General features: G+C 41.0%; 3 protein-coding genes across 5 annotated transcripts in view; 2 read left to right on the top strand and 1 right to left on the bottom strand.

Annotated features, from left to right (window-relative positions):
- Positions 1-2,221, top strand: part of FGFBP3 (fibroblast growth factor binding protein 3) — a 5,768-nt gene extending 3,547 nt beyond the window's left edge. For both annotated transcript variants that reach the window (XM_060768738.2, XM_060768737.2), the window contains exon 2: positions 1-2,221. This exon is cut by the window's left edge. In XM_060768738.2, the coding sequence (XP_060624721.2) occupies positions 1-680 (680 nt within the window). In that variant the 3' untranslated portion in view covers positions 681-2,221.
- A 23,362-nt stretch (positions 2,222-25,583) lies between these two features.
- On the bottom strand, positions 25,584-63,540 carry TNKS2 (tankyrase 2). Of its 2 annotated transcripts, XM_060768739.2 has the most exons (27): positions 63,104-63,540; positions 54,774-54,998; positions 53,759-53,854; positions 52,864-52,900; positions 51,464-51,539; positions 49,350-49,444; positions 48,202-48,268; positions 47,567-47,753; positions 46,436-46,557; positions 46,210-46,301; positions 45,763-45,841; positions 45,289-45,460; positions 43,646-43,725; positions 43,355-43,500; positions 42,662-42,827; positions 42,205-42,424; positions 41,358-41,467; positions 37,288-37,476; positions 35,773-36,022; positions 34,877-34,959; positions 34,099-34,219; positions 33,694-33,791; positions 32,730-32,804; positions 30,624-30,729; positions 29,299-29,485; positions 27,923-28,079; positions 25,584-27,626 (listed from the first exon to the last, which is right to left on the bottom strand). In XM_060768739.2, the coding sequence occupies exons 1-27, from the start codon at positions 63,336-63,338 to the stop codon at positions 27,564-27,566; spliced, it is 3,534 nt and encodes a 1,177-aa protein (XP_060624722.2). In that variant the 5' UTR covers positions 63,339-63,540; the 3' UTR covers positions 25,584-27,563. The 2 variants fall into 2 exon arrangements, with proteins under 2 accessions (XP_060624722.2, XP_060624723.2); XM_060768740.2 differs by lacking the exon at positions 37,288-37,476.
- A 70,372-nt stretch (positions 63,541-133,912) lies between these two features.
- On the top strand, positions 133,913-141,715 carry PPP1R3C (protein phosphatase 1 regulatory subunit 3C). The gene is made up of 2 exons (XM_060768741.2): positions 133,913-134,075; positions 138,908-141,715. Exon 2 carries the CDS (start codon positions 138,909-138,911, stop codon positions 139,857-139,859), a length of 951 nt encoding a protein of 316 aa, XP_060624724.2. The 5' UTR covers positions 133,913-134,075; position 138,908; the 3' UTR covers positions 139,860-141,715.
- The last annotated feature ends 503 nt before the right edge of the window (positions 141,716-142,218 follow it).

Here is a 142,218-nt window from a genome sequence, read left to right as displayed (position 1 = left end):
TGCTGCCTTCCTTCCCCTGGGCACAGTCAGGACAGTTCTCCACCTCCAAGAAACATTTGTGCACTTGGCAGCTGGCCTCTGGGGATGGAGGCACTGAGATCCAGCTCAGCTGTCACCCTCCAGGTGAAGACAGCAGCCAGGGACAGCAGTGTGTCTATCGAGGCCAGCCAGAGCTATGTCCTGCCTACAACTCCAAAGGCCGCCAGTTCTGGAAACAAATCTTGGGCAAGCTGCGCAAGAAGCACCACCCATGCAAGGAGACAAGTCCACTCAAGTCTCGGCTTTGTAGTGGCAAGAAGGGAGGATCTGAGGCACAGCTACACCTGGTTGTGGCCTCCTTCAGTACCGAAGCCCCGGTGACTGTGGAGAGTACGACTAAAGTGAGACCCAAGGGGAAAGGTCGCCCTAAGGATCCACCATCCCAGCAAAAAGCACCCAGAGACCGGGCGCAAGGCAGCCCAGGGAAGGCCGATACCCCAGATAAGCGGAACAAAGGGGAAAAGAGAAAAGGAGGCCCCAACCCCTCTGCAGCCCCAACCCAAGCACCTAACCGGCAGCTGACGGCCATTGTGGGAGGATCTGAACAGCCCACGGAGCTCAATGCTGATGCAGTAGAGGCTTACTGCGAAGAGAAGTGGCACTCCCTATGTAACTTCTTTGTGAATTTCTGGAATGGCTGAAGTGGGAGCAACAAGAGAAAAAAAGGGGGCACTGGGAAGGGGAGGGAGGGGGAAGTGGAAGTGTACAGCAGAGAGCCTAGTTAGAAATAGGGTTGGAAGGCAAGTGGTGTGCTTTGGACAGAGCCTGGAGAATTTACTTGTGGGGGCTGCAGTTTTCAGAGTTCCCCGGCCAGTATGCCCAATGTTCATGGTGGCTAGAGGATTCTGGAAGTAGTTGTAGTAGAAGAACTTTATTTTTCTACCCCGCCTCCATCTCCCCGAGGGGACTCGGGGTGGCTTACATGGGGCCAAGAGCAAGGCAACATACAATTTAAACAGAACAATAACATAAAACAGCATAAACAATAATTAACAAATATCATAAGTAATATTGGGGGGGGGATATGCAAAACTAATTAAAGGTCAGTAATGTGGATAGAATGTATAGTAAAATAGGAATAGAGTAATTAAACAGGATCATTTCAGCTCAACTTAAAAATGTAGTAGTCAAATATAGGAATTTGGATTCAGGTCATGGTTAGAGACCATCTGTCAAAGGAGTCGTCAGTTGAATGCACAACAAAACATCCACGTCTTTAGTTCCTTATGGAATGTGGATAAGGAGGGTGCCAGCCTAATCTCCCTGGGGAGGGAGTTCCAGAGACGAGGGGCCACCACCGAGAATGCCCTTTCTCTCGTCCCCACCAACTGCGCCTGAGACGGGGGTGGGAGCAAGAGAAGAACATCCCCGGAAGATCTTAAGGACTGTGTGGGCTCATAGGGGAGGATGCGGTCACAAAGTTAAGTAGGTCCTGAACCTTTGGGGATGCTTGCCATAAATGCAGGCGAAACGTCAGGAAAAAATGCCTCTAGAACATGGCCATATAGCCCAAAAAAACCTACAACAACCCAGGTCCTGAACCATTTAGAGCTTTATAGGTAATAACTTGCACCTTGAATTGGGACCGGAAACTTATTGGTAGCTAGTGGAGCTGTTTGAACAGGGGGGTTGACTGCTCCCTGTAACTTGCTCTAGTTAAGTAGTACTCCCCCCAAAAGGACTTTTTCAAAGGTTTGGGATAATGAGGAGCAAAGAAGAGGCAAGTGAAAGGAAAAGCCAGTTGAATATGGACAGATGAAAGACAACAGAATATGAGGCAAAGATCTTGGATTGTAAGGGGATGGTGTCCAACAATGGGTCTTGATGGGACATATTACTTTACTCATTCCTACTAACTATGCAGTGGATGTTAATGAAGAGATGGAGGATAAGGAGTTGAGGGTTAGCATGAAAAGCATGCCCTTCCTTCCATGTTAGGCATACTCTGACAACACGTAGGTTGCTCTGCTTTGTCCGAAAATGTATTCCCTACCAACTACAAAGTAGGTAACCCCCAATTTAATCGAAAGAATATTGTGATTATTACAATTGAATCATGTGCCAAATTCTCCCTTTTCTACCTAGAAGATATCTAACATTTGTTCCTACATTTTGGTGAAATAGATATTGCTAGGTGTTAACCGTTTTTAATGATAATAATAAATGGAATTCTTTTACAGCAGCCTGCTATTGTGATTTTATTGTGTTACCACCATTTCTATTCCTTTCTTAGAGAAAGGCATCAAGACTATGGATTTCAACCAGCAGTTGTGCAAGTAATTACAGCTCCCTAAACCCACCAGCCGCAATTTTGGGATTCTGGGTCGAACAATGCAAAAAAGTAACTTTTCCAAGCATTGCTTTGAAGCTCACTATGTTGGCTATTTTTTCATAAATGCATATCCAGCTCCATAATAGAATAGGTACACATGATATTCCCTGGGATTTCTCCCTTGACCAGACCCATTAGCTTCATGCAAAGAAGTAATAACATCAGAACCAGCCCTACCATTGGACACAGCAAGGCCACCACTTCAGTTAGAACAGTATTTCTCAATCTTCCTAATGATGCGACCCCTTAATACATTTCCTCACGTTGTGGTGACCCTCAACCATAAAATTATTTTCATTGCTACCTTCATAACTGTAATTTTGCTACTATTATGGATTGCAATGTAAATATCTGATATGCAGAATGTATTCTCATTCACTGGACCAAATTTGGCACAAAAATCCAATACGCCCAAATTTTAATACTGGTGGGGTTGGGGGACGGGATTGATTTTGTCATTTGGGAGTTGTAGTTGCTGGGATTTATAGTAAGCCTACCATCAAAGAACACTCTGAACTACACCAACGATGGAATTGAACCAAACTTGGCACACAGAACTCTCATGGCCAACAGAAATTACTGAAAGGGTTGGCGGGCATTGACCTTGAGTTTTGTAGTTGTAGTTCACCTATATCCAGAGAGCACCATGGTCCCAAACAATGGACCAAACTAGGCATGAGTACTCAATATGTCCAAATGTGAACCCTGGTGGACTTTGGGGAAAATAGACCTTGACATTTGGGAATTGTAGCTGCTGGGATTTATTGTTCATCTACAATCAAAGAGCAATCTGAACCCCACCAACGATAGAATTTGGCCCAAACTTCTCACACAGAACCCCCATAATCAATAGAAAATACTGTGTTTTCTTATGGCCTTTGGTGACTCCTCTGACCCTCTCCCCTCATGACCCCCCCAAGGCTCCCGACCCCCCCCCCCATTGAGAAATACTGCGTTAAACCCCCTCAGCTGAAATTTTGGTATTCTGGGCCTAACAATGAAAAAAAACTTTTCCAAGCATTGCTTTGGATGTTGGTTATTTTTTTCATAAATTCATATCCAGCCAATGTGAGGTAAAATAATTGAGAATGTTGTTGTTTATTCATTCAGTCGCTTCCTACTCTTTGTGACCTCATGGACCAGCCCAAACCAGAGCTCCCTGTCAGTTGTCACCACCCCCAGCTCTTTCAAAGTCAAGCCAGTCACTTCAAGGATGCCATCCATCCATCTTGCCCTTGGTCGGCCCCTCTTCCTTTTTCCTTCCATTTCCCCCAGCATCATTGTCTTCTCTAAGCTTTCCTGTCTTCTCATTATGTGCCCAAAGTACTTCATCTTTGCCTCTACTATCCTTCCCTCCAGTGAGCAGTCAGGTTTTATTTCCTGAAGTATGGACTGATTGGATCTTCTCGTGGTCTAAGGCACTCTCAGAATTTTCCTCTAACACCACAGTTCAAAAGCATCTATCTTCCTTCGCTCAGTCTTCCTTATGGTCCAGCTCCATAACAGAATAGAATAATGTTCCCTGGGATTTCTTGTCCATTAGCTTCATGCAAAGGAGTGATAACATCTGCTTGCCCTTAGTTCATTCTTCAAGAACTATAAGGAAACCATCAGAGCTGGCCCTAGCATTGGGCAGAGCAAGGCCAACACTTCAATTAGAAAGTTCTTGATTAACTATGCAATGTTTTATGTTTACTGGTTATTTAATATGTTGTTATTGTAGCCACACAACTAGAAATGGGAGAACTGCTTGAGCTATTTCCAGACAAAATAACTTGGCTGTGGCTACTCAGGCACCTTGATTTGGATTAAAGGTGAGTGCTTTTTGCTGCTCCACCTCTAGCAGCAACATATCCTAAGACGGCCCTGTGTGAGCCAAGGGATGCTTTTTGGGAGGGATTTCCTTCTCCTTGGGACAACAGTGAAGATCTTTCTTTCTTTGAGTTCCCGGTTGCTGCCTTCCATCCTAATGAACCTAGCCATTGATACTGACTTGACTTGGTTTATGTAGTAGCCCATTGTCAAATGTCTGAAAGGGCGAAAGAGTTGGTATTTATGGGCCAATAGAAGTGTCGCCGTAAGCTATTGCTTTCTCAGTCTCATGTTACTGGCATTGTAAGCCCTTGAGAAGCATTGAAGGAGACCTTTTTTCCCGGTTTCTCCAACTCTCAAGCAAATTAATCTTCTTTCACAACATTTCTAGTCAAATGGTTCTTGAAATGTGCAGATTGAACCACAGTGTTTGGACTTTTGGGTTCTGGATGGTACTTTATTGGTGGCCTGTTTTTTGGGCTCCTACATACAGATGGTTTTGCAAATGTTCTTATATGAGGGGCTGCTGACAAAGTCTTTGGCTTTACCCAGAAAGAATGGGATAGGAAGATGAAATTTTACATTTATTCCATACTAGCCGTTCCCTGTCACGCGTTGCTGTGGCCCACATGGGGGTTCTGTGTGGGAGGTTTGGTCCAATTCTATCTCTGGTGGGGTTCAGAATGCTCTGTGATTGTAGGTGAATTATAAATCCCAGCAACTACAACTCCCAAATGTCAAGATTCTATTTTCCCCAAACTCCACCAGTGTTCACATTTGGGTATATGGAGTATTCATGTAGAGTTTGGTCCAGATCCATCATTGTTTGAGTCCACAGTGCTCTCTGGATGTAGGTGAACTACAACTCCAAAACCAAAGGACACTGCCCACCAAACCCTTCCAGTATTTTCTGTTGGCCATGAGAGAACTGTGTGCCAAGTTTGGCTCAATTCCATCGTTGGTGTGGTTGAGAATGCTCTTTGATTGTAGGTGAACTATAAATTCCCGGCAAGTATAACTCCCAAATGACAAAATCATTTTTTTGAGTGAAGGACATACATTGGGTTGTTAGGTGTATGCTGTCCAAATTTGATGTCAATTCCCCCAGTGGTTTTTGAGTTCTGTTAATCACACAAACGAACATTACATTTTTATTTATATAGATTCTCTCCCTGATATCAACACACTTCTTACATTAGTATTCCAAGTTCTGTAAGTCTTGCAAAAAGAAGGATTTCAGTTGTGCCTCAAACCAGTCTCCATAGCAGCCATGGCACCAGAAATGGTGTGAAATTTGGTAACCTTGAGGTGTTTCTTCAGGTTTGGAAACAGATGATAGTTGGAGGGAGCTAGATCCGATGAATAAGGTGGGTGGTCAACCAGCTGGAAGCCAAGCTCCACCAGTTTCGCCATGGTCGCTTGTGGAGTGTGAGATGAGGTATTGTCTTGCAGGAACGAGATTCCTTTGGACAGCTTGCCATGCCTTTTGGCCTTCAGAGCTGCCTTCAATTGGTCCAAAAGTTCAGTGTAATGCCTTGTATTCATGGTGGAACCATTTTGAAGGTAGTCCACTAGCAGCATGCCCTCCTTATCCCAGAACACAGACGCCACCACTTTAGTGGCTGATTTTTGCACCCTGAACTTCTTTGGATGAGGAGAACTACTGTGCCTCCATTCTTTTGACTGCTCCTTGGTTTCAGGGTCATACAAATAAATCCAGGTCTTATCTATAGTGACCAGCTGATCCAGGAAGTTCTTTTCAGTCCAGAAACGCTGACAAATGGACCGGGAAGTTTTCACTCTCATGCTTTTCTGATCCGTTGTAAATCATCTGGGGACCCACTTTGCAGAGAGCTTCTTCATGTTCAAATGTTCATGGATAATGACTCAAACACATTCACGAGAAATCCCCATGATGTCTGCTATTCCTTTAGCTGAAATTCACCAATTCTCCAGTATGAGTTTGTGCACAGCATCGACGATCTCCGGAACAACCACCACTCTCAGTTATCCAGGGCGTTCCTCATCATTGGTGCTGAAGTGGCCCATTTTAAATTTGGCAACCCAATTCTTCACTAGAAGATGAAGGGCATTGATCCCCAATGTCTGCGACAAATCACCATGAATACCCTTCACAGACTTTCCTTGCAGAAACAAGAATTTTATCACTCTTCTGCTCTCATTTGCTGTGAATATCGCCTTAGACTCTGCCATTTTGTTTTCCCGCGTGCCTAGATCACTGTTGCCATAAGCTACAAACACAAAATTTTGAAAACATATATTAGAAAAATAAGGCTTTTGTGTGATGTAACATTCATTACCATAGAAACAAAGCAAGAACACAAAGCCAAAGACTTATCAGCAGCCCCTCATACCATAATTTTCTGGTGGTTATTATTTTGGTAACCTAAGGTAAATGCTTTCTGTTCACCCAAAGAATGCCCGTTTCTCTCAAGTGGAACCCAACCATTAAATATTAAATCTTGCCTTCTATCCATATTGCAAGAGTTGGATCAGATCTACCTTCCAGAGTTCCCTTTCAGGGGCAACTTTTAGAGCAGGGGAAGATAAATGTCATTGGGTAGGAGACCCTTTTAGTTCCTATGCAAAAGAGTTTGGAAGGTACCATCCCTTTAACACACATCCTGGAAAAAAGATTCCTTGACACCAAATGTCCCCCAAAACCATCAAGGAGGCATCTGAAGGCATGGGAAACCCAATGGAAAAATGTTTCCACCAAAGAAAACAGTTTAACTCTGGGGTGCCCTGAGATGACAAAAATAGCTCTTAAAGGGGTAGCTTGCAGGTCTAACTTCCTTCATTCTTTGCTTAAAGTCAGCCTATGCATGGCATTAAATCATATTGCTGTACAATGGACGATGGGATTTGCAGTACCTTCATCCAATTAATCTCTAACTTCAGTAGACCACTGAGACCCACACAAATGATGGACCTGGACGAAATTTGGTACACAGACTGCCCATGACCAACAGAACATACTGGAGAAGTTTGGGGGACATTCACCTTAATTTACAGGAGTTATAGTTCACCTGCATCTAGAGAAACTGTGATCCCCAGCAACAATGGACCGGGACGAAACTTGGCACATACTGTTGTGGTTTGTGGGAATTGACCTTGATTATGGGAGTTGTAATTCACCCTTATCCAGAGAGCAGTCCACCCAGCCGATGTCAGAGCCGGCAAAGGGGCGGGGCGGGAAGTTTGAATTTGACAGTTCTGTTTGTCTATAAAAATATACTGTTTTGCCTTGTATGGTATGTCGGCTTGACGAATGATCACTGTATGACACCCTTTCCAGCTGGATCGCAATAAAACAACGCGATGGCTTTTCCTCCAACTTGGTGAGACTTTTATTGGAAAAATCAGGGGAAATTCTTGGGTGCTTCTTTCTGTCTTGCCAGGGCAAAAGGACTCTCTTTGGTGGGACTGACGGGTCTCTGCCTCCTGGCAAAGACCCCTAAATTCTTGCTCGATATCAGAAGGAGATATGTTTGGACACTTTCAAATCAGGAACAGAAAATTGTTCAAATTTTGTTATGTAGTGTTATATATCGGTCATTCTCTTTTTGTCTGGGGCCCCTTCTACACTGCCCTATATCCCAGGTTCTGATCCCAGATTATCTACTTTAAACTGGATTGTAGGAGTCTACACTGGAATAAACAGATAATCTGGGATCAGATCCTGGGATATAGGGCAGTGTGGAAAGGGCCTAAAAAACAAGAATAAAAAAGCCTTTTAATAAACAGAATAAATGATAACAAATCCCTCCCCGCGGGAAAATTAAGGGACAACTCCACAGTCCGAAGAGGGTAGTCCATTTTGATAATTCCAAAGGGATACATCTGAATAAAATACTGCTGGCATTCGTTGAATGAAGGAAGACAATCTAAAACCACAGAGTGGTTTTTTCAGGATCCAAGTGCTGAGTATGTCATTAATACCGAAAACATCATGGGCATGACCACCATCAAGCAGTTTATGAAATAGGAGTAATGATATCACCGGGTAGCAGGTGGAACAATGCGGGGCTGCCCAAGAGATCTCTGCAATTGCCTCTGGGGCACAAAAATCAGGAACTTTTGCAAGGCAACAGCAGCGGCCACGACATCTATAAAACAATGCAAATGACTGCTGGAAGCTGTTGCTAGGAAACCCTAGACCTCCTCTTGAATAGTGAAGGAGACTGGGCTAGCTCGAAGTTTGACGGTTGCAAGTCCCAGAGATGGATGGTCACATGACGCTGTTTAGGCAGGGACGCCCCCTCCCCAAAATCTTTGATCCATTTGTTCCTTTGTTCTTGTGTGCAGCGAACACAATGGCCATGATTGGTCTCCAGGCCCCAGACTATGTGTGTCCTCCTAATCAGAAACAAGGGGGGATTTGGAGTGGGGGGCAGCTGGGCAGGGTTTTTGTTTTGTTTTCCTTTGGTGGCAAAGGACATAACTGTTGTTGTCAGAGCAACGATGGAGAGGGAACGAGGGACCTTCTCGGGCAAGAAACTGTTTTGTCAGCCTGAGATGAGCATTTCTCTGAGTGCTACAGGCTGATCAACATTTTGACAATGCTCCCTGGTCTGACCCTGGATAAGTTGATTTTGAAAGATGGGACCTAAAATGATTTTTTACTTGGTTGTGCCTTTGCTTCCACAACTCAGCACACACAAATACACAAGATGAATATTCAGATTTGCAACATCCTCTCTTTCCCTTAAGTACACTTCACTTGAAAGAGACATTCAGTTTTCTGCTACTTTTTATCATGTAGTCCAGTGTTTCTCAACAGAGGGTCCGGACCCCTTGGGAGACATCTCCAGCTCATTCCTTGTTTGGGTATCAGCCAGCATGTCTGTAATAAGAAATTCAATATGAAAATTTGATAAATGTGAATTTAAAATGATATGTGGGAATGAATGGAAGAATGGAAGGATGTATGGATGGAGCTAATAATTTTGGAAACACCAGTATAATATTAAGGCCTGCAATTACTAACTACCTGCTTGCTGCTTTGTGATTAAAACCTGTTAATGAGATCTGAAGAGTAAACTCTGATAAGAACGGGACAGTGATAAAGGAAATGTTTGCAACATTCCTAATGTTAAGAAGGAAGTCAACATAAGATCAACACCAATCAAGAAGAGTAAACATCTGGCCAGGAAACTGGGATGGATCCAGGATGGAAGACGTCTATCAGTAATTTACAACTTTGGGATTACATCAACAGAATATTTCTATAAAAGACTCAGGCTAATAATGCTCACTACCTCTGAGGATGCTTGCCATAGATGCAGGCGAAACATCAGGAGAAAATGCCTCTAGAACATGGCCATACAGCCTGAAAAAACCCACAAGAACCTAGTGATTCCAGCCATGAAAGCCTTCGACAATGCATTAATAATGCTCAAATCGTGGCAGACCGAGGAGTCTGTTCCACCTGCCATGCTCTGCTCCATGGGAAGGACAGAGGTGGTGCATTTGGAGAGTGTCAGATATGCTATGGGAAAGCATGATTCTGGACACTTTGGGGCTTCTTTCTCAAGGGAAGAGGAAGAAGTGCGCTTTTGGAGTCTTAGATTTTGTGCAGGGAGTCAGGTTCTGCTGTATGGAAAACAGAGGTCTGGTCCTTGGCACTGTTCTTAGGGAAATAAGTTTTGGCATTTCAGCGTTTTGAAATTATGGCGTTATGGAAGTTTTGGAACTATGCGTTGGCAGGCTGCGGAAAAGCAGGGTCTGGCCTAACAGGTGCTTCTCCAAGGAGGGAGAAAGGATATGGTAATATTTGGATGCATGTGGATGAATGCATGTACATGTGGTGTGAATGCTGAGTGAAAATGTAATTCCCCTTTGTTTGTTTGTTAACCAATGTAATTGTGAATCCAATGTAGCTGCATAGAATCTGTATGTCTGTATGTTCAATGTCATTTTTTGTCTAAATGTTTTCTGTAATCTGATATATCTTCTCACACTGGAAATTGCAATAAAAAGAACCTATGCTTTAAAATCATTGAAAAGTCATTCATGACACGTCAACGACTTAAATCAAGAAATAGTTTTCTAAGATATACAGATACACTCGCTGGAACACCTCAGCAAGCGAGAGTCCAAAAGTGGCAAGCTCAAACCCAGAACTTCAATCAGTGGCTGATACCAAATGAGAGACTCCCCCTTGGGCACACAGAAAACTGTGCAACTTGGAAGGCGCTGAACAGACTGCACTCTGGCACCACAAGATGCAAAGCCAACCTCAAGAAATGGGGCTACATAGTGGAATCCATGACATGCGAGTGCGGAGAAGAGTAAACTACTGACCACCTGCTGCAATGCAACCTGAGCCCTGTTACATGCACAATGGAGGACCTTCTTGCAGCAACACCAGAGGCACTCCAAGTGGCCAGCTACTGGTCAAAGGACATTTAATCAACTACCAAGCTTGCAAACTCTGTTTTGTCTGTTAAAAATTTGTTACAAATGTAATACAATTGTCTGGTTGCTCCTGACACGATAAATAAATAATGTGGCCAAAGTACTTCAACTCTGTCTCTAATATCCTTCCCTCCAATTTGTTGATAGTGGTGGGGAAAAATCAGGTATTTCTGAAGTAAACTTTCTGACTTTCTTTCCTCCATGAAACAAGTAGCTTCATTTATTTCGGATTTCAGGAGAATTTATGCTATGCTGAAACGGGACCAAAGCTGAAAGAATGCAGTTCATCTAGCTAGAGAGGATTCAAGCTAATTCTCTTTCCCCACAAATGTTTCATTATTGAAAGGCATCCCTAAACCAGGATCCCATATAAAATATTAAAGAGCTTTGGAAATAACTTGGCGTTTTAGAGCTTAGCCTATGCCCACCCGCCCGCCCACAGTTTTACGTGCCTCACTTGGGGAAAATGCAGCACTGTACATCACTTTCAGGGCCAATATTTCTTTCTCTTGCTCGGAGTGTTGGAAAGGTTCATTATGCATGTACCTTGTGGGTGGAGAGGGGATGAAGAGGGCATGGGAGAGGAGGCCGGGCTTTCCTAAACTCAGCCCACTTTCCCCTCTCTTGAATAGGGCAAGTGGCCTGACAGCCATGGCGTGATTTGGCACATCAGAGGACTTGCCTTCCCACAGGACGGGACCCTCCCCTCCTGGAACGCATCACTTTCCACTTGACTCGCATGCAGCTTTCCCAAAGTGACAAAGGACAGGAGAATTCCCAGGGTTGCACAGAGACATCGGGTTGGGGGTGGGAAGGGGTGGTGGAAGCAGAAATGCCACATCAGTTACAGAAAACGGCGCAGCATCTAGAAGCGAACACGACCCTAGTCAATGTCCTATTCAGGGACACTTCTGACCGTACACTCTGTCCTTGGGGACATGAACGCAAAATACACGCACTTCGTAGCAGTTGGCAAGAAAGAGAGGTCACATCTGTGTCGGTTTGATTTTTTTTTTCTCCCCCAAAAGTTCAAAATGGGACACATGGCATCAGCAATAAGAAGGGGGAAAGGACTAGCTTTTTGTATGTATGAACGCAAAGTCAAGGAGCCATTTATTCTAGAGCTGACAATGGCACCGATTCAGGGCTGCCTCACCAACAAAGGAATTCCCTTATTCATTTCAGTGGGAGACTACGAGAGAGTTGCGTGTGAAAATTAGAGAAAGATCAGAAAGTCGCTTTTTGGACTCCACGATCTAGTCCAAAGCCAGCATAATCAGAGTCCACATTGGATAGGAGCTGTATCCCACAGGCATGTAGCCGGTGGGGGGGGGGGGGGGGGGCTTGGGGGGCTTCAGCCCCCCCCCCGAAATTCTCATGGTGGTTCGCAAAAAGGCCTTACTGGTGCATTATTTAAACTGTTATGTTTATTCATATCATGATCTGATAACCATACTCAATATATCCCATATGCATGAGGGTATTGGGGTAATGATACAAAAGGTTTGCTAGGCTAGACCCTCTTTCACTCAGACTCAGCCCCCCCCAAAACTCAGCCCCCCCGAATGCCCCTGAAAAAAAATCAGCCCCCCCCCCCGAAACGAAATCCTGGCTACGGGCCCCACCCCTGACCCCAAAAGAAGAAGAAAATACATTTTCCAAAGGGTTTAATACAGTGGTTCTCAACCTTCCTAATGCTGCGACCCCTTAATACAGTTCCTCATGTCGTGGTGACCCCCAACCATAACCCTAACATTATGAATTGCCATGTAAATAATGATCTGCAGGATGTATTTTCATTCACTGGAGCAAATTTGGCACAAATATCCAGTATGGCCAAATTTGAATACTGGTGGGGTTGGCGGGGGGATTGATTTTGTCATTTGGGAGTTGAAGTTGCTGGGATGTGTAGTTAACATATAAACAAAGAGCATTCTGAACCCCACCAACAATGGAATTGAACCAAAGTTGACACAGAGAACTCCCATGACCACCAGAAAATACTGAAAGGGTTTGGTGGGCATTGACCTTGAGTTTGGGAGTTGTAGTTCGCCTACATCCAGAGAGCACTGTGGGCTCAAACAATGATGGATCTGGACCAAACTTGGCACAGATACTCAATATGCCCAAATGTGAACACTTGGGGAAAATAGACTTTGACATTTGGGAGTTGTAGATACTGGGATTTATAGTTCACCTACAATCAAGGAGCGTTCTGAATCCCACCAATGATAGAATTGGGCCAAACTTCCCACACAGAACCCCTATGACCAACTTGAAATACTGTGTTTTCTGATGGTCTTTGGCGACCCCTCTGACACCCCTTCGCGGCCCACTCAGGGGTCCCAACCCCCAGGTTGAGAAACACTGGTTTAATATGAACCCACCTATCTCATAACCTCTCCAAGCTTATGCCAAAGTTACAAAGTTGTTGATGGCTGTTTTATGTTGTTTAATAATGTTGCTTTATAAATTTTACTGTGTTATATTTTAAACTATGTTTGACCGGAGTTGTCCCCATGTAAGCTGCTCCAAATCCCTTCAGGGAGATGGTGGCGGCATACAAAAAGTTGTTGTTATTAAACAGTTCTGGCCCAACTTACCTGTCCAAACGCACCTCCCCTAATAATAATAATAATAATAATCATCATCATCATCATCATCATCATCATCTTTATTTGTACCCTGCCACCATCTCCCCAAAGGGGACTCGGAGCAGCTTACATGGGGCCAAGCCCAAACAAGAATTACAATACAACAATACAAATTGCAATCAAATAAACAACATAACATTAAAATATAAAACATCAAAGCATATAAAACAATATACACAAAACATAGGAACTAAGCATAATGACAGAAAGACAAAGGGCGGGCTGCATGTACATAAAATGATTTAAAAACTCCGGGTGAGATAAGGGGGGAGAACTAATTGTAAGGGTGAACTCATAGAGAGATAGGAAATTAAGCCAACCTTCGTATGGGGTTATGAACCTTCGAGGACCTTAAGATCGTCTGGAGAGGCCCTGCTCTCGGTCCCGTCATCATCACAAGCACGGCTGATGGGGATGAGAAACAGGGCCTTCTCAGTGGTGGCCCCTTGGCTATGGAATGCTCTTCCTATGGAGATTAGATGGGCTTCTTCGCTTTCAGCATTTCGAAAAAAAACTCAAGACATGGCTATTCGAGCAGGCATTTGCGAATACTGAGTAACGGACATAAGAACGGAATCAACTACAAGATGGATTAGATATTGTTTTAATGAGTATTTATTGAATTATATTTTATTACAGCTCTTATGATTTTATTGATGTTAAAGTTTTTATATTGTAACTGTGTTTTTGGTGGTATTGAATTTTGCCTTGTAAACCGCCTCGAGTCGCCGGAAGGCTGTGAGGGGTGGTATACAAATACTGTAAATAAAATAAATAATAGTAATAATAATAATAATAATGGGATTTTAAGAGCTCCCACCTCTCCACCCCACCCCCAATCTTTTACGGATGGGATTTTTCTCCCAAATGTAACCCACCTGAGCCTCATGCTGTACTTCCTAAGATGCAGGTAGGTAAAGGTAAAGGTTTTCCCCTGACATGAAGTCCAGTCGTGTCTGACTCTTGAGGTTGGTGCTCATCTTCATTTCTAAGCCGAAGAGCCAGCATTGTTCATAGACACCTCCAAGGTCATGTGGACGGCATGACTGCATGGAGCGCTGTTACCTTCCTGCTGGAGCGGTACCGAATGATCTACTCACATTTGCATGTTTTCGAACTACTAGGTTGGCAGAAGCTGGGCCTAACAACAGGAGCTCACCCTGCTCCCCGGATTTGAACGTGCGACTGTTCAGCACCTTCCAAGTCACTGAATCTTCTCTATGCCGGGGGGGGGGGGGGAGTGTGTCATTTGGTATCAGCCATGGGTTGAGGTTCTGGGTTTTAGCCTGCCATTTTTGGGCTCTTGCTTGCTGAGGTATTCCTGTAAGTTCCTTGACACTGCTGCCTTACACTTTCACAACATGATCTCCTTCAGTGTTGCAGTGAGAATAAGGGAGGAGGAAGAAATCTAATTAAAATTAGTTTGGCACCCTGCATTAGAAAGAAAAGGTGTCACTATCTCAGCCGCCTGTGTAGAAAGTTTTGGGTTTTGGAGCATTTTAGCTTTCAGAATTTTGGATAAAGGAAACTCAAGCAAGCCCCATGGTAATATAAAATACAGGAAAAAACTGCTGTCCTTTCTCTCCTGATAAGACAGACACAACAGGAAGGCCACACAGAGAGGAAAATGTTTGTAAATGTCAAGGATTTTTGAATTGAGCCATCGCGTCAATTCAGGGACAAATAGCTTAAAAATTATGTGAAAAGCAAAGACCTTCCAGACAGTCCCCAATTGGGAGTGAACCGCCCTTTGAATTTTTACTCTTTTTACTCTGGCGTGAAAAGTTTGCTAACATTCATTTCCCCATTTAATAGGAACTGCACGTCTACAAGCAGCTTTTTTTCTTTTGGAAGGAAGGCTTCCATTATCTCCAAGGCAGGTTGCATTTTGATTGGATCAGAGGCCACATTGTGGGAGATTTCTTCCTCCCCTCCTTTCCTGGGCTCTATTCTTTAGCAGCCATCAGCAGATATTTAGCCAAGCTGAAGGACCTATTGAAGATAAGACATGATGTCATGCCACCCAGAGAGAGACCAATAAGGACCCTCCCTGCTTCGAATCATCAGAAAGAGAGATGCACTTACTGACACCAATTCTGCAGTCCCCAGCAGTATTCAATCCGGCGATTTCCAGCACTGTTGATAATGAACTAAGGACGGAACAAAGAACGAGAGAAAAGTATTATGCATCTGAAAATGATCTTTTTTTCCACTTCCTACCTACAACCTCAACCCTAGAAATGTTTCACAAATATTCATTCTCTTTAGTCACTGATTATAATTCTTAATATCGAGGCTGTCATAAAAAAGGATGAGCGTCAACTACACATTCCAAGGTGTTGTCTACACAGATGGAAAAATTCTGCTTCAACTAATCCTGTCCATTTTGTTGTTGTTGTTCATTCGTTCAGTCGTTTCCGACTTTTCGTGACCTCATGGACCAGCCCATGCCAGAGCTCCCTGTCAGTCGTCACCACCCCCAGCTCCTTCAAGGTCAATCCAGTCACTTCAAGGATACCATCCATCCATCTTGCCTTTGGTCGGCCCTTCTTCCTTTTTCCTTCCATTTCCCCCAGCATAATTGTCTTCTCTAAGCTTTTCTTTCTTCTCATGATGTGGCCAAAGTACGAGGGGTATTTTTAAAGTAAGGTCCATTGGAACATAAGTACACAACGAAAGTTTATTTCAAAAAAGTAAATTTATTTTCAGAAAGTACATACTTTACTCTATTTTTTGACATAGTTACCAAGTTTGTTCAAACACTTATCATACCTCTGAACTTATTTTAAAATACCCTCTTCATAAAAACTTGCCGCCTGCTCCGAGAATCAAGAGTTCACTGCCGTCTGTAATCAAAGAAGGAGCGGTCCTCATCATGGACGTTGTCACGGCCATCTTTGAATTGTCGTACCCACTTACGCACTTTGCTTTCACTCATAACAGTATCACCGTACACTTCACAAATCTGTCGATGAATTTCTGCAGCAGGCAGGTTCCTTGCTGACAAAAACCGTATCACTGAGCCAGGCCCGTAGCCAGGATTTCGTTTCGGGGGGGGGGGGGGTGTGAATTTTTTTTCAGGCGGGGTCGGGGGGCTGAGTTTCGGGGGGGGGGGGCTGAGTCTGAGTGAAAGAGGGTCTAGCCTAGCAAACCTTTTGTATCATTACCCCAATACCCTCATGCATATGGGTTATATTGAGTATGGTTATCAGATTCATGATATGAATAAACATAACAGTTTAAATAATGCACCAGTAAGGTCTTTTCGCAAACCACCATGAGAATTTCGGGGGGGGGGGGCTGAAGCCCCCCGAGCGCCCCCCCCCCCGGGCTACATGCCTGCACTGAGCGAACCTCACATGCGGTGGGTGAGTTGATAATCTTAAACATTTTAATAGCACAGAACAGAACCGTACAGCTTAGCTACAGAGCGGAAACTGAGCACAGTTGTTCCTGAGGCATGCCGGTACACGACGCACGTGCTCGTTGCGGTATGCGCGCGAACTACTAGTGTCTACAACAAAACGGACCTTACTTAAAAAATACCCCTCGTACTTCAACTTTGAGTTGTAGGTTTTTTCGGGCTATATAGCCATGTTCTAGAGACATTCTCTCCTGACGTTTCGCCTGCATCTATGGCAAGCATCCTCAGAGGTAGTGAGGATGCTTGCCATAGATGCAGGCGAAACGTCAGGAGAATGCCTCTAGAACATGGCCATATAGCCCAAAAAACCCTACAACAACCCAGTGATTCCGGCCATGAAAGCCTTCGACAATACTTCAGCTTTGTCTCTAATATCCTTCCCTCCCATGAGCAGTCAGGCTTTATTTCTTGAAGTATGGACTGGTTGGATCTTTTCGCAGTCCAAGGCACTGGTCCATACCACACCCTTATTAAAATCAAAGTGAGATTTGATTTAGAGGTGGGCTAATACTGACATGCAATGATTCACTCAAATTTATTTATTTAGCTATTTATTTCATGTCAAAAGCCTTGCATAAATAAATTAGTATAAAACTGATACAATAGAGAGGACGCAAGTGATTAAATAATTTTAGACCAAAACAGGTCAATGGCAACTGCGTTGTCTGTAGCTTGAAAAAGTTCTTCCTCTGTACATGAGGCAGGGCATTGCGGACAAGCACACAGGAGCTGAGTTGTCTGTTCTCCACAGTCACTCTGAGATGGCAGGGAGAAGGTTTGAGGAAAAGAGACAAAGAGGACCTGAGGTCTGAAAAGCACGGTTTATTCTCAGTTGGCACCAACCAGATATGGACCCTCCTGGTAAGCCAGGAAAACAGGGTACAGAACAAAGAAAAGGCTCTGTTTATATACCCTTTAAAATAATATGCATGCATCATAAGACATCATAATGTGCATCACAAAATTCTACTTTTACATTGACTTCAATGGCATATTTCAATGAGAACCATCACCAGAATGTCTACTAAACCCGATAGCAAGAGCTTCCATCCATCTTGAGATAAGTTCTTCCTGAAGTCTCTTGATGGCCAGCTCATTAATCTTACGATAAGCTTGCCTGGTACCAAAATGGAAGGAGTCTCCTGTGATATGCCAGGCCTCTAGACATTCCTTTCCTTAGACTCTGACCTCTCTTGAGGCATCTAATTTTTGCAGCTTTTAAGAAGCCAAGTGAAGTGAAGGTCATGCATACATACATTTCTCTTTGTGATTTCATATATTTTCTAACTCCTATTTCTAATATGGTTACACCAGATATATATTTTCCAATATGTGTATTATGTATTTTCATCATGCCTTCATCAGCTCAAGGTGGAGGATTCTTCTAGGTAGTGACATTTAGTCAAGTTGTCTTTTGATCTGCCCACTCTGCTTCTGAGTCTGTTCAGGGATTTCCACGTTTTGGTTTGCCCCTAGAGGCAAACACTCGTGGGAGGCCATCCAGTTGGAATTGTCTCATATTTTTGCCCAGAAGGATATTCTTGCTGGGGAAATCCTTTGTTGGGAGGTGATTAGACAAGAAACAATCAGGGCGAGCTAATCACCTCCCAACAAAGGATCCCTCCAGGCAGTAAGAAGCCAGACCTTGAAACTGCTAGGCCATTAAATGCTAATCAAGGTGGCCAATTGCAACATTCCACCTAGCTCCAACAGACAAGAGTTCCTTCTCCCACCCTGGACTTTCCACAGATATATAAACCCCATTTTCTTAGTTTCACTACCTCTAGAATGCTTGCCATAGATGCAGGCGAAACGTCAGGAGAAAATGCTTCTAGAACATGGCCATATAGCCTGAAAAACCTACAACAACCCAGCCCTGGAAATATTTCATCTTAGCAGTTTTAGCCAGGTCTACTTTTTCATGTTCTTAGAAACTTTTTGTAAGTCTTTTCATGTTCTTAGAAGATCCATTTAGCTACAAGTTTTAGCATTCAGTTCCAACATTTTGGGCTTGCTTGGACAGAATAGAGCAGCTTTGTGCAATGACAGGGCAGCAAATGGTTAGTTGTTTGGTCCCCCCCCCCCCCCCATGTAGTTTTTCTGCCAAGTAGGGTAAGAGGTGTTTGTAGGATTTTCTCGCTCAGTTGCTAAAGCAACTTGACAAGCTTTGGGCATTATGGCACCTTTATTTGGATGAGTTGTAGCTTTGCCACAAGCAAAAAAATACTGGCGGGTTGATTCTGCCAGTACTGGGTAAATTACATCAAATGTATTACACCAAATGGGAATTGAATGGAACACCACTGACATGATAAAGTAGGTTTCACAGGAAAATATGGTTAGTTGTTTGTGTTTCAAAACTGTTTCCAATTTATGGTGACCCTAAGGCAAATGCATCATGGGCTTTCTTGGCAATATGTGTTCAGAGACAGTTTGCCTTTGCCTTTTTCTCTAAGACTGAGAGAGTGTGGGTTGCCCACGTTTAAGGTAAAGATAAATGCTTTCCCCTGACATTAAGTCCAGTCATATCCGGCTCTGGGAGTTGGTGCTCATCTCTATTTCTAAGCCGAAGAGCTGGCGTTGTCTGTAGACACCTCCAAAGTCATGTAGCCAGCATGACTGCATGGAGTGCTGTTACCTTCCCACCGGAGCGGTACGTATTGATCTACTCACATTTGCATGTTTTCGAACGGCTAGATTGGCAGAAGCTGGGGCTGACAGTGGAAGCTCACGCCGCTCCCCAGATTCGAACCTGTGACCTTTCGGTCAGCAAGTCCAGCAGCTCAGCGCTTTAACCCACCGTGCCACTGAGGACTCATTGGGAAGGATATTAGGACTAACCACACAAACAATTCTAGCGTATGCAAATAGGTGTTTTCCCCAGAAAGCTGTAATCCGATCAAGAATGCCCAGGATGTTAATTTGCCCATCTTTCACATCTCATAAATCCACCCCCTACCCCAAAGCCAGCCTGCCAAATGCCATCAAGGAGGGCGGCTTTCAGGCTGGCAACGTTGCTGGAGCTGCCTGGATCACGCCTCAGTTAAGCCTCATAAAGAGCTTTGTGCGGGGAGGACTTGGGAGCAGCTTCTCACATTTTGCCTCAATAGAGCAAAACAGTGGGAAATGTGGAATGACTGATTGTCCAAACTGGTGGTCTCGCCTGTGCTGACTTTCGCCTACTGAGCAATGGGTTTCGCATTCAATCAAACCGCCGTAGTTGGCCAATAAAGCTATTGGGGCCCTCGACAGTAAAACCCTACAAGATTACTTTACCCTGTGGTATCTTTATGTACAAAACACTGGCAATTAAAGAATGGGTCTGAAAAGTTTGGTGTTCACTTATGAACAAAAGGCAGATTATTCCTCTGGCTCCATCTACACAGTATAAATAAAGCAGTTTGGCACTACGTTAACTGCAATGGGTCCTTGGGAGTTGTAGTTTTACAAGGCTTCTAGTCTTCTCTGCTAAAGAGTTGGTGCCTCACCAAACTGCGCCTTCCAGGATTTCATAGCACTGAGCCGTAGCAGTTAAACCACATTGATTCTACAATGTAAATGCATCCTTAGTTATTTTGCTTCCATTTATGTTCTTTGAAAAGCAAGCAAGCAAATAAACTGCTGTTCCACTTCTTTGAAATTATTGATGTTCTATTATTAATAATTGGGAAAAAACTTTAATGCCCTTTTCAAATAATAATAATAATAGAATCATAGAATCAAAGAGTTGGAAGAGACCTCATGGGCCATCCAGTCCAACCCCCTGCCAAGAAGTAGGAATATTGCATTCAAATCACCCCTGACAGATGGCCATCCAGCCTCTGTTTAAAAGCTTCCAAAGAAGGAGCCTCCACCACACTCTGGGGCAGAGAGTTCCACTGCTGAACGGCTCTCACAGTCAGGAAGTTCTTCCTCATGTTCAGATGGAATCTCCTCTCTTTGAAGCCATTATTCCGCGTCCTAGTCTCCAAGGAAGCAGAAAACAAGCTTGCTCCCTCCTCCCTGTGGCTTCCTCTCACATATTTATACATGGCTATCATATCTCCTCTCAGCCTTCTCTTCTTCAGGCTAAACATGCCCAGCTCCTTAAGCCGCTCCTCATAGGGCTTGTTCTCCAGACCCTTTATCATTTTAGTCGCTCTCCTCTTGTCAATATCTCTCTTGAATTGTGGTGCCCAGAACTGGACACAATATTCCAGGTGTGGTCTAACCAAAGCAGGAATATTGTGTCCAATTCTGGGCACCACAATTATTATTATTATTATTATTATTATTATTATTATTATTAATAATTCCATGGACAGTTCCTGGGAACAATTGAGAGCCAAATTGACAAAGAAAAAACATGGATGTGGCTCACAAATGGAACTTTGAAAAAAGAGACGAAGGGCCTGATTCTGGCAGCCCAAGAACAAGCTATTAGAACCAATACCATCAAAGCCAGAACTGAAAAGTCTATGACAGATCCCAAATGTAGACTCAGCAAGGAAGCAGATGAAACGATAGATCACCTCCTCAGCTGCTGCAAGAAGATCGCGTAGACAGACTACAAGCAGAGGCATAACTCCGTTGCTCAGATGATTCATTGGAACTTGTGCCACAAACACCATCTGCCTGTGACAAAGAACTGGTGGGATCACCAACCTGAAAAAGTTACAAAAAATGAACACATCAAACTACTCTGGGACTTCTGAATTCAGACTGACAGAGTTTTGGAGCACAATACTCCTGACCTCACAATCGTGTTAAAAAACAAAGTATGGTTCGTGGATGTTGCAATCCCAGGTGACAGCAGGATTGAAGAGAAACAACTGGAAAAGCTGAAACGATATGAGGATTTAAAGATTGAACTGCAAAGACTCTGGCACAAGCCAGTAAAAGTGATCCCAGTGGTGATCGACACACTGGGTGCAGTGCCTAAAGACCCTGGCCTGCACTTAAACACAATTGATGCTGACAAAATTACCATCTGCCAGCTGCAGAAAGCCACCTTACCGGGATCTGCACGCATTATTCGTGATACATCACACAGTCCTAGACACTTGGGAAGTGTCCGACGTGAGATCCAATACAACAGCCAGCAGAGTGATCTTATCTGCTGTGGACTCATCTTGTTGTGTTTCAAATAATAATAGTAACAATAACAACATTGACAATCCATTATTATTATTGCAACATTAACAATCGATTATTATTACTATTATTATTATTATTATTGTATATAGCTATGTGGAAATCTCCTTCACTAATAAAGACAAACTCTCCTACTGACAAATTTCATCTTTCTAGGTGGAATTTCCTAGCAGAAAAAACCTCAAACTCTAACATGCTGGTGTCTGGCGCCTCCTGGTGTAAAAGCAGATGGAACATTCTTAACCATTCACGCCACATAGAAAGAATTTTCTTTCTGGGAAAAATCCCAGAAATTATTTTTTAAAAGATCTCACAGAAGTATGCTAGACATGGCTATTGTGTACATCAGCTTACTTAGTAAGTTAAATTACTTGACAGCACATATTCTATTTCTAGAAAAGCTTGCAACATTTTTGATCAATCAGCATTATAAGTTGTTTGTTGTGATTCTTCACTTATTCGAAGGAGCCCCCGTGACGCAATGGGTTAAATCCTTGTGCCGGCGGGACTGAAGACCAACAGATGGAAGGTTTGAATCTGGGAGAGCACAGGTGAGCTCCCTCTGTCAGCTCCAGCTCCCCATGCGGGGACAGAAAGAAGTCTTTCACAAGGATGGTAAAACATCAAAACATTCTAGCATCACCTGGGCAACGTCCTTGCAGACGGCCAATTCTCTCACACCAGAAGCGACTTGCAGTTTCTCAAGTCACTCCTGACATGGAAAAAAACCGTATTTGAAAGGAACTGCACTCAGATCACCAGGTAACACTCACAATCTGGATTGTTGATTTGGGAACAGTAGTATAATTTTAGTCTCATTTTTTCAGTGTAAACGGTACTGTGAGATTCTGTTCCTGGTTTGAAAGTGTTATTTCCTGTTTAATTGTGCATTGTTTACTTTGAAAGTAGTTATACTCCAGCAACTTTGTTTTCCTGGCTGCCACAAACTAGGTTAAATTGGAGGAGACTCTAGGACAGACATAGGCAAACTTTTTTGACTTGGGTCCACATTGTAGGTCCGAATAAGAGCGCTGGGCTGGGAGGGAGGGAGGACGGCCTGGCTATCTCAGAAGGCTATGCAATTTTAAGGACAGAAATAAAATGTATATTCTAACAGGCTGAAAGCTGGTACTTTTAACACCCCTTCAGAGCCATACAATGGCCAACAGGCAAGGACACATTTGCTTATCTTTTGTTCTGGTCTAATTTTTAATCATATTGCTTAGCAAAAGGATCTGGGGAGCCGGTAAGCTTGTAGCCCATAACTGCAAATTTTGTAACATGTAAGGAGCTGAATAACAAAGTTAAGTAAAGTTTGTTGTTGTTCATTCGTTCAGTCGTTTCCGACTCTTTGTGACATCATGGACCAGTCCACGCCAGAGCGCCATTGGTCGTCACCACCCCCGGCTCCTTCAAGGTCAATCCAGTCACTTCAAGGATACCATCCATCCATCTTGCCCTTGGTCGGCCCATCTTCTTTTTCCTTCCATTTTCCCCAGCATCACACTCTTCTCTAAGCTTTCCTTTCTTCTCATGATGTGGCCAAAGTACTTCATCTTGACCTCTACTATCCTTCCCTCCAATGAGCAGTCAGGCTTTATTTCTTGAAGTATGGACTGTTTGGATCTTCTCGCGGTCCAAGGCACTCTCAGAACTTTCTTCCAACACCACAGTTCAAAAACATCTATCTTCCTTCGCTCAGCCTTCCCTATGGTCCAGCTCTCACATCCGTAGGTGACTGTGGGGAATACCATGGCTTTAACTATGCGGATCTTTGTTGCCACTGTGATGTCTCTACTCTTCACTATTTTATCAAGATTGGTCATTGCTCTCCTCCCAAGAAGTAAACGTCTTCTGATTTCCTGGCTGCAGTCTGCATCTGCAGTAATCTTTGCACCTAGAAATACAAAGTCTGTCACTGCCTCCGTGTTTTCTCCCTCTATTTCCCAGTTGTCAATCATTCTTGTTGCCATAATCTTGGTTTTTTTGATGTTTAATTGCAACCCAGCTTTTGTGCTTTCTTCTTTCACCTTGATTAGAAGGCTCCCCAGCTCCTCGCTTTCGGCCATCAAAGTGGTAAGTTAAGTAAATACTGAAACCCAAATCCAACTTTTAGTTGTGGATCACACTGTACGCCAGTGTTTGGTGAGAATGAAAACTGTATTTTTTAAAAAAGGAAAAACAGAATGCTAGTAAGCTTTGAGACAGTGTCAATAATCTGACCAAGTACCCACTTTATGGCACAGGACGGGCAAATACTACAGTGACCCTGGATTATTTATAGATTAACAGTAAAAAAAAATACATTTTGAGATTCTTTAACAACAGCAAAATGATAAATAAAATTCAAGATTCTTTATTGTAGTCCTGTTATGGGAAATGTATAGTGAACTTTTCTACCTTAAGAACCAGGACTTACCTAAATAAAACAGAATCATATAATCATAAGAGTTGGATGGGACCTCGTGGGCCATCCAGTCCAACCCCCTGCCAAAAAGCAGAAAAATCACATTTAAGGCATCCCCGACAGATGGCCACCCAGCCTCTGTTTAAAAGCCTTCAAAGGATCCTCCACCACAGTCCGGGGTAGAGTTCCACTGCTGAACAGCTCTCAGTTAGGAAGTTCTTTCTAATGTTCAGGTGGAATCATCTTTCCTGTAGTTTGAAGCCATTGTTCTGCATCTTAGTCTCCAGGGCAACAGAAGCTTGCTCCCTCCTGCCTATGACTTTTCCTCACATATTTTATACATGCTATCATGTATCTTCTCAGCCTTCTCTTCTACAGGCTAAACAAGCTGCTCCCCATAGGGCTTGTTCTTCAGACCCTTGATCACTTTAGTTGTCCTCCTCTGCACACATTCCATCTTGTCAACATCTCCCTTAAACTGCGGTGCCCAGAATTGGGCACCGCAGGTATTCCAGGTGTGGTCTGACCAAGGCAGAATAGAGGGGTAGCATGACTTCCTTGGATCTAGACACAAAATTCCTATTGGCTTTTTCAGCTGCTGCATGACATTGATGGCTCATGTTTAATTTGTTGTCCACAAGGACTCCAAGATCTTTTTCACACGTACTGGTCTCGAGCCAGGCATCGTCCCCCATTCTATATCTTTTTTTAAAATAGATTTTTATTGAGGTTTTTTAAAAGAGAAATAACAAAATGACAAAAATGACAAATGGACAAAACAGATAAGGAAAAAGAAGAAAAAGAACATATATACATACATCTACACATATATATACATAAACACACACATATATATACTTAAATATATATGTACATATACCTATACACGAGCATACATGTATATGTATACACACATGATTACAAACATCTGCATAACCCCATTCTGTATCTTTGCATTTCATTTTTTTCTGCCTACCCTTAACCTTTCATCTAAGTCATTAATAAAGATGTTGAACAGGACCGGGCCCAGGACAGAACCCTGCTTATGGCACTCCACTTGTCACTTCTTTCCATGATGAAGAGGAAGCATTGGTGAGCACCCCGTGGGTTCATTCACTTAACTAATTACAAATAAATCTAATCATAGTTTTGCCTAGCCCATATTTGACTAGTTTGTTGGCCAGAAGGTCATGGGGAACCTTGTCGAAAGCCTTACTGAAATCCAGATACATTACATCCACGGATTTCCCTGAATCTACCCAGCTAATCACAAATTATTTTAAGTCAGAACAATAGTTACTTCATATATATGTTGTAATAACACCACAATATTACTCAAAGGCTTGTGAATGAAGTTTATTTAGGGTTGAATGGCATGGAATGTAACACAATACAAGACACGTTCAAGGTGATTAAGCACTAATTGCACAGGAGGTTAGAATCCACCTCAAGTCAACACAATCAAAACCATTATGTTATTCTGCCTTCAGAAAACGATATGTCATGCAAAATTAAAAGCATTCTAACCAACCTTATGGTACCATTTAAAATGCTACCAATGCCACAATAATTTACATCACATTAAATAATCATTCATAACGAATGAAACATTTTCCGCAATAAAGCAAAGCCCTCAATGCTTAAATCATACTTAGCAGATTTTGTATGGACACTCCGTTCCAGCATTTGGCTAAGCTAATGAGTGGAAAACATGCAGTGAAAGAGTACCATACAAATTAAAACCCCTTGTAATCAACAGTATTTTCTGTATTGCTCATAGCAGTGATTGAATGAAGTAATATTTAACACATTTTGGACATGATTTTTATAACCATCCATGCACCGACATAATGGGCAGTCCCATGATGTAAGATTCAAATCTGAAGTCATCACACAGACCAGAGAGTCCAACCAGTCTGTGCAAAATATAAAACCAGTGTGATTTAGATCAACAATTAAAACTTTTCTATATACCGAAGGACCCCAGTCAAAATGTGTAACTGAAAACTGGACTCATAAAATTACATTTGATTTCTATTTACAGTCTCTCAAATAGTTAGGTAATCCTAGAAGGAATTGAATAAAGAGAAAAAATTATCAGAAAGGTGTCTGAAGAAGTTGTCAGTGCCTCGAAGAAACTTCATTTACTGCCCTTTGTCTTGAGGGACTTTTGTGGGGAAAGTGTCTCACGGAAAGCTAGAAAACTAAAAGTGTAAGCAACACAAAAGTGGAAAAGTGCAATCCTAACAGACTTCACTCACAAAGCCCTACATGCAAAAGCATGTTCAAACCCAACCTCATATCCTCTCTATGCGCAGCTTTGTACTGCTAAACAGAGAAAAGATAAAAATATATGTGTGTGTATGCACAAAGACATGCACACACGCCTTCATATGAAATGTGTCCTCCACAGTTTAGCTGCATGTATACATACCACCAGCTTACATAACCCTGTTTCCAGTAAATATTTTAAAGATGTGCTAGGTTTGTTGAGAAACTGGAATGTTGGGCCTGATTTCTCAGGAATGTGTACGATGCCTGGACAATAAACTGCAACATATTTACCCTCTACTAAGCTCCAATCAGTTATTTAAGTGTTTGCTTAGGCCCCTTCTATACTGTCATACAATTCAGATAATCAAAGCAGCTAATCCACATTATCTGCTTTGAACTGGATTATATGAGTCTACATTGCCATATAATCCAGTTCAGAGCAGATAACCTGGATTTTATATGGCAATGCAGATGGGGCCTTAGTCTTCACAATTAATAATCATATTGGGGGGGGGGGGTCCTCCAAATTACTGCATGTGGTGAAATGCAGGTGGGTAAATACAATGTCTGAAACAAAGGTTCATGTAACTCGCAGTTCTGAAACGTTTATATTACAAAAACAATGTAAATAAATACCAGACTAGTAGAAAAGCTCTTATTTACAGTTTTACAAATGCAACTGTACTCTGTGAAAATGCAGTGTTTTAAAGAACACAGTATTAGTAAAATGAGTTCCTTGTAGCAACAGTTGTTAAATCTCACTGGTATAACGTATAGAAAACATAGTTCAAGTTATTATGGGTTTTATAATTTAGTACAGACAAACCCAGTATCACCTGGAATGAAATCTGTTAAAGTGCTGGAAAAAAAAGAAGTTTCAGATTTTTTTGTCTTTAGAAAACTTACTATACATTTATTAAAGCTTTATCAAGTTAAAATGTTAGATTTTATTCACATTTTTTCTACCACAAATGCCTGTGGGGGACAAGATACAATTTTTCAGCAATTTGAGTACTCTTCATGTTGATCTCTGCAGAACACCTGGGTTCACGATTCTGTGGCAGGTTCAGGCTTCACAATTTGGTAGGTGATCAAATATTCCGGGTAGGCCTGAAAGACAGATTACATTAATTATTTTCAGACAGTCTCAGAGAGACATTAATGGAAATAATAACTGCTTCTGGAAAAAAATGTTTGAAAAGGCGAAATAAATAATCATTTTGAGGAGATATAATCCTGTGCCTGTCCAAACCAGGATAAAACCCCAGTGAAATCAACTGGATTTACTTCTAAACAGATGTGCATGATTATGGTGTAAAAATGTAAACAAAGTATAAAAGTCACGAGGTGCAATTTTAGTTACTTTGAAGATAAATGTTTGCAACACAAAACCAAAAACACACTACCTGCTCTCCTCTGTAAATGACATATTCTGCTAAAGCCAACCCATTCACGCTTGGCCGTCCAGTAACCGAATGGTGTCCTGGAGGGGAATGAGCCATTTTCATTGCACTGAACTGCAGAAAAGACTTGCCCAACGTCACACGGCAAAATAGCAACTGCCTGCATTAAAATAAAATAATCTTATTTAAAAACAATACTTTAAAATAGTATGGCATGACAAGTATGGAAATGCATTACAATCTGAAGAGAAAAAAAACAATCCATTGCTTCATAGGCCAATAAGATTTAAGAAAAGTTACATTTACACAAATATTTTCCATTTTTGGATTAATTTCTTCCGGCAGGCCTATTCAGTCAATTTTAACTTGTGAATTTTTACTGGCATTTAGGGGACATGGAAAGAGCCTCCTTGAAGAATGAATAAATACAGTTTCTGGCAATATAATAGAATATATTATATAATATACTAGTGTCCCCCCTGCCACATGTTGCTGTGGCCCAGTCTGTGTATATGTGCTTTGTGTGTGTGTGTATATATTTGTGTATATGTGTATATATGTGTGTTTGTGTTTATATATGTATGTGGTTTTGCACATGCGTTGTAATGTAATTTTTTTAATGTTTGGCTTTTTAAGTCTCTTCTGCTGTGTTTTTCAGTGTTTTTTATGAGTGATGATCACTTGTTGGCCTGATTGGTGTATTGTGTCCAAATTTGGTGTCAATTGTCCAGTGGTTTTTGAGTTATGTTAATCCCACAAACGAACATTACATTTTTATTTATATAGATTGCGTGTGCATCCATCCATCCATCCATCCATCCATCCATCCATCTATCTATCTATCTATCTATCTATATCTTGTAAGCCGCTCTGAGTCCGCTTTGGGGTGAGAAGGATGGCATAAAAATGTCGTAGATAAATAAATAAATGGCCAATCTTTCCAACCCAAAAGCATTGCTTTACAACATTTTAACCTGGAAGTGTGTTTCTTCCCTCCACAAATGTATGAATTTATGCAATGCTTTTGACACAAAATAAGTAAACCGGAATGTAGGATTTCCCACCAAAACAAAGTTTTGGCAGTTTAATAAACTTTCAAATTTTTTAAAATGATAGAACTCATTAGGAAAATGACATTTATAACCCAGGAACAAAAATGGTGTTACATGGTGTTATCATTCAAAGAGCATTACATACATTCCATATATATATATATATATATATAGAGAGAGAGAGAGAGAGAGAGAGAGAGAGGGAGGGAGAGAGAGAGAGAGGGAGAGAGAGAGAGAGAGGGAGGGAGGGATGGAGGGGAGAAGGAAGAGAGCAGTAAAATAGCTCCTACCAATCTTAATACAATTCATACCATTATGTGAACTTACCTATGGCAGACATAACAAGACCTGTCTTTGTGAATTGGGCAACCAGTGCCACCTCCAATGCCATACACATATTGGTTGCTTTTGGAAGAATTTTCAGCAAAATAAATACCAGCTCCAAACATCCCACCTATGTAAGCATGTCTTTCATCAAAACCTTTATGAATAATTGCATTCACAAAAGGAGAACCTGCAAGTACATTAAAACACAAAATGATGGTTTCTACATTCGTAGTGCTGAATATCTCACTGTGTTCTAAGTAAAAACTCCCATAATCTATCCATACTGAAAAAAAATGAAAATAATTTGACTCATTTGAAAATACGGTATGACATAGGGTTGCTATCATCATCAAATGGGCTGGGAAAACTGAGACCTTGATAAACTGCTGCAAGATACTGTAGACAGTACTGACATAGCTGAACAGATATGATATTAAGCAACTTCCTGCATTCCAAACTAGTGGCAGTCCAAATACTATGTGGTATGCTGCTGATTATACCCTGTTGCTACCCTTTCAAATCATGCTTTGCTCATTTATCAAAACTCTCTTCCTTTCTTGTTCATTAACACTGAATTTCTATAAACCTTTTGTCAGCTCTACCAGAATAATGTTGGGTTTTTTTTGGGGGGGGGGGGGGAGGGTGTTTACATACCTTTCTACACTTATAATGTGGTTCATATGAAGCTGCATGGGGAGTTATTACTATATCAATGAGTAAAGTCTCAAATAAAAACAGCAGTGTTTATGTAAATAATATATTGCTCTTCTTATTTGACTTGGCAAGCTATTAAACTGGTTATTTCATGGAAAACCTTCTTTCAGGCAATCTTAATTCAACCACAACATTTTATTATGGTCCAAAGACAAGATATGCAGGTAATGAGATTAAGAACATCTGGTTGGTGAAACAAGCAAATTGATAAGATTTACAACAGTTAAAAACTGCTTAAAACTCATGTTGGTTAAAAACATAGGTAAAAAATTACAAAAAGTACCAGTGTGTTTCAGCCTGTGTCTAAAATTGGGAATTCTCTAATCCTGGCTGCCTCAGAAAGAAACTTGGCAACCGCGGAAAGGCCGATGGAAGAGACTTTCTTAGGACTAATCTTAAACCAATGGCTTATGTACTCATCCTGAATTAAGTGATGTCAACTGCACTGAATGAATGATGAACTTTCATGGTACATTACTGCCATGCAGTAAGTTATGACTTTATTTATTCTAGTTTTAATTTGGAGCTGAACTGTTATTTCAAAGCAGAGAATAATAAAAAAGTTCAGAAACATTTTAAAAGACTTGTGATGAGGAAAAAAAATGATATACCATGGAACAACATCCTTTCATTCGCATGGTTATGATTCTCTTCAGATACTTCTTTCCTCCTATGAGTGTATCTTTCCCAGAGTTTTTTATTACACACTTTTTGAATCTAGGAAGGAAAAAAGTACAGAATTTACAGTCAGTCTTACATTTTTAAAATAAAAAATGACAGTACTTTTGGCACCAATGGGAAAAAAATAATTTGCTACTATTCTTCCTACCATCCTTGTACAAACTTATATTAAGCTTATATAGAGCAGACTCACTTGAATAAATGAGATTGACTCACCATTCAAGAATGGGGACTTTCAACAAAATTCAGGCAGTAGAAGACTTTAAACACATGACAAGTCTAAACAATTTTCTCCTCAAAAATTGTCATGTATTATTTTAACACAAATTAACCTTTTCCATAATCAGATTAATTATATTGTATATACTCATGTATAAATCTAGAAATCTTAGTCAAAAATTGAGCAAAAAGGTTTGGGTTGACTTATCCACAGGTCAGTGCCAGTACTTTAATGCTTATCAAAAGAAGAAAAAGAAACCATATCTGGCTAAAGAAGTGAAAAGAGAGAGCTAGCCCATCCTGCAAAGACCTAAAAGGAACACAAACCCCCTCAAATGTTTCTGTTGCTTCTGAATGCCAGGGTAGAAAAATGGCAATAGCAATGGCTATGGCAGCTGGCCCCCTTAGGTGGCTCTGGCTCTTTCCCCTCTCCATGGAATGGCGCTCAATTTATCCATGGGTCCTACATAATTTTGGCACCCAAACCAAAATAGAACCCAAACCATGGAATCATAAAGTTTGAAGAGACCGCATGGACTTTCTAATCCAACCCTGCCATACAGGAATAGCACGAAGTACCCCCAACAGATGGCCACCCAGCCTCTGTTTAAAACCCCCAAAGAAGAAGCTTCCACTATACTCTGAGGAACTGAGTTCCACTGTTGAACAGCTTACAGTCAAGAAGTTCTTCCCAATTTTCTGGCGGAATCTTCTTTCCTGCCTCAATTATACATGGATTTATATAGTACTTAACTGTTACTGTAGAAAAAAATCTAGTGTCCTCAAGAGTCGGACCATCTTTTAAGCCTCACCACAGTTATTTGACATTATTCTTCAAATCTTTTCAAAACCATTAAATGAGGGGTTTTTTTTCTATCTGAGTGAAAGGAATACCTTTTCTTAACAGACACAGCTGTAATGGGATTTTGAGGAAAACTGTAATTTTCCATTTCCTGGTCATGAAATGTAATGGATATAAACAACAGAACCAAAGGCTAGGGGGCCACATTAGGGACACAACTCATCCACTCCTGACCTTAAGAGAGCTGCATGCTGCACATACACATGCAAAAGAATATATATATAGAGGGGGGGGGAGGGGGGAGGGAGAAGGAGCGCTTGCATCTATCTAACGGGCATAGGAGGCATTTTCATCATGTTTTTAGCTCTCTGGACCACTTTAAGCCTAGGAAAGATGTATTTGTGCACATCCTGTTTCCAAAAAACAGAGCTTTCCTATCTATGGCCCAGATGGACTGGAAAACATAGCAAAAATGCACCCACTCCTTAAAGTGTGTTTGGCAGTATCCTATGGCAAAAAGAGGAAAGGATAGGAGTCTTAATGGTGGAAGTTGAAAAAGAATGCTGACTCCTGCTTGGTGTGTTTGGTTGAGGGAATTAGTCCATCAGTAAGTGGAAAGGCCCTCTTCTTGTGCCATCCCATTGAATTCATTCATCTGCTGCATTCTTTCCAGAGACTCCACAAAACAGACAATACTGATTCAGTCTTTGTTCGCCTGGAACACGTCCTGCCTCCCCTCCAGGGCACACTGCCCCTATCCCAAAAGCTGCATTACCAAGTTGGTGCCCTCAACCCACAATCAACAGCATACAATTTTTCTTCACAAGTAATTGTTCCTAATTCTATATAATCCAAATGGTATTATCAATTAATTTAACCTGTAAGTTTCTAATTTGTCGAGTTCATCATAATTAAGAGTTTTTTGTTTTATGGGTATAAAGTATCTCTTCCTTCTTTTCAGGCTAGATAACGTATGGATGCTTAAACTTACTGATTTTTGGACAAGATCTATTACCTTTAAAATATTGTATCTGTTGAAAATGCCACCAGCATGTCCACCATCTCTGTGTTCTCGAACAGTACTCTGCATCTGAACATTAAGTGAAAACACACAAAATCTCTTAAATGAAGGCATTAGTGTCCATTCTGCCAAATAAAACTGCTTTATGTGTCATGGCGATCCCAAGGAAACTGAGCTAAACAAATGGATATTATAATTTTCATTCAAACAACAGAATATAAAATAGCTAATTTAAGGCAAATATTTTCCATTCCATGAAAATAATTTCAGATGGGAAGCCAATCAAGGGAACGAGCTCAACATGCTGAACCTCTAATCATATCATCATCTTGCCTCCCTTAAAGCAAGCATCAAATGACTCTTTGATGATTTCCATCTCTACCAAATACATTAACAGCAATGACAGTTTTTATTTCAAGGGGTTATCTGAAAGTTAGAACTGCTACCCTATCTTATCACAAGAGATAATGGGCCATATTTGGGAAATGTGCCAAGCAGCCCATTTACCTCTCCTTTTTCACAAGACACAAGCCCTAGTAAACTACTCTTTATCATAATACATAACTGGGAAAAAATCATAGCTAATTGCTTCCAACCAATAAAGATATGAAAACAGGTTTTACAACTTGTTATCAAATGCTTGCTTATCTAGAAACCATAAGCCATAGTTCCCAGGTTCAGTTCTATTAGGAAACAATTGCTGCTTCTTGGTTCACATAGTTGTAAGAGCAGAGCAATACGGATTATATGGACTTATGTATGCAGAATTTCCTGTCCCAGTTGAAGCCCCCTCTATCTTCAACTGAACAAACAAAAGGTCAAACCAAAAGATTCAAAGGGTATTTGAATCCATCATGGGGAAAAATATTCTTTTGATTAAACAAACTTGAATTGCAATAGCTTCAAATAATGCAAAAGAATGCAATTTTCAATGTGACATATAAATCAAAATATATACCTCTTCTTCTACAGATTGAAACTCTTTATCATCTGGAGAGAGATCTATAAGTATTGTTCCACTTCCTGACGTATTCAAAGTTAAGTAGGTGTTAAGACCTATGAGGAAATGCAATGTAAAACTTTAGCTAAAATGTGGAAGCATATAACCTTGAGCTCCCTCCCCCCCAAAAAAAATAATCACAAGAGTACAAGATAGGTTTTGAAAAGTGAAGTATCATCAAAGAAAAAGTAGTGTCTTTTAGGCTTCAAGATGTTTCATGAGTCCAAGATAACATAAAAAATAAGATGGTACCTACATCTTACCTAGAACTTACAAAATAACACAAACATGATTATAGTTGAAAATACTGAAAAACATGGAATACTTAGTAATGATTACATATTTGTAGCTATAAGAACATACCTTGCTGTCCTGAAATTAATCTCTCAATCCCTTTAATTATTTTGTGTCTATGGCCATAAGCATTGATTCCAATTTCCTTTAATTCTTTGTGCCCCATCTCAATGAGTATGTCTAATGTTATCTACAAAAAACAAAACAAAACAAAACAAAAAATATACATTTGTATGAAAAAAACCATACCACTGCATAGCTCTTTAACATGAAAATCATTGCTTCTAGCTTCATGCTATGCCAACCGCAAAAATAATACCCATCCTCAATTGCTTTGGAAACTAGGCTCTCAAGAAGGATTGCCAGCTAGCATTTTTAATGATTTTTAATTTTTTGGACATGCTATCCTTGCCTTCTTTGGCGATAGGAGATCCTAAACTCATCTTTTAAGCAGCTAGAAAATATTCGTTTCATAGGGAAAATCTGGCCATCTCTAATAAAACCTGTGTTTAGCAGAAACGTCTAGGTTCATCATCATCCTTACTAACTAGAATATTAAAAGGTAAGTGCAACACTTAGAAATCGAGTTTCCATAATCTCTGCAGGAACCTAATCAATTTGTAATGCTGGAAACAGTTCTTTAGAAGATGAAAACAGAAAAATGTGGCTGTGTGTTCACCTACATCTTGACTTATGTAGGTATACAGCTATCATAACTTGATACATCCTTAAATAATCCTGGTATGAGTTTTCTTCCAAAATAAAAATATAAACTCATAAACTGGATTTACTTCCCTTCATATGTTCAAATTGTTTTATTAGTTTAAAGATCAGGACAGACACTTACCTGCTCTCTCTCAAATATATCAATTAGATGTTCAAGTCCAAGATTTCTCACAAATTGATTTATGCTAAAATCTACACCTGGAACTGAACAGAACAGAATAGTATATATTAATAGAGAAAGTTTCATTTACAGAGTCAAGATGAAATGACTACCAGTCAGACAAAATTATGTGCATATATTGAATAAAACCTGGAACATGCAATCCTTTTCTAAGAATAAATTTGAAATACAATCAGCTTTTGGGCTGCATATATCTCAATTCTTAACTAATGGATGTTCAACTTGTGTTTCTGGATTTATCTTTATTGTTCCTAATCCAACAAATAAAATGTGATAAGCACTGGTTTTAGAAACAATTACAAGTGTGTTCTCTAGGGTGCTCCATGAGAAAACCTCCAGTAAATCTAAATATACATGACACACATTTAGATTATTGTCGATAAATTACATTTAAATAGTTGCATACATCTAAACAAAATTTCAAATGTGATGGGATTATAAACCGAAGAAATCATTTTTGGATATATCTGTTTATCTAGAATACAAAATCAACACACGTATATTTCAATGAATGATTTCCAAGTGAATATGACAGCATCACTTCTGTATCTATGGTTATACCACATTAAATCTTCCATAGACAAACCATGGCTCAAAACCTGTAACATTACAGGTTGATGTTCTAGTCTTTGGGTTAAATTCAATTGCTCTTCCAAGAATAAGGTCCATTACCCCAAATCCTCAATTACAACACTAATTTAAGTCCCATCAATTCTGTGGACCTATTCTAGCTAAGATTAGCAAAAGGATTTTGTTCTTAGGCTGCTGATAAATATATACAGAGACCTCAATTTGTTATCTGATTAAGCCAACCCAAAAGAAGAAGCACATCTTACCTTCTTTTTTCTCCAAACCAGTGGCCCCCTCAGCACCATTTGCACTAACAACCGAGAGTTCAGAAAAGCTACCAGATAAATTATCAAGGCTACTGGCAGCTGACAGATTACAGGGGCTGGATGGAATGGATGAAAGTGAATCAGCTGAAGACCCTGTATTTTGAGACACATTAATAACCTGAGGCTTGTAACAAGATGGCAAGGCAGAAAGTGGCATGGCAGCTGTCAATAATGCACTAACATCATCCGCCTGAAAATTAAAAAAACAAAAAAAACAAAACAAAACACATTATTAAGACATAAACATTGTATTAAAATGAGATACAAGTTCTTTATACATGAACACAAGTAATAATTCTAAACTAATTACCTCAAAGGAAACTAGAATTTAAATTGTCTAACATTTAACCATTTAAGAGTAGTTTCAAATCAATTACCGCCTTTATTCACAGATTACTTGTACATGGCAATTCCAATAAAAAGCGAGTACTTCAGGTTTTGGCTTTGAGTGTATTGGAGGTCCCAGTTAAAATGTCTAGCCTGCCACAGCCTTCTAGGCAAATCTTCACTGGCAGCACAACCAACTTCATGATCTTGTTGCAGTGGTAAAATGACAAGATTTATTTTGAATTCTGCAAAGACTTCAGTAAAGGATGCAATCCTATATTCACTTATCTGAGAGTAAGTAGCACTGAATTTAATGGTAATTATTGCTGAACAGAGATGTATTAAATTGCACTGTAAGAAATCAGTTTACAGGGAATATGTAATCATTTGATGCAGCACTAAGAAGTCCTATTTCAGAATTTTTGGATCTAGCCATAATTTAAATTTAGGGAAAAAACCATTTCAATATATATATAGAGAGAGTGTGTGGCAGCACTATATTCTTTCTAAGCTACAACAAATCCTTCAAATTTACTACAAAACTGGTTTAGGCACAACACAATTAAAATCTGTATTTTATTGTCTCAAAATACCAAATGCTCTACATTTCAATTTAAAAATATTTTATAATTTTAATTTGGTTTTTTTGTTGCTATGCTTAGGTGGATCAAAAAATAAATTCAGGCCAAAAACATGTGTTTTTGATTTAACATCCTATTTTTGGAGTCCCAGAAAAACAAAACACAGATGACATGTCACAAGTCTGTGGTAGACTCAAGTGCCAGGCTACATGAGATTTTGGGGGGTAACAAACTGTGTAGGTCAAGTTTAAATCAACAGTATTTTTTAGGGGAAGAAGAATAAATTGGCATAAAAACACTATATGTAAAACCAACAAGCAAAAAAAAAGGAAAAAAAAAGAACATAGTGTTGCTACCTATTAATTTTCAAACAATGTTGTTCCAAGAGCTATACCCAAGCTAAATTCTTTTTGCCTGTTGTCTATAGCATTTAGCGTACAGTCAACTGCGCCAGCCATATGTTTTCGGATGTACAAGTCTGGATATCCTGGTGAGAAACCAGGAGCTGAATCTTAACACAAACGTCTCAAAAAATCCCATCACTTACGGTGACTAGGTCTAATGGCGTTTGTCCTTCCTGGTTTTTCAGAGTAGGATCAGCTCCATGTGCCAATACTAAGGCACAAAGCTGTGTCCTTCCTTTCTGGGCTGCTTCATGCAAAGGTGTGAAAGCCCATTTGTCCGTAGCATTCACACACGCATTATACTTTATAAGCAAAGCTGCTACATCTACATGCTGGAAGATAAAATACATTTATGTAGTGCAACCCTCAGGAAAAGAAGACCTTCCTGTAACTTGTCTTTGGAATACCTAAGAAATGAATATGGCAAAACAAATCCCATCAAAGCAAAGAGGGCATTTCAGCACGTTATTCAGAACAAATCCAGTATTCAGTGTTAACTAGATGCAACTTTATAGTGTAATCTCTCCTGTGGAGTGAGGTGGGAGTGCAAAGAAACTTGAAAGTCATCTGATCTGTTTTGTCTATTTTATTAACTCTATGTTCCTGTTAGGGAAGCAGAAAGTGGTGCTTAGCAAAATACCAGTAAAGAGCTGTCTGGCTGAGGCCAAAATGGTGGCAACTAACAGAACAGTCTGGGGCTGGGGACCTTCCTCTTCCTGTCTCTAAGACAGCCCCCCCCCCAAACCCAAAGGCAATTCTACGGTGCCATCAAATGTAAGGCATACCTCATTTTAAAGCTCCTTAAATGGGAAAAGATGTGCCTTAGATTCGATCAAATATGGAATTCTCATTAAACATGACCATGGCTGGAAGCTGTGCTATGTGAGGAAGTAGATTCAAACAAACCATCTCATGTATTCAGAAATTTTTCTTAAGAGTTACATTTCCATGCCCATGAGATTACAAAACCAAATGTGGCACAGGCAACCCTGTCATCTTTTATCAAGTAAAATGGGTAAGTCAATTGCTATTTTCTCAGGGTAAACGGCCTTGTGTTTTGAACAAGTGAATCTATATTCCTCTAAATACACAAAATGTCATGACTCGTAAAGTGATAACCAGAGATCCAGAGATTCTCAAGCAACCTCCAAAATGTATATATGCAAAATATATTCCTTTTCCTTCCTCTAAGACACCCCCCCCAAAAAAAACCCCCAAAGGTAATTCTAAGGTGCCATCAAATGTAAGGCATACCTCATTTTAAAGTTCCTGAATGGGAAAAGATTCCCATTCTTTGGGGGAGAAGGGCGGGGTATAAATATAGGAAACAAACAAACAAACAAATAAATGCATCTGACCAAAGCTCATAATGTGTACAGAAATATTCAGAGAAAGAATAGTAATTGAGGGAAAAGGCTCCACAGAAGTGGATGTTTGCAACACTGATCTAGCAGGACATTTAGAGAACACTAGAAGGCTCTATTTTTGTCAAAGATTAGCAAGCCATTATAGCTTTCTGGTTAGTGGTGGATCCTGAATAATCAGTCCTATTTTAGCAGCCTTTAAATCTATGGACAGTTACAGTGAATTATTTCCATGAGACTGAAACATGCCTTTGCATCAGTACAACTCTAAAATACTCTTTTGTTCCTATCTGGTTTCAAAAAAATCAGTGGTTTCAAGAACCAAGGATCATTGTCAGGCTATTAAAACAGAACTAACATGAAGTTGTATGCTTAAAAATCACCTTCCATCAAATTCAATACAAGCAGTCCCTAAGTAACAAACATCCAACTTACAAACGACTCACTATTGAAGAATGGGGTGAGAGAGGAGGAAGTGAGAAATCTACCACTAGGAAGGGGAATTCACTCTGTAAGTGTTATCATGTGGAAACGGTGTCTCAACTTGAGCTTTATCATCAATCCTTGTTTCCACTACAAGCCAAATTACTCAAAATCCAATTGTCACAGGACTGGAAAGTGAGATGTAATCTTCTGAACAGGGGCACAGATAGCAAAACAAACACCACAGGTAGCTTTCCCTATGCTATCCAAAACTTTTAATAAATGGCTGATTTACACTTAAAATGTACCTGTTCTGGCTTAAAAACAAATTCAGCTTAAGAACAAACCTTCAGAATCTATTTTGTTCATAACTTGAGGACTGCCTGTACTAGTTTACAAAAATCACCTTCTATCAACTTCAGCAAGGATCACTTGCTGCATCAAATAACTATCAAAGCTTTTCTTTCTCATCTGGCTACCTTCAGCCCACCAATAAACTGGATCACTGTTGTTTATAAGGTAGACTAGAATGGAAGGACAGAGTTTGTGTGAGAATATTCAATGGACACGGGTACAGTATGTTTCTAAACCCCATAACATTCAATGGACACAGGTATAGCATGTTGCTAAACCCTATATGCCATCCTTTACCAATATTTATATGAGAACTTTTAAGCAGCTGACTGAATGCCATGACTAATTTACAAGGTTGCAAAAGCATACTGTGGGGAACTACCTAGCTTGGTGGTTGCAGCCAAACATACAGAAGGTATCATATTATTTATTCTACTTACTATCATACGCTGATATCCTGACATCCCCCAAAAAACTTCACAGCAGAACAGAAAACTTTTCATTCCATTTTTATACTAAGAACAACTCTATGTACTTCATCACACTAGAGAATGGATCTACTTTAAATCTGGTTGCTTCCTCCTGAGAATTCTGGGGTTTGTAGTTTAGGGAGGAGCTTTTAACAGCCTCACTAAACTACAAACCCCAGAATTTTGCAGAAGGCAGAAACTGGATTTAAAGTGGATTCATTCTCTAGTGTGATAAAGTAGTATGAAGCAGGCCAGATTGAACGATAGCGATTGGCTCAAATTATTTAATCGCCTTCATTGCATGTAAATCTCTCCACTTCAGCAAAAACACTTTGATCACAGTAGTACACTGTAACTTAAGAGTCATATTCTATTCACAAGATTGTGAGACAGAACAGAAATCTGGGCACATCACAGCCAACATGCAAAGTTTTGCAACCTGCATACCTGTTTTGCAAATGAAATGTATCCGATTATATTAACACAACAAGCCAATATAAAAGAGACAGAATTGCATTATGATACAGACCAGGGTGTGCATCTATGCTGTAGCATTAATATAACTTTAATTTAACTGTCATGGCTCAATGCTATGGCATCCTTAGCTATACGTTTGTAAGGTCTTTAGCCACCTCTGTGAAAGAGTGGTGGTGATTCACTAAACTACAAATCCCAGCATTCCACAGCATTAAGCCATAATAGTTGAAGTGGTTTCAAACCGCATTAACTCTACAGCTTCTCAAGTCGCTCCTGACACGACAACAACAAGTGCAATCCAACTCTTAAGGAAAAGGGAAGAATAAAACCCATCTCCTCTAAAGTTGTGTCCACAGGGGAGCCTTCAACTGTGCCCATGCACCTTGTTTATTATGAGCACTGGCAAAGCCAAACAGCATCAATCAGGGTTAGAATGATCTGAATAAACAAACTTTCTATAATATTTCAGTCCTTATGGTTAATGAAATTTGGGCTGCACAAATAAGTAAATAATCTAATTTATTCCGTATGTATTTTGTCTTGTTTCTAAAGTTATTCTGTTATTTATTTTTAAAGTAAGATGTGACCGTTGGCTTAGAATTGTTTCTAATTTAATGCCTTTATTCTATATTTTATGGGGTAAAAACAAGAAAGAAAAAAGACCAAGAGAACAGATGACGAAACAGATTTTCTGACCAACTATAAAAAAAATAGACATATCGATAGCTCTCACTATGCTCTGGAGGAAAAAATAAACCCAGTAATTGAACAAAACTTTGAAAATTGTCTGAAGAAAGTAGAACTCTTTATTATATCATTGCCGGTATAGTGCCATTTTTTACACTAAAAGAACCTATTTAGGTTGTCTTGCTTCCCACCTTACTTGGTGAAAAGATAACAACTTTATTTATAGACTGCCCTCTTCCCAAAGGGACTCAGGGCAGTGTACACACAAAAAAGGCAAACATTCAATGCCATAATCCAGAATCCTGTGGTCAAATAAACACGGGCTCTCTTGGGCAAGCATTTACTTCCAATGAATTCTTGGGCAAAGACAAACTAATATATTCTACTAAGCTAATATATAGTTCCAGGGGTACTATAGTTCAAAATACTTTTACTTACTCCATAGGATGCTGCATTGTGCAGAGGAATAAGACCCCCTTTGTCCTGTGCGTTTACATCAGCTCCATGCTGTAACAGGTATTCTGCAACCTCTAAATTATTGTATCCAGCTAGTGTAAAACAAGAATAACATTTTAATGGATTATGAGATTGTGTCTTAAAGGCAAAAGATTTACTATAAATGCTATTTCTATTTGTTCCGAACCATAGACAACTGACTTTTTGGGGATTCGGGTTTTTTGGGAACTGCAAAACATACACAGTTGTAGCCAGTCAGAACAACTTTTCAGATTAGAGAATAGCACGTGATTAGTATACAGAAAACTCCAGGATCAACCGTTTGCCTTTCCAAGTACAGAACAAGAAGGACTTGGAAAGACTTCTGTCCACAACCAGGAGAAATTGCAGCTGCTAAAGTAGTACTATTGGGTTAAGACAGACAAACTGTCTGATTTAATGTCAAGCAATTTCATATAAATCCATGTGTATAAGCCAGAGTGTATATATAAAGACAACTTTATTTAAAATATACATTTAAAATATAAAAAATATATTTTATTGATTTGTTTAGTTTTTATTATATGTTGTGTTTTTAATTGTATTTAAGACATTGTAAGCATTGAATTTTGCCCTGTTAACCGCCTTGAGTCGCCTGTGGGCTGAGAAAGGCAGTATACAAATACAGTAAGTAAATAAATAAATAAACTGGACCTACACTATCCGTGTTAACTGCAATTTTGATAACACTTTTTATAACAATTTAACAACAACATAATATTTCAGAATGTTAAAAAATTCTAGTGCAGGCCAACTCTGCAAAAATTGTGACCTCTAAAGAAATACCAACCTGCTAAATGTAATGGTGTGGAGTGCCGACCTTGTGTATCACGGCAATTTACATTATCAGGAGAACAAAGTTTCTTCACCCGAGCCAAGCAGCCCTTCTTTGCTGCATCTAGCAAAGCTGCATCTCCTCTAAGGAGATCCTGAATATCTGTGTCACCATCTTTAACAAGGTCTAGTGGGGTGTTCCCATCTCTGTTTTTCTTTGTGGGGTCAGCCCCATGCTGTATAAACCAGATGGCAAAAAAGATGCATGAGTTTTAATTTAAAAAAAAAAAGACGAAGCAAAAACACAACTGCAATTGTACCATTAACACCCTGCTGATGATTCCTGTTCCTGTTCATAAATACTTGATATATATCAAGGATTAATTCCAAACATTTAACACACATCTTATTTATCAGGGATAAATAAGCAAATTATTACACTGACAGATGTTTCAGTTTTCCATGTAACTTACTTGTAGGAGGAGTTTACAAATCTCATATTTTCCCTTTGCAGCAGCTTCATGTAAAGGAGTGAACTTCCATAAATCAGCTACATTTACAACTGCACCATGTTTAACAAGTAATTCAGCCACTTCATAATGTCCATAAGAACACGCATTGTGCAAAGGAACAAGGCCTCTGAAAATATGAAGGAAACATCCCACAGTTAAAGATACAATTGGTGTCTATCATTCTGTCACCAAGAAATCTAAATACTTTAAACTTCCTCAAAATATTTTATGGCTGACCAAGTCACAAAGTGCGAAACAAAGCTTTTAAAATGTCTAAGGAAACATTCAGTGGATGAAGTTAAATAAGGACATTGATGGGTGGAACATTTTTATCATCAATATGGATTCTATTGACATTAGTAGCTGAACACATAGTTCTCAAGATCAACACAGTAATTATGTAGGCCTTCATAAATAATATTATGCAATTTTGTGAACTGGTATCAAACCAATGTAATAGTGCTGTTATAAAGCACAGTAAACAAAAAGAAGACTTGTCACTTCCCCCTTGTGTCCGCTTCCAGTTCATGCATTAGAGTGGGTTTGCACAATTACATAAAACTATATGCTTTGTCAAAAATATACCGAGTCAATTCTGCACCTAACTATTACCATTAGATATTTGCAAAAGTGAAACTACAAAAGAATACTGACCCCTTGTCTTTTGCGTGAACATCAGCCCCATGCTGCAGAAGATACTCAACTACAGATACTCTATTGTATCCGGCTGCAAAGTGAAGTGGTGTGGATTGACGCCCTTCAATATCTCGGCAATTCACACTCTGTACTGTGCATAACTTCTGTGGAAAGTAACAGACAAGATACACATTTGGGGTGTAACAACTGGTGGACTGTTTCTTCAGAGTCAATTCTTCTTTCATTTAAAAACATCAGGCATCTCCCCTTGTGTAAATGCATGCATAAAAGATTCAGCTTTGGTCTTACTTTTACCGTGTCCATATCTCCAGCTTTGGCAGCTTCCAATAACTGTCGGTCTGCTTCCGAATTGCCTAAAGGAACACCTTCTGCAAAAGAAGCCAGAATATAGGTATGTAAAACTGCTGAAAATAGCAACCTTCCAAGTCTTCACTATTTGTTTGTTAATGTATATCTTTCCTAACCTGTATTATATGTATATATTGATTTGTCAGTTTGACTGTCCTCTTTGAAGTGGGAGGGGCTACAGACATGTGATTGTTCTGAGCATGTTCAGACTGAAGACTTCAATGAGAACAGTATGTTTTTGGACTTCAATGGAAGCAGATGTCATTTTGGACTTATACAAGAACAGTTTACTATATGTTTGTTTTGAGAAGCAGTGAGTACAATTTTACAGTTTGGACTTTCATAAGATATATACTTAAAGACTTTGGACTATTGATTAAGAATGATACCCTGTGTTCTCAACACGGAGAAACTACATCCTATCTATAAATGAACTTTAATAAAAAACGTGCCTGTATGGCAAATTAATACAAGATGTTTGAGAGGAAACAACATACGTTATTTTTCAATGTTGACTTTGTTAGACTTTCTAAGAAGTTTCAAGGAAAATTATATGTTTTGGGCAACTGAAGTTTCAATTTCAAAGAAACATTTTAAAACCAAATATATTTCTATGCAGTGACATGTCTTTGTCCATGGCAGTTCAAAGATATGGTTTATCAGTTTAACAGCCGATTAACCTGTATGCCCTTACATAAATGCGTGCAAATATTTATTTATTTATTTATTTATTTCACCTGCCCTCTCTCACCCTGAAGGGGACTCAGAGCGGCTTACAAGTTATATGTACATACAATATACCATTTATTATTTATTAATTTACGAAATTTATATGTCGTCCTTCTCACCTCAAAGGGGACTCGGAGCGGCTTACAAGTCATATCTACATAAAACATACTATATTATTAGCATAATACTAATACATCATTCATAATATTAGTATTATATTATATTATATTGTTGCAGGGCAAGGGACTCTGATGTCGCAGGAGACAAGATGGAACTGTCTTCTCTGCTCCCTTCTTCACTCTGGCCCCAAATCCACCTCCCTACCTTCCCCTTCCCCTGGAAAAAATTGGTAGTATGTTTGTTTCCCGATCCAGCAATTCAAGAATACATTAGTTTGCTGAGATGTTCTGCGGTATACCTCAGAACATTATATTATTATTATTATTATTAACATTATTAGCATAGCACAATATTAATAGTATATATTATTATATTGTACTATACTACTATAATGCAATATTATTACTAATATTACATGTATAATATATAATTATTATATTATGTTGAATTAATATTAGTATTATTTTAGTATTACATTATATTATGATCAATTTTATATGTACATACATGTGCTATTAGCATAGCACAATATTAGTATTATATATTACTATACTGTACTATACCACTCTACTGCAATATTATTAGAAATATTACATGTAATATATAAATGTGTATTATATATAATGATATAATATTACATGTAATATATAATTGTGATGCTCTTTCACCATGCTGAGGTAGAGAGTATAAGAGCAAAGGCTGAAAACGTATAATAAAAAACTTATCAGTATTACCTTGTAATAACTGCTGAATGCTTTCATTTCCCATCTGTGAAGCTGTGAAACCCTGCAGTGACACAATTGAGGGATCACAGCCAGAGCTCAACAACAGCCGGCATGTCTGTAGATGGCCACAGTGTGCTGCTCTATGGAGAGATGTCTGGCCAAGATTATCCAAAGCGTTGACCTGGAAATTATAAGACAATTTTAAGAACCCCTTTCCCCCAAAAAATGAGACTAGAGAACATAGTATATCCTTTTTCTTTAGAAGTATCTGTACTTATGATGTTAAGTTTCCAGAATTGCCATTCTGTAATTTTTTTATAACTATTTTTTTATTCAAAGAAACAAACCTACAATCAAATGAAGACAAATAAAGACAGATTTTGCAGGACACTGTGCAACAGATGTCCTGTTTATGCAACAGATATTTGTATGTGTGATTCTGAAGCCCACAAAACCCCACAGAATAAGACACTCATTACGCACCTTTGCTTCATGTTTCACAAGTACTTCTATAACATCATTATGAGCTTTTTCTGAGGCAACATGGAGAGGTGTCAGGAAGCTTTATAAAAAAATAAAAACAAAAGTTGATTACAGTTGTTATGCTGTTTTTGTAGATGCAGTGGTCAAAATCCAGTGTGGCTGGTCAGCATTCACTAGTCTCATGGGACTTTAAGGTGTCTCCAGGCAGAGCGATAGATAGATAGGCCCTAACTTTCCTATACAGAAATGTAATTCTTTCAATAAAGTTTTTTGTAACTTTTAACTCTGCTCCTGTAATTGCGGAGGCTCATTCACTATGCTCAAGAAACTTCTAAGAGGCTAAAACTGCTGCTGTTGCTAATTTACATTTTTAAGAGCTTTTTCCTTCCTGAAGCTTTGATGATTTTTGAATATAGACAGGCAAAAAAATGTGAAATGGAAACTCACTCCTTTGTCTTCTCATTGATATTGGCTCCTTTTCGTAGAAGTAGCTCACAAACTTGTTTTCTTTTGGGATACGGTGAGGCAGCAGCACAGTGCTATAATAATAAAGAAAACGTATTATTTGCTGATCGGATTTGCAAAAGTGAAGTAAGACTGGTAAACTACTCTGTTTAATTCAACAACCATTCTAATTTCATTCATAATATGCATAGCAAAAACAAAACTTTACCAAGGCAGTTTCATGAGTCTGAGGATGTTTGAAGTTTATAATCTCAAGAGAAATATGTTTTTTTACTCGAGCTACATCCGATTCTCTTGCAGCTTGTAACAATGAATGTCCCTTGAATTCATCTGGAAGAGAACATAAGTTTTATAGGATCATTATCATGAAATATTTTGGTTTTTTTCATTTTGGTAGACAGCTTTCCAACAAGCACACACATAATTTCCTATTAGCATGTATATTCCCAAAACTATACAGTACATACAGGAGACAGGTTGTTTTCAGAAAGAGAGTTAATCCCTTTGTGTTAAGATAGTTTTCTTCATTAATGTTTGATGAGAATATTTTTGCTTAAATATTTTCATTATAGAATCACAGAATTGGAAGTGACCTTGTGGGCCATCCAGTCCAACCTCCTGGCAAGAAGCAGGAAAATCGTATTCAAAGCATCCCCCACAGATGGCCATCCAGCCTCTATTTAAGAGCCTCCATCACTCCTGGGCAGAGAGTTCCACTGCTGAACAGCTCTCATGGTTAGGAAATTCTTCCTAATGTTCAGGTGGAATCTCCTTTCCTATAGTTTGAAGTCTTTGTTCCGCGTCCTAGTCTCCAGGGCAGCCGGAATGTTTTTCAGAATGTTGTGTTTCACTCTATTTTACAAACATCCAACTTACAAACAACTTATAGTTATAGTTATAGACATCAGGAAGTGAGAGAAATCTACCCTTCAGAAGGAAACTCACTTCTGAAAAAGTCATTCATGGGTAAAAGTGGTCTCCACTGAAGTTTTTATACCATTCCTTGTTTCCACAATAAGCCAATTTTTAAAAAATCCAATAATCACAGGGACAGAAACTGAGGTGAAATCTTATGAACAGGGACACAGACAGCAAAACAAACACCACAGAGGTGTTAACCCTTCCCTATGCTATCCAAAGCGCTCTCTCTCTTTCTCTCTCTCTATATATTTGGCTGGAGTTACAGTTTCAATCCCACTGATGCACTTTTAATTGGGTTTTCATTTGTTATATTTATGAATTGTATTTTTTGTTAAAATGATATTATTATTATTATTATTAGCTTTTTTCTATTAGCAAATAAAAATGTAATAATAAAGAAAATATGCCCTGTACTCACACGCCAGTCGTTCTTTTAGCTGAGGTGTTGGGGCCAAATCAATTGTACTTTTGTTATGGCAGTTCAATAATGTGGGATCAGCACCATAGCTCAGCAAGAGAGAACATACTTCCACTCTATTCTTAGAAGCTGCTTCATGCAGAGGAGTGAATTGCCACAGATCCATTGCATTTACACAGGCCCCATGCTAGGAGAGGAAAGAAAAACACATATTATTCCTTCCTAGATAATACTACAGATTGTTGTGGCAAAAGAATGTTCCACTTAAGGTTGTGATTGAAACTCTCAGTTAAGTACACATCAGAAAGCACTCCAATCTTTTTCTAGAAAAACACACAATTCTATGACGAAAAAACACATATATATTCAACTGAAAGAAACAGAGGGATGTATCTAGACATGGATTTCTACATCTAAGACCAGTATTTTGGAAACCATATTGTTTCACCTCATGCACAATCAGTTTTCTAAAATGGGAGGTGAATTATATATGGTACATTTTCACCCAGTTTGCAAATGAAAAATTTAGCTGGGTAGCAAGTAATTGTCAAATGCCTCTAAACATAGTGTAAGCAGAAAATGAAATAAAATCACAACAGTGTTCCCATAAAATAGCACACATTCACGAGACTAACCTTTACTAAAAGTTCTGTTACTTCATAATGACCATAGGAGCAAGCATTGTGAAGAGGCACCAGATCGCTGAAAAAGAACAACAGATCTTAGAACCTAAGTTCATACAAAAAAATCCAAATATGATCAAGGCCCATCTCTCATTGGTATCAACTAAAAATATGAAATTGCCATCTGATAACACATCCAGAAACTAGACACTTCAGTGAAAACATAATCTTTATTTGGCTCAATGATATTATATAACTGGATGTGGTTTTTTTTCAGATGGAGAACACACAAAAACCACTTCTGTGAAGGTCAGCTATAACACTGAAGTCCTACCAAAGTGAATGAATAATCCTATTACTTACTTCTTAACCTGGGGAGCTTTAATCGGGGTTAATCCGATTAAGAATTAAATAGCTGATATTGAATACAATTTGGAACATGGTAAAATGAACTACTTGCTGCTGACCAGGCTGTTAATGAAGATGGCATACTGCATATACTCATATATAAGTAGGCTTCATGCAGAAGTCAAGGGTGGATTTTGAGGGCTTTTTGATATGACCCATGGATAAGATAAGGGTCATTCCGAAAAGAAGGGAAAGCACCCATGCCACCTTAGGGAGTCAGCCATCTGTGGCCACTATCACAATTTCCTGCCAAAACATTTCAAAAAGTTCAGAAATAGTTTCACAGCATAAAGCATAAAAGGGGCTGGTATTTCTTTTAGGTTCTTGTGGGACAGACAAAGCTCTTGTCATTTACCACTCTACTCAGAGAAGGGTGGTTCCTTCTCTGGTAAGAATACTACACCGACCTGTGAATAAGCTGAACCAGGTTTTTGGAGTTGCTGTTATTTTACTACAGTTTCTAGGCTTATACATGAGTATATAGGGTAATTATTTCAAAACCTATTGACTGAAAAACAAATACAGTAATACCTTAGAAACACAAACTGCTGGAAGAAGAATGCAAATAAACACTAGTGTTACAATGCTTTTCTAGTTTAACTGGAAGTTTCATTAGAAAATCTGATAAAGAACTTTAAAAAAACTACACACACAGTTGAAAAGGCCTGTTCTTGATAGTACAAATTGAAACATGTCCATTTTTGATATAAAACATTAATTTTATTTTAACAGAAAACATTTCTAGCACTCACCCTTTATCCTTTGCATGTACATCTGCTCCATGCTGCAACAGAAGCTGAACAATCTTAACACGATTATAACCTGCCGCTAAGTGTAGTGGAGTTGACTGGAAATAAAGTAATAATTACATATTACATATAAGATAAAAATGTGAAAAAAATCAGAAGTCAATTTTTTTCATTTTTTAAAAACTTCCTAAAAATTGTTAGTATTATATATCAGTATTCACTGGGGTTTCGTTCCAAGATCACCCATACATACCAAATTCTGTGATTGCTCAAATCCAATTATATACAAAGGAGGTGTAAAATAGTGTCCCCTATATAAAATGTCACACAACTCAAATGAATGCCAGAGAGCGAGCACTGTGAAATAACAGGAAGCTAGAGATGCCTACACATCAGCAAAATTAGGTTTTGCTTGAATCTATGGATGCAGAACCCATGGATACAGAGTGCCAATCCTACTTCATTTATTTGTCCCTGAACAGACTCAGAAGTGAAGTTAGCAGCTCAAAAGACAACCTGGCAAAATGGCATTACCTAGAATAATCTTCCACCTTGTGTAACTGTGGAACAACTCAGCATCTGTATGCTTGCCCACAATGCAGTGCCTCATGCACAGAGGAAGAACTGTTATAGACAATGCAGTCGCTGTTGCTTGTTTTTGGTCTAAAACTATCCCTTTATTTTATCAATTTTAGATAAACTATTTCATCAGTTTTAGATAAACTATTTTATGCAATGCTTTTCACATGAAATAAATAAATAAAACTCATCTATATATATGTAAGATTTTAATAAGCAACATGGAAGGTCTAAACTCAACTTGTTTTTGTTCTCTCTTCTCTAGAATATTAGTAATTCAACTGACATTAATGTTTCTCCTAAAGATTTCAGTGGGAATTTCCATAGGATTAAAATGGTTGCATGGAGAGCAAGGGATTCAGAAAATGTATTGGTAGCCAGATTTTGTTCATTTTCATGGTTTCTGTGTCAGACTACACAGAGAAGCCATTGAAATCCATAAGCATGTGGACAATTTCAACAGAAAGGAGGAAACCATGAAAATGAACAAAATCTGGCTACCAGTATTAAAAAACGCTAAAATTGCAACAGCAAAACAACAGAGAGGAAACAATCAGGGACAGCTAATCGCCTCTTAACAAAAGATTCCCCACACCAAAAAACTGCCAGGCCATCAAATGCTAATCAAGCTGATCAGTTGAAACATTCACACCTAGCTCCAGCAGACAAGGGTTCTTTGTCCCGCCCTGGTCATTCCACAGATATATAAATCCATTTTTCTAGTTCCAACAGACCTCACTACCTCTGAGGATGCTTGCCATAGATGTTGGCGAAACGTCAGGAGAGAATGCCTCTAGAACATGGTCATATAGCCCAAAAAAACCTACAACAACCCAGAAATCAGAAAAATTCACCACACACCCTTCCTTCAGCAGGATCTCCCCATGGAGAAAATAACACTTTCTATTTGCATTAAGTGAAATCTGAATTTATTCTATTTGCAGTAAGTGAAATCAGAATCAACTAAAATATCAAGGAGGTGTTTCACCATTTAATATGAGATACATTTGATTAAAACACAGAACAAAAAGCATTTATTCTTTAATCTTCTCCACATAAACCCCAGGGCAAAAATTACGGCACTTTGCTCTCGAAACACATTCACGTTTTATATATTTGCAAAATAGTGTATGAGATACAATGGGTAAGAGATATACACATTTTAACAACATAAATGTAAGTTTCAGTTATTAATACTGCTAGGTAACATGAAAGATTCTTTAAATAATGCAACACAATTACTGATATAATATAAGCATTATGCAATGCATATCCTTTGCAAAAAGAAAATCCATAGTGATGTTTTTGCTATCTGAATTTCAGGAAAACATTATTTTAAATGAAGTGTTCTAAAGTAAACCTACTGCTTTTTCTCATAAAAGTAGATTTTTATATCTTATATAATTCCTGAATGAAAATAAAATTCAGACAACCTGAAAGAACAAAAATAAACCAACTCAATAACATTATCAACATTATTTTGATGTATTTTGAATTTGAACATTTAAGATGTCCATTTAAAAAATTGCTTTAAATACCTTTCTGCCGTCACTTGCATGACAATTGACATTTAGCGGTGTGAGCAAAGCCATTAATTTTTCTTCATTTCCACTCCTAGAAAGCAATTAACATTTCTGAACAGCTCGCAAGTATACTTCTTTATTCAGTATATATAATATTGCAAATCAAGCACCGCTACTTAATGCTTAGCTATTAAAATACAAGCTTTAGGCTTGATTTTATTAATGTAAACAGGAAAGTATTCTAGTAAAAGCATAATTAATTACGAGTTGTCAACCACAAACCTAATGGTAATTTGTGATACAAAGGCTAAAGTTGCAGTTCTAGAGTCATTCACAGAAAAGTGAAGGAAATCTGACTCAGTTGTACATATTTCTCAATAGAAATTTTCTAGATTCCACTGAAAGAACCAAGGACATTCAGCAAATGGGTTGTTGTAGGTTTTTTTGGGGCTATATGGCCATGGTCTAGAGGCATTCTCTCCTGACGTTTCGCCTGCATCTATGGCAAGCATCCTCAGAGGTAGTGCACCTTCACTACCTCTGAGGATGCTTGCCATAGATGCAGGCAAAACGTCAGGAGAGAATGCCTCTAGACCATGGCCATATAGACCAAAAAAACCTACAACAACCCAGTGATTCCGGCCATGAAAGCCTTCGACAATTCAGCAAATGTTTGTCTATCAGTGGTTAGTGAAAGCCTCAGATACCTTCACACACTGGTCTTTTGCACTGAATTAATGGAAAAGTAACTGTTTTTAATGTTGGGATTGCAATCCATAACATCCAATAATCCTCATACACAGAAATAACACAAACCATATTCAGAAAAAGCTCAGATTGTAAACATTAATAAAAAAGAGGCTACTTACACTGCTTGCAAATCTGCTTTCAATTTTCTATTAATACTTAAGAACTATTTAAAGACATTATTCAACTGTTTTCCATGTATGGAGAAGCTGTCAGAGATTCTATGCTGCTTTCGCCCTGTCCCACATCTCTATGGACTGATACATATATATTAACCTTGGAAAAATGTGACCAGCAGTAGCCTTTGCCAGCATCTTCTCCAGATACAGAACAGGTCAATAGGGCTATGTCATGTTTTTCATACTGACAGTTGATAGTACATAGAACCAAAACGTCAGCATAAACATTCATTGACAAATGAAATCTGTTACGAAAATGACCATCAGATGCTTATTTTCTCAGCAATGTTGAAAAATAAAGTTTGCTACCACTGTGTCAGGGTCACAGCAACAGGTTTGAACCATATTAACAACCTTCTAATCTGTAACCCCCCACATCAGAATAAACTCTTTTATTCTTAATATTAACTCGAAAAATTACTGCCCCTTTTTCTCCCCTGAACACTGAAAAAGGAAAGCTTTAATATTGCTTTTACTGTTACCACCTACCTGGCGCTTTCCAAGAGTTCATCTTTCTTGTATTCACCTGAAAGTTATCAAAGTAAATATAACTATTTTCGTATCTCAAATTTACATATTAAAATGTCTATGAACCATAATAAGTTAGTAAGTGATCATGCAACCCAAATTCCGTTTATCAAGCTACCAAGCATTAAGGGAAAGCAAGAAAATTTCTGTCAAAAAAGTAATAATCAATTATATATACAGTACAATTACAAGCAGTACAGAGGGCAAATGTGAAAATTAATTACTGAAAGTTATTTATTTAATTTCCATGATGCCATAGGCAATGTTTAAAATGTTAAAATATCTATGATATCATGATAGAATAAACATTCCTATTATGTTTCTTTTGGAATTAGAAGTAGGCAATTTGAACAGTTTTATAAAGTAATACAAAAGCATGTATGCTTTCCTATGCCTATTGTCTTCATGATTTTGTTTTTCACCAAAATTAAAGCAATACCAACCTGGACAATGAATTATACCCCCAACATCCAACTTTTAGTGTTTATTACAAATATGCAAGGACAATTATACTGAACAATACTGGAAATTGAAATAATAATAATAATTTTATGTCAAAAGTGACTTCAGAAACTGCAAGTTGCTTCTGGTGTGAGAGAATTGGCCTTCTGCTCCTATTAAAGCAAGACATATATAATCCAGAAAACTATAATGAAATTGAGGGATTGGATGAAAAACGTAAAGACTGATACTTGAGGTTTTCTATATCAGTTTTGATGTGTGTGTAGAATCAGAAAAAAATATGCAGGTTCAAGTTCTTACACACCACAGTCATCTTATGCTTATCAGATCTCAAAGGGAAAAAAATCAATAGGTGTTAGCCAGAGCAAATTTAAAAACAAAAGATTTAAACTACCTGTAAGTACTGCTTTTGCTGATGGGTCTGCTAGATCTAGTGCTGTTCTCCCATCTGTATTACGAATGGCTGGATCAGCACCATGTTGCAGCAGCACTAAAAAAAAATGATGGTATTTAAAATAATGCAGCCTGAAATTTAAGCTTAAGTAAAGATACAATTATCTTACCAGGACACCCAGCCCACCCTCAAGTAACTCAGAAATACATCATACCCAGTCCTTTGGATTTATCTTCACATTAACCAAAGTATTTAACAATTGAACTTTTCGTGTATTTTAAGGATTCAGTGCAATGGGTTAAAATCTGCGTGGGAAGTTAAAGCATGTTTTCAGGGCAGAGCAGAACTGAACAAAAAATATAATTAAATGTGACTACAAAATCGGCTCGAGAATAGAACCAACCCAGAAATTATGTCAATGAACCTGCATATTTTTCCTCACAGCTCCCACGTTACCTATCGGAGCAACAACAATCCCTATCCTTACATATGCTATGTTACGACTAGTTCCTTGGTACAAACCCTCTTTGAAACCAGAACCTTGGCAAGAATTTAATGAGAGCTTTAAATAATTTTCTTGCTATAGCCGTAGTTTGAGAACTGAATATGGACATATTCCATTCTAGGTAATAGATGGTTTGTTGTAATGCAAATATCTTCCAAGGAAATAGAGAGGCACCATTAGATCATATGAATGATGCTTCTGTCCCTACCCAGATTGACTGTATCCTAAATCAATTAGATTATTTTTATATTACAAACAACTCTGCTAACTTCCCAACAGAAACCACATAATAGTATTAATGTGCAATGCATATGAAAACAGAATTTTAAACACCTCTGTCATTCAGGAATACATAATTACATGTAGTTTGAGATATTTTAATCAAGAACAGTGAATGCTTTGAGTTTTCACAAGACTTGCATAGCTGCAAAGCTCAATTTTTTAACGAAAAAACAGGTCATTTGATAATTTTCTGTACAAATTACTGGATAAAAGATTTGAGATAGCTACCTATGCAGACATCAATTTTTCCCTTAATGGCAGATTCATGAAGAGGAGTATAGTTCCAATTGTCCCGGGAATTAGGATCTGCACCATGGTGCAAGAGAAGATTAACAACTTCCGCATGACCAAAGGAGCAGGCATTATGGAGTGGAATGAGTCCGCCGTCATCTCGCGCATGAACGTTAGCACCACTCTGAAGCAAATATTCCACTACATCCCTCCGACCAAAACCTGAAACAAGTAAGTAGTTTGATAAAATAATTCATTAAAAAGGGAGCTAGAAGAAACAACCAAACCCACCAATTCCTGATATGATTCCAAAAATGCTGTAACTAGTTAAGATTCCTGATACTGGGCCAACAAACAAAATAAAAGGCTAATGTGAAATAGGATGCTTCTCCTACTTCAGAAAAAAGGCCCCATAGGAACACTCCTCTTCCCCACGTCCATTTAGAAATAAAAATATAGACGATGCTATTGTAGAGGACATTGTCATTTTGTTCAAGCCATCGGGGCAATTTGTCCTTTCAGCCACTGCTCTGTCCTCCAGTCTCTTTAACCCAACCTGCTATGCTGTATCTTTGAACAAAGAACATACTGAGAAATGGGCAGCTGTAAATAGCAAAACCTGAATACATTTCATGCTGACTCTTTTTCTTCATGTCCATAACGTCTCCCCCAAATGATTCAGCCTTACATTGAACTTATGGATATGTCCTGCAAAATGCATAGTCAGGGCTTTATAAGCTTAAAGATACTAATTTGTTTTGTTGTTTCCTCTTTCTGAGAGCTGCTTATCCTCCATAGAAGTAAATACTTTTTGATCATTGAGATATCCCTGTATTTAGACAGCTGGCAATGGGCCAAAACTGAATAATGCATGTCACAGAGTACCAAGTGTGTACAGCAAAGCTTCCCTAGAAGTGTCACATCAAAATGCTCCCTTAGCCCCCAACCCAATCCCACCAAATGCTCCTTCACCCCTCTAAATGCTTCCTCACATCCTTCTCCCCAAAAGAGAAACCTCTCAGTCTGGGGAAATAATACACTTGGAGCCAAGTCAGGTGGGGAAGTGTCCAAAACAGTTGAAGGACACTGCTCCAGACTCTACTGCATCTCATTAAAATAGTAAATAGTTCATGTATGTCTTGGACATATTTACATGTTGTTACTCATGAATGACAAACATCTTGGAAATGTATGCTATTAACTTGCAAATCATTTATTTAAAAATATAAATGAAATGTTTTCATGAGATATGTTGTGTCCCCATACAGTCCGTTATTACAATGTATGTATGTGTCCATATTTCTTATAAAGGGTTGGTTTAAGCTCCAGTTTGCTAGTAAAACTGAATTATCATGTCACAAAATGATGCAAATCTAAAAAGTATGTCATTAACATGGAAAGTTTTGAAAGCTCTGGTTTATAGGCTGCAGATGAGTTGTTCTGAAAAATTTGGCTAAGAGTAAAGTTTGGTTATTTGAGTTCATGTTATTGCAAAAGCAACCAACTCTTTGTGAACCTTTTATTGGTTCTTTAGTAAAGAAATTGAATGAGAAACTAGGACTGTTACAGATCTGAAGACGACCATTTTACTCATGCACTGGACTACTTGGCAAACAGGTTTAAAAAGTTTTTGAAGGAAATTATGCACAACATACCTATTCTTTGCCACACACAAAAGCAACGTTTAGATTATCATGCATCCAAGTTAGGAATTATTCAGATGCTAAAATGTTTGTTTGGACAACTCCCAGAACCCCCTGCCAGCAGGGCAAATTTTCCAAACTCTGCATTTATTATATTTTATATAAAAGTTTATAACAACATATGGATGGTGGCAGTCTACCACTCAAGAATATAAACAAATGTTAACTTCAAGCCTGTCCTATCTCATGCCATAAAAACCATCCTCACTATTTAAAAGAAGGAAATAATCTACAATGCTGGAACTTTCATGAGTCAAGGTTCAGTTTGGAATATGCTGGAGTGAGGAATCTTCGGATTCCGTCAACAAAGCTTGGATTGGCCATATTAGAGCAGATAGTAAGTCATGGAAGATTCAGCAAGCATATTTTAAGTACTGCAACTTGATAAAATAACATAAAAACAGAATTTTTAAAAGCTATGCAATTCCATGACTTTTGCATGTTTTAACTTTTGCATTTGAAGATGGTCGGGAAGCTTCAGTAAGTGCAAAGATCCGCAGCCATACTGCTGACTGGGATGGATTGCAGGAAAATATACTACCTCCTCTTAAAGCAGCTCCATTGGTTGCCAATCTGCTTCTGGGCCCAATTCAAAGTGCAGGTTAACAGTTTTTGTGTGGTAACAGTTTTTGTTTTAAGTTGATAAGTTTTAATTATGTGATTTTAAAGTATATGTTATTTAATTTTTATATGTATTCAAGGTGTTGAATAATGCCTTTGTTGTGAGCTGCCTTGAGTCCCCTTCAGGGTGAGAAGGGTGGGATATAAATGCTGTAAATAAATAAAAATAAACCACCTCTCTTTCAAATTATTTCCAACTCTCTCACCAACTATCTCTCTCTTAAATCAAGTTACTTAACCTAGCAGAACTTGATTTAAAATATGTGAATTGACAATATGCTGTATACCTTTAACAGACAGTATCTACAGTGATCTAATAGTGATTTGCTGCACAGCATAACTAGTTCTTAGAAACTGTTCTGACCAAATTCAGAGGAGTTTACACACTTTAAATTCTATATTAGATAGCATTTGTTGCTGTTACATGCTAGGGATGCAATTCTTCATTAATTTTATACTCGACAGAAGAAACAAGTAATTACATGTATATCTTCCATGGGCAAAAATTTATACAAATACTGGGTTGTTGTAGGTTTTTCCGGGCTTTATGGCCATGTTCTAGAGGCATTTTCTCCTGACGTTTTGGCTGCATCTATGGCAAGCATCCTCAGAAATAGTGATGTCCTTCTGGAGGCAGGTTAAAGCCTTTTAATTTAGGCAGGCTATTAAATAAGGTTTTAAAGATCATGTCACGGACTGCTGTAATTTTATATGCTTTTAATGATGTTCAAAAGTGTTTTAATACTTGTATATGTTAAAGTTGCATTGCAATGCTTTTAGTTGTGAGCTGCTTTGCGTCTCCGTATGGAGAGAAAAAGGATATAAATAAACATAATAATAATAATAGCTCACAGGATTCCTTAGCATTGACCCAAGACTGTTCAAGTGGGGTCAAGCTGCATGCAGATGATGCCCAACTCTACTACTCCTTTCCACCTGATTCCATGGAAGCAGACCTTCCCCTGAACTGTTATCTGAGGACAGTGATGGACTGGATGAGGGTGAACAAGCTGAAATTCAATCCAGACAAGACCAAGGCACTGCTGGTCTCAAGGAAGATGGATCCAGGAACTGGATTACAACCTGAGCTGGATGGGGTTACACTTCACCTGAAATCTCAGGTGCGCAGTTTGAGGGTCCTCCTGGACTCCGCCTTAAACCTAGAGGCCCAGGTGGCAGTGGTGTCTAGGTTGGCCTTTGCATAATTAAAGCTTGTGTACCAAATGTGCCCATTCCTGGAGGAAGATGACCTAGCCACAGTAGTATGCGTAATGGTTACACCCAGACTGGACTATTGCAACGCGCTTTACATAGGTCTGCCTTTGAAAAGTGTTTGGAAACTACAGTTCATACAAAGACCTGCAGTCAGGCTGGTAATGGGGAGCTGGTATCAGGAAGTACACTACCCTGCTCCTGAGACAGCTTCACTGGCTGCCCATCCGTTTCCAGGCCCAATTCAAGGTGCTGGTTCTCACCTATAAAGTCTTATATGGCTTTGGTCCAGCCTACCAGGAACATCGTGTGTTCCTTTATGCTCCTGGTCAAGAGTTGAGGTCCAGCAAGAAGACCCTAATTGCTACTCGGCCCCATTCAAAAATGTGTTTACAGAAAATGATAGAAGGCTTATTCTCTGGGGCAGCTCCAGTACTGTGGAACTCCCTCTTGGAGGAACTAAGATCAGCCCCATCCCTCCTAAGCTTCAGGAAGGGGGTAAAGACCTTGCTTTTCAAGGCCTTTGAATAAGACACGTGCCATTGGAATGGGTTGAGTTTAAAAATGTATGACTATTAATTGAGGGGCTGATATGGGGGAGGTGGAAGTTGTATGTGTGTTTTTTAGTATGTTTTAACTTTTGCATTTGAAGATGGTCAAGAAGCTTCAATTAGTGCAAAGATTGCAGGAAACATATTACCCCTCTCTTAAAGTAGCTATGTTGGTTGCCAATCTGCTTCCGGGCCCAATTCAAAGTGCAGATTGAGCCCTATATGACAACAACAACAACAACCACAACTTTATTTATACTCCGCCACCATCTCCCCAAAGTGGACTCGGGGATGCTAACATGAGGTCAATCCCAAAAACAATACAGCAAAGTTAGACACAAAACAACAGAAAAATTACATTGCAACAAAATACATAAAGTAACAAAATAGAATAAACAGTGCAAAATAATATAATACAAATCAAATATAAAGAGCGGGCCAAATGCACGTGATAAAATGTTTAAACCCTGGGTGAGATAGGAATAGAAAAAGTGTATTTGTGCAGGAGGAGCCCAAGAAGGGGGAGTAGTGGGGCTTGACCTTTATAAAGGGGGGAAGTGCATCATGAGAACTGTAGATGGAAACAAATAAAATGGGTTGAATGGTCAGTCTCCAAAGGCACATCGGAAGAGCCAAGTTTTTAGATCTTGGCTATATGGTTCAGACCCTGCCTATTTACGTGATTGCATTACTCCTTATAAAGCAGTTCAGGCTCTAAGATCAACTGGGGAGGTCCTCCTCTCGATTCCACCTTCCTCACAAGCAAGGTTGGTAGGGATGAGGAAGAGGTAATCACCCCCCTCCGCGACTCTGAAATGCCCTCCCCAGGGAAATTAGACAAGCACCCAACCTCTTAACATTCAGGATGGAGTTGAAAACATGGCTATTTAAGCAGGCTTTTGATAAGGGCTAAAAGTATCAACCTCTTTATCGGACAGGACTTTAAATGGCTATGTATAATATATAATGCTGGATACCCTGATCATAGGAATTGGCTGGTTTAAAATGATGTTGATCTATATACTTGTGCGCCAGCTGCGCCCGTACCTTGGGAAGTCTGACTTGGCCATGGTAGTCCACCCTCTGGTTACATTCCGTATAGACTACAGCAACACACACTACATGGGGTTGCCTTCGAAGACTGTCCGGAAGTTTCAAATGGTCCAACGGACGGCAGCCAGATTGCTAACAGGAGCAGTCCACAGGGAACACACAACTTCCCTGCTGAGCCAGCTCCACTGGCTGCCAGTGTGCTATCAGGCACAATTCAAAGTGCTGGCTTTAGCCTATAAAGCCCTAAACAGTACTGGCCCAACTTACCTGTCCGAACGCATCTCCCCTTATGAACCCGCTAGGGCTTTAAGATTGTCACAAGTATGTCTGGCAGGGATGAGAGACAGGGCCTTCTCAGTGGTGGCCCCTTGGCTATGGAATGCCCTCCCTTCCCTTTTAACATTTCGAAAGAAGTTGAAGACTTGGCTGTTTGAGCAAGCGTTTGCAGACACAATATAACAGACATGGAGAGAAAAAAAACGGAACGACTCGACAATGCTATTAGATAACGCTTTTAAGTAAGAGACTCAACTTGATATGTTTTTATTGATATTGTTTTACTTGGTTTTAAACTTAAACGAACCGTTTTAAATTGTATCTTATGTCTTTGATACTGACTGTAAACCACCCTGAGTTGCCTGTGGGCTGAGAGGGGCAGTATATAAATGTAGTAAATAAATAAATATACATACTAGCTTGGGGACATTATTGCACAATATTGATACGTGATTTTTGTCTGTGTTATATCATTTACTGTGTTTGTTTGTTTTTGCTGTAAGTCGCCCAGAGCACCTTCGGGGAGATGGGACAGGCGCGATTGGTGGGGACGAGAGAGAGGGCCTTCTGGGTAGTGCCCCCCCCCCCCCGACTCTGGAACTCACTTCCCAAGCACATCAGGCATGCCCCAACTCTGGCAGTCTTTAGGAGGAGTCTGAAAACATGGCTTTTCCAGTGTGCCTTCCCAGAATAAGAAAAATTCTCAGCAATATGCCCTCAGAATGCACTTTACTACTGGTTTGGGATTGACTGTGTTCCCTCATCTCTCTTTGAAAACCCTATACGAGTTATATCCTACCTTGTTCGTTCCCAGCGTTTATTTTTTAATTTTTAAAACCATTACATTTGGCCCGGCCATAGGTTTTTAAATCCTTGTGTGTTACTATTTATTGGTTATTGTTTATATGTGATATATTAATTGTATGGTATTTATTGTTTTATTGCTCTTGTTATTGATGTACTGTTGGGCTTGGCCTCATGTAAGCCATTCCGAGTCCCTTGGGGAGATGGTGGCGGAGTATAAATAAAGATTATTATTATTATTATTATTATTATTATTATGGGACAGGATATAAAGAAAGTTTGATATTATTGTTACTTTATGTTTTATTGTTGATATATGATATGTGTTATATCATTTACTGTGTTTGTTTGTTTTTGCTGTAAGTTGCCCAGAGCCCCTTCGGGGAGATGGGACAGGATATAAAGAAAGTTTGATATTATTGTTACTTTATGTTTTATTGTTGATATTGTGTGTTTTATATGCTGTCAACCGCTGTGGGTCATGCCGTGGAGAAAGACGGGGCAGAAATATCTTAAAATAAATTAATAAATATTAATATTGCGGTGTGAAGCAAGCATGGGTAAACTTGATATGTGATTTTGTTTGTGTTATATAATTTACCCTAATCCATCTAAAACACAGACATGTGCCTTTCACCTTAAGAACAGACAAGCATCCCGAGCTCTGGGGATTACCTGGGAAGGAATCCCACTGGAGCATTGCAGAACACCCAAATACCTGGGAGTCACTTTGGACCGTGCTCTGACCTACAAGAAGCACTGCCTGAACATCAAGCAAAAAGTGGGCGCTAGAAACAACATTATACGAAAGCTGATTGGCACAACTTGGGTATCACAACCAGACACAGTGAAGACATCTGCCCTTGCGCTATGCTACTCTGCTGCTGAGTACGCTTGCCCAGTGTGGAACAGTAGATGTGGCTCTTAATGAGACATGTCGCATTATCACAGGGTGTCTGCGCCCCACACCAATGGAGAAATTACACTGCTTAGCTGGTATTGCACCACCTGACATCTGCCGGGAAGTAGCAGCCAATAGTGAAAGGACCAAGGCAGCGACATCTCCAGCTCACCCCTTGTTTGGGTATCAGCCAGCACGTCAACGACTTAAATCAAGACATAGTTTTCTTAGATCTACAGAGACACTTGCTGGAACACCTCAGCAAGCGAGAGTCCAAAAGTGGCAGGCCCAAACCCAGCACCTCAATCCATGGGTGATACCAGATGAGAGACTCCCCCCTGGGCACACAGAAGACTGGGTGACTTGGAAGGCACTGAACAGACTGCGCTCTGGCACCACGAGATGCAGAGCCAATCTTAAGAAATGGGGCTACAAAGTGGAATCCACGACATGCGAGTGTGGAGAAGAACAAACCACTGACCACCTGCTACAATGCACCCTGAGCCCTGCCACATGCACCATGGAGGACCTCCTTGCAGCAACATCAGAGGCACTCCAAGTGGCCAGATACTGGTCAAAGGACATTTAATCAACTACAAAGTTTGCAAAATCTGTGTTTTTTTTAAAACATCTGTTTGTTTGTTTCGTTCTGTTAGAAATGTAATACAATGGTATGGTTGCTGATGACACAATAAATAAATTTACTGTGTGTTTGTTTGTTTTTGCTGTAAGTCGCCCAGAGCCCCAGATGGGACAGGAAATAAAGAAAGTTTGAAATTATTGTTACTTTATGCTTTATTGTTGATATTGTGTGTTTTCTATGCTGTCAACCGCTGTGGGTCATGCCGTGGAGAAAAGCGGGGTAGAAATATCTTAAAATAAATTAATAAATATTAATATTGCGGTGTAATAAATATTTAATATTGGGTGAACTCTGGCCCTCCAGGTGTTTTGGACTTCAACTCCCACAATTCCTAACAGCCTCAGGCCCTTTCCTTTCCCCCCTCAGCCGAAAAGGAAAGGGCCTGAGGCTGTTAGGAATTGTGGGAGTTGAAGTCCAAAACACCTGGAGGGCCAGAGTTTGCTCATACCTGTCCAGGATTCACCTGAAGCCCAATTTCCTGAGGCCTCTAAAGAGAAGGTCCCCCTCCTTCCATCTTTCCCTCCCTCCTTCCGGTGCGGCCTTCCCTCGAAGAGGTAGCTTACCTGCAGCGAAGTGGAGGGGGCTGGACTTCCTGCCGGCCGTGTCCCTGCCGTTGACGTTCTCGGGCCTCACGAGCCGCTTCACGCGCTCCACGTCGCCGTTGCGGCAGGCCTCGAAGAGCTCGCGGGCAGGCTCCGAGAGGAGGGAGGAGGAGGAGGAAGAAGAGACGCCGCCGAAGCAGGACGCCGAGGAGGGGAGCAGCGACTCCGCCCCGCCCGCGCCCCTCCGCCCAGCCATGCCTTTTCCGCCTCCTCCTCCCGAGGCTCCCACTCACACCCGGAGGCCCGCCATAGAAAGAAGCGGCCTCTGAGGGGGGCGCGAAGAAAAGAAGCCTCCGCCTCAGCGGCCCCGGTGGGAGGGGAAGCGGAACAGCCAGGGTGCGCGCGCACAGGGAAGAGGGGGGAGGAGGGAGAGAGGACTCGCAGGGAACAGGGTTAGGGAGAGCACGGCGCATGCGCGTGCTCTCCCCGGTGGGAGGGGAAGCGGAGCATCCAGGGTGCGCGCGCATGGGGGAAGGTGAAGCGAGAGAAGGGAGAAGTGCGGGGAAAACACAGTTAAAGCGAGCACAGCGCATGCGCAAGAGACTCCTTTCCAGAGTGGGTCAGGTATTTGAGGAAGGAGGTCATAGAATCAAAGAGTTGCAAGAGACCTCATGGGCCGTCCAGTCCAACCCCCTGCCAAGAAGCAGGAATATTGCATTCAAATCACCCCTGACAGATGGCCATCCAGCCTCTGTTTAAAAGCTTCCAAAGAAGGAGCCTCCACCACACTCCGGGGCAGAGAGTTCCACTGCTGAACGGCTCTCACAGTCAAGAAGTTCTTCCTCATGTTCAGATGGCATCTCCTTTCTTGTAGTTTGAAGCCATTGTTTCGCCTCCTAGTCTCCAGGGAAGCAGAAAATGAGCTTGCTCCCTCCTCCCTGTGGCTTCCTCTGACATATTTATACATGGCTGTCATATCTCCTCTCAGGTCGTGCCATTCATAGAGATAGTCCAATGTAATTGGCATGACAGATGTGTATTGATCAACCCACTAACCCTGTTGACAATAGAAGACAAGATATTCCAATTTAATGGATATGTTATGGTCTGGGTTGTTGTAGGTTTTTTCCGGCTATATGGCCATGTTCTAGAAGCATTCTCTCCTGACGTCAATCAGGGACATCTAATCACCTCTCAGCAGGGGATTGCTCCAGGCACTGCCAGGCTATCAAATGCTAATCGGGGTGGTCAGTTGAAACGATATGGTAGATCTCTTTATTGCTGAGTCCACTGACCATATCAACAATAGAAGACAAGATATTCCAATTTAATTGACACGATATGAGAGATCTCTTTATTGATCCGTCCACTGACCATATTGACAATAGAAAAGATATTCCAATTTGATTGACATGATCTATAGATCTGTGTATTGATTACTCCACTGACAATAAGAGACAAAAAAATACACAGACAAATAGACACTAATAACTATCCTAAAACTTCTGTGATAGTTAACTAAAATAAATAAAAATGCAATAAAACTTGATTAAACAATACATTTGGTAAAATGGGATTAAATTAAAACATGAAAGCAGGGAGAGTAGAGAGACAAGTGTAAAAGAATCAGAATTTAGATACGTTGATCACCAAGAGAAGGCACCCCATTTTGGGCCCTTCCACACAGCCCTATATCCCAGAATATCAAGGCAGAAAATCCCACATTATCTGAGTGTGATCTCTGATAACCCAGTTCAAAGCAGATATTGTGGGATTTTCTGCCTTGATATTCTGGGATATAGGGCTGTATGGAAGGGCTCTTTGTGCGATAAAGGCCCCTTTCTACACTCCCATATAAATCCAGATTATATTCTTTGAACTGGATTATGAAATTGATATGGCAGTGTAGACTCTTATAATCCAGTTCAAAGCAAATAATGTGGATTATCTGATTTAATAATCTGAATTATATGGCAGTGTAGAATGGGCCTAAGGGCTCTTTCACAATCCCAGAATAGCAAATCAGAAAATACCACAATATCGGATTTGAACTAGATTATAAGAGTCCATACTCAGATGATGTAGGATTTTCTGCCTTGATATTCTGGGATATAGGGCTGTGTGGAAGGGCCCTAAGTGTAGGTTCTCCCCAGAAAGAAAATAGGACAGCTTAGTAATTGGATCCCAGTTGGTTGTTCTAACCAAGAGTGATTATAAACATTGGGATCTCACCTTGGCATATAGACAACATTCAAACAAAATATTGTGAACATACCAAGTCATATTGTGAACATACCAAATATCTGTAAATGGTAGAGTTTAGAAAAAACAAAATGTGTTTAACTGAGCGAAGCAAAATGTCCAGTCTTGGGTTGGTTGTGTTAGCTGGCTTGTTGCGGACGCCAGTATACCTCTATATAGTAACTACCTTAGGATGGAGTAGAAGATTGGAGAGCATTTCATTGCCAGATTGATTTAGCTTCCGGTGGGGGCATGTGTATCTCTCCACATATGATTGAGTTGCAACTTTCATCATCCACCACTGGACGTATGAGATAGGGCCACAGTTCTTGAATTATGATTAACTGGTGCAGAGAAGGTTTCAAGTTCAAAGAAATGTATAATGGTTAATCCTCCATTTTTGAAAATGTCAATTTAAATCACATAGGGATTGTATAAGAAGACTGAGAAATGACATTTTAAAATACCTGAAGAGATATCATGTAGAAGATGGAGCAAGCTTGTTATTTTTCCTATTACAGAGACAATTGACACATCCTTATCACCACTTAATGCAGTCAGAAGGTAACTTGACATCATGGTGTTTAGATGATGCACGACGTCAGCACTTGCAGCAAGGCGCATTTTGGGCTTTAAACTGGGATAAGCAAAGTTGGGGTGGTTTGCAATAGAACACACAATACACATCAGTGTGCCTGAAAGTAAAACACATCACATGGTGAAACCGATTAACGAATGGAGTCTGTGGTGATCCACATATATGCCTTGCAGCGAGTGTATGTGGGAATAAAACCCAGCCCCCAGCCCCATGGCCAAGAAGCAGCAGATCTGTATAGATAATTCCAGATAGGAAACAATCAGAGCCAGCTAACACCTCCCAACAAAGGCAGGAAGCAGGCAGGCTTAGAAGCTGAAAGGCTATTTAATACTAAACAAGGTGGCCAATTGCAACATTCATACTTGCCTCAAGCAGACAAGAGTTCTTTCTGCCACCCCAGACATTCCACTTGTCTGGTTTCCAACAGACCTCATAACCTCTGAGGATGCTTGCGATAGATGTGGGCAAAACGTCAGGAGAGAATGCTTCTGGAACATGGCCATACAGCCTGGAAAACTCACAGCAACCCAAGTTGCAGATGCTTGGTTCCTTGAACCAATTGGAGGTCAGCCTCTGCAGTATATATAAATGCCATCCAGGCCTTTAACTGGTCCCAGGACTTCACATGTAATCATCTGCACAGTGAAATACCTTTCTTCTTTACCAGTTTCGCACTGACCTAAATTGTCAGTGTAGCTGTGACCCAGGACATGAACCAGTTGATTCAGGCTGCAAGAAAAGAGGTTCAGCCTAAGGTTAAGGAAGAATATCGTGATGGCAAGAGCTGGGCAGCAGCAGAATACAATGTCCAAGATGGAATTGGGTACTTTTTCATTGGAATTTTTTTAAAGAATGTGGGTGGCCATTGGTCAGGATGGTTTTTTCTTTGTGTCCTTACTCGGTAAGGATTATTCTGACATTTGGCATCTCTTCCAATGCTATAATTTCTTATTCATAAGTCAAGCAGAGTTGCTGTCCCTCCCACTTTCTCTAAATGACCATGTTTTGTTTTTCACACTACAAAGCGAGAAGAAAAGGTGAACATTTTAGTTTCCTTTTGGATGGTCAAGCAATGGAGAATGTAATTTGTAATTATACAACTAGTGCATTACAAATCCAGCAGCAGTGCCCTGCCAAGAGTAACCTATGATAGACTCCCCAGGTGGTGTTCCACCTACAGCTAGAAATTCTTCCTTTTCTGCAATTTCTAGGTTGCTAATTTGTCCAAACACCCACACATCATTCAGAGGTCTCAGGCAATCAACCCTAGTCATGGAGTTTCTTTTGTCAAATCCATGATTCCCACTGGGCAACAATTTAGATAAAAACATAATGATAAGTCCATTCACACTGATGAGATGGCTAAGCACAATACTAAATGATCATTATGACCACTTATTTTTTTTTCTTATAGAGTTCTGACAGTTTCCAGAGTGTTTAGCAAACAGCACCACTATTATGTAATACATTGCCATGAAGACAGATTCATGCAGCCTGATTGTATGCCACTAGTCTCACCAAACTTTCATTTTTCTGGGCTAATATGCATGCATAGCAGTTATATCCTATACAGTTGAATATGGAAGATATGGAAGTAAGCACATGTATAGTTCATGAAAAACGATGAACCCCTCTTAAAGAAATGGGTGTTCCACAACATTTGATTGTACCATATAGTATAGAACAGGGCCTGGAGACAGCTGAATTCCAGGAAAGAACACCAATACAATTAGAAACAAGATATCATAATATAAACAAGAACTGACTGATAATTAATTCAAATCATGTGCCCCATAGAGAACAATGATGCAATCAGCTGGTTAATTTAATCTGATGGAAAGCTGTCGGAGTTAAGATCTAACTCTGAGGTTACATCACCTTGGGGGAGTAGACTGACTGCGTCTATAAATGAATTATACTGAGCATGTGTTATCTCATTAAACCTCTGAAATGATATAAAACAAACCCAAAGGAGCTAGAAGTCACAGTTTACTGGGCTTATTTAGCCTGCTAAACAGTGGGACTACTGCAACACACTCTACATGGGGTTGCCTCTGAAGACAGCCCGGTAGTCCAACGCTTGGCAATTAGTCCAACGCTTGGCAGTCAGGCTGCTCACAGGAGTGAGGTCCAGGGAGTGCACAACTCCTTTGTTACACCAGTTCCACTGGCTGCCAATCAGTTTCCGAGCACAATTCAAAGTGCTGGTTTTAACCTACAAAACTCTACATGGTTCTGGCCTCGTTTACCTGTCCAAACGTATCTTTTCCTATAAACCATCAAGGACTTTAAGATCTTCCGGAGAGGCCCTGCTCTCGGTCCCACCACCTTCACAATCGTGTTTGGTGGGGACGAGAGACAGGGACTTCTCTGTGCTGGCCCCCGGCTATGGAACTTCCTCCCCAATGAAGTTAGTTCTGCCCCCTCCCTCCTGTCTTTCAGGAAGCAGCTAAAATCCTGGCTTTGGAATCAGGTATTCGCAGATAGATAGATGATCCAGTATAGACTAAGAGTTATTTGACCACAATGTTTGGATTGAATTGGATGATGTTTTTAACTTGATGAATTGTCTTTTATATGTATTTTAGAACTTATTTAGTTTTATGACATTTATTGTATAGCATTGAATTTTGCTGTTAGCCATTCTGAGTCCCTCCACAGAGGTAGAGAAGAACGGGATATAAAAGTTCTAAAGAAATAAATAAATATTCTGCAGTCCAGACCCAGAAATAGTGGCTTTATTCCACACGCAAAGATTACTGCAGATGCAGACTGTGGCCAGGAAATCAGAAGACTCTTACTTCTTGGGAGGAGAGCAATGTCCAATCTCGATAAAATAGTAAAGAGTAGAGACATTAGACTGGCAACAAAGATCCGCCTAGTCAAAGCCATGGTATTCCCTGTAGTAACCTACGGATGTGAGAGCTGGACCTTAGAGAAGGCTGAGCGAAGAAAGATCGATGCTTTTGAGCTGTGGTGTTGGAGGAAAGTTCTGAGAGTGCCTCGGACTGCGAGAAGATCCAACCAGTCCATCCTCCAGGAAATAAAGCCCGACTGGTCACTGGAGGGAAGGATACTAGAGACAAAGTTGAAGTACTTTGGCCACATCATGAGGAGACAGGAAAGCCTAGAGAAGACAATTATGCTGGGAAAAGTGGAAGGAAAAAGGAAGAGGGGCCGACCAAGGGCAAGATGGATGGATGGCATCCTTGAAGTGACTGGACTGACCTTGAAGGAGCTGGGGGTGGTGACGGCCAACAGGGAGCTCTGGCGTGGGCTGGTCCATGAGGTCACGAAGAGTCGGAGACGACGGAACGAATGAACAACAACATCCCACACTTTCCAAGAAGGCGCGGAATAAATCCACTAACAATTTATTTTGCTACAAACCAGGGTTTTCCTGGTTTGTAGCGAATTAATACGGGTCTGTCCAGATCTTTGTCTGGACAGCTCCTCCTTTATTGCGAGAGTTCCTACAATAAAGGCCCTGTCTGGATGGGTCCTGAGTCCACATTCAGATAATGTGGGATTTTCTGCCTTGATATCATGCAACAAAGGGCTGTGTGGAAGGGCCCTCTGGCACCTTCCACACAGCTGAATAAAATCCCACATTATCTGCTTTGAACTGAAATATATGGTAGCGTGAACTCAGGGCCCTTCTACACAGCTCTATATCCTAGAATAACAAGGTAGAAAATCCCACAATATCTGCTTTGAACTGGGTTATCTGAGGACCCTTCCACACAGCCCTGTCTGGGAACGGATGGGGAGTCCTTCACACCTGAGTTTTACCACGATTACATCAATACAGATATACCTCAGTTAACAAAGTAGATGTGTCCCTGATCATTACTTTAAAAAAAAATCAGTAAACAGAGTCAGAAATAACATGGGGAGAAAAAGTACAAATCTCAAAAAAACAAAAAAGAAGAGCAGTTCAACATTTGTCTGCAAGCTTATTATTCAAAGAGAGCCATTAAAGTCAAGACTCTCTTGCTCGATCTTTTTTGTTTGTTTGTTTATTGGAAACTGAAGACAATTCAGCTGTAATGAGTTTCCAGTACGCAATATTTTTATTTCTTCTACTGCTCGTTTTGATTTGTAACTCTTTTTAGTCTCAATATTGGTGTTGTTCCTAGGACTGGTTGCAGAACAGCTTACAAAAGAATGTGTAGTCTTGTTTGTATTGCCATGATTATATTGTATTGGTTTTATCCTTATGCTGCAAGCCACTCTGAGAACAACAAAAGAAGAGTGACAGATTAAATATCGTGTTGTCGTAAAGAACTGACTTTTTGTCAAACCAAAGTACTTTGTATGCATCACTAGAGACAAAGCAATATCTCAACAATAGAAGCAAAAATGTAAGGAAAGAATTCTGGACTGTTTCAAATTATTGAATAGTGGGTTTGGGGAGCTCAAACTGTGGATGGCAAAAAGCCCTTGTGGGATAATTCATTACCGCTGAGTTTCCTTACATTGAGGGTTGTCACATGCTGAAATATTCAATGCTTCATGATGCACATTATTATATATAAACATCATTATATAGCTAAAAAGGTAAAGGTAGTCCCCTGACATTAAGTCCAGTCATGTCTGACTCTGGGGTGTGGTGCTCATCTCCATTTCTAAGCCAAAGAGCCAGCGTTGTCCGTAGACACCTCCAAGGTCATATGGCCGGCATGACTGCATGGAGCACCGTTACCTTCCCGCCGGAGCGGTACCTATTGATCTACTCACATTTGCATGTTTTCGAACTGCTAGGTTGGCAGAAGCTAGGGCTGACAGCGGAAGCTCACGCCGCTCCCCGGAATCGAACCTGCGACCTTTCGATCAACAAGCTCAGCAGCTCAGTGCTTTAACCCACTGCACCACCGGGGGCTCCACATTATATAGCTGGCCCTTCAAATTTGCACAGGGCACCCACAAAAATGAAAAACTTGGGATAACAGGTTTAGAAATGTCTAGATCAGTGATTCTCAACCTTCCTAATGCCGTGACCCCTTAATACAGTTACTCATGTTATGGTGACCCCAAACAATAATACTGTTTTCATTGCTACTTGATATCTGTCATTTTACTACTGTTATAAGTTGTAAATATCCAATATGCAGGATGTACTTTCATTCACTGGACCAAATTGAGCACAAATACCATATACACCCAAATGTGGATGATAGTGGGGTTGGGCGAGGATTGAGTTTGTAATTTGGGAGCTGTAGTTGCTGGGATTTATAGTTCACTTATAATCAAAGAGCATTCTGAACTCCACCAGCAATGAATTTGAACCAAACTTGACACACAGAGCTCCCACGACCAACAGAAAACGCTGGAAGGGCATTGACCTTGAGATTGGGAGTTGCAGTTCACCTATATCCAGAGGAGCACTGTGGATTCACGCAATGATGGATCTGGACCAAACTTGGCACAAATACTCAATATGCCCAAACGTGAACACTGGTGGAGTCTGGGAAAAATAGACCTTGACATTTGAGAGTTGTAGTTGCAGGGATTTATAGTTCACCTACAATCAAAGAGCATTCTGAACTCGACTAACAATACAATTGGGTCAAACTTCCTACGCAGAATCCACATGGCCAACAGAAAATACTGTGTTTTCTGATGTTCTTTGGTGACCCTTTTGACACCCCCTCATGATCCCCTCAGGGGTCCCGACCCCCAGGTTGAGAAACACTGGTCTAGATCCTCGATCATGAGTCAAAGTTGACCGTAGAACCACACTGGAGATTCCTTAAATGGTGATCTCTGTAGGAATCTCTAGTTCCTACTAGCTCTATGGTCAACATCTGCTGCACTTACCCCTAAAATCCGACATACCACCTGTAGAGATGTGTTCATTATAAAGTGTTATTTATAATGTGTTTAAACTGTATTTATAATGTTTATTATAGAGTGTTTAATGTACTGTGTTGAATCTGTATTTATGTATTACATTTATTGCCATGGCCTAGCTGTGAGGGATAGGTTGCCATGGTGACAAGACAAAGCCTCAGAGGAGGTGGGCGGAGCTTAAGGAGGAAAAGGTTTGAAAGTGGCAGTTAAGCTCCAGTCCGGTGGAAGAGACCCGGGGAAGAGGAGAGCCAGTTAGGGCTCTGTTGTGAAGCTGTGAGAATTCAGCAGTTCTTAGAATTTGTGAATATTTCTTCAGCAAGAGAGCTGAAGGTGTTACCTTGTTAGATTGCTTAGGTTAAAGAATCTAACAGAGGGGGTTTTAAGGATCGCCAGTAAGGAAAGACTGGTGATCAGTGGTTTGTTCCGAGTATAGGGCAAACAGTGTGGACATTCACAATAAGGGACTCTGAAATAGTATAAGCACTTCACTAAAGAAGGAGTTTGTAGATTTGTAACATTCAGAAGCCTGAAAGTATCTCAAACCAGCCATTTTGTAACATCAAGCCTTGTGCCAAGTTCAAACTCTCAAAACTGCAACAATTACGTTCTGTTAACAATAAAACTTGTTCTCTTTTTATTTCAAACCTGCCTCCTCCATTGCTGTTATGCTTGGTGCATTCCACACTACCAAAATCACCTCACAACCCAACTAAAGATAAACAGAGACATAAACCAGCGTCTCTAAACATATTGGTGGCAGCTTAATGGATATTTAAAAGAAGGTTCCTCACAGAATATTGGTGGCATTAAAGAAGATTAATGCTTCCTCACATAATTTTTGGTGGCATCTAGTGAGATTAGCGCTGCTTCTTTACATAATTTTTGGTTGATAAGCGGTGGGATTAACGCTTCGTTACACCACCTATCACATCAGCACTTTTAATCTGTACCCATTACATTTGGTCCGGCCCCAGTTTTATTGTATTTTGGTGTATTGTTTTGTTTTTATTGTTTTGATATTGCTATAATTGTTTTTGATTTGCTTTAAGTTGTGTATTTATTATGCTATGTTTTTGAGGCCTTGGCCTTTGTAAGCCGCATCGAGTCCTTCGGGAGATGCTAGCGGGGTACAAATAAAGATAATAATAATAATAATAATAATAATAATAAGGGGACAATTAAATTGTATTGGAGAACCTAGATATTGGGTTGCTGTGAGTTTTCTGAGCTGTATGGTCTTGTTCCTGAAGCATTTTCTCCTGACGTTGGAGGCAAGTGTGAATGTTGCAATTGGCCATCTTGATTAGCATTTAATGTCCTTGCAGCTTCAAAGCCTGGCTGCTTAATGCCTGGAGGGGTTCTTTGTTGGGAGGTGTTAGTCTAGAGATTCCTACAAAGAACATTTTAATCAAATTTGTGAATCGTAAAATCTGCAAAAGTGAAACAGATTTAAATGTTTGAAAATATTTTGTGCCACCAGAGGGCAGAAAAACACAATGGACAAAATTTCACGCCTCTAACCCACAGTCTTTGCCAGAGCCAGGTGTGGGCCATTATGATGAATTGATGTTTCAGACAGTTTTTAGAACAAAACAAAAAAAATCCCTTTTGAGAGTAGAAATGCACAGCATTCAAACCATGGCTGCAATACTAACCTTTTATATGCACTTCTAAAGATCTCTAGCATAGAATTAGCCTTTTTCGCAGCTGTTGCATTCTGAAATGACATTTTAAATGCTCTATCTAGCACGACACCAAGATTGTGATTAGTCACTGCCAGTTTAGATTTCATCAGTTTACATGTGAACTTGCAGTTTAACCCCTCACTGTACAATAACCACCATCCATCATTTTGTTCACCTATTTAGAAATATGCTTTAGGAGTACTGTTTTACCATCCCAAATCTTCTTCTTCTTAGGCGATCCCTCATTGTCCGAGTAGGGTAGTCTTCCAGGGTCAGTGTGCAGTGTGCGGTGGGTCGATGACTGTGGTCTTGTTCCAGAAGCATTTTCTCCTGACGTTTCGCAGATTAAGAGCCCTATTCTTAATCTGCATCTTCTCCCTCAGTGAGGGCATTGGTTTCCAGGCGGTCCCGGTCGGGGTTGGCTTGACACGCCTTCCTCTTGGCACGTTTCTCTCTTTCGCTCTCCATTTCTGCCTCTTCAAATTCTACAGCACTGCTGGTCACAGCTGACCTCCAGCCGGAGTGCTCAAGGGCCAGGGCTTCCCAGTTCTCAGTCCAATATACCTACAGAACGTCCACAATGGATAAGGTCTTAATCAAGACCATTAGCTCTTAATCAATACTGGGTCATCCCTCAATCTACGAACACCTTGTTCCAGAACCAGGATTTTAGCTGCTTCCTGAAGGACAGGAGGGAGGGGGCAGATCTTATCTCTTCAGGGAGGGAGTTCCATAGCTGAGGGGCCACCACAGAGAAGGCCCTGTCTCTCGTCTCCACCAAACCCGACTGCGAAGGTGGTGGGACTGAGAGCAGGGCCTCTCCAGAAGATCTTAATGCTCTTGATGGTTTATAGGGTTTTGTAGGTTAAAACCAGCACTTTGAATTATGCTCAGAAGCTGATTGGCAGCCAGTGGAGCTGGTGTAACAAGGAAGTTGTACCCCACTCCCGTAAGCAACCTGGCTGCCGATCGTTGGACTAATTGAAGCTTCCGGGCAGTCTTCAGAGGCAACCTCATGTAGAGCGCATTTGGGATGTAACCAGAGCACGGACTACCATGACCAAGTCAGACTTCCCAAGGTACGGGCACAGCTGGCACACAAGCTTTAACTGTGCAAATGCTCCCCTGGTCACTGCCGAAACCTGGGGTTCCAGGCTCAGCGATGAGTTCACTCCCAAGCTGTGAGCCTGCGTCTTCAGGGGGAGTGTACCCCATCCAACACACAGGCTGTAAAGCCAGCATGTTATAATTTTTTTTAAGTTATAACATGCTGGCTCTCCAAGATGCTGGCTATTTTCCAATCTTGGGAATGATATTAGTTTTAGTGATTTTTGTGTTAGTCATTTAGCCACTTTACAAGTCATTTTAGCGGAAGCCTAGTGAGCCTGGTATTTTGCAAACTTAAATTTCTCAGTAAGACTTTATCAAATGGGTTAGAGCCCTGTTGGACTTCATCTAACTTATATATGATTCATTTCTTCAGAGCCTTTTCTATGTCAGGTTCAGCATATCATTAGAATCAGAGAGCTGATTTTATTTGTGACAAAAGGGCAGCAAATGTGTTGTTACTTGCAATTGTTATTGGCACTGCTGCTTTGTTTTTCTTATATAGAGATACATCTGCATGATTTTCTGGCTCTGACGCAGAATCACTTAACTCGCCTTGGATTCCATGGGCCTTGGCTTGCAGTGGTTTGTGTCATTTGCTGCTCTGCCTTATGTAGCAAAATGTCTTTGAATGCCATACTTGAAATATTATCAAGACATGGGTGCATGTTGTGTATCTTTCATGTACATACACATATTCTCTGTGAAGGGGAAAGTAATAATTAAATAATCTCTGTAATTTCTCTTTTATCACCACTTTAATAGTACAGGCAGTTCTTGAGTTACAAACATCCAAGTTACAAATGACTCATAGTTACAAACAGGGATGAGACAATAGGAGACTAGAGAAATCTACCCCCCAGAAAGGAAAATCACTCCTGATTTATCATGGGGTAAAGGGATCTCCACTGAAGTTTTATCACCCATCCTTCTTTCCACAACAAGCCAAATTGTCCAAATTCCAATTATTACAGGGACAGAAAGTGAAGTGACATTGGGTTGTTGTAGTTTTTTTTTTTCAGGCTATACGGCCATGTTCTAGAAGCATTCTCTCCTGACTTTTGCCTGCATCTATGTCAAGCATCCTCAGAGGTTGTGAGGTCTGTTGGAACTAGGAAAATTGGGTATTTTCCTGGAAATTGGGTGACATCTTCTGAACAGAGATACAGATAGCAAGAGAAACATCACAGGTGTGTTAACCCTTCCCTAGACTATGCACACACACACACACACACACACACACATATATATATACAGGGGCAGCTCAACCCATTATGCAAAGTAAGCATTTGCAGTATAGTTGATTTTGCCCAGGGGCACTCTTAAGGCGCTCTTGGGGGAAAATAGACCTTGACATATGCGAGTTGTAGTTACTGGGATGTATAGTTCACCTACAATCAAAGAGCACTCTGAACTCCACCAATGATGGAATTGAACCAAATATGGCACACAGAACTCCCACGACGAACAAAAAATATATATCAGTGATTGGTTTGGGGTGAGGGCGCCAAAATACTGTTTGCTTACCATTGAAAATTACCTAGGGCCGCCTCTGTATATATGTATGTGTGTGTGTGTGTGTGTGTGTGTGTGTGTATATATGACTGAAGTTACACTTTAAAAATGTAGCTGTTTGGACTTACAAACAAATTTAACTTAATAACAAACCTACAGAACCTATCTTGTTTGTAACTCAGGGACTGCCTGTATAACCATCTCTTTCTTCCAATTCTGTTACATAATAGCTAAAGGAGCAAGGGAGGAATGGGAGCATGCCATGGTGATTTGAACATTTAGTCGTCTGCCCTTGAATCCATAGTGTCCACAATTAGTTAAAACACATTTAAAGCTAGATGTCATATCATTAAGTTCACAACGTAGTTGGCACATTCCAAACAGAACCGTCTGGCGACATACTTTTTTGAACAGGTGCTAAAAGGGACAGTAAAGACCCCTTAGCACAAGTTGTTCCAGTTCTCAATTTGAAGACTTCAGTCACATGATGACAGGTTGTTCACCAATCACAGTTTCTGACCTGAGATCAGGTTTCAACCTCCGGATAGTGGAATATCCCACAAACATACACACACACAGTTATACCAAGATACACATGGAAGCTGATGAAGTGGCAGTTGCAAGAAGTATGAAGTCAGACAAGATCCAGATACTTGAAATATATGTATACGGTTTACTTTCAGTGCTTTTGCAACCATGAAGCAGTTACTGAACTTGCTCCTCCAAATTCTTGGTTCAGCGCATTCTGGAATGATATCTTTTCAGTGCATAACCATGACATGCGAGTGTGGAGAAGAGCAAACCACAGACCACCTACTGCAATGCAACCTGAGCCCTGCCACGTGCACAGTGGAGGACCTTCTTGCAGTGACACCAGGGGCACTCCAAGTGGCCAGCTATTGGTCAAAGGACATATAATAGAATACCAAGTCTGCAAACTTTGTGTTTTGTTTGTTTGTTTGTTTTTATTGCAACACAACTGTTTTGGTTCGTTCCTGACACGATAAATAAATAAGTGCATAACCTATAACTTGTACCAGAGTTACTCAAGAGCTTCCTCTTTTAACCCACTTCTTTTACTCCCAGGGATTCACTCCTAGAAGTCAGAGAATATTTCAAGAAAGAAGATTCAAAGCTCTTTTGTTATAAATATGAGCCTTTCTGTCTATGAAGAAAAGAAGAAAAAAAACCTGAATGCAGACTATCCTGCAGAAATCCCTCTGAGAAACTAGACTCTATGAATATAATGTGAGGTGTTTCCATTGTTAGATTTCTAAAGAAAAGGAGATAAGTGAGTTTTAAAAACAATAACACTATGTAACAAAATTGGAAAAATATTCTGTTCCTGGTTTGAAAGTGTTATTTGCTGTTTAATTGTGTGATACTTACTTTGAAAGTAACTTTTCTGCTCCAGAAACTGTGTTTTTGGGGCTGTCACAAACTATGTTGAATTGTGTTGTTGTAGGTTTGGGTTGTTGTAAGCCTGACAGTGCCTGGAGCAAACTTTTGTTGAGAGGTGATTAGATGTCCTTGTTTGTTTCCTCTCTGTTGTTGCGCTGTTGTAATTTTAGAGTTTTTTTTAATACTGGTAGCCAGATTTTGTTCATTTTCATGGTTTCCTCCTTTCTGTTGAAATTGTCCACATGCTTGTGGATTTCAATGGCTTCTCTGTGTAGTCTGACATGGTGGTTGTGAGAGTGGTCCAGCATTTCTGTGTTCTCAAATAAAATGCTGTGTCCAGGTTGGTTCATCAGGTGCTCTGCTATGGCTGATTTCTCTGGTTGAAGTAGTTTGCCGCGCCTTTCATGTTGAATTGGTTGAGACCTGGTGAGATATTCATTGAAAAACTAGAGCAAAATGTGCTGCAGGATGTCCCACAAAAACAAAGTTTTTGCAGTGTAATATGCTTTTTCCATGCTTCTATGACAGAACCAATTAGGAAATGGCATTTATAATCCAGGAACAAAAATCATGTTACATAGTGTAATGTGACTTGCTGCCCATTGACAGAAAAGCTAGATGTCATTTAAGGTCAAAGCTTACCCAGGAAAAGACTCAACAATTAAGAGAACCTCTGCACAGAACAGCTAGTTTGAAAGCACGCACAACACACGCAGCTGTTCTTAACTTTCATCCCAATGGTCAGTTTAGCCCACACAGTATATAATTCTAATTACCAGGTAACACAGGAGACCCACAAAGTGGAAAAGATCTTATAACACCCAGGCATTAGTTATCAGTGAGGTTCACAGACTGAGAAAGAACAAATTGGAATTGGCATGAAAAGAAAAGGTCCCCAAAATCAAATACTTTGAAGCTGTGTGTTATTTGGAATCTTTCTACCTTTCAAGTGTTTTACTGCAGACTTCTCTGTTGTGGCATCGATATGCATTCATTCCCTCTAACATTTCACAGATAAAAATAGGGACATGTGGATGAGCAACATCAAAAGACTGTGGCCAGGCAATAATAGCACAAAATGTTATTAATGAGGAAGGGCATACAAAACCACGATTCTCTCGAGAAACCTTGTCCATTTATGTTCTGATTTTAGAGAAACTTGAATTTAAGAAGAAGAAAAAAACCCTCAAACCCATACAATTCAGTTAATAATAACTATGCAATTATATCCATATAATCTGTACGCATAATAAAAGTGATAATATGTATGTGTGTATGTGGCTGGTGTGCCCATTTCCACAGAGAGGCTCCCACTTCCACAAACAGCTTTAACTTACAGCACAGAGGAGCTACCAAAAGCCCTCCCTCCAATGACATTTTAGGTTATAGTGAGTATCATGAACATGTATCCCAACCCCTGCCAATGTCCTCCCCAAACACCATACTGCCCACTACCCAAGGAATGCTTTCATTCGGGGACAATTTCAGCCTAGATTTTATACTTTTCCTCCACCACAGAGACATCCTAGTGTTCCTTACTCTCTCCATTGGTGTGGAATTTGCATGATCCCACCACTGCCTCTCCTTTAAGCCTTTCCTATTCTTTTCTATGCTGCACAGCAGAGGAATTGATCAGCAACTGAACATACTAGAGAGGTTTGGGGAGAATTCACCATGATTTAAAGGAGTTGTAGGTCCCGGGATGTATAGTTTCTCTGCAATCTAAGAGCATTCTGAACTCCACCAACAATGGACCTGGAATTAACTTGGCACACAGAATCCTCATGACCAGCAAAATTACTGGAGGTTTTTTGGGGGAAATCACCTTGATTTGGGGGAGTTGTAATTCACTTACATCCAGAGAGCACTGTAAATCCAAACGACAATGGATCTGGACCAAACTTGGCACACATAGCTGATATGCCAAAATTTGATTGCTGGAGGGACTTGGGGGAAACTGATCTTCCTTTCTGGGAGTTGTAGTTTACCTTGCAGAGTCTACACTTGGGATCTGTTGTCGACTTTTCAATTCTGGCTTTGATGGCATTGGTTCTAATGGCTTGTTCTTGGGCTGCCAGAATCAGGCCCTTCTCCTTTTTCAGAGTTCAATTTGTGAGCCACAGCCATGTTTTTTCTTTGTCAGTTTGGCTCTCAGTTTTTCTTTGTCAATTTGGTTCTCAATTTTTCCCATGAACTGTCCATGGAGAGCCTTCTTTCGGCTATTATTATTATTATTATTATTATTATTATTATTATCCCACCTGTTTCCCTGAGGGGACTGAAGGCGGCTAATAGATACACACATTAATCAATTTAAAACAAAGCAAATACAAAAATTTAACAAAGCCAATGAAACAGTACCATGTGTGGTAGGTTAGAAATACAGTTAAAATAAAATAAATACAATTAAAATGCATTTTAAAATACACAATCCCCCTCAAAATCACACCCACAACCTCCTCAGCAAGTTGCTCTTTATCCTTCTCCCGATGCCTGCTTGGAACACAGATTTCCAATTAACCTAAATCTTCTTACAAAGCATTTCTTAACCCAACAAAGTATTGGTTGCTTCTTAAGAACTAAATTGGGGACTGATTTTAAGATAGTGGCAGGGCCAGCCTTGCCATTCAAAGAGCCACAATGACTGTCCCAGGCAGCCAATATTGAGGGACAGAAAGCAGCAGCAAATTCTGAAGAATAGTGCAGGTAGGCTCCTGTTTTCAGAGGAAATGGAGGATGATGCCACCACTGAAGTACAATTCACTTGCTAGTCTGGTCAAACATGAAATGGGCAGAGATGCCACCTTGTCCTTCACCGCATGCAGCAAATTAGGCGTGTGAGACATGCAAACCATATGCTGTACTGCTGAGCAAATGATGGAGGCAGAATGCTTGAATACATGACACAAATAATTCCATCTACAAAAATATCCCACGTCCCTCATCTCCCATGACTGGTTGATTGTGAAGTGCTAACCTACAACTGGCACACAAGATTTCTATAAATGACATTCCTATAAAGGTCTCCGTCTTGATTCCAAATGCTATTTAACAGACACCCCTGCATCACAGCTGAAAAGAATGTACGCTTGTTTTGAAAAGACCAAGCATTTCATAAGTTCTTGGGTCTATGTCAGGAAGAATCATCCTGCTGTTCCTTAGATTTTACTTATAGAATCTCAGCAGGCTCTACTTTATGTCTAGAAATAACACATTTAGCGGGGAATTATATATGGTGTGATAATCAATGCACAAAAAGCAAGCTCTCACAGTGTGCGCAGTCACCACCTGAAATAATAGTAATAATGACCCATTGACCCAAACCATATTATGTACAAAGAAAAGGACAGGATGTTGAATCCACAAGGGCTCCACTCTTCTCTCCAAGCATCTAAATTCCTTCTGACCAAAAAATAAGTTCAAGTAATGGTGCTGTTTGTCCTAATGAACAATAGCACAAAATCTTTGTTCAATAGCTATAAACCAAGCTTTTCTAGCCTAAACTATTACTATGGGAACTCATACTAATTTCCCTGCAATATGATGTGATATGCATTGTTTGAGAAAACAATGTTGAGAAATTACTGATATATGGAATCTGTTCCATCAAAGGAAATTCTTTGATTTTCTAAAAGAAAGTGATGATCAGTACAGTAGAGTCTCACTTATCCAACCTTTGCTCATCCAATATTCTGTATTATTCAACGCAGTCTGCCTCCTGCCCGGATCCACAGCTGTTTCAATACATTGCAATGTTTTGTTGCTAAATACAGTAATTACTACATAACGTTAGTGTATATTGAACTGCTTTTTCTGTCAATTTGTTGTAAAACATGATGTTTTGGTGCTTAATTTGCAAAATCATAACATAATTTGATGTTTAATAGGCTTTTCCTTAATTCCTCCTTATTATCCAACATTTTTGCTTATCCAGCATTCTGCCAGACCATTTATGTTGGATAAGCGAGACTCTATTGTAAATTCAATGTTTTGTAACAATCTATAGAGACAGGCCCGTAGCCAGGATTTTGATTCGGGGGGGGGGGGTGTTTTTGATTTGGGGGGGGGGGCTGAGTCTGAGTGAGAGAGGATGTACCCCAGCAAACCTTTGTATTGTTATCCCAATTGTGCTATCGCACACTGGGCCTGTGCATCAGACTGTAGACAGGACATAAATTCCGTGTGCCCAACGGGACGCCGGGGCTGCCTCAGATTAAAGGCCCTTGGATTTCCCTAAAACACAGTCTCTAGAATGCTTAAAGGTTCAACAAAGTTCTTTATTGATGAAAGCAAACAGGTACTTTAAATCTTTCTTAACAGTCTATTGGCTCTCTCAATCTTGTTCACAGGAAACAGGCACTATCTTCATAACTGTATACTAACTAATGGGGAAATCCTTAACTTCTAATCTGGGCAGTCTTTCTTTGCCTCTGTTGGCGTGGAGCCCCTACACCTGTTACCAACTGCTTCTGGCTTCCGCAAGAGACCCTTACCAAGCAGAGCTTTGTAGACTTCCAGGGGGAAAGAACTCAAGTTTCCGTGATGGCTGAATGAAGTCCTTCAGCAAAGGGGCTGTAAGGCTGTACAACCCCGGTCAGGCTGTAGGCTGTATATCTCCCCGGCCAAGCCGTAGAAGACGAAGATTTCTACAGGAGCTCTTGGTATTATGTCCTGCATGGAAAGCTTCTCTGTGTGGACTGAACTCAAAAAGGCTCCTATTCCCTCCAAAAACCCAAAAAGGGGGCGGGACCAGGGAACCTAACTATAATTGACAGGTGGCTTGCCCTATGATTGCAGCCAAAAGAAGCCACCTATCTGCAGAGTCCCTGAAACTTAGGACTACAACAAACATTCAATGCAAAGCAAACAAAATTGGAACTCCTGGTACAGTTGTACCTACACACCAATACCCCCATGCATATGGGATATATTGAGTATGGTGATCAGATCATAATATGAATAAACATAACAGTTTAAATAATGTACCAGTAAGGCCTTCTCGTGGACCACCCTGAGAATTTGGGGGGGCGGGCTGTAGCTCGAAAAACCTAAAACAACCCAGATTCCCCAAGTTTGCTTCAATAAATCTGTGGGTTAATGTTAACTGATGTCCGTTCTTTGTAATAGGAGGACTTGGTTAGTTTTGTTTTCCCCAGATCAAATAATATGACAGCAGTGATTCAACTACATCTACATTTGTTAAGAGGAAATGAATTTTGTCCAGAATTAAGGAACAAGGGTTCCATAAGTCCTAACAAACTGTTCTTTCTTTTCTTGGTGCTTGGCACTTGGTTTATATCTTTGAACACAATCTGTGCCAGTTCCTTCTGCCCACGAATTGGTGGGAGCAGAATGACAATAAAAGACAAAGAAAGCGCAAACCCATTTGGTCCTTTGGATTATGAAAACCAACAATTTAAGCAGCAAGAAACCTTCCCTGTCAGAAGTCGTATGCCTATCGGAGTACTAGTTGATCTGTTATTGCTAAGGCTAAAATATTATTCTACCATGCACCATGCAGATGGTTTTGTATAGCCTTCCAAACAGAATAAATACTAAACTGTAGTGTTTGAAAGAGTTCGTTTGAAACCAATCGTAAATTAAAGCAAAAACTACCAGCTGAGTGTTCCTAACACTTCCATGGAACTGCACTGTTGAGAGCTAACATTTCCATCACTGTTGTTCAGTTAACTCACATGGAAAAAGTATATTGTTGGGCTCTTTTGAGCGTGATAAGGTGCATGCAGCAGTATTGTGAAAATGTGCTATTTATAGTTTCCACTCACTGTTTGTTGTGGGAGTTGGAAGAAAAACCCTTGCCGACTGTTAAGATGGTTGGCTATAATTATAGGCCGTTAAGTCTCTATGGTGTTTCATGTTCAAAATAAACAAGTTTTATTTATGAGAAGGTATGATGTTAATGGAATCCATGAAATACCACTGAATCTTTATTACAGCATTAAAATTGTGGGAAGTGATGCTTGAAAATATGATCAATTGTGCTTGTGGGTTGTACAGAGACAATGGCTTCCATATTGTAAAACTAGTTAACAACTCAACTTCATGAGGGCAATCTTGGCCAGTTTATCACACCTTTTCTTTGGTTTCCAAAGAGCCCCCCATCAGCCATACAGTTATCCTCCTGTATTTTTCCCCCAACTGCCATAGTTCAAACCGAACTTATCACCTCTTCAATAACCACAAGTTTTGCATTTTATTGTTTTTCACATGCATAGTCTGTCTGTAAATGTCTGTTCCTAGGCTCTTCACTCAATGCATTTATTTATTTACCATATTTATACCCCACCTCTGGTGGTGCAATGAGTTAAACCCTTGTGCCGGCAGGACTGATGACAGACAGGTCAGTGGTTCTAATCCAGGGAGAGCGGGTTGAGCTCCCTCTGCCAGCTCCAGCTCCTCATATGGAAACATGAGAGAAACCTCCTGCAACGTCCTCGCAGACAGCTCCAGCTCCTCATATGGGGACATGAGAGAAACTTCTCACAAGGATGGTAAAACATCAAACATTTGGGTGTCCCCTGGGCAACGTCCTTGCAGACAGCCAATTATCTCACATCAGAAATGTCTTGCAGATTCTCAAATCACTTCTCTGACATGAAATAAAACCCCCTTCCCAACCCCGAAGGGGACTCAAGGCGGTTTTACACATAGGCAACTATTCAATGCCTCAAAAACAACATACAATGAAAATAAACATTTAAATCAAGATTAAAATTAATACACATTAAAACAGTTATTTCATGCAATAGACTGAATTCTATGAAAGCTTTTGGTGTCAACTTTAGCCTCTCAATTTCGATGCTACAATATCTCTTTGACTGCCAGTGTTCCAAACTCACATGGATATGCCCTCGAAAGCAAAAACGTACATAAATCTAAGTAGACCCATGAAATTGGGATTTTCAAATGGCATGTCTACAGCCGTAAACATACATCCTCTGTGATAAACTTCTGGAACAGAATGGGAGCTTCACGGAGATGGGAAAGTTACTAGGCAGGAAAACATGGAAACTTTAATCTAGAATATAGAGATTACAGGTCTAAAGGCACCAACTAAACCCTCAAGGATGAAGTACTTTGGTCACATCATGAGAAGAAAGGAAAGCTTAGAGAAGACAATTATGCTGAGAAATATGGAAGGAAAAAGGAAGAGGGGCTGACCAAGGGCAAGATGGATGGATGGTATCCTTGAAGTGACTGGATTGATCTTGAAGAAGCTGGGGGTGGTGACGACCGACAGGGAGCTCTGGCGTAGGCTAGTTCATGAAGTCAGGAAGAGTCGGAAACGACTGAATGAATGAACAACAACAAAAACCCTTAAGGAGTTCCTTTGTTTGTTTGTTTTTCAGTTCTCCATATGGTAAGACAAATCTCAAAATAAACAGCATTGAGGCAGGAGAATTTTTATTTGTATATGTAAGATGGTTTAATAACCTGGGCACCCATTTCAACCCCTTTTCAACCTGTTCCAAAGCTAACCCACTCAGCTTTAAGATGTTTGTATATGTGTTGTGTTTCTGAAAAATTGGAGCACCAAAAAGCCAGAGGAAGGGAGTAGAGAGAAAGGAACCCATGTACTTGGGCCATTACTTGGAGCAAAGCAAAGTTTGGGGTATCAGCACCACAAATCAACAATCTCCTTATTCTGGAAGCAGCTAGGCAAGACCTGAGGAATAAAATCCCTGAGAACAGGTTATCATCTTTCAACGAGCAACAGTAAAAGCAGAAAACATGGAAAACTGCACATTTGACCACACAGGATGCAAGTCTTAGCAGAAATAAAAGAAATTTCTTCCATAACTCTCTTGGGAGTGCTTTGATTGTGTATTTCTGCACAGAAGGTGATTGGTTTTAATGGCTCTTGTGGTCGCTTCCAGCTCTATGATTCAAAGTACTGGATGCATTGTGCTACCTGGTGGGCTGTTGAAATGAGGCTTGTTTAGTTGGGTTTTTCACTTGACTCCTGGTTGCCATATTATCTGGTTCACTGAATTTTACCCTGGCTGTGAATTTGTTAACTTGAATTGTCTCATGCTGTTTTGACAATTTCTGCCAATTAGTATCTAAAATTAACAATATTGCATTAGTTTGCTCCTGCAGGATTCCGGGAAATGTAATTTACAGCGGGGCCTTTGTAATTCTCAGCTAGACAGGTTCTCGGCTTCCCTAAACTACATTTCTCAGAATTCTACAGGAGCAAACTGGGCAATTAGTAAATTAATGCCTCTGCTTTATAATGCAAATTTTATCTCATAGGAGATTACAGGTGGTTAGTCACTTTTATCCAGAGGGACTATTGCAAGGAGGATTGGGATCAAATAATGGAGAAACAGTTCCACTCAGTTTGCTATGCGACAAGGACTCGTGTCATGACATCATAAGGCATTGCCACCTGATCTCATAATTTGGCTCTGAAATCTTAGGGGCTGGATGGCTATTAACCTGCTAATTTGGGCTGACATCTGAGTAAATTGCTGGGTTATTTATTTATCGTGTCATCAGCAACCAGACATTTGTATTACATTTTTAACAAAAACAAACAAACATTGAGATTCCTTCTGAATATTAGGATTGCATTCAGGAGCTACAGTCTATTGGAATTCTATTTTGGCTATCAGATGAAGTCCGTGTATGGCTTGACATTTCTTGATCATGTGCCAAATGATGACATCCCTCAAAGAGTCGGAATTTTTTTTTTTTTTGGTCGTGTCAGGAGTGACTTGAGAAACTGCAAGTTGCTTCTTGTGTGAGAGAATTGGCCATCTGCAAGGACGTTGCCCAGGGGACGCCCAGATGATTTTTCATGTTTTTATCATCCTTGTGGGAGGTTTCTCTCCTGTCCCCGCATGAGGAGCTGGAGCTGATAGAGGGAGCTCATCCGCCTCTCCCCGGATTCGAACCTGTGACCTGTTGGTCTTCAGTCCTGCCGGCACAGGGGTTTAACCCACTGCGCCACCGGGGGCTCAAAGCGATCAACAAGAAAATGCTGGAAGCAAGACTATGGTGGTACGGTCATGTCACGAGAAGAGAACCAGCATCAGCAGCAGAAACAGCACTTCATTTGGAGATTTTAGGATGACAACTACATGGATGGCCAAAGAAAAGATGGATGGACACCATCAACAAAGACATGCGTTCTGCCAACCTGAGACCTGAGGATGCCCGAAACAATGACCTGTGAAAATTACAATCACAATGCTAACCCCTCCATGGGAAAATATCTTAGAGAGGAGGAGGAGGAGGAAGAGGAGGAGGAAGAAGAAGAAGAGGAAGAGGAAGAGGAAGAGGAAGAGGAGGAGAAGTCCATGTATACAGTCATCTCTTTGGTGCTTTAATAATAATGTGTCTGAAATGAACTAACTTTTGGCCTTGACAAATTCAGTCCACCCTTCTTCTGCTTCATTTCTTTATCCTAGGCCAAATGTTCTTACAATATTTGATTCTGCTCTATTTCCTACATTTGCATTCCAATTGCCTTTGGTGTGTGGTTAATTTTCTCCTGGACTCCAGCATAGAATTTTTCAATGTCTTCTTCTTCTGCCTCTATAGTTGGAGAATAAACTTGGATTAAGGTGATAGTAATAAGTTTTCCTTGAAGTCTTATTGATATGATTCATTCAGACTTTGCATTATATCCTTTGGTTACTTTTGCTATATCTATTCTCACTATTAATGCTACCCCTTTTCTTCTTACATTTTCATTTCCTAAGTGGAGCCCCCGGTGGCACAGTCGGTTAAACCCCTGTGCCGGCAGGACTGAAGGTTGCAGGTTCGAATCTGGGGAGAGGCAGATGAGCTCCCTCTATCAGCTCCAGCTCCTCATGCGGGGACATGAGAGAAGCCTCCCACAAGGATGATAAAAAATTTAAATCATCCAGGCGTCCCCTGGACAACGTCCTTGCAGACGGCCAATTCTCTCACACCAGAGGCGACTTGCAGTTTCTCAAGTCGCTCCTGGCACGACAAAAAAAAAAATCCAAAGTAAGTCACTTTGTAAATATGACTCAGAATATCCCCTTCCAAGTATTGCAATTTTATATATTCAATTTCTTGTTTTACATTGTTTAGCTTCCCCAGATTCATGCTTCCCACATTCCGTGTTTCTATAATATATATTATGCAGTTTTGGATGCAGCTTCACCTCTAAACACACCAACAGCTGACCAACCTTTCAGCTTGAGTCCAGTTGCATCATTAACCATAGTGCTACTTGTAATTGTCTTCTGCTCTCCCTACATAGCTCACTGAGTTCTCTATGAACTGGAAGTCTCATCTTTTGGCATTATTTTTTGTTTCCTTTTGGATTGTGTCATCATAAGGTTTCTATGATAGAAGATATTAAAAGGGGGTTTAGTGTGCCTCCTTCTCTACAGCATTAAGCAGGATTGGCCATAGTGCCACTGCTGTTGTCTCTGATAAATCCTCCACCAGTGTTACCCCTCTATTTCTGCTGCAGCCCAGTAGCTGTTTTGTAAATTTAGTCTAGCTTGTCAGCAAATGTTGTCAGGGCTTCAGCACAGCTGGTAAATCATGAAAGAAGCCTCCCACAAGGATGATAAAACATCAAATCATCTGGGTGTCCCCTGGGCAATGTCCTTGCAGACGGCCAATTCTCTCACAACAGAAGCAACTTGCAGTTTCTCAAGTCACTCCTGACATGACAAAATAAAAATCAGCAATGATAAAATCTACCAACCAAAAGGTTGCAAATTTGAAGCCCCAGGTCAGCATGAGCACTCGACTATTAGCCCTGCTCACTGTTTACCTAAGCAATTCAAAAACAGCTTACAGCTGTGATTAGAGAAATTAGGTACCACTAATGCGGGGAGGTGTTTTAGGACACCATAAAGAAAAAGATCAAAGAATGTCAGTGACCAAAAGGAAGGAGGAAGTCCTGATGGCTCTTCATCATAGAGGATGGAGCGACAGTGCCCCCCTATGGCTGGCAACTTCCAAAGGCACCGACAAGCTGGATGTTCAACTGGATGTCAACACAACACAATATACTCCTCCTTTCTGTTCTGTCTGTCTTTATCCCATCCAAAAAAACGGCATTGAATGTTTGCCGTGTATGTGTACTGTGATCCATCCTGAATCCCCTTCGGGTGAGAAGGGCAGAATATAAATAAAGTGTTGCCATTATTATTATTATTATTATTATTATTATTATTGACACAAAAGCACAGTATGTCACAGCAAACGAGATCTCTATGCTGGATTTCGTATCACAAAATCACAAGTCGAACACTTACCAAGCATCTAGGACTGTGTGATGTATTTTCGAATGATGCGCGCAGATCCAAATAAGGTGGCATTTTGCAGTTGACAGATCGTGATTTTGTCGATGTTTATTGTTTCCAAATGCCAGCTGAGATCTTTTGCACGGCACCCAGTGCGCCAATGACCACTGGGACCACTGTACTGGTTTATGCCAGAGCCTTTGCAGTTTGATTTTGAAGTCTTGATAGCAGCTGAGTTTTTCCTGTTGTTTTTCCTCAATGCGACTGTCACCCGGTATGGCAATATCAATAATCCAGACTTTTTTTTTTTCCACAATAGTGATGTCTGGTGTATTGTGTTCCAAAACTTTGTTAGTCTGGATTCGAAAGTCCCACAGTATTTTTGCATGTTTATTTTCCACAACCTTTGCGGGTTTATGATCTCACCCATTCTTTACTGCTAGCAGGTGTACCGTAAGTGACATAAGTTCCAGTAAATCATAATCATCATAATCATCATAATCATCATCATTATTATATTGTCTGACAGAATTATTATTATTATTATTATTATTATTATTATTATTATATTGTCTGACAGAAGACCCTACCAGCAATACTGCTACCATCAATATAGCTTTTTGCGGCAAGCAGTACACTGCCCTACCACTATGGAAAGTCAATACCATGGTGGGATGTTAATCTTACTTTTGGATGATTAGACCAAGGATTGGAGACAATTGGTCTGCCAAAAGAAGCTATTTTCCGACAAGGAAGCCAATAAGGAATTAAGTGGAAACTAGCAGAATGAAAAAGGAAACCTCTGCAACGCTAAGCAGGGAGCAATGGTTCTTGGCAGTGGTTTTACATTATTAAATGTGTTCTTAGACCTATTATATCCCTCAAATAACAGAAGTCAAAGGATTGGAGTTATGCTGCACAAAGTACGATGTGAGTCATGGCTCCTTTGCAAACCCCAATGAGCATTTGAACTCCCTTGTCAATTTGTCCAGCAAGAATGGCCTTTTTGTCCATTTCAGATTCAAGAGAAGTGTCATTCTTACCATTAAAACTGAACGCTGAGTTGTATGCCACACCAGCCACGGCCCTAGAGAAATTGAGGAAGCCAAAAAGAAAACATACAGAGGTAAATTGAAGTAAATAGATCAGGCCCCTAATAAACCCCTATTTTAAGGCTCATGCAAGTCACAACCCAGTCTGAAGCTGGAGGAGAAAGCCTTCATTCATATTGAGTCTATTTTACAGAGGACTTTCCTTATGTACCAAGTCCAAGAAAAACTTGGAAAAAGAATTCTAACTCCGCTTGTATCTGAGCAAAGACTTCTCCTCTGTGATGCACAAAACAAGAACAACCTTGTGATAGAGCCCCCCAAATATAGGAGCCAACTGTTACTGTTTGATTAAGAGTAGAAGGAAAAAAGTATCAAAAACAGAAAGGGCCCACATATTTCTCAGCGTGGGTCCCCATGAAGTATAGGTCTCCATATACCTCACACCTGAGCAGCAGAGCCACAAGCTGAAGCGAGGCATTAGACTTTTAATCTAAGTACCCATCGGGTATTGCATTCAATAGCATTCATGGAAGAACTGTGATTACATTCAAGTATATTATATATATATATATATATATATATATATATATATCCACCCAAAATTCTGCCATTGCAAATAGGAAGCTACAAGGTTATGTCAGCAGTTGATTGCATCTCGCTAGGAAGAAGGAACTGATTGTTCAAGGGTGATTTAATCCCCCCACCTCCTCAGATTTCAAGATTAAAATGGGCAATAACTGACAACGAGGCTGTTAAAGAAACAGATTGAATCAGCCCTGAATGAAATAGAATTTGGATCTGCTCCTTCAACAGGAACTAGATAAATTTGAAAATTGGGCAGAAAAATATTAACATTAAATTCAATAGAGGCAAATGCAACATTCTGCATTTGGGCACAGTTATAGGATGGGGGATGCATGGCTCACTAGTGTTACATGTGAAAGGGACATTGTGATTGTTGAAGATCATATGCTAGGACCTTAAGATCATCTGGAGAGGCCTTGCTCTCATTACCACCTTTGTCACAAGTATGTTTGGCGGAGATGAGAGACAGGGCCTTCTCAGTAGTAGCCCTTCGGCTGTGGAACACTCTCCCTGTGTTTTTGAACAAGCGTCTGCAAATGCAGAGTAACTGACACTTGTAATATTTGGCTATTCCTGGACTGTGTTACCTTTGGATCTCTATGAGACATTTGGATTCCTGTTTGCTTATTGTTGTTGTTGTTGTTCATTCGTTCAGTCGTCTCTGACTCTTCGTGACCTCATGGACCAGCCCACGCCAGAGCTCCCTGTCAGCCGTCACCACCCCCAGCTCCTTCAAGGTCAGTCCAGTCACTTCAAGGATGCCATCCATCCATCTTGCCCTTGGTCGGCCCCTCTTCCTTTTACCTTCCACTTTCCCCAGCATAATTGTCTTCTCTAGGCTTTGCTGTCTCCTCATGATGTGGCCAAAGTACTTCAACTTTGTCTCTAGTATCCTTCCCTCCAGTGAGCAGCTGGGCTTTATTTCCTGGAGGATGGACTGGTTGGATCTTCTCGCAGTCCAAGGCACTCTCAGAACTTTCCTCCAACACTAAACCTTTTTTGGATTATACATCTTCTTTGATGATGTATAATCCAAGCATCATTGTCTTTTCTAAGCTTTTCTTTCGTCTCATGATGTGGCCAAAGTACTTAATCTTGGCCTCTACTATTCTTCCCTCCAATGAACAGTCAGACTTTATTTCTTGAAGTATGGACTGCTTGGATCTTCTTGCTGTCCAAGGCACTCTCAGCACTTTCCTCCAACACCACAGTTCAAAAGCATTTATCTTCCTTCGCTCAGCCTTCCCTATGGTCCAGCTCTCACATCCGTAGGTGACTACTGGGAATACCATGGCTTTAACTATGTGGATCTTTGTTGCCAGTGTGATGTCTCTACTCTTCACTATTTTATCAAGATTGGTCATTGCTCTCCTCCCAAGAAGTAATCATCTCCTGATTTCCTGGCTGCAGTCTGCGTCTGCAGTAATCTTTGTACCTAGAAATACAAAGTCTGTCACAGCCCCCATGTTTTCTCAGTCAATTTTCCAGTTGTCAGTCATTCTTGTTGCCATAATCTTGGGGTTTTTTTGTTTAGCTGCAACCCAGTTTTTGCGTTTTTTTCTTTCACTTGATTAGAATGCTCCTCAGCTCCTCCTCGCTTTTGGCCATCAAAGTGGTATCATCTGCATATCTAAGGTTGTTAATGTTTCTTCCAGCAATTTTCACCCAGCCTTGCATTCGTCAATCCCCTCACATCGCATAAACAACTACTTTCAAATTATTGTCAAAAGCTTTCATGGCTGGAATCACTGGGTTGTTGTAGGTTTTTCGGGCTGTATGGCCATGTTCTAGAAGCATTCTCTCCTGATGTTTTGCCTGCATCTATGGCAAGCATCCTCAGAGGTTGTTCCATGTAAGTGTGTTCCTTGGCTTTATCGTGCCCTGCCCTATTTTAAGTACCATGCTGCCATCAAGTGTTCTGCTGGCATCGTCCTTCGTGGTGATATCGAGCTCTTTTGGGGGGTTCTCCCAGCGAGGGGAGACCCAAAGAACCGCAAATGGGGTTCTGACCTTGGCAAGCGACCAGCGGAGGCCAATTCAAAAAGACGCAAAAACGTTGAAAATCAATCGCACCAAGGCTGAAGAGGAGATCTGCGACCGAAGCGTTTATTTAGCGATTCAGCTGAAAAGGATGCATTACAGGGATATTTCCTCAAGTAAGCATACAGTACAGTGATTTTCAGGCATATTTATACAGACAGAACAAAGGAATCCTGGCTTGAATCTCCCGCCCGCCTCCTGTCAGTCCCCTCTGTCCTGGTTGGCCGGCTCTGGAACAGCTGGGAGGAGGCTTGGCCGCTGGTCCCACCCTCCCTCCAATTGCCGGCCGCTGTTGCCTCCAGAGGGCCAATCAGAGCCCTCGGAGCGCCTCCAGAGATTGTCCAATCAGCGGCCAGGAGGCGGGCTCTGGTTTGACAGCACAGGAGGGCGGAACGCCTGGGAGGCGTTTGCCAGCTGATTGAACACCTATTGTCTCCCCACAGCAGGGGAAACGGCTTGGGGAACAAAGGGTTTCCTGGGTCCCGAAAAAGATGTGTATAGGCAAAAGAGGGTGGCTATGGGCGATGTCTGGATCTTCAACCTTGCAGGCAAAGGGTCCTTTGTCACAAGGGAGCATGCACAAACACCGTGATTGATGCAATCAGTCTGTTTTCCGGGCTTTGGCTGACAAAATCTCTGACTTTTGTTTGTCTGACTCTGAAAAACAAAAGCCATGGATTTGCCATTATTTATCCATACAATGTCAATATGAATGGAGTTTCTTCCAAGGAAATTGGATTTCCTTAACTGTAATCCCCTGGTCACATATTCTTTTGTAGGGCAAAGTTCAAGAGGGGAAATGCAAGGAAAGGGTGAGGGTACATTTCATCACATTTCATTACATATTATACATATTTCATATATATTTTCTTCATAGGCTTTCATAACTCATAGACTTCATAGGAAAGATCCCCATCCCGTCCCAGCAAAGTTTATTAGAAAACCCACAGCAATTAATAAAGGCAATCATCAGAGTCCCTGAAGTATTATTCTTTGCACGAAGGCATGCACCCACAGGCGGGGGCCATGCTTCTCAAGCGGCTGGTTTGGAGTTCATAGAAGAAGTCCGTGGCGCTAGGGCACCAAGTCAATCAGAGAAGGCAGAAAGATCCGCAAAGAGTCCGCAAATGGTGGAGAGTGGGGCAATGTCCTTTGGAGAACTACATTTCCCTGATCTTTGGGCCAGGGTCCAGTGCACAAGCCAGAGAATTCACAGAGAGGAAACAGGAACCCAGTTATGTGTGCTGGGTCAGGAAGCGGCAGAATCCATTGTCTGGCCCTTGGCGAACTACAAATGCTTGGGGGGGGGATGCTCTGCATCAAATCCTCCCTTCGAGGCTGGGAAATGGTTACACTCATTTTCTCAAGCCTCGACAATTCCCCCCCAAGCACCCAGGGCCTCTTTCGAGACTGATTAGATTGTATTCTGTTGATTATTTCGGGGCCCAACTCAAGCAACAACAGCAGGACCCAGCCGGATGGGGGAGACCAGTGGCAGAATGTCCTTTGGGTTGGAGGAAAAAAAGACTGAAGTAAGAAGGCGAAGACGGTGGAGGCAGGGGATGATGGAGTCTGTGATGGCAGCCAGCATGGAGCATTCAGGAGTCCCGAGTGAGTTCCCAATGAAGAAGGACAGCACACGGTGGAATTCTCCCATCTGGCAGTGGTCCTCAGGCCTCCTGGGGGCGCTGGCTCCTCCCTTGGCGCTTGGGGGAGGGAGAAGATGGGGCACAGTCTGGCTACTCCTTCTGGCGTGGCGCCTCCTGGTGACCGCAGACAGGTCCGGCTCTCCATCATCACAGAGACTCAGGGGTAGAGTCTAGGACAGTCAGAAAGAAGGTTTACAGCCCCCTCCCACCCCCCCTTCCCAGCCCAAGGGTAGTTAGTGGGGAAACAAAAGGGAAAAAACTCTCATACCTAGTGGGGACGTCAGTGGTCTCCTTTTGGGCCACTCCTCTGCACAGCCTCTGGAACGGGCAGGGCCTCCTTCCTTCATGGCAGTTGCTGTGGGATCCTGGTTGCTCCTCCTGCGATGGCATTCCCCCGTGGGGGCTCAGATCAGCCTCTAGGAGGGGCTGTCTCTTCTGGGCGGCATGGGGTCTAGTCCTGCTCTCTGTGGGATCCTCCTGTGCCATCTGGGTTCCACACAGGAAAGTCCACAGACCTCCCATTGTTCGCCTCACCCAGGTAGTTGTCCTCAGCGGCAGGAGTGGATTATGGGTCCCACAGTTCGACCTGGGCCTCTTCACTGTGCAGAGGGGACCCCTGGACCTCGACGCCCCCCCCCTCATATTTAAGGCAGTTAATGGGATAATTTAGACATACACATACATGCGCTCAGGGAAAGGGGAGGGAGGAAGGGCCAGGAAGAAAAAAAGCATCCGAGGGACTGCGTGTGTGAGAGAGACTTAACCATAGATGTGGGTGAAATGTCAGGAGGGAATGCTTCTGGAACATCCCTTCCTTAGGTTTTTGGAGAAGGAGGTAAGAGGGAGCAGCAGGATTCCTCTGGGAGATAGAGGAAAGAATTCACAGAATACTGGCTTCTTAGAAGATGGGAGGGGAGGGAGAAGAGAGAGAGAGAGAGACCCAGCAAACTTTATTTGGCAAAAGGAAACAGGAACAGGAAAAAAGGTCCCCCCCCTACACCTCCCTTTGTTTGCAAGAGGAGAGAGGGAGGAGGGGTTTTAAAGCAAAAAGAGGGGGAGTTGGGGAGTAAAGAGAAAACAAAGGAAAGGCAGGGACATTGGTGACTGCCCCTGAAAAATGGGTTTTGTAGTTGCGCAGAAAAGAAGGGGAGATTGAAGATGTGAGAGGGGTAGAATTCCCTCTGTTTGCAAGAGGGAAGGAGAAACCCCCAAGGCCAAGGGAAAGGTGGTCAGAAGGAGAAGTTGAAAGCAAAAGGGGGTGATCTAGCTTTTGAAAGTAAGTGGGGTGCTCTGGTGAGGTGGGGATTTGTAGTTCTAGAGAAGAGATGGGAGAGAAAGGGAAGGAGTGATGTGCCCTCCCCCCATCTACACAGAAGAAAGAAACATGCCAGAGAACACAAGTCTTGGCTGAAACTTCCTCCCCTTCCCCCCCCCTTTGCTTGCATTTCCCAGAATAGGAGAGAGAGAGAGAAAATAACAAATCTGGACCAGCCCCTTTTTCTTCCAGGTTCCAAGGGAGAAATGGGAACAAAAGGGGTCAAACAAAGGAAGGGAGGAAAGGGAGGAAGGAGGAAATCTTTTTGGAAATCCTGGGAAGCATGGCCAACAGGAGACAAAGGAAAAAAAGGTACAGGCAACCCCCCCCCCCCAAAATGGACATTTGGGGGTTCTCCCACAAAAAAAGGAGAAAGAAAAAAAAACAAGCACAGGTCAGACCTCTCTCCCCCTAGATTTCAAAGGGGGGGGGGCAAAGGGGTCACCTTTTGTACAAGCTATTCCCCTTCTCCCTCCCCCCTCCCTTCCAGTGAAAGAGAGAGAGAGACTTTTGCAGCTTTTGAAAGAAAGGGATGTAGTAGCTTGGTGAAGAAGGGAATGAGCAATGCCTCCCTTTTCCATCTGAAGGAAGGAAAAAGGTGGCACAGGAGAAGGCAGGAGAGGAGGAGAGCAAAGGATTTCCCTAGCGCATTTCCTCAAGGAGCAGGGAAAAAAATTAGAAGGGGCATATAAATGCAAACATATCATAATAGGGAATAGGGAAATGGAGGGGTTGGGAAGGGAAGGAAGGAGTCAGGGAGATTGGGTAAAGGGAAATGGGAATGGGATGGTAGGGGAACAAGCAATTTCTTCCAAAGGGAGAGGGTGAAGGGGTCTGGAGGGGGTTTCCTGGGGGGTTGGGGCTTTGTTACCTTCCCCTTGCATGGTAGGAGTTGGCCACAACTACCCCCCCCTCCACCTCCCTCCGGCACATGGCAAAAAGCATGAGGCAGAGGCGGTTTCGGCCCTCTTGGCCCCCTCACAGCGATCCGACTGCCATGAGGGGCCACGAAACTCCACCTGCTGAGGGCCCGGAGGGCCACCTCTCCATGCGATTTTTACCCTACTGGCCTGCGTCGGCGACGCAACCCTGCCCCATTCCGCCAGTATCTTCCCAAAAGATGTTTCTGATGAAGCAGGACGTTTGATCCCAGAATAACATGCGCCCATCTCTCTTGATAGCCCCACACTGAAGTGGCTAATCAGGGTAGCCCCCCCAACCGCTGGCAAGCTAGAGCCTGAACGGTCCCCTAGCAAGAGAGCCCGAGGCGATCAGCCCTTGGCAGCTAGGCAGTCCGAAAGGGAAGGGCTCCCTCTCCAGCGTAGCTCCAGCCAAGGCCGCAAAAGCGAGCTGAGTTGCTATTCTGGACCTCAAACGTGGATGTTCGCTACCTCCCGCCAGGAATTTGTTACCGAGACCTAGAAAATCCCTCCCCAGTGGGCCGACTCCGAAGCTGGTTCAGAAAGCCTAGAATCCCCTCCCACCTGGCAGCCAAGGCAGCCCGCGGTTGGCTTCTTACCCGTCCGGACGTTTTCTTCCCCCCTTTCCGCGTCGGTCGCTCCTCTTCCTGGAAGTCCTTAGATCAAGGCTTCCCTGGCGCTCCTTTGTGCTGAAACCCTAGGTCAGAGCTTGGGAGGAAGTGGCTGCGGGAGAATTTGTAGTTTTGGTTAGCTGGTCAAATGAAAGTCCGAATTGGGAGAGGCGCCTCTTTTCCCAAGCCGTTCCTCCTTCGCTGCTGGCCCAAAGAATCAGACCAAGGCGCCTGCTTGAGAATTTAGGCTATAATTTAGTCTGGAACCTCAAGCAGCAGTCCCTTCGTGGTAAAGCCAAATGATATCGAGCTCTTTTGGGGGGTTCTCCCAGCGAGGGGAGACCCAAAGAACCGCAAATGGGGTTCTGACCTTGGCAAGCGACCAGCGGAGGCCAATTCAAAAAGACGCAAAAACGTTGAAAATCAATCGCACCAAGGCTGAAGAGGAGATCTGCGACCGAAGCGTTTATTTAGCGATTCAGCTGAAAAGGATGCATTACAGGGATATTTCCTCAAGTAAGCATACAGTACAGTGATTTTCAGGCATATTTATACAGACAGAACAAAGGAATCCTGGCTTGAATCTCCCGCCCGCCTCCTGTCAGTCCCCTCTGTCCTGGTTGGCCGGCTCTGGAACAGCTGGGAGGAGGCTTGGCCGCTGGTCCCACCCTCCCTCCAATTGCCGGCCGCTGTTGCCTCCAGAGGGCCAATCAGAGCCCTCGGAGCGCCTCCAGAGATTGTCCAATCAGCGGCCAGGAGGCGGGCTCTGGTTTGACAGCACAGGAGGGCGGAACGCCTGGGAGGCGTTTGCCAGCTGATTGAACACCTATTGTCTCCCCACAGCAGGGGAAACGGCTTGGGGAACAAAGGGTTTCCTGGGTCCCGAAAAAGATGTGTATAGGCAAAAGAGGGTGGCTATGGGCGATGTCTGGATCTTCAACCTTGCAGGCAAAGGGTCCTTTGTCACAAGGGAGCATGCACAAACACCGTGATTGATGCAATCAGTCTGTTTTCCGGGCTTTGGCTGACAAAATCTCTGACTTTTGTTTGTCTGACTCTGAAAAACAAAAGCCATGGATTTGCCATTATTTATCCATACAATGTCAATATGAATGGAGTTTCTTCCAAGGAAATTGGATTTCCTTAACTGTAATCCCCTGGTCACATATTCTTTTGTAGGGCAAAGTTCAAGAGGGGAAATGCAAGGAAAGGGTGAGGGTACATTTCATCACATTTCATTACATATTATACATATTTCATATATATTTTCTTCATAGGCTTTCATAACTCATAGACTTCATAGGAAAGATCCCCATCCCGTCCCAGCAAAGTTTATTAGAAAACCCACAGCAATTAATAAAGGCAATCATCAGAGTCCCTGAAGTATTATTCTTTGCACGAAGGCATGCACCCACAGGCGGGGGCCATGCTTCTCAAGCGGCTGGTTTGGAGTTCATAGAAGAAGTCCGTGGCGCTAGGGCACCAAGTCAATCAGAGAAGGCAGAAAGATCCGCAAAGAGTCCGCAAATGGTGGAGAGTGGGGCAATGTCCTTTGGAGAACTACATTTCCCTGATCTTTGGGCCAGGGTCCAGTGCACAAGCCAGAGAATTCACAGAGAGGAAACAGGAACCCAGTTATGTGTGCTGGGTCAGGAAGCGGCAGAATCCATTGTCTGGCCCTTGGCGAACTACAAATGCTTGGGGGGGGGATGCTCTGCATCAGTGGCAGTGTCATATCTCAAGTTCTGCAAATTTATTAGAGTTTATGCCAGTTTCTGCAGGCTGTTGAAATTCATCTATAGGATTGTATATTGAGCCAATGAAATACTCATGAAAGCCTGATTCACCGCCTGGCCTGGAATACAATTTTCAGACTGAAGCTCTTTTTATTTTACCTGTACAGAAAACTCTTCTAGCAGGAAACGAAAAAATAAACAAACCATTAGGCATCTGTTAGCTGACATGAACATACAAACATTTTAATCAGTTAAAAAAAAAAGATTTTTTAAAACATTTGGACAGTAACGTGGCTTGATGACAGAAAGTGGTTGGGATGACGAGACTGTAAAACGATTCTTTGTAGAGCCTGAACAGCAACATTTTGTCTTTGTCCTGGAAGGAAAAAAAATGGAAGGGCGATGTGGCTACATGCCACAGAGTTTATTTTGCAAAGTCCCTGAATATTTGGGTCTGTGTCTTGATGATGTGAGTGAACTAGACTGGAAATCACTGCAGTCATCAAGAATTAAGCCCCCCTTTTGCAGGACAACTTTTATTTCAGTTGTTTATCTTTTAAATGCTTGTGCAAACACAAAGGGAACAAACTAATTGCATTCCAGGTGTAACAACTATGGCCCCTTCTGCACTGCCATATAAAATCCGGATTATCTGCTTTGGACTGGATTATATGATAGTGTAGAAGGAGGCCTAAACTTGTTTATTTCTTTTTCCTTTCTTCCACTTCATCACACGAGATAATGATTCTGGTTTCTGCCTCCTGCAGAATTCTGGGGTTTGTAGTTTAGTGAGGCTGTTAAAGGCTCCTCTCTAAACTACAAACTCCAGAATTCTGCAGGAGACAGAAATCAGATTTTAAGTGGATTTTTTCTCTAGTGTGATGAGGGCTTTAGACATCATGACTAGGCTTGGTTGATAAAAAAAATGGTTCAAAATTCATTTCAGATGTAGTGATTCGATTCGGAATTGAATTCCGAATTTTTCCAAAAAAATTCGGAACTTTCTGAAATTTCCGAATCTCTTCGTTAATGGCAGATGTGGTTGTTCAATATGCAAAAAACAGCAAAAGTGGATGCATTCTTAGTCTCCCTTTCTTTCTGTGTTGTGTCTTTATACTGGCATGAGCAGAAGATATCTTGTTTTTAATCCATGGTAAATGATAAATAATAATAATAAATAAATAATAATACTCGTAATTTGAAAATGCAATGACAACGGTAATCCATTCTCTGGTTATATCCCGTATAGACTACTGCAACATGCTCTATGTGGGGTTGCCTTTGAAGACTGTTCGGAAGCTTCAAATGATCCAGTGGGCAGCAGCCAGGTTGCAAATGGGAGCAGCATCAGGGAGCACACAACTCCTCTGTTGTGCCAGCTCCACTGGCTGCCAGTTTGCTACCGGGCACATTTCAAAGTGCTGGCTTTAGCCTATAAAGCCCTAAACAGTTCTGGCCCAGCTTACCTATCCGAAGCTAGAAATTTAATTTAATATCTTCTGGGGAGGCCCTGCTCTCGATCCCTCCTTCATTGCAGGCACGCCTGGTGGGATGAGAGACAGGGCCTTCTCAGTGGCGGCTGCTCATCTATGGAACTCCCTCCCTAGGGATATTAGATTAGCCCTCTCTCTACTGACATTCCAAAAAAAAAATTAAAACCTGGCTTTTTGAACAAGCCTTTGAAAACGCAGTGTAATGGATGAATATGGAACCCAGGAAAGAATGGACACAGAACACCTTGACAATGTCTTTGGAAAATGAGCTAATAGGAAGCTACTGGTATTTTATACTTTTTATAGGGTTTTTATAATGTGTATTGAATGTTTTTAATTTTTGTTTTAATTTTGTTTATGCCATTGTGGCATCAAATCATGCCAGTGTAAGCTGCCTTGAGTCGCCTTCGGGCTGAGAAAGGCGGCATAGAAATGCAGTAAATTATTTTTTTTCGTGTCAGGAGTGACTTGAGAAACTGCAAGTCACTTCTGGTGTGAGGGAATTGGCTGTCGGCAAGGACATTGCCCAGGGGATGGCTGGATGTGCTGATGTTTTTACCATCCTCGTGGGAGGCTTCTTTCATGTTCCTGCATGGGGAGCTGGAGCTGACAGAGGGAGCTCATCTGCGCTCTCCCCGGATTTGAACCTGTGACCTGTCGGTCTTCAGTCTTGCCGGCACAAGGGTTTAACCTACTGCGCCATCGGGGACTCTTAATAAACAAATAATAAATAAGTATAAGGCTGAAGAGTCTTAAACTAGTGGGGTTTTTTTTTTTACTACCCCTGGAAACTAACCCTATGGAAGCCTACCCATGCCTAAAAAAACCCTTTTCAGGAAAGCTATATGGAAATTATAATATCAGCTGCAGTTGATGGACTTTTTGTGTGCGTAGTCTCCAGGGGAATCAAACCAACAGCAAAATGACGTAGGAAAATATTATCTTGGAAGGAGTCCCAGCTCAGAACAATGCCGATGTGTGCCGGACTACTGTTTATACATTGTGATTAAAATTTAAGGCCAACCTTCAAAGGTCAGCTTTTATTGATAGTTAATGAAAGTTAGAGCGGTCACAGCAAACCACATAGAAAGAGCTAGAAAAGGAGTTTGTTTTAGTACAATTACTGTATATTTCAAAGCACTGCTTTCCCCAAAATTAATAATAAAAGGTTTTTTCCCCCAGTTTGCCAGTGCCATTAAACGAAGACTAAAAGAAAAAATAAAATAGCCCTTCTTCTTTAATCTGAATTTCCCATTGCCCTTTAAAGCAAAAGATGCCAACATTAAAGAAGTGGAGCAGAGTCCTCTATTTATAAACAGAACAAGAACATCACTGGCACCAAAGATTCAAGGAAGCTCACGACCTTGTATTACCCGGTTGGTTTGCCCTGCCTTATCCTTGGGTAACCCTTTACGGTTGCATAATTTTTTTCTGCACACGGAGTCTGCCAATGGAGGTTTGGTAGACACCTGTCAAGCAGGTAACATAATAAGATCATGTGCTCTTTCCGTGTTTCCAGAGTGACAGCAAGCTGTAACATTTATTGCTTGGCATCAGTTCAGAACAACAAAAAAGAGTAATGTTCCTGATCACAAATCTAGTAACCTGAGTACATCAATATATAAAGAACCTGCAGAAGTGATTTATCTACTGCCAGGATGTAATAAGATATGAAAAATGGTGGGATCAGCTGTGAAAATGAAACCTCTAATTGGAAACTGTTAGGCCATAATGTAGCCATGTTATGACATTCTTTTAGTTCAAATAAGTATAAAGGGTTTATTTTTAGAGAAGTGCCTTCTTTCTGTAACTTGCAATTAGTTGTATTTTTGATTAATTAAGGCATAGAGCATTACTCTTTTGACAACAACATTTGTTGTTGTTTATTCGTTCAGTCACTTCCAACTCTTTGTGACCTCGTGGACCAGCTCATGCCAGAGCTCCCTGTCGGCCGTCACCACCCCCAGCTCCTTCAAAGTCAAGCCAGTCACTTCAAGGATACCATCCATCCATCTTGCACTTGGTCAGCTCCTCTTGTTTTTTCCTTCTATTTTCCCCAACATCACTATCTTCTCTAAGCTTTCCTGTCTTCTCATGATGTGGCCAAAGGACTTCATCTTTGTCTCTAATATCCTTCCCTCCAGTGAGTTGTCAGGTGTAAGGCCAGGGAGGGAGGACACCAGTATGTGTAAAGAAGCATGCACTTATGTGCAGTCTTCTGTCAAAGCTTTAATAGCTGACTTGCTATGAGTGTTATAAAGCAGAAGCCTCTTGGCTTGGAAACACAGGCTTGAGTCTCTCTTGTATGAAACAAAGTAACAAGTTTATTTAAAATTTCAAGCTCCAAACGATTGTGGTTACAATTACTATTTTTGTTGCAAACTTGAGTTTCAGTCACTTATAATATACTTGTTGCACTTTCCTGAAATAGGCTTTCAATGTTTCTCATTTATCAAGATGATATTTGCTTTACACATACAGGACTAAAATTACTTTCTGATTCAAGCACCACTGGCTTTTCTTTAGGTTCTCAAAACTTGTACTCTATTTGACTAGCGGCTTACTTTCCTAACAGGATTTATTAACTACCATTCATGAACAGGAGTCCCTAACTCTCTGTCCTTCACAAACTGCAATCCCTACTCAACTAACTCTCTTTTCTAAACTCCGTTCCCAACTGTCCTCCTTTTTGAACTTAACTCCGCCCCTTTAGAATGTTCGGCCCTGCTCTTCCCAACTGTCATTTTGTCTCCCAACCTTTTGAAATCCTGGGGCTATGTTAATCTGCATATGACCAATCAGCCTCCATATGCAAATAAATCCGGTCCCTCTGTTGCTATCCTCTCCTGTCTATAATCTTCCTTATCTGCCCCCTGCGAACATAGATCTATACACTAAAATTTTATTATAGAGTAACAAATTCGCTACATACGCCCCTTCCCTATAAAAATATTGCTGGAGGTGAGTGTTTTTAACCTCATCGAAAGCAATATTGTTAACTTATACCTTATCTAACAATTCTATATTCAATTCACATTTAAAATCATACATTCAAATACTTACATTTCTATCATATATCACATGAAAACATTCTTTAATAATGATACTATACAGTTACTCTACCAATACAATTTTATATAAACACACATATTATATATCCTAACAACATATATCACCAATATACATTACCAATAGTCATCTTCTTGCATTCATTTATTCTTCTGTTTCCTGTTGCTCATCCTTTCCTGGAATTCTAGAGAGCGCATCCGCCACAATGTTTTCTTTTCCCTTAATATGTCTTACATCAAACTGATAATCTTGCAGCATTAGGCTCCACCTTATCAGTTTGCTATTGGTGTTTTTTACTTGATTCAACCACCTCAGTGGAGAATGGTCTGTATATATTAGGAACTCTCTTCCCCAAAGATAAGGTCTTAATTTGTCAATAGCCCAAATTATGGCTAGACACTCCCTTTCAATCACTGCTAGATGTTGCTCTCGCTCCAATAACTTTCTACTTAGATATAATATAGGCCTTAGGTCTCCCTTTATATCTACTTGACTCAACACCGCTCCTAGTCCTATCCTTGATGCATCTGTGGTGAGTATGAACTGTTTATCAAACTCAGGTACCTTTAATATGGGTTCATTTACCAATGCATTCTTTAACTCATCATAGGCTTTTTGACACCCTTCATTCCATTTAATTATATTAGGTTTGTCTTTTTGTAGACACTCAAATAAAGGAGAAGCAATAGCGCTAAAATTAGGAATAAACTTCCTATAAAAGCCTACCACTCCTACAAATGCTCTAATTTCTTTTTTAGTTCTAGGCCTTGCCCAATTCCTAATAGTTTCTACTTTGTTCCATTCAGGTATTATTTCTCCACTACCAACTATGTGTCCTAAATATTTAACCTTTGTTTTTGCTAATTGGCATTTTGCAGCTTTTACTGTTAACCCAGTTTCTTTAATTCTTTGTAACACTTTAGAAATATGTCCTAAGTGCATTTCCCAATCGGTACTGTAAATTGCAATGTCATCAATATAAGCCTGAGCAAACTCTCTTAAACCTACCAACATTTTGTCAATTAATCTTTGGAAACTCGCTGCGCTATTTTTTAACCCAAAAGGTAAACGTGTGAACTCATGTAATCCCTCTTTTGTCACGAAAGCTGTTTTACACTGATCCTTAGGATCCATCCCCACTTGCCAATATCCTTTGGTTAAATCTAAAGTTGTTATAAATTTTGCTGCCCCAATGGTCTCCAATAATTCATCAATTCTGGGCATCGGGTATACGTCAGACACAGTTACTGCATTTACTTTCCGATAGTCCACACAAAATCTCATGGTGCCATCCTGTTTCGGTACTAACACTACAGGGGATGACCATGGACTTTCTGATGGTACTATCAATCCCAACTCTAACATTTCTCTAATTTCTTTTGAGATAATTCGAGCTTGTTCTCCTGTTGCTCTATACGGGTGTGAAGTTATGGGTTTTGCATCACCCGTATTGATCTTATGAGTTACCAGCTCCGTTTTTCCTGGCACATCCCTAAACACATCCTGATGCTTTATCAATACATCTCTCAGTTGACATCTTTGACTTTCTGACAATTCTAAACACTTAGACACATCAGGTATGATACTTTGTTCCCTTAATTCTCCCCATTCTGTTACTGAATATGCTTTTGCTTCTTTTGTTACTACCCTAAAAATCAAATTTGTTCTCACATAATAGGGTTTTATCCTATTAACATGCACACGCTTATATTTTCCTTCCTCCCCTACTTTCATTATCAGATAGTTCACATCAGACAGTTTTTTAAATATTACATAGGGACTTTCCCATGCCATGTCCATTTTCTTATGGGATTTAGGCTTGAGTAACAGCACTCTGTCTCCTTCTTTAAAATTCCGATGTTTGGCCTTCGCATCTCGACTTTCTTTCTGTTTTTGATGAGCTGACTCCAGATTTCTCGATGCCTCACCCCGTACAATGTCTATATGTTCCTTAAGTTTCTCTATATAGTCCATAATATCTTCCTCCTGGATCTCCTCATCACCAGTCCAACTTGCACTTATGATGTCCATGGGTCCTCGCACTTTTCTACCAAACAGAAGTTCAAAAGGGCTATATCCCGCGCTCTCCTGTGGGACTTCTCGATATGCAAATAAAAGATGTTGTAACTGTCTATCCCAGTCATTAGGGTTTTTGTTGACATATGTCTTGATCATATGTTTTACTGTCTTATTAAAGTTTTCAATTAATCCATTGCTCTGCGGATGATATGCCGTTGTGTTGTGATGTACGATGCCACAGCCTTTAAATAATTCTTTGATCAGCTTGGACATAAAATAAGTTCCTAGATCTGTCACAATTTCCTTGGGAAATCCCACTCTGGCAAAAATATTAAGTAGTCCATCAGCTACCGTTTTAGCTTGTAAGTCTCTTAAAGGTATTGCCTCTGGATACCTCGTAGCATAGTCAATGGCTGTTAAGATGTACTTATTTCCTTCTTTAGTGGCTTTGGATATGGGACCTATGATGTCAATTCCCATCTTCTCAAAGGGCGTTGTTACCACAGGCACCGATTGTATAAGTCCTTTAGTTTTATCGTTGGCTTTCCCAATTAGCTGGCACACTTGGCAGGACTGACAATATGCTTTGACCTCCTTTCCAATATTAGGCCAATAAAATTTTTCTTGAATTCTTGCCTTCGTCTTTTTAATTCCCAGATGTCCTCCGAATGTTGTGTCATGGGCCATCTTTAATATTCTTAATCTGTACTTCTCCGGTACTACTAGCTGTTTGTTCACTTCAACACTATCACCACTCTTCCTCCTTCTGACAACTCTATACAATCTTTCATTTATAACTTGGAAAGAACTAGACTTTTCAGCTAATGGTCCACCAGCCTCACTTCTGGCCTGTTCCCATGACTCTCCTAAAGATTTATCTTTCTTCTGTTCCTTTAAGAACACTTCAGTCTGCTTATCTGAGAATTTCATTTGCATAAGTTCACCACTCTTTTCGTTGTCTCGTGAAGTACTTGCTTCATCAGAATCACCGTCCATCTCCTCTGTTTCTGTTCTTCTAGTAATTACATTGACTCTTTGGCATTCTTCATATAGGTCATTTCCTATAATGAATGGAACTTCCAATTCCTTCATCACTCCAACTTGCCACATTCCTTTGTATTTTTTATAAGTTACAGGGATTTCTGCTACCGATGTTTCGAATGCTGGCCCATAGATTCCTTTTAATAGATATTTCTTACCAGGCACTATCTGCTCCGGGTTTATTAGTTGACTTTGGATTAGGGACACTTGAGCTCCTGAGTCTCTTAATCCCAATATTTCTCTTCCATTTATTATTATCTCCTCTCTATAGTCATACTCTTCAACCTCTCTCACTTTCCACACTCGGAATACTTTACTGGTCTCATCTGTGGATTTCATTTCACTCTTAACCTCCTCTGTATAGTGACCAGTCCCTTTATCTTTCTGTACCAGACGAATGTTTCTTGGAGGTGAAGTAACACTCTTTTCATTCCTCAACATAGGGCACCTTGCTCTTATATGCCCTGGCTCTTGGCAATGGTAGCATATGATCTTCACATCACCCGGTCTTGTTACTTCCTTATTATAGTAATTACTCTTTCTCCCATATTGTTGGTCTGCCTTGTCCCTCCCTTCTTGGTCTTTACTTTTCCATAATGGCTGTGAGGGACTTGTAGCATTTTTGTATATATATTTGTTTCCTTTTTCCTCATACGATCTCTTATACGCCATGCCCAAGTTTTTCATTTCGTAATCAGTTTCCAGTTCGTCAAGGACAACAGCCACTTGGGACACACTCTCAATTTTTTTATCTTTGACATACCAGCGCATGTTTAGGGGCACCATTTTATAAAACTGTTCCAACGCCACCAGATGTTTTAGCTGTTGGAATGTGCTAACCCGACTTCCTTCTATCCACTGGTCAAGGGCTTTGTCTAATCGGGCTCCCAGCTGGACATATGTTTCACCATTTCTTCTTTTTATCTCTCTAAAGTTCTTCCTGCACTGTTCAGGAGTGATCCCAAACCTAACTTTAACTCTTGACTTAAACAATCTATAATCATTTATCTCATCATCCCTCATATCAGCCAATATCTGATTTAGCTCGCCAGATATTAAAGGCTTTAGATATGACATTTTACTTTCTTCTGGAATCTCTAGTTCCAAAGAAGTTCGTTCAAATGCCAGAAGGAATGCTTCTACGTCGTCTCCCTTTTGGTACTTAGCAAATCTCTTCACTTTGGCAGAGAAGTCATTGTAACTATGCACACTAGTATTTTCACTAGTTCTATCTCGTTCCTGCATTCTTAACTGCATCATCAGTCTTTCATGTTCTCTGGCCTTCTCTCTTTCCTCAGCCGCTCTCTCTCTCTCTCTTTCTTCAGCCTCCAACTTAGCTAACTGTAACCTTTCCTGTGATTCCATTCTGCTTATTTCAAACTGAATTTGTAATCTTTGCAGTTCTACTGATGTAACTGTCTGCTCCTGACTTTCCTCACGTTCTTGTGCTCCCTCCTCTACCACTTCTCCTTCAGTTCCAGCTTTCTTGCCCTTGGGAGGAGCCATTTTTTCTTACTTTTTTTCTTTATGAGGTAAATTTTGTCTCTTTCCGATGCACTGGACCAGATATATTCTACTTATCCCGCAGCTTTCTGAGGCACTAGATTAGATGTATTTTACGCATCCCGCAGCTGCCACCATTTATGTAAGGCCAGGGAGGGAGGACACCAGTATGTGTAAAGAAGCATGCACTTATGTGCAGTCTTCTGTCAAAGCTTTAATAGCTGACTTGCTATGAGTGTTATAAAGCAGAAGCCTCTTGGCTTGGAAACACAGGCTTGAGTCTCTCTTGTATGAAACAAAGTAACAAGTTTATTTAAAATTTCAAGCTCCAAACGATTGTGGTTACAATTACTATTTTTGTTGCAAACTTGAGTTTCAGTCACTTATAATATACTTGTTGCACTTTCCTGAAATAGGCTTTCAATGTTTCTCATTTATCAAGATGATATTTGCTTTACACATACAGGACTAAAATTACTTTCTGATTCAAGCACCACTGGCTTTTCTTTAGGTTCTCAAAACTTGTACTCTATTTGACTAGCGGCTTACTTTCCTAACAGGATTTATTAACTACCATTCATGAACAGGAGTCCCTAACTCTCTGTCCTTCACAAACTGCAATCCCTACTCAACTAACTCTCTTTTCTAAACTCCGTTCCCAACTGTCCTCCTTTTTGAACTTAACTCCGCCCCTTTAGAATGTTCGGCCCTGCTCTTCCCAACTGTCATTTTGTCTCCCAACCTTTTGAAATCCTGGGGCTATGTTAATCTGCATATGACCAATCAGCCTCCATATGCAAATAAATCCGGTCCCTCTGTTGCTATCCTCTCCTGTCTATAATCTTCCTTATCTGCCCCCTGCGAACATAGATCTATACACTAAAATTTTATTATAGAGTAACAAATTCGCTACATCAGGCCTTAATTCCATAAAAAATTAAAGACAAGGATGTTTCGTCGTGCTTTGGATTGATGACTCCTATGACAAATGACCTGCTCATGACTTGAATTGTCATTCAATCTGATGTCCTATACTATATTAATTAATCCTGTTAATTTACTCTGTTTCCATGATATTTCCTATGCCGTTATACATTGTTATCCACCTTACTAAACCACTTATCCTTTGACTAGTTCATGTAGTGGTCCTTCCTCCCCACCTCCAAAATTAGTGTGCTGTTATTGTTGTTGCTAGCTACTATTGTTATGTTGTTTTACATTGTTTTATGCTGTCTTAATAGTATTTTAGTTTGTTTTTTAAAAAGTTTTTTTATTGTTTTCTTATTGTTTACACAAAAAGAGTGGGAACAATGAGTATTTGTGAGGTAAAGTAGGAAAGTGAGAAAGTAAAGTAGATATAAACGCTGAGGGGAGTGGAAAAGGGGAGGGGGAAAGCCTTTTTGCTTTGTTTTTAATTGTATTCCGGCTTGGGCTCCATGTAAGCCGCCCAAGTCCCTTCGGGGAGATGGAGGCGGGGTAGAAAAATAAAGTTCTTCTTCTTCTTCTTCCTCTTCTTCTTCATTTCCTGAAGTATGGACTGGTTGGATCTTCTCGCTGTCCAAGGCACTCTCAGAACTTTCCTCCAACACCACAGTTCAAAAGCATCTATCTTCCTTCACTCAGCCTTCCTTATGGTCCAGCTCTCACATCCATAGGTTACTACAGGGAATACCATTGCTTTAACTATGCGGATCTTGGTTGCCAGTGTGAAGTCTCTACTCTTCACTATTTTATCAAGATTGGTCATTGCACTTCACCCAAGAAGTAAACTTCTGATTTCCTGACTGCAGACACCTGTCAAGCATTACTTGAGGGATATTGGGCTTCCACATCTCCTTCCTGGAACTACATGCAGATTTCAGGAGTGCATCATATCCTTGCATCCAAGTCTCTATTTCTATTTGATTTCATTTTGCTTTTGTTGTGTGCCTTCAAAGCATTTCCAATGTATGGCAATCCTAAAGCAAACCTATCATGGGATTTTCTTGGCAAGATCTGTCCAGAAGGGATTGCCTTTGCCTTTCGTTTAGTGGAATGGGTGTGCCTTACTCAAGGTCAGTCATTGGTTTTCCTTGGCCAAGTGGGATTCAAACTTTGGTCTACAAATATAGTTGAACTTTGGACTCCTATTCCAATGCTCAGCCTCTACACCAGGGGTCCTCAAACTTTTTAAACAGAGGGCCAGGTCACAGTCCTTCAAACTGTTGGAGGGCCGGATTATAATTGGAAAAGAACATGAATGAATTCTTATGCACACTGTACATATCTTATTTGTAGTGCAAAAAACATTTAAAATCAATAAATAATTAAAATGAAAAGCAAATTAAAAAATAAAAACTTATTAGTATTTCAATGGGAAGTGTGGGCCTGCTTTTGGCTGATAAGATAGGATTGTTGTTGTTATGTGCTTTCAAGTCGTTTCAGACTTAGGTTGCCCTGAGCAATGTGGGGGGGGGGGGGATTACCTTGGAGGACTGTATCCGGCCCTCGGGCCTTAGTTTGGGGACTCTTGCTCTACACCATGCTTCCTCTCTTGATGTGATATATTGCCAGGCAAATCAAATCTCTACATCTCTCCACTATTTGCACTATGTAACAAAATTTGAAAAAAATAATCTGTTCCTGGTTTAAAAGTATTATTTCCTGTTTAATTGTGTGGAACTTACTTTGAAAGTAGTTATTATACTTCAGAAACTTCATTTTTGTAGCTGCCACAAACTATGTTGAATTGGTGGAGACTCATTGAAAAACTATAGCAAAATGTGCTACAGGATGTCTTGCAGAAACAAAGTTTTTGAAGTTTAACGAACTTTTCCCACGTTTTTATGATAGAACCATTTAGAAAATGACACAGGAACAAAAATTGTGTTACATAGTGTTATTTGTAATGCAAAACATGATTTATTTAGCATCTAATTATTTCTGTTCATCTGGGAGGTCAAACAGCATGAAATTCGATACTATGCTGCTGTCATGTCAAATGAAGGATTAGATATTCTCTGTGATGTAAATCACACCCTCCTGGTGGGTATTTTTGAAAGAAGATGGGGGTTTCTGATCTTCCACATGACAATGCCTTAAATTACCAGGTAGTTGGTCCTTCATTCCTTTTTCCTTTTCTTTACAAATTCTCATTGAGAGGAAAACAAAGTAGCCCTGATAGACAGTATGGAAAAGCAATTGCCCCAGTTTACTTAGTAAGACAACCAAAATCTTACAAAATTCTCAATGCTTTGAGTTTTCTGAAGCTCTTTCTTGGGCTTGGTCTTTCCTTTTCTCACCCCACAAAAAGTATGGCATGTAGGAATAAACAGAAAAGTCCAAAATTAGGCTAAACAATTCATGGGCTAAACAGGTACTTTCTGTTTCTTTTCCCACCTACTACTTTTTTGTTTTCACGTAATCTGATGAAGCGTTCCAGAGCAGGGTTCTCAAACTAAGGCCTAGGGGCCAAATACGGCCCTCCAAGGTCATTTACCTGGCCCTCGCTCAGAGTCAACCTAAGTCTGAAACGACTTGAAAGCACTCACTACCTCTGAGGATGCTTGCCATAGATGCAGGCGAAACGTCAGGAGAGAATGCCTCTAGAACATGGCCACATAGCCCGAAAAAAACCTACAACAACCCAGACTTGAAAGCACACAACAACAACAACAACAATCTTATCTCATCAGCCAAAATCAGGCCCACACTTCCCGTTGAAATACTAATAAATTTATATTTGTTAAAATTGTTCTTCATTTTAATTATTGTATTGGTTTTAAGTGTATTTTGCACTACAAATAAGATATGTGCAGTGTGCATAGGAATTAATTCATGTTTTTTTCAAATTATAATCTGGCCCATGCTGCAGATACAATAATATCTGCACCATGCTGCAGATACAACAACAACAACAACAACATAAAAAATAAAAAATAACCTGGCCCTCCAACAGTTTGAGGGACTGTGACCTGGCCCTCTATTTAAAAATTTTGAGAATCCCTGTTCTAGAGAAATTAAAAGGTTGCATACTCTTGTAGGTTTTTAATTAGTAAAAGAAAAGTATTGCTCAATTGTAGTATCTGGCCTACTTGGGGACAAATATTGTGTGATTCTCTAGACCAGTGTTTCTCAACCTGGGGGTCGGGACCCCTGGGGGGGGGGTCATGAGGGGGTGTCAGAGGGGTCACCAAAGACCATCAGAAAACACAGTATTTTCTGATGGATATCATGGTTCTGTTTCAGAAGTTTGGCCCAATTCTATTGTTGGTGTGGTTCATTGATTGTAATTGAACTATAAATCCCAGCAACTACAACTCCCAAATGTCAAGGTCTATTTTCCCCAAACTCCACCAGTGTTCACATTTGTGCACATTGAGTATTTGTGCCAAGTTTGGTCCAGATCCATCATTGTTTGAGTCCACAGTGCTCTCTAGATGTAGACGAACTACAATTCCAAAACTCAAGGTCAATGCCCACTAAACCCTTCCAGTATTTTCTGTTGCTCATTGGAATTCTTTGTGCAAAGTTTGGTTCAATTCCATTATTGGTGGAGTTCAAAATGCTCTTTGATAGTAGGTGAACTATAAATCCCAGCAACTACAACTCTCAAATGACAAAAATCAACCTCCCACACCACCAGTATTCAAATCTGGGCGTATAAGATATTTGTGCCAAGTTTGGTCTAGTGAATGAAAATACATCCTATGTTTCAGATATTTACATTACAATTTATAACAATAGCCAAATTACACTTATGAAGTAGCAACAAATATAATTTTCTGATTGGGGGTCACCACAATATGAAGAACTGTATTAAGGGGTCATGGTATTAGGAGAGTTGAGAAACACTGCTCTAGATGTTATTGGACTGCAGCTCCCATCAGCCATAGACACATAGCTAAAGTGAAGAATGCTGGGAATTACAATCCAATAACCTCTTGAGGGTCATGTGATACCCACCTCTGGTCTGAATCCACTTGTCAGTCCGATCTGGAATAGGGCCCCTGAATCACTTCAGTAATTTGGTAAAACAAGAGTATTTTATTTGCATGGATCTATTCTAATACATCATTCCAACTGTATTTAGTCATTTGATTTGTTTCTCACCCCGAAAGAGTCTCTGTAAGCAGGAAATAAATGTTGTGTTATAAATGACTATGCCTAAGACTTTCCTTCCACTGTGTCTAAGACTTTATTTCCATAATCCAATGTTCTAATACTTGCATTTCTGCAGGATTTTGAAAAAGCATGACAAGGCATCCCAAAGCAAGAGCAAGAAGAACAAGACTGCCATACAAGCTGTTTAAAGACTCAAGAAAACCTGTTCAAGATTCTTTTTAAAATTTCCACAGCACTACTAGAACATATATGTATGTATGTTTCATCTCCACTATTTTTGGTGGAGACGCACCTAGATACTGGGGGCTCATTTTCGTTTTCAAAAAGGAAAAATGAGAAAGAAAACAAGCTTTGGTTTGCAGGGAGCAAAGAGCCAAGGGCAAGGAATTCAAATTTGAAGAGAGGGCAGGGAAGAATCAGACCCTTTGGGCTCCATGTCTATGACCTCAGATCAGCTGCTGTCTATAGGATGACAAGGACAACAGAGAGAAACCAGGCTGGGACTATTATGGGATTCCTTTTCCTCTCGCACCAGCTGGACAAACATTTTTTTTTCAGTCGAAAAATAAGGAAAGGACACCCATTGCAGGCCTCTCATTCTTAACCCATCGTATACTTTAGGTCAGAAGTGTGGAAGGCAACTTGAAACACTACAAATGATGAAATGTAACTCCCATTGCACAACGTAACAAATTTTGGGGGGGAAAAGTTCCGTTTCTGGTTTGAAAGTGTTATTCCTGTTTAATTGTGCACTACTTACTTTGAAAGTGGTTGTTATACTTCAGAAACATTTTTTTTGTGGCTGCCACAAACTATGTTGAATTGGCTGACTCTATGAGGTATTTATTCAACAACTATATCAAAATGTGCTGCAAGATGCCCTGCAAATACCCAGTTTTTGCAGATAATAAACTTTTCCCATGTTCTTATGATTGTTGTTGTTGTTCAGTCATCTCCAACTCTTCGTGACCTCATGGACCAGCCCACGCCAGTGCTCCCTGTCGGCCGTCACCACCCCCAGCTCTTTCAAGGTCAGTCCAGTCACTTCAAGGATGCCATCCATCTTGCCCTTGGTCGGCCCCTCTTCCTTTTACCTTCCACTTTCCCCAGCATAATTGTCTTCTCTAGGCTTTGCTGTCTCCTCATGATGTGGCCAAAGTACTTCAACTTTGTCTCTAGTATCCTTCCCTCCAATGAGCAGCCGGGCTTTATTTCCTGGAGGAATGACTGGTTGGATCTTCTCGCAGTCCAAGGCACTCTCAGAACATTCCTCCAACACTACAGTTCTTATGATAGAAACAATTAAAAATGGCATTTATAACCCAGGAACAAAAATCGTGATATATAGTGTTATCCCTCACTCCCATGCTGGTTGAGCTAATGTTGGGAGTGGCACCAACTCTGGAGGACCTCTGCTTTAGAAAGTGTGGAAAGGGCCAGCCCTGAATGTTTTGTTTCCTGCAGCATTGTAATAGGTGTGTGTCTTTCAGTCATTTTCAATATATGGTCACCCTTAGGTGATTCCATCACAAGGCTTTCTTGGCAAGATTTGTTCAGAAGAGGTTTGCCACTGCCTTCTTCTTGAGGTTGAGATAGTGTGACTATCCCAAGGTTATACTGTGGGTTTCATGACCATGTGAGGTTCAAACGAAATCACTAGAATCATAATCTAACTCCAAATTCAAGCTGTTTCGTGGTTCAGTACCTTGAACACAAGGTGCTGAACTTCTGGACTACTTTACTTTCAAATCTTGTCAAATCCATTTGACCATAGGTACAAAAAAATCATGTTAAAGAATAGCCCCATTGAGTTATACGGAAATGGAGCAGTCATAGAATCATAGAATTGGAAGAGACCTCATGGGCCATCCAGTCCAACCCCCTGCCAAGAAGCAGGGATATTGCATTCAAAGCACCCCTGACAGATGGCCATCCAGCCTCTATTTAAAAGCTTCCAAAGAAGGAGCCTCCACCACATTCCAGGGCAGAGAGTTCCACTGCTGTACGGCTCTCACAGTCAGGAAGTTCTTCCTCATGTTCAGATGGAATATCCTTTCTTGTAGTTTGAAGCCATTGTTCTGCATCCTAGTCTCCAGGGAGGCAGAAAACAAGTTTTTTCCCTCCTCCCTGTAGCTTCCTCTCACATATTTATACATGGCTATCATATCTCCTCTCAGCCTTCTCTTCTTCAGGCTAAACATGCCCAGCTCCTTAAGCCACTCCTCATAGGGCTTATTCTCCAGACCCTTAGATTAAAACCAAAGTTTCATCCCTCTTGTCTTTCCCTTTCAACTGTATTACCTCTCCGAACGCATCTCCACCTATGAACCGACTAGAACATTAAGATCGTCTGGGGAGGCCCTGCTCTCGATCCTGCCTGCGTCACAGGTGCGCTTGGCGGGGACGAGAGACAGGGCCTTCTCAGTGGTGACCCCTCGGCTATGGAATGCCTTGCCGGCAGACATCAGACAGGCACCTTCGTTGCTGACGTTTCGGAGAATGGTTAAGACCTGGCTTTATGAACAAGCGTTTGGCTAAGCAATGCAACCACTCAAGGAAGACGGTAAATGGAACATAGGAACGGCACAAGGACTATGAGAACGGATCTGATTCAACTGAGGCGTTATATATGTTGTTTTGATTTGTCCTGTCTGATTGTTAATTGTTGTGGATCGATGTATTGATCCTGTTGTTGCACTGTTATGTTTTAATTGCACTGTAAACCGCATTGAGTCGCCTGTTAAGGGCTGAAAAATGCGGTATAGAAGTGAAGCAAATAAATAAATAAATAAATAAATAAATATTACTAATTTGAGATTTACAAAACTGAAAAGAATTTACTCAGGGACATACCCATGAAATGTTGATACCTGTGGTTAAAAAAAAATGGCATCCCCTTCCAGTTTAAGTTAAGCTGCACAGTACCTAAAATTGCCAAATTATTTTAGCACAGCAGGCAGAAAATCCCTCAAATGCATCTCTTCCTCTCTATTGGATAAAAATATAGCAATAACACGTTCTGTATCTTTTTAAAAAGCCAAATTAAATAAGTAACAATTTCCTTTCCTTTCGTGAACCCAAAATCTGTTGCCCAAGACAGCATCCTTCTACCTAATGTTAAGTAGGTCCAAAACATGCTTTGAATTTTGAAGTTGACCTCGTAACAGAGACATTTACAGCCAGATTCCCCTGAAGCAGAGTGTAGAAATGAATGGTGTTTGTTAACGTTCAGCTAAAAGACTGCATTGAAGAAGTTAGTTCAAAACTGCTGAAGATGTACAGGTGACAATAAACCCCCAGAGATTTTTAAACACAGTTTGCTGTCCTTTTTAGCACTCTGAGGCAGAAATAAGTGTGAAGCTTGCAAGCAAATAGACAAAACAGGAAGCACACAGTCTGAGCAATTATTTATGGCAAGTGTGTGTGTGTGCATGTACCTTCAAGTTCCCTGTCGATTTATGGTGAATTTCAGAAAGTTTATTTTAGGTAAGGAATACTCCAAGGTGGTTTTGAAATATAGTTACAGTGTTTTTGTTGGTCTCCCATCCAATACTAACCAGAGTTGCCTCTGCTTAGCTACCAAGATCAAGTGGAATATGGTGCCTTTAGAGCAGTGGTTCTCAACCTGTGGGTCTTCAGGTGTTTTGGCCTATAACTCCCAGAAATCCCAGATAGTTTACCAGCTGTAAGGATTTCTGGGAGTTGGGAGGCCAAAACATCTGGGGACCCACAGGTTGAGAACCACTGCCTTAGAGTATTTAGTATCTTTAAAAAAAGGTGGCTGCAGACTATTGTTGTCAAATAGTTATAGATACAGACTTCTAAAGTACTAAGCTAGCCATATCCAGATGAGTTGGACTCCAACTCTCACTTTCATTACCATGTCAGTTGGAGAGAATGGAGTTTGTGGCCTGATAAAAGGTTTGAAGAGTCTCAAATTAGGAGAGCTTCTGCTAGGATCAGAATGCAAATCATGCTTGATATAAGTAGTAGATATGTATGGCAATGGAAAGGTCAAGAGAATAGGATATAACAAAACAAGCGAGAATTTAATGGAAAATGGTTGTTTGTTTGCTCTTTCGGAATTTTCAGTGATGCGATGATGAATTGAGATATTCTACATATATATTCAATAAAAAATAATAAAAAGAATGTGAATCATGCATCCCCCCCCCCCCGCCAGATGTTGCTGGACTGCAGCTGTTGGCAATCTTGACCACCTCTCCACAAAAGTCAACATTGACTCTGAAATATAACAACACCTGAGCTCTGTGAGTGCAGCTTTTTCCCGAATGAAGCAGAGAGTGTTTGAGGACCGGGACATCCATAGGGCTACCAAGGTGCTTGTTTATTGTCCTCCCAACGCTGCTCTATGCCTGCAAGACGTGGACTGCAACTACTTGAACGATTCCATCAGCGCTGCCTCTGGAAAATCCTGCAAACCTCTTGGGAAGACAAATGGACAAATGTCTGCATGCTTGAAGAAGCAAAGACCACCAGCATTGAAGTGATGGTCCTCTGCCATCAACTATGCTGGACCGGCCACCTTGTCCAGATGTCTGACCACTGTCTCCTAAACCAGTTGCTTTACTCCAAACTCAAGAATGGAAAACAGAATGTTAGTGGGCAGGAAAAGAGATTTAAAGATGGGCTCAAATATAACCTTAAAAACTCTGGCATAGACACTGAGAACTGGAAAGCCCTGGTCCTTGAGCGCACCAGCTGGAGGTCAGCTGTGACCAGCAGTGCTGTAGAATTTGAAGAGGCACGAATAGAGGGCAAAAGAGAGAAACGTGCCAAGAGGAAGGCACATAAAACCAACCCCGACCGAGACCGCCTTCCACCTGGAAACCAATGCCCTCACTGCGGGAGAAGATGCAGATCAAGAATAGGGCTCACCTACGGACTCACCAGTACACTGATCTTTGAATACTATCCTACTTGGACAATGAGGGATTGCCTAAGTAAGTAAGGTGAATCTTTGTCTTTATTCTCATGGCTTGTTCTTGGCCTTACATAGGGCTGCATAGGCCATGAAAGCCTTTGGCAGCATAAAGAATTCATTAATGGCTGCAAAATGTCAGGCTTTTGCTGCAGGGGTTTTTGTCTGGCCATGAAAATACTTCAGACATAGTCTTCCACCTTTCATCACAGCCTGATTTGCAAAACTGTGGGGCTTTCACTGCAGGGAGAATGATGTTATGACAGGAATGTCTGTGTATTCAGCGCCTAATTCAAAACAATTGACAGGAAAGGCTCTCAGCTGGACATACATTACCATAAACTTGGAGCCCTTCAAATGTGTTGGTATACATTCCCATTATTTGTCATGCAAAATATTTGCAAGGCAGTGGACAGTGGTAGATGTTGAAGTCCTGACCTTCAACCTAACCTCTATGGCTAAACCCTCAAGGAAAGTAGCTGATGGCTCTTGATCACCCAGTCAAGGGCATGCCAATGCATAACGATTACTGAGAAAACCCATTCATAGAATTATAGAATTATAGAGTTCAAAGAGGCCACAATGGCCATCTAGTCCAACCCCCTACTATGCAGGAAAAGCACAAAGTACCCTTCCCTTTCCAAGTATTGGAGAGACATAAGCTAAACTCAAAGGGTGCAGGGAAATCCAGTGAGGATGGGAGATGATGACATCTTTCCTATTTAAAATGTCTTGGAGTTTTGCCAGCGAGTCCCACTATATCAGAGGTGTTATTATATCAGTAGTGCAGGGAGTGCAACTTCTACTGAGGTGACACCAAAATGACTGTCTCTACAAATGTTTGTGTGGTGTTTCCTCAGAAGTGCATTATTTGGTATGAAAATATCCCTTATAATCTCAAAAATATTTGTTGTAAACCCATAATATATGTACTGCATCAATATACTAACAAGGCTCAAACTTGATGCTTTTCGAACATCCGATTGCACATGCATTTGGTCAGAGCAGCTGTTATCATCCAATTATAATGGTTCTTGAATCACATAATTTTGTCGACACATGGTACAAATATGTGCTGTTGTTTTTGTTGCTGATAGCTTTTGATAATCTCTGATTTTGTTAAATTTTCTGTATTTTAGCTAAAATATTGTGCTGTTATGTGGCGAGGTCTAGTGGAAGCAGAGACACCATGAGTACTGGGGGACACAACCCATATGACACCAATCCACTCCATATACACGGTTTCATTTATCCACATGTTACAAAATACATGTGGCACAGCAGGTTAAACTGCAGAGCTGCTGAACTTCCTGACTGAAAGGTTGGCGGTTTGAATCCTGGGAGCAGGATGAGCTCCCGCTGTTAGGCCCAGCTCCTGCCAACCTAGCAGTTCGAAAACATGCAAATGTGAGTAGAGCAATAGGTACTGCTTCGGCAGGAAGGTAACAGTGCTCCATGCAGTTATGCTGACCACATGACCTTGGAGGTGTCTATGGCTTCAGTGGCTTCTCTGAATAATCTGAAGTAGTGGTTGTTAGAGTGATCCAGCATTTCTGAGTTCTCAAAAAATATGCTGTGTCCAGGTTGGTTCATCGAGTGCTCTGCTATAGCTCCTGTACCTTGGGAAGTCTGATCTGGCTACGGTGGTCCACGCTCTTGTTACATCCCGAATAGATTACTGCAATGCACTCTACATGGGGCTGCCTTTGAAGACAGTTCGGAAACTCCAACTAGTCCAACGGATGGCAGTCAGATTACTAACTGGCGCAACATACAGGGAGCATACCACCCCCTTGTTCTGAAAGCTCCACTGGCTGCCAGTCCATTTTCAAACTCAATTAAAAGTGCTGGTCTTGACCTATAAGCTCTATACTTGTCCGAATGCATCTCCCTCTACATCCCGCCTTGCAAATGCATCTGTCCGGGACGAGAGACAGGGCCTTCTCAGCTGTGGCTCCCCACCTGTGGAACTCGCTTTCCAACAAGATAAGATTGGCCTCATCCCTCCTATCTTTTAGGAAGAAATTAAAATCATGGTTCTGGGGCCAGGCTTTTGGGCATAATAGCACTTTGGATGTGGAATTCGACTGGAATTGTGATATGGCTGACATTACTGTTTTTATGGTTTTAATTAATGCTTTATTTATTGTTTTCATTGTTATTTTATTGTATTGTTATATATAACGGCATCAAATTGTTGCCAAGTGTAACAATTTGAGTCCCCCTTCGGAGGTTGAAAAGGACAGGGTAGAAATGCTAGAGATAAATTATTATTATTATTATTAATAATAATAATAATAATAATAATAATAAGGGCAATGCTGGTTCTTCAGCTTAGAAATGGAGATGAGCACCAACCCCCAGAATCATACATGTCTAGACTTAATATCAGGGGAAACCTTTACCTTCACTTTTTAACAAAATATATCTTCTCTAGGCATATTCTTAGTCCTTCAGCATGACTATGATCTTCTTGGGCCTGAAGTCCTTTATTTCAATACAATTTTCTATTACCTGCAGTTTCACTTATCCACACAAAGTCCGGGAGCATATTCTCTATGGATGAAGGGGTCGTACCATATCAGACTCCTCAGAGAGACAAACAATGGCACCTTCTTTACATTCTTTTATGTTGGACGAATGATGCAATCCCATAATATTGGGCAGTATTTACAGACTCACAGTTTAAACATTGGGAGAGAGGGGAAAAGAAAGCCCTGCAAACATTTTCAATGCCTCTTACCATTTTCTATTTGTGTGAAATGAATGAATAGACTTGACAGCTGTTTGCTTAGCTGGGTTGGGAAAGCTGAGTTGCTTTTCTCTCACTCGTTTTCTCCCTCTCACCGTAGGTTGGCTACATTGCACCAGGAAGCCAAAGGAAAAAATGGATTTGCTCTTTAACCAGGCTAATTTACATAAGCACTTTTTACTCCAGGAAAAAAGTAAACTGACCTAGATTTTTTTTTAAACTTGGACTGACACACCTATAGTCTGAGCCTCATAATGATTGTTTGGAAATATGATCCAGTGGTTTTAGGTCTGACTGCCAGTGAGGAATGTTGAAGACTGGAGCCTTAATGGCTTCAGCAATATAAAAACTAAAAACTTTGTTAACACAGATGCGTGATGAAATTCAGGGAATGCATTGAGCTACTAGAGGGCAAAGCAACTACCTCATGCAGCAGACGTTGGGGAGGTGGTATCAAGGAGCTGGAGCAAAGAGCTTTAGCTTTCTGGTTTTAGGTATGAAGGAAACTGCTGTTCTTTCCAGCATGAAAGGAAGATTCAAATGCCAGTCTAGTTTGGTTTGGAGGGCAATGGGATCGAACTATTACTATCTTATTCTTTGGGTCTTTATGCTGGGCACTTTTATGTCGTTCTGTCCAGGCCCGTAGCCAGGATTTTGTTTCGGGGGGGGGGGGGGGGGGCTGAATTTCTTTCAGGGGGGGTTCCGGGGGGGGGGGGGCTGAGTTTCGGGGAGGGGGCGAGTCTGAGTGAAAGAGGGTCTAGCCTTGCAAACCTTTTGTATCATTACCCCAATACTCTCATGCATATGGGATCAGATCATTATATGAATAAACATAACAGTTTAAATAATGCACCAGTAAGGCCTTTTTGCGAACCACCATGAGAATTTCAGGGGGGGGGGGGGCTGAAGCCCCTCAAACCCCCCCCCCCCCCCGGCTACATGCCTGGTTCTGACTTATGGTAACTCAAAGGTGAACCTTTCACTGAAACACTGGCAAGATTTCCCCTTGGGGAGATAGGGTGGGTTATATATTATATTATATTATATTATATTATATTATTATATTATATTATATTATATTATATTATATTATATATTAAAATGTAATGTTCATTTGTGGGATTAACATAACTCAAAAACCACTGGACGAATTGACACCAAATTTGGACACAATACACCTATCAGGCTACCGATTGACCATCACTCATAAAAACACTGAAAAACACAGCAGAAGAGACTTAAAAAGCCAAAAAACAAAAATCACATTACAACCCATACACAAAACCACATATATACACGCAAACACACACATACACAAATATATATACACACATATACACACACAAAACACATATACACAGACTGGGCTACAGCAACACATGGCAGGGGATGGCTAGCCTATATAAATAAAAATGTAATGTTTATTTGTGGGATTAACATAACTCAAAAACCACTGGACAAACTGACACCAAATTTGGACACAATACACCTATCAGGCTAACAATTGACCATCACTCATAAAAACACTGAAAAACACAGCAGAAGAGACTTAAAAAGCCAAAAAACCAAAAATTACATTACAACCCATACACAAAACCACATATATTCACGTGAACACATACATACACAAATATATACACACACATATACACACACAAAACACATATACACAGACTGGGCCACAGCAACCTGTGGCAGAGGACATCTAGTAGTAGTAATAATAATTATTATTATTCTTCAAAGGAAGTTTACCATTACCAAGAGATTGTGACTTCCAAGGGTAAATATAATTTGGTCTCCAAAGCCCCTTCTACATTGCCAGATACTCCAGATTATCTGCTTTGAACTGGATTACATGAGTCTCAGTCTACACTGCCACATAATCCAGTTCAAATCAGATAGTCTGGATTTTATACGGCAGTATAGAAGGGGCCTCAGACTCCCAGTCCAGTGGTTTCAAAATGTTGGTCCCCCCAGGTGTTTTGGACTTCAACTCTCAAAATCTTTAGTCCACTAGGTCAAGGGTTGGGAATTCTGGGAATTCCCTAGTCCAATACTCAAACCATATGCTAATTAATAGGAATATTGTCCTAGCCCAACATTCAAACCACATGTTAATTCCCAGATATACATACTCTTTTGGTTGCATCATTATTTGTTTAATGTATCTGACAAAATAAGGTATTTTCAAATATACACATGCTGTTCTGGAGTTGAGAGTTATCTGTCGTGCCCTCCTATGTGCACAAATGATGACAGTTTTCCATTCTGCATAATCATCTGAAAGTGGCTTTACCTACTGCTACTCTGCAATCTTCAGAGTCCCCAACCAGTTATGATTATGGGTTGTGTAGTCCAATCCTTCTGGAGGGCACCGAAGTGGGAATGCTGGTCTACAGTATGGAGGTTCCAAGGAAGTTGGGTCTTCTGTGAATTGAATAAATTCAATAGAATAAGTGGTTTTGGCAAGTGTAGATTTCATACCAATGTGAGAACATGCAAACAAGACCAAGCCCTCTTCTTCATAACTTTAAAGGCCTGGGAGTTTTTCCAGCCCTGCCCCTGGGCACCACAATTATTTGACTGAATCCTGGCATATGGATACATGCAATTATTTTTCAAAGGCATGCCAATTCTGCATGTTGTTACAGGAGCAAGACTGAATTTAAGATGTACGGATTCATTCTGGGCCCCTTTTCTTCATTTCTTCTAAAAAATTGTGGGACCCAGTCTTTCATTTTTCAACTCTTCAGATTTTCTTCCCATTGCCTTAATCAGACAAATACTACCTTCCAACAGAAAACAGCTTTTCAAAATAAAGTTATTTCCTAAACATGGCGAGGGTAGTCCAAAAGCCTTATTATATTTGGATCTAATATGGTCTCACTACACTTCGAGTGGGCATCTTGTGGCTCTTTTCATTCCTCAGTGCTGGCTGTGCTTGCTGAGGATGGGAGTTGCCACATGCGTCAGGGACTGGTGTTATAGACTGAAATTCAACACACACTTAGGTTGGAGTACATCTCATAGAAGTCACTAGACATGTGTAGGAATGCAGTCTTAATGACTATGACTCACCCAGGATCATCTTGTTGGTTTCCATAGTCAAGAAGTGGGATTCAAACCCTGGTCTCTCCTGTCCATCCAATACTTTAACTACAACACCATGCTGGCTCCCAAATATGAAACCAGTACTCCATATACAACATTGTGGTTATGTACATTCTAGTTAGCTCCACTTCCCGCTTACTTCTTGGGAGGACAGCAATGTCCAATCTCGATAAAATAGTGAAGAGTAGAGACATCACACTGGCAACGAAGATCTGCATAGTTAAAGCAATGGTATTCCCCATAGTCACCTACGGATGTGAGAGCTGGACCATAGGGAAGGCTGAGCGAAGGAAGATAGATGCTTTTGAACTGTGGTGTTGGAGGAAAGTTCTGAGAGTGCCTTGGACCACCAGAAGATCCAACCAGTCCATACTGGTTGGAGCCCGACTGCTCATTGGAGGGAATGATAGTAGAGGCAAAGATGAAGTACTTTGGCCATATCATCAGAAGACAGGAAAGCTTAGAGAAGACAATTATGCTGGGGAAAATGGAAGGAAAAAGGAAGAGGGGCCGACCAAGGCCAAGATGGATGGATGGCATCCTTGAAGTGACTGGATTGACCTTGAAGGTGCTGGGGGTGGTGACGGCCGACAGGGAGCTCTGGCGTGGGCTGGTCCATGAGGTCACGAAGAGTCGGAAATGACTAAACAAATGAACAACAACAAAGTTAGCTCCAGCTTATTGCAACCCTCTTATGGGGCTACTATTGCCTTCTTCTTTGGCTGAGAGTATGAGTTGTCCAAGGTCACCCAACAGGCAGAGTGGGAATTCAAACCTTAGTCTTTCAGAGTCCAGTAAGGCCTTTGATAAGGTCCCCCATGATCTTCTTGCAAACAAGCTAGCAAAATGCAGGATATAGACTACTACTGTTTGAAGAATTTGTAATTGGTTAAGTGGCCGAACCCAAAGGGTGCTCACCAGTGGTTCTCCTTCATCCTGGAAAGAAGTGACTAGTGGAATGCTGCAGGGTTCTGTCTTAGGCCCAGTACTATTTGACATCTTTATTAATGACTTGGAATAGATGAAGATTTAGAGAGAATGCTTATCAATTTTGCAGATGACACCAAATTTGAAGGGATAGCTAATACTCCAGAAGACAGGATCAGAATTCAAAATGACCTCAACAGATTAAGGAACTGGGCCAGAACTAACAAAATAAATTTCTACAAGCCAACAGTGTGATGCAGCAGCTAAAAAAGCCAATGAGATTTCGGGCTGCATCAAAAGGTATCTAGTGTCTAGAGTGGGAAATCATGGTGCCTTTGTATTCTGCCTTGGTCAGACCTTATCTGGAATACTGTGTCAAATTCTGGGCACCACAATTCATGAGAGATATTGACAAGCTGGAGGTTTTTGAAAATATCGATATAAGATATTACGTCCAGTGAAGGCCAGGAACCCCGGAAGTGTGGTGGCCTGCGGCGCGGCGGGGAAGGCCTGCCTCCCCGGCCTGCTGCTGCCTGCGTGGCTCCGAAGGCTCTTCCGGGGTCTGCGGAGGCCAGGGAGGCAGGCAGGTGCCCTTGGGATGGGATGGGAGGCAAGTAAGGAAGCGCGGGTAAGAAAATAATACATTAAATAATGTATAAATATTAAAATTAATATGGCATTCCTACTTTGCGGATTTTCACTTATTGCGGGTGGTCCTGGAACGGTACCAACGCAATAAGTGAGGGAACACTGTATATACAAAAGTAAGAAATAACTGCATTTCTTAATAATCAAGAACTGGTCTGAGCCACTCTAACACCCATCTCTTCTAAGGTTTCAAAGAGAGGGGAAAAACACCAATCACTACATCTCTCCTCACACACAAGCAGAGAGAGATCTCAAAGCACACAGCACATAATCAGATGTAAGAATCTAAAGTCACATTCCCAACTCTCATTCAGGAGACAGGGGGGAACGGAAACCCTTAGGCTATTCTAAGATAACTAAACTGTTTCTCATTGAGGACTTGAGACTTGAGGTTGAATCCCCGTATAATAAATATTTTTTGATCATTGTATTCACTTTACAGAATACAACCTATCATAATTGAGTGTCCAACAGCTCCCTTGTCCTTTGTTCTATAAAATTGATCCCAACTAAACAAATTTGGACAGCGAGAAGATCCAACCAGTCCATACTTCAAGAAATAAAGCCTGACTGCTCATTGGAGGGAAAAATATTAGAGGCCAAGATGAACTACTTTGGCCACATAATGAGAAGACAGGAAAGCTTAGAGAAGACAATGATGCTGGGGAAAATGGAAGGAAAAAGGAAGAGGGGCCGACCAAGGGCAAGATGGATGGATGGTATCCTTGAAGTGCCTGGATTGACCTTGAAGGAGCTGGGGGTGGTGACGGCCAACAGGGAGCTCTGGCGTGGACTGGTCCATGAAATCACGAAGAGTCGGAAATGAATGAACAACAACAAAAAACAAAATCAATGAGCAGATATACATTGTCTCTATACAACATGCATATTCAGTACCGTGCAGGGCTGTCTGCATAGCTCAAAGTTTTCTTTTGTTCTTTAACAGGCATTGAAAAATTGGTCTTTTCCACAGTGGATTGTTTAAAAATTCTTTTTAGATTTTTCCTAAAGCCAGGAAGAATGTGGGAAGGAAATCCTGGGCATTGGGCTCAAAGACTTCCCAAATAGCTGGAAATATTGATTTCTTCCTGGATCCTGGCAATCAATTAGTAATTGGAGGAACTCTTTTAAAGTTGGAGTCTACCAGCAAAGAATGTAATTCACCTCTCCCAGACATGTAACAGGTTTTCTGTGGGAGGAGCTCTTGCCCACCCCACAATTTTTTCTAACACTCCCCCCACCTTCTATATACTTGCAAACGTTGCCATTCCCCCGGGTTTGTAGATAAACTCCTTCTTGAACATATTTGTGCTGTTTTGCAGGGCTAGATTAACCATTAAACAAAACAAGCACGTGTTTAGGGTATCAGGGTAAGGAGGGCAGACTCAGAAATTTTCCATTCCTGGTTTACCAAGGACCATAGGATGAAAAACGGCAACTGATGTAGCTGAATCATGTGCCACGAAAAGGGGCTTCTACAATAAAATACTTTGCAATCAGAACAGCATAGGGGAAAACTTTTCAAATACAAACACCCTGGAAGCATACAAAAGTAAACCCTATTTTCCATTCTACTGTAAGTTTTGTTTCATTTTAAAAAATGAAATTTTGTGTTATGATTTATTTTTATATGTTTACATTAATTGAATATAGTGAAGGCAATGGTTTTCCCCTGACATTGTCCAGTTGTGTCCGACTCTGGAGGTTGGTGCTCATCTCCATTTCTAAGCCGAAAAGTCAGTGTTGGTTGTAGACACCTCCTATGTCATGTAGCCGGCATGACTGCATGGAGCGCTGTTACCTTCCCACCCGAGTGGTACCTATTGATCTACTCACATTTGCATGTTTTCGAACTGCTAGGTTGGCAGAAGCTGGGGCTAACAGCAGGAGCTCACACTGTTCTCCGGATTCGAACCTGCAACCTTTCAATCACAGGGCACCTCTAATGTCTTAATCCACCCCTGTTATTTTGACTATACAACTAGAAACAACACATACCAGAAAATAATAAAGCAGTTTCAAAACTCTGCAAATAAGCTTGGGTTTCCATATCCTTTCTTCACTAGAAAGAGTATTTTTGAATCCTTTGTTCAAGGAAGAAAGGTTGAAAAAGAACTCAGAATCTGAGCCCCCTTCCACACTATCCTATATCCCAGGATCTGATCCCAATTATGTTTTAGCACCGGGACTGTGGTGCAGCTGGCTGGGTGTCAGCTGCATTAAGATCACTACTGACCGAAGCCAGCCGGGGTTGGAGTGAACTTCTAGTCAATTTGTGTAGATTGTTGTCGACCTTTGCAACTCGAAAGACAGTTGCATCTGTCAAGTAGGAAATTTAGGTACCACCTATGTGTGGGGAGGCTAATTTAACTAATTTACGAGGCCATAAAAAAATCTCCAGCAAAAGCATGTGGGGAATGCAGAATGTACTTCATCAGTGTCACAGATGGACAGTGAAGCGACAGCTCTCCTGGTGGCTGGAAAATTGGAATGTTAAATAGCCTCTGACTGTCTGTCTATATGTCCTGTGTGTCTATGGCATTGAATGTTTGCCATGTATGTGTACATTGTAATCTGCCCGGAGTCCCCTGCGGGGTGAGAAGGGTGGAATATAAATACTGTAAATCAATAATAATCTATCTATCTATCTATCTATCTATCTATCTATCTATCTATGTATGTATATAATAAAAGTCAGTGTTTGTATGCAGAGGGAGGGAGGGCGGTGTATGTGGCAGCTTTCTGATTGGCTGCCACTTTCACAAGCCACTGTGACCGCTACGAATGGTGAACCTGGACTAAACTTGGCACACATAACCCCCATGACCCACTTTACATCCCGGTGCGGTTTGGGGGATTTGGACCACTGATTATGGGATTTGTAGTACTTTCAAATGCTTTGGTTCCCACAGACCACTATGGCCCCCAACAAAGACCGATGAAGACCAAACTTGGCACACACAGCCCCCAGGACCAATTCTACATCCTACTGCAGTTTGGATGATGGTGGACCATGGATGATGGGACTTGAAGTACCTCCACTCACTTCCGGAGACCACTGCGATCCTCATTCAATGACTGACCAAGACCAAACTTGCCACTCATAACCCCCTGGCTGCCTTTACATCCTGGTGAGGTTTGGGGGAGGGCAGACAATGGATGATGGGATTTGTAGTGCTTTCAAACCCTTCAGATCCCACAAACCACTGCGGCCCCCAGTAAAGACTGATAAAGACCAAACTTGGTACACAGAATCCCCATGACCCACTCTACATCCTACTGCAGTTTGGAGGAGGATGGCCCTCAGAGGACCTCACAACCTCTGAGGATGCCTGCCATAGATGCAGGCGAAACATCAGGAGAGAATGCTTCTAGAACATGGCCATATAGGCCAAAAAACTTACAACCCATGTTACATAATGTTACAGGCCTGTACGGTCAACCCCTGTACCCACAGAACTCATACCCATATGTTTCACCTACCCACATCCAATAAAATGTGTCTTCTTTAGGAATTGTCTGGGTCCTCCAACATGACTTTACGGCCACATGTGACAAAATCCATTCATTTTCAAGGGAGAAATTTGTCAAGAGGAAGACCCATCAAGCCAACCCTTGTGACCATCTTTCATCTTGAAATCTCTGTCCTCATTGCAAAAGACCATGCAGATTCAGAATAGATCTTCATAGTCAATTACAAACCCACCACCAAGACTACCCTTGGAAGACAATCATATTCAGCCATGAGTGATAGCCTATATTGCTATTAACTTCAATTTGCCATTTCTGTTCAGGAATGTACACACCATGATCATTGGAGAGGTGTCATTCTATATTCTCTATCATCTACTGTATATTTTACTAAATAATTTCTCCTGGCTCAACTCCCCCAAAACTGATGGTAGTGTCATTCATTCAATTCAATTGCTGGCAGAAGGGACCTCCTTCTCCCACGCAGCTGATGCCCAGAAAAGTAACTGTGTGGGGAAGTCATGACTGTGGCAATGGTGTCATAAAAGTGACTCAGTAGTGATAGTGAGTATGGAATACCTACCTATACTAACTGTTCTGCCTTCATGATCACTACTTAGTCATGAATCACAAGAAGAAGGAGTCCTATTCTGCTGATGTTTGGAGCACAGGTAAATAACATTTCTATCAGGTTTAGCACAGTCCGGCCAGGAGAGGTTATGTTTATTTAACTAAGTAGTTGATAGAGAATACCGACTAATGTCCTCTGTGTAGCACTGAGATATACAGTCCAATCTTCCTAGCCTTGTTTGTTATGAACTCCATTTATTTGCTTGCAGTCCACATACATATGCCCAAGAGGGCAATTTACAAGGATGAAAAGAAAGGGGTAATCTTGAAACCTAATGTGTTTATGCTGCTTTTCACATATAATCCTTTTGGAGTATCTTCTAATGAGATTATTTGTTCATATCTTCCAAGCTGCAGCCCTCCATTGATTTATAAACCCAGTGAATATAATGAGATTGACTTCTGAGTGCACATAACTAACTCTACTGTTGGTCATGCTAAATAAACTCTTCTGCATACTGTCTTAATAGATTCAATCAGGCACATCCAATGCTTTTTTGTATTTAAATTGGTTCATTACACTGATGTTAATCATTCTAAAGCAAGCATGGGCAGACTTCGGTCCTCCAGGTGTTTGGACTTCAACTATCACAATTCCTAACAGGCGGGCTGTTAAGAATTGTGGGAGTTGAAGTCCAAAACACCTTGAAGGTCAAAGTTTGCCCATGCCTGCTCTAAAGTGATTCATGTTCAACTTTCCCAGATTTGAAATCAAAACATGTATACAGAAAAAAACAACAAACTAATCAGTTTGCTCTGGCCTCCACATTAAAATCTCATTCTCTCTCTCTCTCTCTCTCAATCTGCCTACGTGCCAACCTGCCTCTCTCTCTCTCTCTCTCTGTCCATTAGGCTTGTCTGATCAAAAAAAAAAAAGAAGTTCAAAACTCGTTTCGGATGTAGGGGGCGCTGGTGGTTCGATTCTAAAGTCAATTCCGATTTTCACAGAAAAAAATGTTCAAAACTTTTTGAAACTTCTGAGACTTCCAAATCCTTTCATTAATGGTTTGAAAGTGTTATTTCCTATTTCGTTGTATTGTCTTTACTTTGAAAGTAGTTGTTTTACTCCAGGAGCGGGGAAAAGCAAGCAGAGTAAATCCTTTCCTTCTCTGGTTTAAAACTGGCTTCTCTGGCTTGAGCAGAGGCCAGGAACCAGAAGCAGGGAAAAGCAAGTGGAGTAAATTCCTACCTTCTCTGGTTTAAAACTGGCTTCTCTGGCTTGACCCGAGGCCAGGGACCAGAAGCGGGGAAAAGCAAGCGGAGTAAATTCTTTCCTCCTCTGGTTTAAAACTGGCTTCTCTGGCTTGACCCGAGGCCAGGAAATTCCTTCCTTCTCTGGTTTAAAACTGGCTTCTCTGGCTTGACCTGAGGCCAGGGACCAGAAGTGGGGAAAAGAAAGCAGAGTAAATTCTTTTCTTCTCTGGTTTAAAACTGGCTTTCTGGCTTGAGCCGAGGCTAGGGAATTCCTGCCTTTTCTGGTTTAAAACGGGCTTCTCTGGCTTGAGCCGAGGCCAGGGACCAGAAACAGGGAAAAAGCAAACAGAGGAAATTCCTACCTTCTCTGGTTTAAAACTGGCTTCTCTGGCTTGAGCCGAGGCTAGGGACCAGGAGTGGGGAAAAGGAAGCGGTGTAAATTCTTTCTTCTCTGGTTTAAAACTGGTTTCTCTGGCTTGAGCTGAAACCAGGAAATTCCTTCCTTCTCTGGTTCAAAACTGGCTTCTCTGGCTTGAGCCTAGGCCTGGGACCAGAAGCAGGGGGAAAGGTGAATCATTCCCGACTCACTTCATGAGTCATAACAAAAATGGCAGAGAAAGCTTTGGAAGGGCAAAGGGACTTCCGGTTTTCTTAAAAATTTCAAAATCACTTTGAAAAGGCAATTTTTTAAAATTTATTTCTAATTACGAAGATTCCGACGGTACCTAACCATGCCTACTATCCACCCATCCATCTGCCTGTATCTATCTGCCTCTATCTATCTATCTATCTATCTATCTATCTATCTATCTATCTGCCTCTATCTAATTAGGCATGTGCAAAAAACCCCACAAAAACAAACGGAAAACCTCGTACATTGGACCTCCTGCCAAAAGTAGAGTCCATCAGTCACATACTTTTCAAGGTGAAGTTCCAGCACTTAAGGCTGCAGGAAAAGGCCAAATACTGCAGACGTAGCAGTTTGAAAAGCACCACGAGCAATAAAGTTAAAATTAGAAATCTATTTATCTATCTCTATTTACTGCTCTCTTTTTTGCACCTACTTTGTCTAAGGATGAAAGGACTTTGTAGGTTTTCTTCTGGCTGGGTTGCTGCACAACAGGCAGGGATATGCCCAGGGAGCTCTTTGCTAGCAGTACAGTGGAATAGATGAGCTTCCTCTGTGGAATTTCAGCCCATAACATTTCCTTCCCAAGAAAAAGATGTTCTCAAATAAGGAAAACAATGCAACTGGTTTTGTTTTCTTAAAAAAACTGGAAAGCTCTGGAGAGATGGAAAGTCTATTCATAAGAACCAAAAGGAAACATCTGGAACATGTTTTGCTGAGTCCTGGGCCGGGGAGTCAGAAACAAGGAAGGGCAAAGACCCTTTTCTCCTTTAACCACAGGGTTGCTTGGAGCAATCTTGCAGACTCAGGACTCCTCTGGAGGAAGTGTCTCAAGAATGATCCAGAGCCTGGAAATGTTACCTTTGAGTCAAACTCAGAGATGTGAATACTCTAACTGGGGCCTTATCACACTAGAGAGAAAAATCCACTTAAAATCTGAATTCTGCCTCCTGCAGAATTCTGGGGTTTGTAATTTAGGGAGGAGCCTTTAACAGTCTCACTAAACTACAAACCCGATTTGCAGATTTTATGTAGATTTTTTCTCCAGTGTGATGAAAAATGCAATTTCCAGTATCCCCAGTCACTATGGTCTGCTGGGGATGTCAGATGCTGCAGTCCCAAACCCAACATGTCTGGTCATTATGGTTTGCTGGGGATGTTCTGGTCACATGTTCTTCTGGGGATGTTGGAAGCTGTAGTTTCAAATGCCTGCTGGGGATCTTGGGGGTGTTGTCCAAGCCTCCCAGGATGCCCACTCACCCAGGTCTCTTGGAGATCTTGGGAACTGTAATCCCAATTTCCAGGATACCCAATCACTACAGTGTGCTGAGGATGTTGGGAGCTGCAATCCCAATTACCAGCATGCCCAGTCACCATGGTCTGCTGGGGATGCTGGGAGCAGCACCCCGAATTCCAGTATGCACAATCACCATGGTCTGTTGGAGATGTTGGGAGCTCCAATTTCCAGTATGACCACTCATCATGGTCTGCTGGGGATTCTGGGAGCTGCAATCCCAATTTCCAGTATGAACGGTCGTCATGGTCTGCTGGGAATGATGGTACCTGCAATCCCAATTACCAGCATGCCCAGTCACCATGGTCTGCTGGGGATGCTGAGGCTACAACTCCAAATTCCAATATGCACAGTCACCATGGTCTTCTGGAGATGTTGGGAGTTGCAATCCCAAATTCCAGTATGCATGGTCAGCATGGTCTGCTGGGGAAGTTGGGAGTTGTAACCCCACATTCCAGTATGCTCAGTCACCATGGTCTGCTGGAGATGTTGGGAGCTGCAATCCCAATTACCAGCATGCCCAGTCACCATGGTCTGCTGGGGATGCTGGGGGCTGCAACCCCAAATTCCAATATGCACGGTCACCATGGTCTGCTGGAGATGTTGGGAGCTGCAATCCCAATTTCCAGTATGACCATGCACCATGGTCTGCTGGGGATGCTGGGAGCTGCAACCCCAAATTCCAGTATTCATAGTCACCATGGACTGCTGGAGAAGTTGGGACCTGCAACCCCAAATTCCAGTATTCACGGTCACCAGGGTCTACTGGGGATTTTGGGAGTTGCAATCCCAATTTCCAGTATGACCATTCACCATGGCCTGCTGGGGATGTTGGGAGCTACAACCCCAAATTCCGGTATGTACAATCACCATAGTCTGCTGGGGATGTTGGAAGCTGCAATCCCAATTACCAGGATGCCCACTCACTATGGTCTGCTGAGGATGCTGGAGATTGCAGTCCCAAATTCCAATATGCACAGTCACCATGGCCTACTGGGAATGTTGGGAGTCACAATCCCAAACTCCCAGTTTCCCAGTCACAGTGTCCTTTCGTTTTCCCAGTGTTTCAATGGCCTGCTGGGGGATGTTGCAGTCCCAAAGTCCCAGCATCCCCAGCACTAAAGACCTTGTGAAACTCCCATGCCCAGGATCCCTTAGCATGAAGCCATAACAGTGCAACTTTGCTGCCAGACTGCAGTCCATTCTACGGAGTGTCCCGGATGTTCTGGGCAGCCCTGAGTGCCATTCAATGGGAGGCCTGGGAAAGCCCGGCTGCCCGGCAGGGGCTGACCTTGAGCCGCTCGAGCTGGGCTCCCACCGCCTCCGGCCCAAAGGATCACGTTTCTTCAGCTCGGCGCTGATTGGCCGGCGGGAGCCTCGTGGGCCTCGGGATTGGCTGCCCCGCCGCTTTCACGTGAAGAAGGCAGCGCCGGGGCTGATAATAGCAGGCGGAGCGCGCGCCGGCCGTGGTCAGTCTGGCAGAGCGCAGCCCGACACGCGTCTTCTCGCGCCTTTGAACGTGTGAACGGCCGCTTCCTCCGCGTTCTGGATGCCCCTCCGCCTGGGTTTGGTGGGCGCTCCTTTAAGCAGTTAGAGCAGGTGAGCCTGACTTGGGTGGGGAAGGGAAAGCTTGGCATGGAAAGAAGCAATGCGGGTTGATACCGGATCTAAACTGCCCTGTTTTTCCACACACAGAACATCAAGGCAGACAATCCCAATCTGCTTTGAATAGGGTTATATGAGTCCACACTGCCATATATCCCACTTCAAAGCAGATAATGTGGATTATTTATTTATCTATGTGGAAAGGGGTCTTAATACTTATGGGATCATTGGGAGCTGCAGTTTTGCAAGGTCTCTAGCTTTCTCTGCCACCCTGCGAATCCTAGCGTTCCATAGCACACATTAAAGTGGTGTCTAAACAGCATTAATTCTGCAGTGTAGATGCACCCTAGCAATCACCTGTAGTTCTGACTAAGCATTTTTTAGGAAGGCTGCAGGGTTTGAGGGCTTTCCAATGCTGTATCGAAATAGTATTTTAAATTATATTAATGATATAACACAATTTACCCCATAATAGGGCTAACTTTGATGTAGCCACACAGTAGAATTGTAGCAGTTTGAATCCACTCTTAACTTCCAAGGCTCAGTGGTATGGAATTTCAGGAACAATAGCTTATTGTGGCATCAGAGCTCTGGGGTCCCTTCCAGACAGGCCCTATATACCAGGATCTGATCCCAGGTTTTCTTTTTATCCCAGATTATCTCTCAGTGTGGACTCATATAATCCAGTTTTAAAGCCACAAACCTGAGATCAGATCCTAGGATATAGGGCCCTTCCACACCACTAAATAAAATCCCACATTTTCTGCTTTGAACTGGGTTATATGACAGTGTGGACTCAGATAACCCAGTTCAAAGCAGATACTGTGGGATTTTCTGCCTTGAGATTCGGGGTTATATGGCTGTGTGGGATAGAGAAAGCTAAGTATCTCACACAACTAGATATCCAATATAATACTACTACTAATAATATGATAATATAATTATATTACATGTAATATTACTAATAATATTACAATATAATGGTATAGTACAATATAGTAATATATAATACTGACTAGCCGTCCCCTGCCACGCGTAGCTATGGCCCAGTCTGTGTATGTTTCGTGTGTGTTTATGTGTGTGTATATATTTGTGTATATGTGTATATATGTGTGTTTGCATATATAGACAGATAGATAGATCTAGATAGATAGATAGATAGATAGATCGGTGTATATGTTTGTGTATATATGTGTGTATACATGTGTATATATTTGTGTATTTCTGTTTATATGTGTATATGCATATTGAGTATATGTGTGTGCTTGTGAATAATATGTGTGTATGTATGTCTATATGTGTATGTGTGCATGTGTATATGTATGTGTATATTTGTGTGTGCTTGTGTATATATATGTGTGTGTATGTATGTATGTGTGCATGTATATATGTATGAGTGTATGTGTATATATTTAGTTGATTTGGGGGGGGGGGTTAAGTCTGTTCTGCTGGGTTTTTTGTGTGTTTTAGGGGTGATGGACACTCATTGGCCTGATAGGTGTATTGTGTCCAAATTTGGTGTCAATTCATCCAGTGGTTTTTGAGTTATTTTAATCCCACAAACGAACATTACATTTTTATTTATATAGATATTGTTCTATGCTAATAATAATACATATCGTATGTATATATATATATATACATCGTAAGCCTCTCTGAGTCCGCTTCGGGGTGAGAAGGGTGGCGTATAAATGTCATAAATAAATAATAAATATCCCATAATTCTATAACATTAAGTCTTGACTGTTATCAGGATTAGATTCAATCTATTACACTACATAACACAATTTTCATTTCTAGGTTATAAATATCCTTTCCTAATTGGTTCTGTCTTTAAAACATGGGAAAAATATTAAACTGCACAAGCTTTGTTTGTGCTGGACATCCTGCAGCACGTTTTGCTCTAGTTTTTCTCATCCAAGCCTCAACTAATTCAACATAGTTTGTGATAGACACAGAAATGAAGTTTCAGGAGTGGGACAACTACTTTCGAAGTCAGGACCACACAATTAAACAGGAAATAACACTTTCAAACCAGGAACAGGTTTTTTTTCCAAAATTTTGTTACATAGTTCAATTTTTTCATGACTTTTTAAGAAAGTACAGTCATGGCTATTTTGGTGCAGTGACATATTTATTGTGACTCTATTGTTTTGCAAACACATTATTTCAGGAATCTTAAATGTGGTTCCTGAATCCCATCAATCAAAAAGGGGAGAGGTAGAAGGACTGGATCTGTCATTTCATTTTTCTCTGCGGCTTCTCGTAACTGTGTCAGCAATGGAATTTCTAATATCCCGGCAGTGTGTCTTGCAGACGGATCTGGTTGAATGTTCCTATAAATGGCCAGGTTTAAGTAACTTTGGGCCCTTGCACACAGTCCTATATCTCAGAATATTAAGGCAGGAAATCCCACATTATCTGAGTGTGGACTCACATAACCCAGTTCAAAGCAGATATTGTGGGATTTCCTTCCTTTATATTCTGGGATATAGGGTTGAGGGGGAAGGGCCCTTGATCCACAAGTTTCTAGAAGATTCTAAGTTTTCACATTCATTGGACCTGACATTCGAGCTGATCCATGGCTGAAACAGTGGACCTTTCCACACAGTCATATAACCCAGAATATCAAGGCAGATAAATCACAATATCTGCTTTGAAATGGGTTATCTGAGACCCCTTCCACACAGTTTATTTATTTATTTACAGTATTTATATTCAGCCCTTCTCATCCTGCAGGGGACTTAGGGCGGATTACAATGCACATGTACATGGCAAACATTCAATGCCAATTAGACATACAACATATATAGACAGACACAGAGGCAATTTAACATTCCAGCTTTTCCGGCTTCATGAGGTTTTCCAGCACCTCCCCCTGGCCACAAGGGGAGCTGCCACTTTACTGTCCATTTGTGATACCAAGTCCTTTGATGAAGTTTTTTTTGTCGTGTCAGGAGCGACTTGAGAAACTGCAAGTCACTTCTGGTGTGAGAGAATTGGCCATCTGCAAGGACGTTGCCCAGGGGACGCCCGGATGATTTGATGTTTTATCATCCTTGTGGGAGGCTTCTTTCATGTCCCCGCATGAGGAGCTAGAACTGATAGGTGGAGCTCATCCACCTCTCCCCGGATTCGAACCTGTGACCTGTCGGTCTTCAGTCCTGCTGGCATAGGGATTTATCCCACTCCCCCACCGGGGGCTCAAGTACTTCTTCATTCTTATGCGCTGCTGGAAGGTTTTATGGTGTTGTAAATTAGTTAAGTTAGCCTCCCCACATAAAGCAGTACCTAAATTTCCTACTTGACAGAATGCAACTGTCTTTCGGATGCATAGGTCGACAGCAAGCTAGACTGGAAGCTCACTCTGACCTGAGCTAGCTTCAAACTCATGACCTCTCGGTCAATAGTGATTTAATGCAGCTGGCTATCAGCAAGCTGTGCCACAGCCCGGTCCCATAAAACCCCACATTTTCTGCTTTGAGGTGGGTTATATGGCAGTGTGAGCTCAGATATCCTAGTCCAAAGCAGATATTGTGGGATTTTCTGCCTTGATATTCTGATTTATATAGCTGTGTGGAAGGGCCCTGAGTCCACACTATCATATAATCCAGTTCAATGTGGATTTTATACAGCTGTATGGAAGGGACCAGTGTCTCTTACCAAGTTATGAGAAGGATTCCTAAATTATTACAGTCATAAAAAGTAACTACCTATCTTAACCTCTATGTAACTTTTAAAATGTCATTGGAAACCTTAGTAGGCAATGAATGTCCTTGGGGGAAGAAAAGGATACTCAACTGCTTACTTTCTGATTATAAGATACAAACTTTTGAGTTCTCCAAAAGTCTTAATCGTGCTATTTCTTTACCGTGTCAGAAGCAAATTGAGAATACAATTATAATGTTTATCATTGTGCTAAATGGAATAAAAAAATCCAACATATGGCTTTAAAAAAATGACCTCTCCCCAATACCTTAAATTATGTGCCTTTTACTTGGCTGACAAGTTCTCCAGAACTTGAAAGTTTACATATTTGTAGCATTTGGTTGGGAGGAATAGTTGTTGCTCAACTCTGTATTTCAGATTAAATTAATGTGCATGCAATAAAATCATATCAGCACTGTGCAAATATTATGCGTAAAAGAACAACAAAGATGGGGCTCATGGGTGTGATTAAATTTCCATTTATTTCTTAGGGTAGGATCTGCAAGTTTCCTTATTTTCCAAAGTTTATATATTTATTGCAATCAGCACTTGCAATCAATATGAGTGAATGCAGGTATCCTAAACATTTGTCCCTCTGGGATTTATGATAAACAGATACAAGACTCTGGAATAGATATAAAGCACACATATGGAGTTTGTTTCCAAGAGATACCAAATCCCCCATAATTGAAAAACGAGTTATGGATAGCAGTACATTGTTGGCTAGAATATAGAATAGTATGTGCAGATAGAGAATGTTATGTGCAGATTAGAACTATCTAACTGTATCAAATTGCTTTGTCAGAGGGCTTGGAAAATCGCATTTTGTAGCCAAAGAATGCATATTCGCAGCATGTTTTATCCCAGTTCTTGTAAAACGTGTTCAGATGGGTTTGGAATCTTTTAGAAAATTGTAGCATCCACCCCAATGTTTTCAGTACTGTGTGTGTTAGTATTTTGCCCGTTCTGCTTGTAGTAGTATGTCACAAGGCTGCCCAGGGCTGAATTATTTAAAGCCTTTCATCCAGCAAATCATGAATTATGAAGTTGCCGTTGAAGAGGCTTTCTTCTAGTGTCTTGCCTAAATTAAACGAGACATGTCTGTGTTTACATTGCAGAATGATACAAGTCTTGGACCCAAGACCTCTGTCCAGTTCCATCATGCCTGTCGATGTGGCCATGAGAATATGCTTGGCCCGTTCCCCACCTGTGAAGAGTTTTCTCAACCCACTCGATGGCTATCAAAGAAGAAATTTTGTGGACCGTTTCAAACCCCTCCGCCCCTGCCTCCATGTGAAACATGAGACAGCCGAGTCCCTGGCCAGCGACTGGCAACGCTCTGCAGGCCGAGCCAAGAAGAGAGTGGTCTTTGCAGACTCGAAAGGCCTCTCTCTGACTGCCATCCACGTCTTTTCTGAATTCCAGGAGAATCCATCATGGGATCTTCAGTTTGACTTGTTAGACCTCGAAGACATCACAGCCAGCTTGAAACTGCACGAGGAAAAGAACTTGATCCTGGGGTTCACGCAACCTTCGGCTGACTACCTGGATTTCCGGAACCGTCTCCAGAAGAACTTTGTCTGCCTTGAGAACTGCACCCTTCAAGAAAGGGCCATATCGGGGACTGTGAAAGTGAAAAATGTGAGTTTTGAGAAGAAGGTGCAGATTCGGATCACCTACGACTCGTGGCAAAGCTACTCCGACATCAATTGCGTCTATATGAAAAACGTGTATGGGGATTCAGACAATGACACTTTCTCTTTTGCTGTTGACTTGCCTCCTGCCATTCCCACCATACACAAGATTGAGTTTTGTGTCTCCTACCAAAGCGGCGAGCACATCTTCTGGGACAATAATGATGGGCAAAACTACAAGGTTGTCCATGCTGAGTGGAAATCCGATGGGGTCCAAGCCCCTGCATCTCCAAGAAAGGACACTGTGACACTGAAACCTTCTCGAAAAGTGCAGGAAACTGGTTACCAACAACTTGGCAGCCCTCGGATAGCCAATGGCCTCTTCCCCGAATGGCAAAGCTGGGGCAGGGTTGAAACCTCCTCTCCTTATTGGTGAATGAAATAAATCACAGAGACATTGGCGGAAAGACCCTGGTCCTTTTGCTTCTAAGCATGCAGTATAAACAAACCACCTCAAAGGGTTTGCAGACTATATTTAAAGGGAGGGGGACAAAAAGATGTGAATTCGTACATTAAAAACAAAGCAGCTACAACTTCAGAGACTTGGGAGACTATAAATTCAATGTGAATGTCACCTAATGTTTGGGGGGGAAATGGCATGTGTGGTCAATATATGCAACTTTGTTTCTGCTGTTCACTTGTCTAAAGTAGGGGCCTGAGAGAAAGGGGGAAAGAGAGAAAGCCTTGTTGGGAAGGATAATTGTGTGGCGGAGTTTTGGAAAACTGTGTGTGCGTAAGAGGAATATTGAACAGATAGCCACAGAAAGCAAAGTGCCGACTTTAAATTATAATGGAGAATAGGGTGATGCTGAATTACTCACCCTAAGAGCTGAATTGAGGACAGATGAGACCTGAAGCATGACACAATTTAGTGTTTAGGATTCTGGTACAAAAGAAACTGTTCCAGCAAGTACAAATGTAAAGAGGAGAAAAAGGGTGAGTGAGTGAGAGAGAAGAAGAGAGGGACAGAGAGAGAGAGAAGAGAGGGATGGAAGGTGAAGAAATATGATGCACTATCTCATCAGGGAGACGTAAAGTCTGAAGGAATCTGACCTTTAATATCACCAAAACAATTATTTTTGGTTCTGTAGAGTACAGTAATATACTAAGTACTACATTCCTGTAAAATAGGGTCGCCATCTTTGTATCTCAAAAGGTGGTATAGTCTCTTTAAGAACTATGTGACAGGTATGGTTTTAACAGGTGCAACTTTCCCCATCAAGTTTCAACACCAACATCAAGTTTTACAGTGTGTTTGGGGAGAAATTGGATTTTTACCTGTCTATCTTAGGTATGTTTGGAGGAAGTGAGAGAAAGTGTGAAAAGAATTAAGATTTGGAATTTTGTGTGGATATCTGAGTTGGCTCTTCCATACTTGTAGACTTGGCTGCTTCCCACTTGCTATGCAAAAAGTCTAATGTTTTCATGAACACTTTTGAACCCATAGATCACAGCAGATCTCCATCCTTGGTATGCAAAGGTTATGCCTTCACCAACTTCCTTTCCGCACCCACTGTGTCCCACTGTTTTCTCCTTAAAGAGAGACTCTTGTGAAATGCCTTAATCTGTTAATCTGTCTGTCAATCTGCTGGATTTGCCTTCTAAAAGTAGACACAAACTTTCCTCTTGTCTTGCTCCTTGTTGCAAAGTTTACTAACATTTTCTTTCCTCTTAGAAATAGCTCTTTGCAACAATCAAATAAATCTGAGCAATTAAAGTCCTTCATATTGAAGGGGTGACATGCAGCTGCACTTCTCAAGCTAATCCGTTTAATATGACAGCATATGCATCTTGCACATAAATAGAAATAGTTTTCTATTCACTTTCTCATACCTCATTTTCCTTTTGGTAGCTTTTACAGATGCAGAATGCTTTGTGTGTGCGTGTGTTTTTTTTTAAAAAGTGTAGGGTTAATTTCCCTCTGATATCATATTTTGTAAAAATAACGTGTGACTGTAACGTTGGCACAGGCTGTGTGGCACAAAGCCAGTTGGGATAAGCGTGTGTACCCATCTTTGTGTTCACTTCCCTGTTTCAGTAGTGGTGATATTGGCAAGGAAAAAAAATGCAAATTGAGTCAAAATTCCTATGTTTGTTACACCAATGCCAAGATGAAATTTGCATTGTCAAAAAGGAAAGGGAAAAGACTTTTCCACATCTTTCTTTTTCTGCCTGATGTATCACACTGTTGTGTAAAATGACTCACTTGATAATAAATTGTGTTTTTGGATAGATGGTCGAGTCTCTTTCTCATGGTCAGATTGAATTTGGGAATATAGTTTGCACTGTGGGAAGGGTAAAAGCTGAGACTGATGGGTTGACTGATGGGTTGAGCTCTGGCAAACCCAAAGGAATTCTTACCATCTGCTCCTGACCATATCAAATGATCTATTCCTCTTGAACTCTGTCACCTGCTGATCTCCCCATCTCTCTCTCTGTATGGTGGCTGGGAAGAAATAGTTAGAAGGTACTTAGCTACTCATTGACACCACAGTAATACATCCACCTGCATCACAAAAAGTCAGGTCCAGACTTAATTAGAATAGGTCCACTGAAATAGATAAGAAATACAGGTATTCACTAGCAGAACTTTACAGGTGGATCAACTCCATTAAGGAACCTGCAGCTCTGAGTCAGCAAGGCTGGGATGAGGTTTTGATAGCAGACTGACTTGGGAAGTCTTTAATTTTTACAGTCACCAAAAATTATAAATTATCAACAACAGAAAAAAATCT

The sequence above is a fragment of the Anolis sagrei genome, chromosome 3, assembly GCF_037176765.1.
Source record: "Anolis sagrei isolate rAnoSag1 chromosome 3, rAnoSag1.mat, whole genome shotgun sequence".
Taxonomy (NCBI): domain Eukaryota; kingdom Metazoa; phylum Chordata; class Lepidosauria; order Squamata; family Dactyloidae; genus Anolis; species Anolis sagrei.
The sequence above is the reverse complement of the archived record's forward strand: the minus strand, read 5'-3'. Positions and strand labels throughout refer to the sequence as shown.

Coding starts and splice junctions, on each gene's coding strand:
- TNKS2 (XM_060768739.2), bottom strand. CDS start 63,338: ATGGCTGGGCGGAGGGGCGCGGGCGGGGCGGAGTCGCTGCTCCCCTCC. Junction 52,901..53,758: donor AGCAAAAGCAGTACTTACAG/GTAGTTTAAATC, acceptor GATAACTTTCAG/GTGAATACAAGAAAGATGAA. Junction 32,805..33,693: donor TTCAATCTGTAGAAGAAGAG/GTATATATTTTG, acceptor CTTAATGTTCAG/ATGCAGAGTACTGTTCGAGA.
- PPP1R3C (XM_060768741.2), top strand. CDS start 138,909: ATGATACAAGTCTTGGACCCAAGACCTCTGTCCAGTTCCATCATGCCT.